Source organism: Myxine glutinosa, chromosome 1 (assembly GCF_964187855.1).
Source record: "Myxine glutinosa chromosome 1, kmMyxGlut1.1, whole genome shotgun sequence".
Classification (NCBI taxonomy): Eukaryota; Metazoa; Chordata; class Myxini; order Myxiniformes; family Myxinidae; genus Myxine; species Myxine glutinosa.
This window is the reverse complement of record NC_136261.1, coordinates 398,190,476-398,334,654: the sequence shown is the minus strand read 5'-3', so window position 1 is coordinate 398,334,654 and position 144,179 is coordinate 398,190,476. Positions and strand designations below refer to the sequence as shown.

The window sequence follows — 144,179 nt, the reverse complement described above, 5'->3', positions numbered from 1 at the left end:
CCACCGCAGCTGAACCAACCGCAGCTGAGTCCACGCAGCCGGGTGGAGTTGAGCTTTAACGGCTGTTCGACCCGTGGCCGCGAAGCAACGCCGCCGTGCGAACGAAAGTGTGGAGAGTCGGCGGCTGCTCACTCCCGGCCCGGCCGTTCTCCTGCGTCCAGCTGAACCTTCCAGCCCTGTGGTCCAACCTCCTCATCCGTCCAGCCATCCACCTCCTGCCATTCCTGTCATCATCCCCGTGTAAGTCTGACGGTCGTCTGTTTGTCCGTGTTGTCCCTGGGAATAAGTAAGACTGTATAGATAAGTAGAATTGCACTGTGTCTTCTCCTTCTGTCATTATTTTCGTTTCTTTCCTCCTCCTTGGTTCCTTTGGCTTTGTGCAATAGTTAGTAATAAATTTCTGTTCTTCCTTACTCTGCATTCTTTTCTTCACATCCGTTCGTCTTTGTGATTTCCCCATTGAATACCTGTGGCACGATTTGGCCAACGTTTAGGATCGGGTTTAGTATTGCTAATGGTTCGAGCCGCGGGCTGCTAATCCGCTCGGCAAAATAACATCTTGTCCGCGGTCTCGAACGAGGTTGCTCACCTGCCTCGTGGAGGGAGCTGGGCAGCTTCAGGACTCACGTCGGTCAGTCGCAGGCAAGGGGATTAATCCCCCCTTGGTAAGGGGAAAAGGGGCCGACGGTGGGAACCGCAACAATATGCAGTAGGTTAATATTCCTCTTGCTATGTTATGCAGTATGCTCTTCTTGGTGCATTGGGTTGGTTCGACTCCCACGAAGCTGATGTTAACCCGCCAGCTTTCTTGGAGGCAATACACCATAGAGATGGATTGTGTGCTGTACTTTTATCAGTCTTGCCTTTTCCAAGCAATTCTATCCATTTCTGGTCATCGTACCTTCATGTGCATGGACTGTTGATGTCGTAAGGATACATTTTTATTGTAAGATAATTGAATGATATATATTGTAAATATGTCATATAAAATTGTTGAACTACCAGTACATGAAGTTGAATTTGAATACCGGTAAGTGACAATAAATCAACCATGCTGTGGGAAGGTGATTTTATTTTTTGCTGAAATATTAAACATAAAAAGTGAAGATGGGAAAAACCCTAATTGTGCGCACACTGTACTTTTTTACTTCCAAAATTCATGTTGTCTACTGATAACGCTATACGAATCTGCTGACTTCCGCATAACTTAGTAAACTTACGCATGGCCCATTACCATGCGTAAGTTTACGCATGATTTGATGGAGTTTACGCAAGACCTCACACTTAAATTTCTTTGTGAAACAGAACTTACGATTGATTGTAAACTTAGGCATGACTCAAGCACTTAATCATGACTTACATGACTTACGATCAATCGTAACTCTTTGTCAAACACCCCCCTGATTTTTGTGTTTTATATAGTAAACCATGTTTATTTATCAAAAATTGTAAAATAGTGGATTTCAATCGTATGATAATTTTGGTAGTATCGCAAATAGACAATATCTAACCAAAATTTCTTTCTCTACTTATCTTTGCAGAACATCAACCATCGCAAACTGCCACGTCCAAGAAGTGTCATTCAACCTACATCTGAGGATGAGGCTGGGTGTATGAAAGATACTCCCAACTCAACCACAGCTGACAATGACATAACAGCTGGAGTTCCAACACACCACACTCCCACGAAGACATCAATTGCATGACCACACCTACAGCATTAATGAAAGTCCAAGGAGTGTCAAACGTAAACTTGACAAAATGCATGATAAAGTTACTTCTCTTCAGAAACGACTCAAGAGCTTGCAAACGAAATCACGCCGACTTTGTAAGAAGGTAAACGCCCTGAAGTCTGTTGTGAAGACTAATAACTTTTTTCTTTTCAGTTAGCCACCCACAAACTACCATTCATTCCAGTGGTACTGATTCCCCCTGACAAATTAACCCTTAAACCACCACTGTTATTGAGCTGGTTCAACTTTGAAAAAGATTTTAACAAGTGCTTATGTCATTTTGTTTGTCAGTGTTGAATAGCTAGACATTTTCATAATTCTGAATGTTTTATGGACTGTCAGAGTTTGTTTATAATCAGGCCGCAACCAATATTGATGAAATCTTATAGCATTATCCATCTTTCCTTGTAAAAACGTTGTTATGCCAGAAACAGAGATAGATGTGTATATGTAAGATGTGTTATGCCAAACCTTGCTCTTCCACAACTTGCCCAATATTGCCAAAATTTCAATAATGCAATAAAAGAGCCAGGTCACGTCTCATTCAATTTGAAATCGATGTATTAACAACATATACTTTCATTTTCTGTATTTGAAGCTATGGTATTGAATGTGATTGGTTAATGCTTATGTGCCAGATGCAGGGAAACGGAAACGGATAAATGAGAAATATAAATTTCTTCATTGTATGTCGGTGATTTGTGTAATTGGGCTCCTTCATGCGTTGCATACTGTGAAATGGATAACAAGAAATTAGCTTCTTGCATATGTCTGTGAGAGAGAGAGGAGAGGAGGGGAGAGGACAGGGAGATGGATATATATGGAGAGAGATGCAAGATTATTTGTTGCTGTGTAAAGAAACCAGGAAATACAAAATAAATTTCTGTAAAATTTTTCTGAGAAAAACCATGCACCATAAGGAGTAGGATTTCCCTGGATTCAGTCTGGAAAATGATCAGAAAAAAGTACCCTATTCTGCCAACAAACACAACCCCTGTCATTCTGTCCCCTTGGTGACGTTCCTTGAGGAAAAGAGAGAGAGAGAGGGAGGGGGAGATGTGTGATATGTATTCGTTCCACAGAGTAAATCATGAATAAAATGACCCATGAAATGTTTCGATTGTAAAAATGGCAGTGGAAAATGGGGAGAATTGAGAAATCCTGGGGAAAAAAATTTAACACTTAATTAAGCGGGATAAGTTATGTCCGCCCCCTCCCTCCCCGTTTTTTTACGTTTTTGTTTTTATTATTACACGTCCATAGTTATGGCAAAGATCGTAAAGCGGAGCAAGATAGCCCACTCGTGCGAAACAGTGAAGTATCCAATGGACACGCTCGGCGGCCATTTTAGCAGGCAGACAGAGTGAGCTTGTGCTCGCCAACAACCCGGAAGCTGTTCACAACACACATGTTCCAGATGGTAACAATGGCGTCTCGTTCCTCATCTCAGAATCACAGCAATCTATTTGAGTACAGAGAACTTGAACTATGCAGGGACCAAGTGAAATCAAAAATTGTTTGTACTTTTGTGAGTTTGCGTATTCACTATGCGCTGAAATTCAGGAACAGAAACCTGATGGAATTAAGCAAACGGCGAAAAAACAGGAAAGCACAGAAAGTAATGCACAAGTAAAACTTTGGGATGGTCATGACATCAACTAAAAGCATATTTTGGAATGCATTTGTATGGTTACTTCACTTGTAAGGCGTCCTGAGCATTGATTCAATTTCAAATTTAAATGCTTATCGTTGGTAAAATCGGCAACCGTAAAATGAACGACAATTATTGTCTCTGTTACGAAGTCTCCAAGTGTCAATATTCTGTTAATATCTTGAAACAAATATCCCATCATAATTTTTTTGCTCATATATCCCATCATAATCACCATAAGCAGGTACATTAAGATGCATTCTCATGAATTTGCACTTTTTAAAGTCAAAGCTGACTGCATATTTCAGTTATGACCATCATCATTTTGTATAGTACAACCCGTAAATCCATAAACATGGATTTCATTCTACTAGCATCCCTTTAACCCTTTGAGCTTCATATACATGTACTAATATATCCAGTGTAAATGCTTGGAAGGAGTGATTCATGTCTCATAAATGCTTGCGAGGACAACTTCTTTCATACTCTGTGATCTGCATGATTTGAACTCCGCAAAATCCGCAAAAGTCAGGCATGATATATATATGTTCTCCAGGTAAGTAAAATGTACTTTCTGCATGTGTCTGGGCTTTGATTTCTATCCTTTCCTCTCTCAATTTGTCTTTTCTTTTTTTAGCTTTTAGCTTCTCTTCTCCCTCTCTATTTCTCCGTCCTACCTCACGCCGCATCACGATACAGCCTGCACTAATTTCTCTCTCTTTCTCTCCCTTTCTTCTTTCTATCTCATCTCTCTTCTTATTTTGTGTAATTTCACTTGTGATAAAAAGAAATTGTCTTTTTCATGGCTAATGTATCATCACCTTACTCTCTTCCCCGCCCCTCTCCTCTACCTCCTAGTCCGCGATCGATAGAGATATTCGAACTACAGCCAAAAAAGCAGCCCGAATTCCGCTTGTTTGCTAAAATGGCCACCGTTCTGCTCCATTGCGTACTTCACCGAATTGAACGCAGTTTCACACGAGTGGCCTGTCTTGCTCCGCTTTACGATCTTTGGTATAAACAGCCTGCACAAGGAATCCACGGGAATTTAATCTACAATAAATTGAGGTGTGTGTGTGTGTGTGTGTGTGTGTGTGTGTGTGTGTGTGTGTGTGTGTGTCATACTTTTTGACGTCAATTAATTAAGTACTATTCAAATGCACCTTTAACCCTTTCGACTGCTGAGACCCCTTAAACCTTGGAAGACCCTTTAACACAGATGACCTTTAAGACTCAGATGCCCCAAAAGACACAAAAATCCCCACAGACCAAAAAGTCCCAAGGACCCAAAAAGTCCTTGATGACTCAAAGGTCCCTGATTACTCAAATCACACAAAAGTCCCAAAGGACACAAAAGTCCTTGATGAACCAAAACACCCAGATGCCCCAAAAGTCCCCGAGGACCAAAAAGACCCTCGAGGACCCAAAACACCCAGATGATCCAACAGTCCTTAATGACCCAAAAGACCCAGATCACCCAAAAGTCCACAAGGACCAAAAAGTCCCCAAGGAACCAAAAAGGCCTTGATGACCCAAAAGTCCCCAAAAGTTATTGATGACCCAAAAGTCCCCAAAAGACCCCATCTTCCGTTTCCGGTCCGGTCGTGAGAGGACGCTGGCGTCACTTGCTCGCCGCTTCTCTGACTGGACCATTGTCCGTATCTTGCTTTCCTGGTGGTCGTGGCGGATTTTTGGCCATTGAGTCTTCCTCTGCACGGTCCCGGCTCTGCTCTGCTGCTCCTGGCTTCACCTGCTCGGCTCCTTCGCTATTTCCTCGGGCTCACTCTCGTGGGTTGTGCCGCCCATTGTTTGCAGCGGCGGTGGTGGCGGTTTGCCGCCGTGATCTTGATTAGCGGCGGCGGTCGTTTGCCGCTGCATTTGCCGCTTTGCCTCCTCAAACTTGGCCTCGTGCTCGTCTCTTCGCTCCTGTCTGCCCTCTGCATGGTCCCGGCTCTGCTCCTGGCTTCACCTGCTCGGCTCCTTCGCTGTTTCCTCGGGCCCACTCCCGTGGGTTGTGTCGATTGTTTCGCCTCCTCACCCATCCTGCTGGCATGGCTCTGCGGTACTCCGCCGCAAGGCTTCTCCTGCTTAAAACCCGCTCCACCCCATCATGCATCTCTGCAATCAAATCGAATGGACTCCTGTGTCGACCCAGGTACATTCACCGTGGCTCCGGTCGTAAGTTTGTTTATTTACAATCAGGTCACTCCATCCCCATCCTCTGGTCGGCTCAGCGCACTCCCACTCATCGTCCCAACACACCTGGTCACAACAACGCACAAAATCGCACCTCCTGTCTGCGAACCCTGGCCAAATCACCTGGATTCATACCCGCCATACAAAACAACATCAAGCTCACCCTGTTCAATACCCGGTCCCTCAACAACAAATGCCTCATCCTGAACGACTACATCCTGGAAAATAAACTGGACTTTCTCTGTCTCACTGAGACCTGGCAACAACCACTGGACTACTACACGCTCAACCTCACCACACCCAATGGATATTCTTACATCAATAAACCACGCTCGGAGGGCCGAGGTGGTGGAATTGCCGTTATTCACCGACAAGACATCAAGACCAACCTCATCTCCATCTCATCTGCTCCATCATTTGAACACCTGGCTTTTAAACTCTCTGGTCGCACGCAGTCAGTCATGGCTGTCGTCTAACGCCCTCCCAAACCACACCCATCATTCCTGTCTGACTTCTCCTACTTTCTGACCCAGCTATGTTCCCTCTCCCCCTCAATCCTCCTCCTTGGTGATTTCAACATCCACATGGACTCCACTGACTCCACAATAACCACTGACTTCACTGATTTACTCACCTGCTTTAACCTCACTCAACATGTCGACTTTCCTACCCATATCCGTGGTCACATTTTGGACCTTGTCTGCTCCACTGGATTAAATTTGCACCATCTCTCTGGCTCTGACCTCACTCTCTCTGACCACCTAGCCATCACTCTGACCATCAACATCCCCACCCCAGCACCAAGGCATTATCGCACTATCAACTTCCGTAAGCTAAATGCTCTTTCACCTACCTCATTCTCATCGACCCTCTCTGAAAAAATGTCCACTTCTCCCTTCGTTGACCTCCACACCCCTTCTGACCTCACTGACTACTACAACCACACTCTCTCCTCCTGCCTTGACCAACTTGCGCCGATAAAAACCAAAACAGTTTCTTTCACCCATTCTGCTCCCTGGTTTACCCCTGCACTCCGCCTGATGAAAACTCGTGCTCGCCAACTTGGAAGACTCCGCAATAAAACAGGTCTCACAGTTCACCCCCAGGCCTACAAGGACCACCTACAACACTACAAAGATGCCCTCTCCCACGCCCGATCCGCCTACTACTCTCAAATTATCCACTCTGGCTCTGGAAACCCAAAAGCACTCTTCTCTACAATAAACAAACTCCTCAGTCCCCTGAACACCACCACCCAGTCATTCACAATAGACAACTGCATCTCCTTCCTTTCATTCTTCCAACGCAAAATTGAAAACATCTACAACAGCTTGACCACCGCCGCATCCGCTCCCCCTCAAACCACCTGCCCCCCCTTATCCTGCCATCCCCTGTCTCAATTCTCCCCAGTCTCCCCTACTGACCTCTCTGAACTCCTCATCGGAATGAAAACTGCCACCTGCACTCTTGACCCCATCCCCTCCAGCTTTGTCAAGGCCTCCCTTCCTGCTCTCTCTCCACTTATCATTGCAACAATAAACTCCTCCCTGTCTACAGGCATCGTCCCACCATCCCTCAAAATTGCTGCTGTTACCCCCATTCTGAAAAAACCTGGACTAAACCCTGACACCCTAAATAACTTCAGACCCATCTCCAACCTACCCTTTCTGTCAAAGGTTTTGGAACGCGCTGTAGCCACTCAACTCAAACATCACCTCTCTGCCAATAACCTGTATGAAACATTCCAATCCGGATTCCGCTCCAACCACAGTACTGAAACTGCTCTCCTCAAAATCACCAACGACCTTCTCCTCTCCTCTGACGCTGGCAACCTCAACATTCTCATCCTCCTCGACCTCAGCGCCGCCTTTGACACCATCGATCACACCATCCTCCTCACCCGACTTGAAACCACCTTTAACATTACCGGCACTGCCCTCTCTTGGATTAAATCATACCTCTCTGACAGACGTCAGTTCATCTCCATCAATAACTGCAAATCCCCCACTGCTCCCCTCCCCCAAGGTGTCCCCCAAGGTTCAGTTCTTGGCCCCCTCCTCTTCATCCTTTACCTGTCCCCCCCTCGGTCACTTAATCCGCCGTCATGGTCTCCAATTCCACTGCTTCGCCGATGACATCCAGCTTTTCATCTCCACCAAGTCCATCTCCACCACCACCCACTCTATCCTGACAAACTGCATCACTGAAATAAAATCCTGGCTTCAAATCAACTTCCTCAAACTTAACTGTGATAAATCTGAAATAATCATCATTGGCCCAAAAACGCTCACCAAGTCCACCCATAACTTTGCCCTCAACATCGACGGTTTCCCAGTATCCACCTCCCCTCACATCCGGAATCTTGGCATCATCTTTGACCAAACCCTCTCCTTCGACAAATACACTAAACAGATCACAAAGACAGCCTTCTTTCACCTGAAAAACATCGCCCGTCTCCGTCCATCCCTCTCCTCCGTGGCTGCAGAAACCCTCATCCACGCCTTCATCACTTCCCGTCTGGACTACTGCAATAGCCTCCTTTATGGTTCACCCTCAACAATCACCAATAAACTCCAATACATTCAGAACTCCGCTGCCCGTCTACTCACCCATTCCCGGACCCGTGACCACATCACCCCCGTCCTTTACAAGCTTCACTGGCTCCCCATCTCCCAGAGAATCCAGTACAAAATCCTCCTCTTGACCTACAAAGCCCTCCATAACCTGGCCCCATCCTACCTGGCTGACCTCCTCTCCAGACACACTCCCACCCGCAACCTCCGGTCTGCTGGTACCAACCTCCTGACCCCCCCCCATCCGGACCAAATTTAGATCCTGGGGGGACAGGGCCTTCTCCATCGCTGCTCCCACCCTCTGGAACTCGCTACCTCACACCATCAGAGACTCCTCCTCACTCACCACATTCAAAACATCACTCAAGACCCACCTGTTCAACACTGCATTCAACATTTAACCCACAGCATCTAACCCCTGACTATCTCCTCTCCTTCTCCCTCCTTTGTGCTTTGAATATTTCCCTGTTGATTCTTCTCTTTTTTTGCAATTGTCTTTATGTTTTGCAATGCATTATGTTTTGCACTCTGTCAAAGCATCTTTGGGCTTCCTCAAAAGCGCTATATAAAATAAATGCATTATTATTATTATTATTAAAAGTTATTGATGACCCAAAAGACCCACATGACTCAAAAGTCCCCAAGGACCCAAAAACTTGACCCAAAACATCCAGATGACCCAAAAGATCCAGATGACCCAAAAGTCCATGAGGACCCAAAAGTCCCCAAGGACCCAAAAGTCATTGATGAACCAAAAGTCCCCAAAGCACCCAAAAGTCCCCGAAGAGCCAAAAGTTCCCGAAGAGCCAAAAGTTCCCGAAGATCCAAAAGCCCCCAAAAGACCAAGATAACCAAAAAGTCCCAATGAACCAAAAGTACCCCAAAAACCAGGATGATCCTGTGGAAGTGTAACTCAGTATAACTCATTGGTTGGAAGCAGGTACTAGCAGGTGGTCGTAGGAATGTCAGGAATGTATCTCGCTCTGTCGAAGCTGGGAGTCCTTTGTCCACCTTTATTACGACCCCGGGCTAACACACATTCCCAAGCCTGCACTATTTGTTTTGGACATCGGGATGCAAAGAGGGTGAAGAAACTCCCCAGCAGGGAGGCGGTTGTGGATGACCAAGGAGCTTCAGCGCACGGAGGATTAACATTTAGCGCACGGAGGATTAACTCCAATTTGCCCATATAAACAAGAGCAAACTTTGAGTCAGCAGCACTTGCCACGAGAACCCCTGCCCGACGGAACGAACGAGTACGCAATGGGAAACAGCGCCAGGAGAGCACCGGCGAACGAAGAAGAACCAATGACTTGAATTACTAAATTCGTTATAGTATTGTAGTTCCTTATTATATTGAAACAAGTGAATTATTAGCTAATAAAGCTTTGCTTTGGTAAACGCTGTTTGGTCATATCGTAGCTTCCTGAGTCAAATAACTATTCCCGAACAATATGGAGGCACCGCTGGGATCAATTGGACACATACAAGATCTTTAAAGGTAAGTGTGTCTTGCTTTTGTCCAGTATGATTTACGAACCTGGGAATAGTTATTTTGTATATACATGGTGGAGGAGGTGGTGTTGGGCTTCCCTGCGCACCAATGCCGCGGTATAGGTGGCGTAACGATTATCCGAGGAGTTTAACGTATTTTTGCGCTGTGTAAATAAATGCGCCAGTTCGATGCTGGTTATTGGGGGCCTTACCATGTACTGGGAGCAAGATCGTGCCATGAGTGCACCATGGGACGATCTGCTTCCAAGTCGTGTAAGGCCGGTACACTCGTTTACACACCCGTACGTACACGTGTAAAGTAGTTTACACTTGTTTTTTTTTGCACTTGCTCAAAGCACGCGACTTGCTCGGCGTGCGACAGGGAGCCGGGGATGGAGTTTTATTTATATATATATATATATATATATATATATATTTCCCTCATTCCAATTTATGGTGTTGCGACAAAGCGGCTTGTATCTTTGGAACGGCTCGTCGGATTTGAACAAATTGGAAATCGTTCGATCAACATACAAATTAATGACAGGCAACGCCATCTCATACCAGTCCAGAATTGTTGTGGGGGATGGCGATTGGATGAAAATTGCATACCGACACTCCCTCACTGTCCCTCATTTCCATTCCGGCTACCTGTCTCTTGCTCCCGCTCCTTCTCCCTCCCTCTAGTTCCCATTGGCGGACGCTTTGTGAGAAGCAAAGCGTTTGTTGTGGTGTTGTTGCAGTGTTGTTGTTTTTTGTGTATTTTCTCTGCTCCCTGTGCTCGCAGATTTGGTTGGCACATATATTTTATTGAAAGATGAAAAGTATATAGATATGGGATTGTAATGGGATTCTAATGGGATAAATATAGAAGATGTTTGTTTTGTCAAGAGAAAGTGACAATTGGCTGAGAAGTCACTGAGGCCGGGTCTTGGCCTTTGACAGCAGAGAAATTGTGTTCTGACAGCAAAAGACTTCCAAATAATGTTTGTGGCTGGATTGCTTCAAGAGAAATGACATACTATTTATTTTAATATAAAATCGCTATGAGATTGCTTGTCCCAGTAAAGGACATTAGCTTAAAGATGATATATTTGTATTGGGAAGGAACATAGGAATGTTCAAGGCCGGACATGATCATTGGAAAACTTACAGTAAATTTGGGAAAAAGATGTGACTTTCCATAAAATTCTCACAAAAAAATCTCAAAGGAAGGAAGAGAATAAATTTGAATTGGAAATTGTGGAAAATTAAAATTAAAAGACCCTGTATTGGACTAACATGGGTGTTTAGAGAGAGACAGAGAGACAGATAGAGAGAGACAGAGAGAGAGACAGAGAGAGAGAGAGAGACAGACAGAGAGCAACAGACAGACAGAGAGAGACAGACAGAGAGAGAGAGATAGACAGAGAGAGACAGACAGAGAGAGATAGACAGAGAGAGAGACAGACAGAGAGAGAGACAGACAGAGAGAGAGAGACAGACAGAGAGAGAGAGAGAGACAGACAGACATAGAGAGAGACAGATAGAGAGAGAGACAGACAGAGAGAGATAGACAGAGAGAGAGACAGACAGAGAGAGACACAGACAGACAGAGAGAGAGAGAGAGAGAGAGAGAGAGACAGACAGAGAGAGAGACAGACAGAAGTTGAATAAATTGTTGTTGGTTCAATTTCAGTTTGCTGATAAGTAAATCCAATTCAAATGTTGGGTTTTGCTGATGTTTCCACAACGTTGTTTCAACGTTTTTCACATTACTTTCCTGCAACATTGAAATAATGTTGTTGTAAAACGTTTCCACAACGTCGCTACAACGTTTCACTTTCGTTGTTGCAACGTTTTGCTCCAACGTTTTGGGAACATTCAAATGTTGGGTTTTGCTGACGTTTCCACAACGTTGTTTCAACGTTTTTCACATTACTTTCCTGCAACATTGAAATAATGTTGTTGTAAAACGTTTCCACAACATCGCTACAACGTTTCACTTTCGTTGTTGCAACATTTTGCTCCAACGTTTTGGGAACACTCAAATGTTAAGTGAATCGGATGAGAATTCACGAGTTCTTTAATTATTAGCGATTAATGAAGTACTTATTTAATTAATTACATTTCTTTCTCTTCTGACCATTAACTCAGGCACCTTGTGAGTTAGGAAGCTGATAATTGGACATTACAATGACCAAGTGATGTGGCTATCAAGGATAATTTTGATTTATTGATTAATCATTTAATAAATTAATTCGTTGATTTTATAAATGACTTAAAATGCATCCCTGCGTTCATTTTTCGATCGATTGAGTTGAAATTTTGAACAATCGGATCTGGACTGTCGTTGTTAACGACTCTGGCATGCACCCGTCCAATCAGGATGGAGCGGTATGGTCCCCAGATCATCACTGCCCGCAGTTTTCATTAGTTTTACTTTTACCTTTCACTCTTTCTGTTCATTGTTCTCTTGGTCATACAATTTTTTGAAGACATGCATGTCATGATATAGGAAATGTTTGTTCTGTTGAATGGAAGAAATGTTTATGTTTAATTAAACGTGGTAGGTGGGCAACACCACAAAGCATACCTCTTTTAAGGTGTGTATAAACCCTGGAACATTTCAGCAATCAATACGATACTGAAATGGTGTAATTTAATTAAACGTGGTAGGTGGGCAACACCACAAAGCATACCTCTTTTAAGGTGTGTATAAACCCTGGAACATTTCAGCAATCAATACGATACTGAAATGGTGTAATTTAATTAAACGTGGTAGGTGGGCAACACCACAAAGCATACCTCTTTTAAGGTGTGTATAAACCCTGGAACATTTCAGCAATCAATACGATACTGAAATGGTGTAATTTAATTAAACGTGGTAGGTGGGCAACACCACAAAGCATACCTCTTTTAAGGTGTGTATAAACCCTGGAACATTTCAGCAATCAATACGATACTGAAATGGTGTAATTTAATTAAACGTGGTAGGTGGGCAACACCACAAAGCATACCTCTTTTAAGGTGTGCATAAACCCTGGAACATTTCAGCAATCATGACGATTTTCTCATGTCACCTGAAATGGTGTAATATTGTGTAATATGGTCGACCTTGGTTTTGTTTGGGTTTGTTGTTTATTTTTGTGGGTATATATTTTTGTGTATTTTGTATATATTTTCACGACTAATTCCAGTTAACATCCTGCAAAATTTGCTCGTTTTTCTGTCCGAGTCGAAGTTGCGTTGAGTTCCTATGGCATGCGCCATTAAAAGTGCTGTGTAATGGTTGAGCTCCCTTTATTTCGTTTTGGTCACGCGGATGAGCAGACAAAATGACGAATGCTGCAGCTGGAGCAGTAGAAGCGATTTTTGTTTTTAATTGTTTAATGATTATTCGATATTGTCATGACTTATTGTCAATAGGTATACTAAGTGGTCAGGAGGTAGCCTTTTGCTATGTACAGTTTATTTTATTGTTGATTATACCACATAGCTGTGGTGATAAAGGAAATGTTTGTTTTCCAAATAGATGATTATGATATGACCATGATTATAAAATCATGATGATTATTATGAATGATATCATAGGGTTCCAATGCAGAATGATTGCATGAACTTGGAAAATAACTTTCAAGCCCGATGGGATAAATTGGGTATTACAAGCGATGGAGTTTCAAAATTTAGCATGATTGAAGGAATTTGACAGTCCCATTTCAGGAGTTTTACGAAATTTAGATTGCCAAGAGATCTTGGGTACTATTAAAAGAAAAATGATGAGATATTTTCCCCAATGAACTTTAATATCTGCCATCCATTTTGGCTGTCTCACAAATGAAGGATGAGTTGCCTTTAGTGGTTGCAAAGAAAATTTGTGGAGACCAGGCAAAATGGAAAAAATATGTCAGATATGACCCTAGGACAGAACAGTGATTTGTCAATTGACATGAGGTATGAACCAGAGGTGATGACCAATGATCTTCGATCTCAGTCAATAGATGGACCTGTCCTGACATCATTGGGGAAAGGGCTTATGCAAGGAGTCATCCAAAATGATTAATTTGATTTATTGATGAATATTGATAAATTAATTGAAATTGAATAATTGAATTGATTAAATTGAATAAATTTAATTGAATAAATTTAACTGAATAAATTGAATTGAATAAATTGAATTGAATATATTGATTGTTTGATTGATGAAAATACGGTCTCAAGAAAGAAGCTTTGATATCTTTGTGAGATATTATCAATGTGAAGACAACCTTGGAAAATTGAGCAAGGTGGTGAGTTTATATATAGATATATATGTGCGGTTACCATTGTGTGATTTCCCCTTCAACAGAGCGGACATCTGAGGATTCACCCATTTCATACTGACCCTTTGGCTCATCTGCAAATACTGATCTGTGAGATTGGATTGTGCAAAAGCCACAGGTGAGAGAGATTCTCTGGAGGTCACCGTTTGAACAGGTGGAGAGATCCTTCCTGAAGGTACGAGTGAAGCTTTAGAGGAACCTGGAACAAGCTACAACACATACAACGCCACTTGGATAAAAGGTGGAACAGACCCCAGTAGATTTATTTATAGTATATATAGTACAGGTGTGTACAGGTGTATTCCAAAGCACAGATCCTAGTAATCTACCTGGTACATTGAGGGAATACTGAGTGTTATTCACATACAGGCAGAATAGGAAATGGAGCCTGCAAGAATACACAAGGACAACCAGAGATTCCACAAAATGGTACTTGTACATATCATATGTACGACCGTTATGGTGCCGAAGCTATAAGGCAGGTCGAGAATTGGTATTTGTGGACAAAGGGACATGCTGAGGAGTTTCCAAGAGATGGTACATTTGAGCGAAGTCGATTGGAAAGATTGGGACAAAGATTGAAAGCCAGGGAGAGACAGAATCTAATGGGAGACTGGCTTGCATTCCATCTTTGGGATGGTGAATCCAGACAACGGGAACAGCAAGAACAGATAACGGCTCTAGAACTTAAAATAAAAAGGATACAGGATACAGTGGAGGAGACAAATGCACAACTGCCCTCGAAATTAGGTATGAAAGTGACAGTTGTCCCATCTGATTCCCATTTGTCTCCCCAAAAAGGACGGTACAGAGAATTTTTTCGTGTTTCAGGAGATAACGAGAGATTGCAGTGGCAACTCAGGGATGTAGAGATGCAGCCCAGCAATACAAGTGCACAGGTGCACAGACCAGGCAACGACAGAAACCGGTGTTTCAAGTGTGGACAGATGGGACATTGGAAAAGAAGATGTCCGTATACCAACAGGAAGACAAGTTCATAGGGTAAACCAAGATCAAGGGTACCAGTGCTTATCGATACCTCAGACAACGAATCGGCCTTCATTGAGGCAAATCCCAAATGACGATTGGCCTCAACAAATTAGATTACTGGACAAACATGAATAACTGTCGATGATTCTTGTGTCTGAAAAGTTTTTTCGGAGCAAGAATTATTCATTTTTCTTTTGCTTGTAAGCAAATTGATAATTAATTGATCAAATGCCGAAATTGGATCTTTTATGTTGGGCACAAAATTTTTAATTTACAAAGTTTGGAACAATTGCTTTGCAATTTTTTTGGCAAACCAAGTGACAAGAGTCACATGATGATCAGGTGGGAATTTCGGACTATTGTTCCGCATGATTGATAGGTCAGTGGTCGACTGACATGCAAATGGGTGTGTAGTCAAATTTGGATAAATTATTGTGGGAACTGAAAGGGTAATTTCAATGTGACATCATAGGGGTTTTCTAAGAATAAACTTTTTGGTCCATTTGTGTATTAGCGTTTATAAAATTGAAGGACAAATTTTGAGAAATTGAAATAAAGTTGACACCCATCCTGATCTGTAAATAAGGGTTCCAATGCAAACAAATACGCATAATGCATGTGTGTGTGGGTATTTTGTGTGTTAATGTTTGTGATTTTGTTATTGTGTATCAATCTTACAAGATTGTTGACACCGACAGTGTGCCTTGCCTGAAAATAGATAGTTCCATGGGGATGGGATCGCATATCGAGAGAATTCGTAAAATAAAAATAGAAATATAATTTGATTATGAAAATTATCATTTTTGTCAAGGGAGATGGAGAATAAAGATTTGATTTGCTGAGTTATGAGCAGCTATTCATTAATAGTAAAAATTGGAAGTAATCTTGGGATTCCATTGTGATAGAATTTATATGAGAATAACAGCTATTTATGGATATGAGCTTCATAAAAAATGTGGGAGTACAAAATTAGTCAAATTTGGGAGAAGTCTTACACTGACGTCCCAGAATACATAATTTACACAGGGTAAACGAATTAATTTATCATAGTGGATTGTTAACAGCAGCCTGAAAATGTCCTGAGAGGGTGCATCCATGTAATCAGAAATCCCAGATTTGTTTTTACAAACAAAATTTTGGTAGAGGTCTTGTGTGGACGAGCACTCGCTTGGTAGATAAAAAACGGTACTGCATGTTGGCAGCCATTTTTGCGGCCAGTTAGGCCAAGCAAACTGAGAGGAAATTGGAGTTAAATACGTAATGTACACATGGCTATTTGTAAAAAAGGAAATTTGTTGAGATGGGAAACATTTTTCGAAGGTTTATTAAAGTGTAATAATATGACATGTGGCAAGGCAAACTATTGGATGGAAAAATTAGATCTGGTTATAGAATAAATTTATTGACCCCTTGAAGTTAATTCTTCGAATCATTGTTTCACTGACATTTTGAGTTCACATTGGAAATAGTTTGGTAGAAACCTTTGGTTAAAACCTTTGGTTAAAACTTTTGGTTGCAGTATTTTGGAACGAACTGATAAACCATAGGAGATTGATAAGAATGAAAAAATAAAATGGACCCAAAGTAGAAAGGTGGATTCATGCTTCTCATTGCAAACGAGCACAGGGGGCAAGGGAGGACAGTCCCACAGAAAATGAGGCTGCACTTAGCAGCCCAGCAGAACATTCAGTGGCAGATAAATGATAGTCGTGATTTACAGTCATTTGAATTACATTTTAACACCCATTGCATTGATAAACATTACATTTTCAACATGTGATATTCCTACTTGGGATAGTGACATTTATTTGCCTACATGACATACAATAATTACCTCCTGATATCAATACAGCATGAGTGATAATGTATCACAACTACACTCATGATCAGGGGATTTAGTTCGACCCCAGGAGATAGGGGGATCAGGGTAAGACAAATAATCTGATTTATGTTACATATTAAGGGATTTCTTTATTTACCTTTTAGGAAGCTTGTTAGTTTGGTATATAATGTTGAATGTCATCGAAATATAATTATGTCATAGGTATGAACATATACAAGGAGTAGCAGACTTGTTTGTGGGTTTAGTAGTTATATTGGCAATTGTTTTAGTGGTGGCTTGCTTGAAAGCCTTAGTGACGGTGTGTTTGAATAAGGTAACCAACAACACTATGATAATGCATGAAGTAACACCAGAGGAAAGAAATGTGGAACCACAAGAGGAAGACTTTTATGGCGACATAAATACTGAGATTAAAAGATTAAATCAAGTGATGTTGCAAATGAATACAGTAGAATTAAGATAATGACATAACGACAATGTTATGAGTTGTGTCAATTACAAGATCAGTGAACTCATATCACCACGAGTGACACACTGTTAGTATAAAAAAAACAAAAAACAAAAAACAAACAAAAAAAAAACATGGGGAGAGATTATGATAATAATACATTATGCTTAATTTGTTGGTTTGGAAAAATTTGTTGGGAATTAGATATTCCTGTTTGTGATTGTAATCATATGCAATTTATTTTCTTTGAGTAGTGCTAAAATACCTGCATGAGTTAATTTTTGAACTATATTAACCTGAAAGCAATTGTGGATGCTATTCTTATTTAGTAGGAAAATACATACCTGATTGAATATTATTTGTGTGACGCATATAAATGAATATAACTTTTTGAATGTTTTAAGGAAAAAAAACAACAAATTGTTGAATGTGAAACTGTCGGAAGATATACATGATTATGCTGATTTCATGGTAAGATGTACCCTATCTGATTCAGTGTGTGTGGAAAGCAGATTCAGATGTGACTGAGCATAAGGATAAGACGAGATTACATTTGAAGGGGGTGCTAACGGAATTGGGAAGAAGTTCGAGAAAGAAAATTTGTGGCTAAAAAATGAAGTTAATCGTGGCATACACCCTCTTTCTCAAAGAATGATGAAGACATTCTCCCGTGTAACTTGGAGATGGATGCTTCCCTTCACCAAGGAAATTTATGTGACCATTTGCGTGGATCACACTGCAACATATGAAAGAAAGGCGATCACTTACTCTTGTTCGAAGGCTTGGAACATTCATCACATCAGAAGTTGCAGGACAATGACATTTTACCTGCAACCTCTGCGAAATGCGGGAACATATGTTATTACTTCACCATCTTGCAGGGAGCCAGCATGGAGCTGCAAACAAATGGCTGTGCCTTTGCACAACAGCTGTGCACGATTCTGCTGGTTGCTCATGGTATGGACCATGGATGACCTGAACACCATGGTCCCAACATCATTGTGGATGCATCCGGCATCCCTGTTCCACATCTTGCTGGCCAATCAACGTCACACCAATACTTCCTGCCCACTCATAATGAGGGAGGAGGCAAGTCGACTACAACTGGGCGAAGGCCTTGTTCAGGAATTACTATGGTTTACAGCAAAGGTGGCAAGAATGCTACATGGAGAGCAGGGTCAGTCTATGACTCCGCACTGTTACCACAACAGCGAAATCCTACACGAAGTAGTGCAGGTGTTATGAAGACAGAAAATGTTTCATACCTGAATTCAAACGCAAGTGATCAGCCCTTCCTTTCAAACAAAGAATCAACATTTGTTTGGAGGCAAACGTTTTTGCCAGATGTTTCAGGTGCCTTAAAAACGTGAAAATGGTGAAGTGAAATTGTTGTATCTTGGTGATGGTGAAGTGTTGTTTTGAAAAGATACTTGTGATGCAAATGCAATAGATTGAACAATATGGAAGGAGTCAATGACCAACGAAATGTTTTGTGATTCTTGCAGGAGGACGGTGTATGCCTAAGGGAATTGGATTACCAAAGTTATGGTTTGAATACTTGTATTGATGTTTACTTGTAGTGATTGATTATTTACCTATATTGATGTTTAGATTAATGGTTAATATAAACAAAAACAAAAAGATGAGGGAATTGTGGAAGTGTAACTCAGTATAACTCATTGGTTGGAAGCAGGTACTAGCAGGTGGTCGTAAGAATGTCAGGAATGTATCTCGCTCTGTCGAAGCTGGGAGTCCTTTGTCCACCTTTATTACGACCCCGGGCTAACACACATTCCCAAGCCCACACTATTTGTTTTGGACATCGGGATGTAAAGAGGGTGAAGAAACTCCCCAGCAGGGAGGCGGTTGTGGATGACCAAGGAGCTTCAGCGCACGGAGGATTAACATTCAGCGCACGGAGGATTAACTCCAATTTGCCCATATAAACAAGAGCAAACTTTGAGTCAGCAGCACTTGCCACGAGAACCCCTGCCCGACGGAACGAACGAGTACGCAATGGGAAACAGCGCCAGGAGAGCACCGGCGAACGAAGAAGAACCAATGACTTGAATTACTAAATTCGTTATAGTATTGTAGTTCCTTATTATATTGAAACAAGTGAATTATTAGCTAATAAAGCTTTGCTTTGGTAAACGCTGTTTGGTCATATCGTAGCTTCCTGAGTCAAATAACTATTCCTGAACAATCCAAAAGTCCCCGAGGACCAAAAAGACCCAGATGACCATGATGACTCAAAAGTCCCGAACATCGAAAAGTCAAAGACCCAAAAGATCCCGAAGATCCAAAAGTCCCCAATGAAAATTTGGTCCAATGGACCAACGGGCCCACTAATTTAGGAAGTTTTGAACTGACATTTAGTGATCCTGTCATCTTTGTTTTGGCATACTGCATCGCCTGGAGTGGTCGATGGTCAATTAATTAATGTTTAAATATAAAGATCCTAGTTTCCTTATGTCTATGCCCTCTTACCCATGGCGACTGGGATTGGGGATTTGGGAGAGGAACGTTGAAGCAGGGGGTGGTGGAGGTGAGGGGGGGGGGGGGGGGGGAGAGGGAAAATTGTTATTTTAAAAAAAATGTAAAATTATGCCAGACACCCTCAGTACACCACTGGTGAGCACGTCGATAAAGTTTGTACGATAACATTTGTAAATCAGGAGTAAAACATCATCTACTCAAATATTACAATAATCATTCAGACAGCATTTCTCAGCTGGGCCTCTCTCAATGGCAATGACTGGAGTTATACTTGGTGCAGAATCCTTTGTTATAATTTGTTTCTCCAGTTAAATATGTACAGATACTCTCTGAGAACGTGTCATCTCATGCTCAACCGAGGCCATCGTAGTTTGGAAAGGCCACACCCTTCCCCACGGCTACTCGATCAAGCCTGAACCTTGCTATGCGCATGCGCAGATAAGAAAGCATGTCACGTGTACAGTGTGCTTGACTAACGTCTTTCTGATGATTTATAGTGACTGTATTTTTGTCTGGCGAGAATCGACTTAAGTATTACCGAGGTCTTCTGATTTCTCAGAACCAGGATTTGTATACTTCAGATAAATACTGATATCTTGTCTTGATAAAGTTCTTCATTGAAGTCAATTTTACAAAACTATTATCAGAGAGTGTGCTGGCACTGTCGACTCTATGTACTAACGTAGAGATGACATGGATAAAAAAATGCCAGCCCCACCCACCGATACAAAACAAAAGTTGGAGTATCTCTTCGTACTCTCGTCGTAGCTAATCGAGGACACTTTCAGTTTCAGTGTATGTTAAGTTTTATTGACACCAAGTAAACAAAACAGTAAAAACCACAAGTGTCTTTCACGTCCGGCTGTGTATAAATAAATTCCTCTCGAGAGGCTCCGCCCCTCTCCTCTGTCCCCACCCTATTGGTTAGAGGGAAACCACACCAGTTATTTTGGCATTTCCAAGTGCAGGTCATTGTGAGGCATGAGGCTGGATGAACACATTACTCTTTGCGAAATGGGCAATAAGACAGAGCTGCAAGATACAGTCAGGGTTACGTAACACAATATAGGAACACGTGCAGTGTTTGACATTGCTAACAAAGATATCTTGGCACTTTTGCTCCAAGATTGGGTATCCTCTGAGTAACGTACCATTGTATTATTCCACATTGCAAAAAATTACAGAAACAAGTGAATACAAAAATTTATGCTAAATTAAAAAGGAAATGTAGGGATGACAAACTACAGTCTAAAAAAGGTCCAAAACAAGATAGGGATGATGTTGGTTTAGAGAGTAGCTAACAGTATTGTCATCACATAACAATCCCTACATCACTGCCTCCAGACTACTGTCTTGGGCAAGGCTGAGCTAAAAGTATTAGAAGCTCCGATATTTCATTTCTGCGTAAGTATAAGAAGCTCCTGTATAATTTCAGGGACTTCTTGCAGCTTCAGTTGTCTTTCCTACTTTTCTTTTTTATCAACTCAGAGTTTCAACCTCTCCCTGTTGGTATTTTTGTGAATATAAGACTGTTCTTCACGGTTCTGTTTAAATATGTTTAAACTTTCCCCTGCAGTGTTTTATTCAGTGGTATATTACAACATTCTGTTTTTCTTCCTATTTAAAAGGCTTTTTTCAATTTCCTCTCCAACTCATTCCATTTCAAAAAAATATTCAATCTCTTATAATTCTAAATCACTGCATGCTCCAAATTCACATTCATTCCACCCCTCCTTCATCATTCTTAAATGGATCGCAAACTTGAAAATCACAATAAACCTAAATTGTTATAAATGTTCGGCTTTCATTAATAATAATAATAATTCATTTATTTTGTATAGCGCTTTTCCAGAAGCCTAAAGGCGCTTTGACAGAGTGGCAAACATAATGCATAACAATACATGAAAACATAATGTATGCATGATGCATAATGCAAACATAATGCATAACAATACATGAAAACAACAATTGCAAAAAGACAAGAATCAATAGGGAAATATTTAAAGCAAAAGGAGGGAGAAGGAGAAGAGATAGTCAGGGGTTAAATGCTGTGGGTTGAATGTTGAATGCAGTGTTGAACAGGTGGGTCTTTAGTGATGTTTTGAATGTGGTGAGTGAGGAGGAGTCTCTGATGGTGTGAGGTAGTGAGTTCCAGAGGGTGGGAGCAGCGATGGAGAAGGCCCTGTCCCCCCAGGATCTGAATTTGGTCCGGATGGAGGGGGTCAGGAGGTTGGTACCAGCAGAGTGGAGGTTGCGGGTGGGAGTGTGTCTGGAGAGGAGGTCAGCCAGGTAGGATGGGGCCAGGTTATGGAGGGCTTTGTATGTCAAGAGGAGGATTTTGTACTGGATTCTCTGGGGGATGGGGAGCCAGTGAAGCTTGTAAAGGACGGGGGTGATGTGGTCACGGGTCCGGGAATGGGTGAGTAGACGGGCAGCGGAGTTCTGAATGTATTGGAGTTTATTGGTGATTTTTGAGGGTGAACCATAGAGGAGGCTATTGCAGTAGTCCAGACGGGAGGTGATGAAGGCGTGGATGAGGGTTTCTGCAGCCGTGGAGGAGAGGGATGAGCGGAGACGGGCAATGTTTTTCAGGTGAAAGAAGGCTGGCTTTGTGATCTGTTTAGTGTATTTGTCGAAGGAAAGGGTTTGGTCAAAGATGACGCCAATATTCCGGATGTGAGGGAAGGTGGATACTGGGATACCGTCGATGTTGAGGGCAAAGTTATGGGTGGATTTTGTGAGCGTTTTTGGGCCAATGATGATTATTTCAGATTTATCACAGTTAAGCTTGAGGAAGTTGATTTGAAGCCAGGATTTTATTTCAGTGATGCAGTTTGTCAGGATAGAGTGGGTGTCGGTGGAGATGGACTTGGTGGAGATGAAAAGCTGGATGTCATCGGCGAAGCAGTGGAATTGGAGACCATGACGGCGGATTAAGTGACCGAGCGGGGACAGGTAAAGGATGAAGAGGAGGGGGCCAAGAACTGAACCTTGGGGGACACCTTGGGGAAGGGGAGCAGTGGGGGATTTGCAGTTATTGATGGAGATGAACTGGCATCTGTCAGAGAGGTATGATTTAATCCAAGAGAGGGCAGTGCCGGTAACGTTAAAGGTGGATTCAAGTCGGGTGAGGAGGATAGTGTGATCGATGGTGTCAAAGGCAGCGCTGAGGTCGAGGAGGACGAGAATGTTGAGGTTGCCAGCGTCAGAGGAGAGGAGAAGGTCATTGGTGATTTTGAGGAGAGCAGTTTCAGTACTGTGGTTGGACCGGAATCCGGATTGGAATGTTTCATACAGGTTATTGGCAGAGAGATGATGTTTGAGTTGAGTGGCTACAGCGCGTTCCAAAACTTTTGACAGAAAGGGTAGGTTGGAGATGGGTCTGAAGTTGTTTAGGGTGTCAGGGTTTAGACCAGGTTTTTTTAGAATGGGGGTAACAGCAGCAATTTTGAGGGAAGGTGGGACGATGCCTGTAGACAGGGAGGAGTTTATTGTTGCAATGATAAGTGGAGAGAGAGCAGGGAGGGAGGCTTTGACAAAGCTGGAGGGGATGGGGTCAAGAGTGCAGGTGGCAGTTTTCATTCCTATGAGGAGTTCAGAGAGGTCAGTAGGGGAGATTGGGGAGAACCGAGACAGGGGATGGCAGGACAAGGGGGGGCAGGTGGTTGGAGGGGGAGCGGGTGCGGCGGTGGTCAAGCTGTTGTAGATGTTGTCAATTTTGCGTTGGAAGAAAGAGAGGAAGGAGATGCAGTTGTCTACTGTGAATGACTGGGTGGTGGTGTTCAGGGGGCGGAGGAGTTTGTTTATTGTCGAGAAGAGTGCTTTTGGGTTTCCGGAGCCAGAGTGGATAATTTGAGAGTAGTAGGCAGAGCGGGCGCGGGAGAGGGCATCTTTGTAGTGTTGTAGGTGGTCCTTGTAGGCTTGGGAGTGAACTGTGAGACCCGTTTTATTGCGGAGTCTTTCAAGTTGGCGAGCACGAGCTTTCATCAGGTGGAGTTCAGGGGTAAACCAGGGAGCAGAATGGGTGAAAGAAACTGTTTTGGTTTTTACAGGCGCAAGCTGGTCAAGGCAGGAGGAGAGAGTGTGGTTGTAGTAGTCAGTGAGGTTGGAAGGGGTGTGGAGGTCAATGAAGGGAGAAGTGGACATTTTTTCAGAGAGGGTGGATGAGAATGAGGTAGGTGAAAGAGCGTTTAGCTTACGGAAGTTGATTGTGCGATAATGCCTTGGTGTTGGGGCGGGGATGTTGATGGTCAGAGTGATGGCTAAGTGGTCAGAGAGGGTGAGGTCGGAGCCATAGAGATGGTGCAAATTTAATCCAGTGGAGCAGACAAGGTCCAAAATGTGACCACGGATATGGGTAGGAAAGTCGACATGTTGAGTGAGGTTAAAGCAGGTGAGTAAATCAGTGAAGTCAGTGGTTATTGTGGAGTCAGTGGAGTCCATGTGGATATTGAAATCACCAAGGAGGAGGATTGAGGGGGAGAGGGAACATAGCTGGGTCAGAAAGTAGGAGAAGTCAGACAGGAATGATGGGTGTGGTTTGGGAGGGCGGTAGACGACAGCCATGACTGACTGCGTGCGACCATAGAGTTTTAAAGCCAGGTGTTCAAATGATGGAGCAGATGAGATGGAGATGAGGTTGGTCTTGATGTCTTGACGGTGGATAACGGCAATTCCACCACCTCGGCCCTCCGAGCGTGGTTTATTGACGTAGGAATATCCATTGGGTGTGGTGAGGTTGAGCGTGTAGTTGTCCAGAGGTTGTTGCCAGGTTTCGGTGAGACAGAGAAAGTCCAGTTTGTTATCCAGGATGTATTCGTTCAGGATGAGGCATTTGTTGTTGAGGGACCGGGTGTTGAACAGGGTGAGCTTGATGTTGTTTTGAACAGTAGGGATGAATTCAGGTGATTTAGCCAGGGTTCGTAGGCAGGAGGTGCGATCGTGTGCGTTGCTGTGACCAGGTGCGCTGGGACGAAGAGTGAGAGTGCGCTGAGCCGACCAGAGGACGGGGATGGAGTGACCTGATTGCAAATAAACAAACTTACGACCGGAGCCACGGTGAATGTACCTGGGTCGTCGGAGGAGTCCATTTGATTTAATGGCAGAGATGCATGATGGGGTGGAGCGGGTACCGAGCAGAAGAAGCCCTGCGGCGGAGTACCTCAGAGCCATGCCAGGCAGGAGCGAAGGGACGAGTACGAGGCCAAGGTCGAGGAGGCAAAGCGGCAAACGCAGCGGCAAACGACTGCAGCCGCTAATTAAGACCACAGCGGCAAACAGCCACCGCCGCAAACAACGGGAGCGGGCCTGAGGGAACAGTGGAGGAGCCGGGCAGGCGAAGCCAGGAGCAGAGCCGGGACCGAGCAGAGGGCAGACCCAACGGTCAAAAATCCGCCACGACCACCAGAAAAGCAAACTATGTACAATGGCCCAGTCGGAGAAGCGGCGAACAAGTAACGCCAGCGTCCTCTCCAGACCGGACCGGAAGCAGAAGTCATTAGTCATCCACTTTCTAAACTCCCCCCTTGCCGCTCCCCTCCAAATCTCCTCCCTTGCCCCTCCCATTCAAAAACTCCCCCCCCAACCCCTCCCCTTCAAATCTCCCCCCCAACCATCCATCCCAAATTCTCTCCCCCTCCCACCTCCTCCTTAAAGCTGCCTCCTCCCACTTCATCTCCCTTCTATCTCATACCTTCACCTTCCCCAACCTTCTACTTTCCTCTGCCCCCACCCCCTCAAACAACCCCTCACTGTGCCTCATCCAATCACCATCAAACCTTTCGTCCTCCTCATCCTTTTCTTTCTTGTAACTCTTCTGTAATCTCTGACACACTATCAACTGCTCTCCCTACCTCCCCCTCTCATCCTCCATCTGACCCAGCCCTCCCCTCCCCTCCTCTGCACCCGATGCTCCCCCTCTCTCCTCATTAACGGTATGGACCTCAAACATCCGGGGCCTTCTCTCAAACCTGATTGACCTCTCCATTCAGGTTGCTTCTGACAATCCAGACTTGCTCTGCTTAACAGAAACTTTCCTCCTTCAAGATGTCTCCGATTCCTTAATATCTCTTCCTGGTTACTCCCTCCTCCGATGTGATAGACCTGAGCCTCGTCCTGGTGGTGGGGTGGCTATCTTTATCAAAAACTCTCTTCCTCACTCTCCTTGCACTGCCCTTTCTCCACCCCACCCCCAGGAGTACCTCTGGCTACGGCTTCCTCTCTCCTCCCACCTTTTGTTCATACTAGCAGAAGTACCCGGCATTGCCGGGCGGGGGAAAGGAGGGGAGGGGAACGGGGGGGGGGGGGGGGGGAGCGAGCCCCTTGGCAAAGCAAGCGATTTTTTTTTTCATAGCGTCATAGCGTCATAGCGTTCATAGCGTTCATAGCGTTCATAGCGTTTCATAGCGTCATAACGATTTTTTTTTTTCATAGCGTCATAGCGTTTCATAGCGATTTTTTTTTTCATAGCGTCATAGCGTCATATCGTTCATAGCGTCATAGCATTCATAGCGTCATAGCGTTTCATAGCGTCAGCGATTTTTTTTTTCATAGCGTCAGCGTCATAGCGTCCATATCGTTCATAGCATCATAGCGTTCATAGCGTTTCAAAGCATCATCGCGATTTTTTTTTTCATAGCGTCATAGCGTCATAGCGTCATCACGTGATCGCTCTTAGCGAATCAGCGCCCACCTGCTCTGATTCCGTTGAATCCATGCGCTGAAATGCGCTGAGGTAAATATGAATAAAAAATATGGATCGTCAAATATTTTGAGTTCGGCCATGTTCGTCCCAAGCTCACTGGCAATGTCTATGCCAAATATCAAGCACGTAAGCCTCTCCGTTTAGGAGTCTATCGGTAACATTACACACACACACACACACACACAAACTGTGTTTTATATATTATATAGATGTGTTCTGTACCGTCCTCCAAACAGTGATGACTCCATTTAAATTTCGCTGTCGGACAACATGGACCAACTTCTATCAACTCATCCAAACTCTCTCTTCCTCATATGTGGCGACTTCAACTGTCATCATGCCAGCTGGCTGGGTGTGGGTTCCTCTCTCACCAGCCAAGGCAACTCAGCAAAGAACTTCTGCGACTCTTTGGGACTGACACAATCTGTCAATTTCCCAACCCGGATCTCAGTCAATGGAGTATCTTCTCTTTTAGACTTGGTTATGACAAACTTCCCTGCAAATGTCTGCTGCTCTTCTTCTGCTCCAATCGGTTCTTCTGATCATGTGCTTGTTAAAGTGGACATCTCTCTGGCCATGCTCAGAGAGCCTCCTCAGTGCCGACGACTCTGGCATTTTACTCAGGTCTTGGAAATCAGCAAACATTACCGCTTTACACAAAAAAGGTGCAAAAACAGATCCTTGCAACTACAGACCAATCAGCCTGCTCCCAATTATCAGCAAAGTCATGGAATCCATTATTGCTTCGGATATCAAATCCTTCCTCTTCTCCAATGGCTTGATCTCTGATCATCAATTTGGATTCAGACTAGGTCATTCTACTCTGGACATGTTGCTTCTGCTGTCTCAACAATGGATGGAGGTCCTCAATGCCAAACAGGAAATGAGAGCTGTCTCCCTGCAAATATCACGTGCCTTCGATACGGTCTGGCACCCAGCTATGCTCACCAAACTCTCCTCCTATGGTATCCATGGAAATCTCCACTCATGGCTTGCGGATTTCTTCTCTGGCCGTAGGCAACGTGTGGCCCTGAATGGATTTCTCTCATCTCCCCTGCCTGGTCTGGCTGGAGTTCCCCAAGGTAGTGTTATGGGCCCTGTGCTATTTCTGGTCTTCATCAATGATCTCTCCGACTCTCTGGAAAATTCTCTGTATCTCTTTGCTGATGACTCCACTATCTGCCGCTCCATTCCCCATCCCTCAGATCAGCAGTCTGCAGCCTCCTCGCTCTCTGCAGACCTGGACAAAATCACAGACTGGTCAAACAAGTGGAACATGTCTTTCAATCCTGACAAATCTCACACTCTTACGATGTCTCTCCGAAAAGACCGACTGGAAAACACTCCCATCGACTTTCTGAACAATCGTCTCCAAGAAGTTCTGTCGCTCAAGCTTTTGGGTCTCACTATCTGCCATGATCTTTCTTGGGAAAACCACATTTCCAAGCTGACCTCCAAAGCCAGTTGCCGACGGCATCCTCCGTCGTGCGAAGTCCTTCCTTGGCACACCTGAGCTCCTCACCACATACAAGGCTTTCATCCGCAGCTCAATGGAATACTGTTCCCCCCTCTGGGCCGGTGTTCCTGCCTCACACCAAGCTCGGCTTCACGCTGTTGAAACCAAAGCTTTCATAATCATTGGAATCTCCTGTTGATGAAGCTAACTCCGAGGGCCTTTCACTCACTCACCGCAGGCAGGTTGGTGGTCTTTCTGTCTTCTACCGCTTCCTCTCCGGCCTTGCTCCCCCAGCTCTCTGTCCCCCTAATATTCCTACAGGTCACACAATATCTGCCAGCAACCCTCTTATGGTTACACTGCCAAAATCTAGGCTCTGTGCTCACCTTCACTCTTTCATTCCCCTTTTCTCCCACCTCTGGAACACACTCCCCCACTCCCTCCAATCCCACTCCTCCCTCCAGGTCTTTAAAACAGCTGTTCACCACCATCTCTTATCTTCCCCCATCAAAAACCTTAATTTTTTCTACCCCCCTAATTCATCCCAGATACACTTTTTTTTTTGGAAATTCTAACTTGTTTCCTGGAAGTCCTTGCAGTGTTCATATGTTTTATACCTCTCCCACCTCCCCCCAAGCCTCCTACCTCCCACATTTCTCTCGATGCCCCTGCTCTCAAATGTTGTGTTTGTGTCCTTCCCCCTCTCTCGCCATCTTGTCTACCGCTCCCCTTATTTTGTGTTTTATGTGTCGGTTGACTTTTTGTGTGATTAATGTAGGCTCTTTAACGAGCCTCGATCTTGTATACAAAAAAAAAAAGACAAAAAAAAAAAACCAATCACAAATGGAGATAATTATAGAATGCTGTTATTGGAGATGTCCATGCAATTTGGAAGAAGTTGTCGATCATGTACTGATATTATAACATGATACTCCGACTGCTAATTTGTACAGTCTCATTATGTGGCTGCACCACAGGAGTAATCAAGTACTGTTGTAACCAGTGAAATGTTTGGAGAATCTTGAAGCAATGATTGATTAAGTGTAAATGAGGTAGTGATGTTGGGATTGTTATGTGATGACAATACTGTAAACGACTCTCTAAACCAACATCATCCCTATCTTGTTTAGGACCTTTTTTAGACTGTAGTTTGTCATCCCTACATTTCCTTTTTGATTCAGTAGAAAAAATAATTATTCACTTGCATCTCCAGACCTCGTTTTTGAGGTCCTGGTATTTGGTCATTTTCTCGATTTCCACGTTTTGGCCAAGATCGATGGGTACGAACACCTCAATAAGCAATGCCGCATCTTTACCTCTGCAACAAAAGGTGTTTGTCTGTCTTTCTTTCTCTGAACAGGATATCTCAAAATGTTGTGGCCGTATTCAAAGAAATGATTAGATTCTGTTTAAGAAACCACAAGTGCGAGCTCCGAAACCAACCTCGCACTGCACAGCGCCAATCACCGATTTTGCAAACACGGGCCAAAATCCGATTCAAATTGCACTCCAGAACTTCACCGTCACACCGCTTCCAACCACCACCACACTCTCACTGCAATAACCACCAAAATCTGCGAAAACCATAAATGGACTTTTATTACCAATTCACTTTAATAGAACATCATCCAAGCTCACTATCTCATCAAAGGGTATTATCTCATTCAAGCCAAGACCTATTATCCAAGCTCATCCAAACATTCTCCATTGGTCAACCGCCACTCAACCTCAACCCCAGCACAAACTACCGCGCTGCTTCTACCACCGTCAAACAGAAGCAAGGGCAATGTCACTTGGCAGCTCGTCTGCACCAATGGACACGCCGGGTGCCACGTGAACCTTGATCCCGATAACCACGCCTGGAAATGGCGGGGTATCACCATTTAACAGGAGGGGGGAAAGGCTGTCACCTTGTAAGATACCACATTGTATCTTTACCCCTTGGGATTTCAATCTTTCCTTCCATGTGAGGTAGTATCCGCATTGTATTCCAGTGTGTTTGCTTTCTCCATCATTGTGACCATTTGGGGGTTAACTTTGTATACTTGCATGCACTTTATAATCCATGAATGTGTGACACTATCAAAGGCTTTTTGCAATTTATCCAGGCTGTGGATAAGGTGGTGTGTTGAAGCTTGCAATTTTCAAGTATGGTCTTGTTTAATAACTTTCTTTACTTTCTTTTTTGACGATACAATAATTTTCACGCCTGTGTGTGTTCTTTGATTTTGAGATAAATGTGATGAATGAAAAAACATCTTTCAAAATGAACACTTGTAGGGCTTCTCTCCAGAGTGCAATCTTTGATGTTCAGACAAATATGACGAAAGACTAAATGCCTTGTGACACAGCAGAACACTTGTTGGGCTGCTTCCCTGAATGTATTATTTTATGTCTATGTAAATTTGATGAACGATTAAACACCTTGCTGCAGACGGAACACTTGTAGGACCACTCTCCTGTGTGCATTCTTAGATGTAGTGACAAATGAGATGAATGATGAAATGCCTCGTTGCACACGAAGCAATTGTGGGGCTTCTCTCTGGTGTGCATTCTTTGATGCTGATGTAAATGTGCTGACTGCTTGAACATCTTGTTGCACACAGAACACTTGTAGGGTTTCTCCCCGGTATGCATCCTTTTATGTTTCGATAAAGTTGATGATTCACTAAAGGCCTTGGTGCATTGTGAACAATTGTAGGGTTTCTCGCCAGTGTGTATTCTTTGATGTCGAACTAAATTTGATGATTCACTAAAGGCCTTGGTGCATTGTGAACAATTGTAGGGTTTCTCACCGGTATGCATCATTTGATGTTTCGATAAAGTCGATGAAAGCGAAAAGGCCTTGGTGCATTGCGAACACTTGTAGGGTTTCTCCCCGGTGTGTATCCTTTGATGTTTACATAGATCTGAAAAATAAGAAAATCCCTTATGACACACAGTGCACCTGTGTGGCTTATCACCTGTCGATATTTTTACACATTCTTTTAAACACAATGAAGCGAGAAAGTTTTTGCTTGAAACAGAAAACTTCTGTGGCTTCTCACTTCTTTGGAACTCATGTTGCAGGATTGTTGGACACCTGTCACCATTGTTGTTTTTCGACTCACCATCGTTACATTTATCAACATCTTGACAAAACGTCTGTGGCATGTGATGACTGAGAGAAACTTCAGGGTCAACCAGCGGGGAACAGTTTGAAGAAGAAAACTTTCCCAATTGTTTGTCTGGAAAAACAATTCAACAGAAGCGTCAATAATTTACTTTTGCAATGAAACAGAAACATAAAAACTCAGGGCAATACCCCTGGGTATGTTACGCTGGCTAAAGGTATTTCAAACAGTATCACGGTATTTTAAACCAATTTCAGTGCTTGCTGGAAGATAGGGCAATGTCGAATCATACTAAGGAAATCATAATACTTTGAACAAACAAAAAAATTCTTATTTGGGGGAAAACAACCTTCCCTCCTCCCCGCAGACCTCCACACACCACGATTTCTATGCCTCCACCAACAAAGTCACCGGAGGCATTATGCTTTCAGGTTGTCCATCCTGAAAGGCAGCGGGAAATTGGGGTGTGAAGAGAATGACAGAGATCTGTAATCTGGTGGTGAAAGCAGGCCGCATTCCAGTGGATTTGGAACTGAGTACCCTCGTCCCTCTATACAAGGGGAAAGGTGACCCTCTGGACTGTGGCTCGTATCGAACGATAAAGTTATTGGAGCATGGAATGAAGGTATTGGAAAGGGTGTTGGAGAGGAGGATAAGGAAGAAAGTGAAGATTGACGAAATGCAGTTTGGATTTATGCCAGGAAGAGTAACAACAGACACGCTTTTTATTGTGAGGCCGTTGCAGGAGAAGTATATGGAGAAGAGGAAGAAATTGTTTCTTGGGTTTGTTGATCTGGAGAAAGCATTCGATAGGGTTCCACGCAAAGTCGTGACATGGGCATTGAGGAAGTTAAGAGTGGAGGAATGGTTGATCAGAGTAGTGATGGCAATGTACGAGAAAGCATGCACAGCTGTGAGGATGAAAGACGGGATCAGCGGTGAGTTTGAGGTGAAGGTGGGAGTGCATCAGGGGTCGGTACTAAGTCCACTACTATTTGTAGCTGTGATGGAGGTGCTGGCTCGGAATGTAGAGGAGGGTTTTCCGTGGGAGTTGTTGGATGCAGATGATCTGGTGTTGATTGCAGAGAGTATGGATGGACTGAAGGAGAAGATGAACAAGTGGAAGGAATGTATGGAGACAAAAGGTCTGAAGGTGAATATCAGGAAAACAAAGGTGACGGCAGGTGGTTAAGCATGTGGTGAGGGGGAAAGAACTGGGAGGTGGCCATGTGCTGTGTGTAGGAAGGGTGTCGGAGTGACCTCCATTCAATGTACAATGAGTGGGTTCATCAAAAATGTAGTGGTCTGAGAGGGTCATTAACCAGTGTGGCAGCTACATTCAAGTGTAAGGTGTGCACAGAGAGAGCTGCAGATGGAGGAAATGTAGAGTTGGATCTTGGAGACAGCGTGAAGCTGGAAGGTGCGAAAACATTTTTCTACCTAGGAGACATGTTGACTGGAGAAGGTGGATCAGACTCGGTAACGGTTGCTCGAGTGAGATGTGCATGGAAGAAGTTTCGGGAACTGAGTAACTTGCTGAAGAGAAGGGGCGTGTCGTTGAAGCTGAAGGGAAAGGTGTATGCTGCATGTCTGAGAAGTGTTATGATTTATGGGAGCGAGACATGTGTTACGGAATCGTCACTTCCGTTGTTGTGGTTTTCATCCACTGTAAACATTTTTGATTCCATGTACTATTATTGTTGTCGTTTGAGGGAAATAGAGATTTCTATTTTCAAAAGTTAAAAAAGTTAATGTTTTAAATGAAACCGGAACCGGACGACGATGAAGAGGAAGAGGAGGAAGAGAGGGCGAAGCGATTGAGTCGGACAAGAAGCCGAGCTGCTTCAAGGTCCTGAGCGAACGTTGGCGAACGGGGGTCACGTGTCAACTTTGGGTTTCCTGGGAAAGGGATTCCTGCGACAGAGTTGTTATTGCTGTGACAGATAAACCTGTGTGACAGGTTTTGCGGTTGATTCCGACGAGAATCATCGGAGTGCCGTTACGCCATGAGAATGGGCCGTCGGCCATTTTTACCTCGCACAGGTGTGCTTCGCTCAAGGTTTTTCACTTCGCTTCAACCATTCTCACCGCATCCAGACGTTAATTTGGTGTGTGTGTGTGTGTGTAACATGGCTTTTGAGTGGGAAATCTGCGGTTCGCCGATTGAGAGCCGTCAAACGTCCATACCTGAAGGTGTGATTTCCCCGTCGCTTCTCAAGGACACCTTCGCCCATCTTTGGCAGTGAAACTGCCAACCCAACGGGATTCTGGTCTCGATACGACATCGTACGGACGACCACTGGAGTGGATCGACTTTGTCTTGAAGCCGGAATCAACTTTCGCTTGAAGCCGAGAAAGAGACATTGGGAATGTTCTTCTTTTCGCTCACTTGGAGCACAGTGAGTTATATTGTACGAACCTGATGGTACCATCATAGGAAATATATATTGGTTGTACAATTGATTACTATTGTTGTTGTACTGTTATTCTTGTGTGATCTTAATACAATACTTGTTTGTTGGTAACAATTGGTGTGGTTTCACCATTGATCTTTGACATACAGAATAACACATCGTTCTGCCGTGACTCTCTCGGGGCTCGGAGGTACACCGTGACCGGGGTTTGGGGAGGAGCACGTAACACATGGGTAATGAACAGAGAGCAGCAACGAAGGCTGGAAAGGGTGGAAATGCGAATGGTTAGGTGGATGTGTGGAGTATCGTTGAGAGAGAGGAAGACAAATGATGAATTGCGAAAGATGATGGGAATAGAGCCTGTGATGGATGCTGTGAAGAGAAACAGGTTTTTTGTTTATTTGTTTGTTTGTTTTTTTGTATACAAGATCGAGGCTCGTGAAAGAGCTAACATTAATCACACAAAAAATAAAACAGAAACATAAAACATATAATAAGGGGAGCGTTAAACAAGATGAGGAGAGATGGTGAAGCACAAAAACACAACATTTGAGAGCAGGGACATCGGGAGATCTGTGGGAGGGAGAGGGCTTTGGGGGAGGAGGCATGGGAAGTTGGGGAGGGGGGGGGGGAGAAGTATAAAACACAAGGACACTGCAAGGACTTCCAGGAAAGAAGTCGGTATTTCAAAAAAGTGGATCTGGGGTGAATTCGCTGGGGTAGAAAAGATCAAGGTTTTGGATGGGGGAAGATAATAAATGGTGGTGAACAGCTGTTTTCAAGACCTGGAGGGAGGGGTGGGACTGAAGAGAGTGAGGGAGTTTGTTCCAGAGGTGGGGAAAAAGAGGAATGAAGGAGTGAAGTTGAATAGAGAGTCTCGATTTTGGCAGTTTAACCATAAGGGGGTTGATGGCAGATATTGTGCGATCTGCAAGAATATTTTGGGGACAGAGCCCAGAGAGAGAGCTGGGGGAGCAAGGCCGGAGAGGAGTCTGTAGAAGACAGAAAGATCACCAACCTGCCTGTGGTGATGAAGTGAAAGGCCCTCGGAGTTAGCTTCATCTTGAGAGATTCCAATGATTCTGAAAGCTTTGGTTTCAACAGCGTGAAGCCGAGATCGGTGTGAGGCAGGAGCACCGGCCCAGAGGGGAGTACAGTATTCCATTGAGCTGCGGATGAAAGCCTTGTATGTGGTGAGGAGCTCAGGTGTGCCAAGGAAGGACTTCGCACGACGGAGGTTGCCCAGTCGGCGACTGGCTTTGGAGGCCAGCTTGGAAATGTGGTTTTCCCAGGAAATATCATGGCAGATAGAGAGACCCAAAAGCTTGAGCGACAGAACTTCTTGCAGAGGATTGTTCAGAAAGTCGATGGGAGGGTTGTCCAGTCGGTCTTTTTGGAGAGACATCGTAAGACTGAGATTTGTCAGGATTGAAAGACGTTCCACTTGTTTGACCAGTCTGTGATTTTGTCCAGGACTGCAGAGAGTGAGGAGGCTGCAGACTGCCGATCTGAGGGATGAGGAATGGAGCAGCAGAGAGTGGAGTCATCAACAGAGATAGAGAGGATTTTCAAGAAAGTCAGAGAGATTATTGATGAAGACCAGAAAAAGCACAGGGCTCAGAACAGGGCACAGAAAAAGCATAGGGTACTCCAGCCTGAACAGGAAGGGGGAGATTAGAGAAATCCATTCAGGACCACATGCTGACAACGACCAGAGAGGAAGTCCGCAAGCCATGCATGGAGATTTCCATGGATACTATAGGAGGAGAGTTTGGTGAGCAGAGCGGGGTGCCAAACCATATTGAAGGCACGTGGATATGTCAAGGGAGACAGCTCTAATTTCCTGTTTGGCATTGACGACATCCATCCATTGTTGAGACAGCAGAAGCAGCATGTCCAGAATAGAGTGATCTGGTCTGAAACCAAATTGATGATCAGAGATCAAGCCATTGGAGAAGAGGAAATATTTGATACCCGAAGCAATGATAAATTCCATGACTTTGCTGATAATTGGGAGAAGGCTGATTTGTCTGTTGTTGCATGGATCTGTTTTTTCACCGTTTTGTGCAAAGCGGTAATGTTGGCCGATTTCCAAGCTGATGGCAGATGACCTTGAGCAAAAGAGAGGGTGAAGAGAACAGAGAGAGGGAGTGAAAGACCGGCAGAGCAGGCTTTTAAGACCTGTGGGCTGATGCCTTCTGGTCCAGTTGCAGAATCAGCGTCGAAGATGAGAGGGTTTGGTCATGTGTTGAGGAAGCATGAAAGTGACTGGTTGAGAAGCGTGATGGAAATGAATGTTGAAGGAAGTAGACGACGGGGAAGACCGAGAAAGACTTGGCTGAAGGTGCTGGAAGAGGAAATGTGGGTAAGGGGGTTAACAAGGGGGGATGTAGAAAATAGGGCAAAATGGAGAAGATCGTCATGGGGCCCGCAAGGCTAACCCCTGCTCTAGCAGGGAAAATGGCCTTAAAATGCCTGTTGTTGTTGTTGTTGTTGTTGTTTGTTGTTGTTCGGCCGTCCGTGATCTACATAATATACTCTACTTTGTCGCGATAACATGAGAAGGGCTGAAGGGATCTTTGTCATACTTGGTGCAGGTATGTATAATGAGGTAAAGATGAAGTGCTTCGATTTTGGGGTCATGAGGTCAAAGGCCAAAGATCAGAGGTTATGTTAGGTAAAAATAGTCACCGTAATAACTTGTGAACTAGTGATGGGATTCTGACCAAATTTGGTACAGTTATGTAGAATGATGTAAAGATGAATTGTTTAGATTTTGGGATCAAGAGGTCAAAGGTCAATGTCCGCAATAGGTCTGTAACTTGAGAACGGTGGAAGTGATATAATTAAAACTTATTACAGGTATGTATAATGATGTAAAGATTAAGTGATTATATTTTGGGGTGAAAGGTCAAAGGTCAAATCTGTAATAGGTATATAACTTGAGAACGGCTGAGCTTATCTAATTCAAACTTGGTGCAGGTTTGTATAATGTTGTAAAGATTAAGTGATTCGATTTTGGAGTCAAGAGGTAAAAGGTCAAAGTCTGTAATCTACTATATAAGAGAGATGTTGGTCTGTGCGTCGGTGTGTCGCCATTTTTCTCAGAGATGGCTGAACGGATCGTCGTCGTCAAACTTTCAGAGGTCCATCAGTGGGTGCCTGGAAGTGTTGTCGGCAAAAAAAAAAAGTTCGTTTTTGGGGATTTTTAAAAACAAAATAGCTCGATAGTGCATCAGCCTTTTTTAATTAATGACAGTTATATGCAAGTATACATTCGCAAAAATAAATACAAAACAATCACCAGACATTTGAACGCAAATAAATCAAACAATTCCGGAAGGGTACAAAGTTGGTAGTGAGGCTTCTTCTTCTTCTTCCTGATCGGCATCACACTTAACTCAAACGTGATGAACGCCACCCTCACCCACCAGCATATAAATGAACCCCCTTCCTCTCCTGCCCCCCATTCACCGTTCCCCCTTTCCCCTCCCCTCCTCCATCCCCCCGCCCCCCGCCCGGCAATGCCGGGTACTTCTGCTAGTAGGTCTATAACTCGAGAGTGGCTGAAGGGATCTAATTCAAACTTGGTGCAGACACGTATAATGATGTAAAGATTAACTGTTTAGATTTTGGGGGTCCCAAGGTCAAAGGCCAAAGGTCAGAGGTCATGTCAGGTCAAAATGTGAGTACTTGTGAACAGCTGGAGGGATTAAATCTAAAGTTGGTGCAGGTATCTATAATGATGCAAACATGAACCGATTAAATTTTGGCGTCAATAGGTCAAATGTCAGAGGTCATGTCAGGTAAAAATGTGCTGACTTGGGCACAGCTGAATGGATTTAAATCAAAATTGATACGACGATTATAATGATGTAATAATGTGGGTGGAGGCATATCAGTCGACGTCGTGACGCCGAAAAGTGCCATTACAGTTTATAATGTCGTGAACAAACTTTGTTAAATCACAGGGGATGAAGGTTGTGTTCAAGTTTCATCAAAATTGTGTGTGTAGTTTCGGAGGAGAAAGAAAATACATATTTTGGGGGACAAAGCCCCCCCCCCCTCGAATTTTATGCCTCAGCCGACAAAGCATTATGTTTTCAGGTTGTCCGTCCTGCTGTGCATCCGTCCATCCATCCGTCCGTGATAGGTTTTCGTTCCCGCGATAACTTGAGAACGGCTGAAGGGATCTTTGTCAAACTTGGTGCAGATATTATAATGAGGTAAAGATGAACTGATTAGATTTTGGGGACAAAGGCCAAAAGTCAGAGGTCATGTTAGGTAAACCTCTTGTTGCCGCGATAACTTATGAACTAGTGATGGAATTATGACCAAATTTGGTACAATTATGCAGAATTATGTAGAGATGAACTGATTACACTGGTCAACAGCCAAATTGGTTCTGACTTATTTTCAACTGTTTCGAACTAATTTGGTGCCCACGAATCCAAATCTGACCATAAAATTTCGCTATCACGTAACCTTGACGTAGTACATCATAAGTGTGGAAAAAAATTAATCTTCAGAGCATGCGAATTTCTTGATCAAGTCACAATGTCTATTTATTGTCACAAAAAATAATATGAACTTCATAAAATATCACAAAAAATAATATGAACTTTAAGTTTTTATTTACATCACATTAAAAGTGCTTCTGTACTTTAATTTTGCGTTTGTAGGAACAATCACTTTCACGCTGTAAAGTCCAACAGTATTCGCCCATCATGTTTGGATTGAATCGGCCTTGATATTGAGTCTCCATGATGGCAATTTACTGGTGAAACCTTTCTCCATGTTCATCACCGACATCGCCAAGATTTTGTGGAAAGAAGTCCAGATGAGAATGGAAGAAATGTATCTTGAGTGACATTCGAGCACCGAGCACCTGGTAACTCTTCAACATCTTGTCCACAAGCTCTTCATAATTTGGTGCTCGAAAATTTCCAAGGTAATTGTTAGCAAGAGCCACAAAGCTATGCCAAGCAACGCTTTCCAGCTCAGTTCGTCTCGTTACAAAGTCCTGATTCGTGAGTACAAGACGAATTTGACGACTATTGAAAACACCCGCCTTTACTTTGGCCTTAGATACAATGCCTTGGAACTTTATTAGCAAGTAGTGGAAGCCAGCACCATCTTGATCCCTGGCCTTCACAAAATTCTTCATCAAACCAAGTTTCAAATGAAGTGGTGGTAAGAATACCTTCTCAGGGTCAACAAGAGGTTTGTGAAGACAGTTGAACCTTCCTCCAGTCATAGATATTGTCACGCGCATCCCTCGGTTAACACCGTAGGACAGCGGATGACCGAACGGGCTTTACTTGAGGCGACGATGAATGACGGATTCGACTATAAAAGTGTAGGGCGGAAGAATGAAGAGGAAGAAGCGGCAAGCGCGTACCTGTAGCCCTGACGGCAGCTCCGATCCTGGAGGGAATGAACTCAAAACGAAACCAGAATTCAATGTACAAAAAGAAACACGTTTATTGAACGGAACCCGATACAAAGAAACACGACGATAAAATCTAATTCAAAATTGGGACGTCCCCACACAGACTTCAAATACGAGACAAAGGAAGAATGAATAAAATAAACTGTCGTGTTGTGCGTTCGTGGGTGCGAGCTTATCTGTTTGTATGTGTAGCGTCGTCAGGAATTGACGGCTCCAAGCGCACAAGCCCACCACGGCTTCGATGTCGGCGGGAAGCAGGCCTCGATGCGCACCTGTTCACGCGCCGTCAGGCTTCACCGAGCACCTCGCTCCACCTGCACCAAGAGCACCAAGAGCACCAAGAAGAACCCAGGGAAGCGAGGGAAGCGAGCGCGAAGGAAAACCAGGGATGAAACCAGCCAAAAGCTCCGAGCGACAAGAGATCTCCAAGAGTCCAGCGCAGAGAGCCAAGAGTCCAATGCAGAGCGACACAAGCTCAAAGGGGCGAAATGCCCCCCAACGAGACGTTTTGTCACTCGCCCAGTGACGTCAGTTCTGGCGCGTTACCAATCACAGCCTCGATTCTTCATGACCTTTCCCGCCTTCCGACGTCACCGGCGCTCTTCCTCCAACCGGCAACCCGTTTCTAAGTCGTGTTTTGGCACCTTCCGCCCTGATTGGCCAAATATTCGCGCCTTCTGCCTCAACCACCGCGCCTTCTGCCTCAACCAATCACATGCTCTCTGGGCGTGGTTATAGCTTGTCTTACACGATGTTTGAGGCCTACGCCGGTGTTGTACACGGCCGCTTCCTGCTTGTCTTTCCTGTAAGTCTTTTTGTAAAGGAGGGGAATTATTCAATGTGTGCACTAATGGGCCTATCTACGTGTCTATGTGAGTGTGTTGCCATAATGGACACTGGATTGGCAACAGAGGGAACAACAAATGAGGGAATGTTATCCATAATCCCTGTAATATTTAGCACGCCCCGCCCCCTCGTGGCAGGGACACAAATACGCACTTATACCGACATCCGGGCTACACACAGAAATTACATATAGATTCCCTATCACGACAGTCGAGTTACCCACCTATACAGATCTACCTGGCTCTAGATATTCCTCTACCCAAATTCACAACAATATATACAAAATCCTACAAAACTTTAGTTTTTACACATATTTGCCTTTGTTTTTTGTATGGATAACCTTCAGCACCTATCTATTTTATACATATATATATATATATTGTTGCGGATTTTCGAAGCCCGTTCCCGTTACAAAGGGGAGATTGAACCCCTTTTTTCCCCCTGGGTCTTCAGGTCCGCGAGACCGAGTCGCCACTTCTGGGCAAACGTGGAAAAGGGTTTCGGGACAAATTCGCATGTACCTTTGGTACCCACGCCGCAACGGAAGTGGGGATCGAGCCTCGCATGAGCCACGCTTAATTGAGTATGCCCGAGCGGAATGCGTATCACGTGACTCGTGCTGTTACTTTTCTATTGGAACCCGATTAGAGCGGTTTTATTCGTACCATGCGAAGCCAACGATGGAAGAGACAGGACGGTCAAATCAGAAGAAAGAACAGGATTTCTTGGGTTATCAAGTTTTACTAACCATTTTATAAATGCTCTATGTGCCCTTAACCTGCTGCAAGGACAACATCGAGACGATAGTTGAATTCGTCCCAAACATCTCTCAGAGTGTCTTCTTTCACTGAAATCACCGCTGCCGTGATTCTATTTTTGAGGTCATCCAGATTAGTCGGTAATGGTGGCACAAAAACACGGTCTTTGACGTATCCCCACAAGAAAAAGTCGCAGGGTGTAATGTCTGGGGATCTTGGGGGCCAAGAGTGTAGTGCCAAGTCTTGGGGTCCCGTGCGACCAATCCAACGTTGAGGCAGTGTGTCATTTAGAAAACGTCAAACCTGCAGGTGCCAATGTGGCGGTGCTCCGTCTTGCTGAAAAATGAAGTCATCGGAATCTTCATTAAGTTGTGGAAAGAGCCAGTTCTGCAGCATTTCGAGATAGATTTGCCCCGTAACTGGTTTTCCCTCGAAAAAGAAAGGGCCATAAACCTTTATTTAAAAAACGTCACAAAACACGTTCACTTTCGGGGAATCACGCTCATGCTCTACAGTTTCGTGTGGATTCTCTCGTCCCCATATGCGCACATTGTGACAGTTAAATTTACCGCTTAGATGAAAAGTTGCTTCATCACTAAAAATCAAACGCGGTAAGAAGCTGTCGTCTTCCATGTCCTGTAACATCGCATCACTAAATTCTACACGCTTTGCTTTGTCGCCTGTACGAAGAGCCTGTACCAGTTGCAACTGGTATGGCCTCAGGATTAAACGTCGCCTTAACACACGCCAGACAGTCGTATGAGCGATCGCAAGTTCTCGGCTGGCACGACGAGTGGACTTGCGCGGGCTACGCAGAAAACTCTCTTGAATTCTTCTCACGTTTTCCTCTGAAGTGCATGGTCGCCCTGGGCTCTTTCCCTTACATAAACAGCCTGTTTCCTCAAATTGTCGGTACCAATGGCGAATGCTCTTTGGCATTGGCAGATCAATGCCAAAACGCTGTTGAAACGCACGCTGCACCGCAATTATGTATTCAGTCTTGCCGAAATGCAGAACGCAAAACGCCTTGTGTTGCGGGGTCGCCATCTTGCGAACAACTGAGGCGAGAGGCTGTTGGTGCGCTGGGAGAGCCATCTAGCGGTGGTCATTTGAAACTCTATGCCCCGCCCTTTCAAGTGGTAAGATGTTCATTTATGGGCGGTTCGTGGTTGCAGAGATAGAGCGATTTCAAATCGGGTCCATCTTTTTGAAACACCCTGTATATATATACAGGTATTTTAATATACAGGTATATATACAGGTATTAATATATGTATTTTAATCGGGAGATCAAATCAGACGCGGACGGAGCTTCAGGACTTCGATCTTTAATTTTTGACAAGCTTTCGACCAACAAAGGTCTTCTCTGAGTCTAAAAAACAGCAATCATGTATATCAGTCAAGTATGTATAGTGATATGTGGGTAAGATGTGTGATATGTGAAGAAAATGCATACAAAAGGAAGAGCCACGCCAAAGCTCACTCAACCACTTCCAACCACCTCTCCACCACTTCAACCACTCCATCTTCAACCACTCCAACCACTTCCAACCACTTCTCAAACCACTTCTGACCAACTTAAGCATAAACACAAAAATCGACATTATCGTAAAAAAAACAATACACAAACCGCAGACATCATTACATACAGAACCGTTCCTCCATGGAAATGAACACAGCTGAGGTTGAAAATAGTCAAACCAACAACAATAGAACTTCTACTACAACCAAACTTGTAGATCTACCTAAACTCGGGATCATCAATCTTTCCAATCATTCCCTCAGTGAGGTGGAAATAAACCTGCTCTCTAAGGGTTAAAAATTTTGCCCAATCGCTCCACAAATAGAACAATTACAATTGAAAGAGGATTTAAAAGATTTCTGTAGGTGAATGACATTAAAGGCACACTTTGCTAAAGTACACCCAGCACCGTCAACACCACAACAAAAAACACCAACAACCACGCATACAATCACATACACCGATACTAATACACCACAACTCACTTTACCTAAACCAAAAAGCACCTGGACACCACGTGTTGACAATCCATATCTACATGTTTATATGGAACAAGTGAGCAATGAAATTGAAAAGGTGGCACAAAAATATAATTGTTCCAGACATAAGGACAATCTTACAAAGGCAGAGCGACAAGCACTTCACAATCTCCAAAATAATGAAAAGATAGTCATAAAGCCAGCAGATAAAGGTACTGCCATTGTCATTATGTCGACTACCGATTACGTTGCAGAAGGTAATCGTCAACTACATTGTGATACTTACAAAGAGCTCCCATCCGACCCTACCCTTTTACATCTTGAAGAGGTTAAAAAGGTAGTAGATTCTATTCGGGTGGATAAAACCATCAAATCTCACTTGGTTCCGAAAGATCCTCATTGCCCTAACCTTTATTTTCTTCCTAAAATACACAAGGTAAACAATCCAGGTAGACCAATCGTATCTGGCTGCACATGTCCAACTGTTCTAATATCAAAATTTGTTGACTGTCATTTACGTCCTCTCGTGATGAATCTCTCCTCATACCTCAAGGACACAACCAGTTTTCTGACCCACATCCAAGGATTGAACAGAATATACTCACCTTTCAACTCCCAAACCATTTTAGTCACAGCAGATGTTACATCCCTCTACACTAATATTCCACATTCAGAAGGCCTGTCTCCATGCCGCAAAGCCCTCGATACACGACAAGTCCCAATACCACCTACTCAAGACCTTATGCGCCTATTAGAACCGACACTCAAACTGAATAATTGCCAATTCAACGGACAACATTACATTCAAACTCAAGGTACCGCTATGGGTACCCCTGTTGCACCGTTGTACGCTAACTTCTTCATGGGAATGATAGAGGCCAAGATCAATGCACAACCTCATCACGGCATCTTGGAAAAATCCTGGGTGTACGTTATATTGATGACATCCAGTTCATCTGGTCAAAATCCCCCCCGTAGTCTCACACAATTCCAAAATGAATTAAATTTGATTCATCCGACCATCAAGTTTACATTCGACAGCTCACAGTCCGAAGTTCACTTTCTAGACACATCACTCACGCTTCAAAATAACTGACTCGAAACAGAACTATACACCAAACCAACAGACACTCACTCTTACCTTCTCCCTTCTTCATCTCATCCTAAACATACAATTGCAAGCATACCATACAGTCAAGCACTCAGAGTAAGACGCATTTGCTCAACAAAAATGGCAGAAGAAACTTCTCTCTGCCAATTAGAAACACACTTCATTGCAAGAAACTATGACCCTCACTCTGTGAAAGAAGCAATAAACCGAGCAAAACGCATACCGAGAGCAGACCTTCTGACTTACAAACCCAAACCTGCAACTAACCGTGTCCCACTGGTAACCACCTACTCTGCGACCTCATCCCAATTGCCAAGTATTCTTAATAAGGCCCTTCCTCTCCTCCATCAATCAGAAACACTCGGCACCACATTTCCTCAACCTCCACGAACATCATTTCGACGTGGTCGGACACTCAGGGACCTCTTGGTAAAAGCAAAGCACCCACAGCCCCAGAACAAACAAACTAGGATCCATGGCTTCTATAAATGCACAGCAAAAAAAAAGTATTATTCACAAGCGTTTACTAGAAGGAAACAAATTTTGTAGTTCTAGCACTGGACAACCAAAAACCACGGTTTTTTTTTTCCACCAACCAAAACGGTCAAACGGTCAAAAACCACCAACCAAAAACCACAAAACCACGGTTTTGGGACAACCAAAAAAACCAAAAAAGGGAACCAAAAAACAACAACAACCACGGTCCCCGAAAAGGCTTTGCGGGGGAAAATGGCCTCTAAACGGTGGGGTTTTTTTTTTTTTTTTTTTTTTTTAGCACTGGACAAAAATTCCCCATCACCTCCTATATGAACTGCAAATCTACATGGGTCATATACCGAATCACTTGCCAAAAGTGCACCAAACAATATGTTGGAAAAACTGAGAATACACTCTACACACGATTTAATAACACCCGGTCAGAAATCAATAACTTCGACACCAGTCAGGGAAAATCTCTACCTTACACGATACACTTTAATCAACCAGATCACTCTATAAATTACATTCAAATCTCTGCCATTGAATCAATCACAAATCGATCACACACCACGATTCTGAAACGCGAGTCCTTTTGGATACATAAACTTCGGACAAAAATCCCTCATGGCATAAATTTTGATGATTAAAGAATGTTCCGACATCAACCCAATCAAATTGTTAACCGTAACCCATTCATTCATTCATTCATACATTCACCCATTCATTCATTCTACCTTTATATGTCATTTATATAAATATATAAATATATTATATGAATATAAATGGTATATGAATATATGCTTGTGTGTTATATATGCGAGAATGCGAGCGGGTGCGAGGTGCGAGGATGTATGTATCTCTATATTTGTATATGCACGTGCACCGGACCTGTAACGCAAACTGTAACTGTAAGGTGCGCTTCACTTCCGTTGAACTTGGGGCCGGTGAGTGAGCTTTGGCATGACTCTTCCTTTTGTATGCATTTTCTACACATATCACACAGCTTACACACATATCACCATACATACTTGATTGATATACATGCCTGCTGTTTTTGTAGACTCAGAGAAGACCTTTGTTGGTCGAAAGCTTGTCAAAAATTAAAGATCGAAGTCCTGAAGCTACGTCCGCGTCCGATTTAATCTCCCGATTATTTATTCAATGCAAATGAGACGCCCTGCTCGTACTGTGGAGTTTCTACTATTTCTCACAGTTATATATATATATATATATATATATATATAGATATATATATATTGTTGCGGATTTGAGAATCTTGTTGTAAATATCACCTGAGTAGTGTAATGATTCCTTGTAAATATCTCCGTTTTGTGTGTAAAGGTCAAAGGTCGTCCTCTTAGTTAGTCCATATACATGCACGTAGTCCACCATATACCCTTCTAAATAGTTAATTCCTTATTATGTGTATTAGTTTAAGGCTGTGTTTCCCATTAATTGACTCTGCATTGCACCAAATTGAAATAAGATAGTTCCCTTTTCAAATTCCCCAAAGCCTCCATTCCCAAAGCCTCCATTCCCAAAGCCTCCATTTACAACCGCATTGCCAACTGCATTCGCCCTCCATTGAGCATGCGGTCAGTTCGGAGAAGAAAGGCGTGTCTCCACCCCTCGTCATCGGAAGGAGGAGTGATCCAGCCCCGATCAACCAACCAAGCACGAGGGGTTTGGCTTGAGAGGGCGGAGAGAGAACGATCGGGCAGTTTCGCGAACGTTCCAGGGAGTGGCGCTATAAAACCCGTCGCCCGGAGCCTCCCACCGCAGTCCACCGGGAGCAAGTTCAGTTCAGTGGAGGAGGAGCAGCAGGGGGGTTGTTGTTGAGAGTTCAGTGGAGGAGGAGCAACAAAGTCGAGTTCAGTGGAGGAGTGAGCACTGCGAAAGTTGAGTGAACCAACCGCAGCTTTGAGACCACCATAGTCCGGCCCCCCTGTGACACGCAGCTTCGACCCGCTGCTACGCGGGAACCAATTGCTGTGGGATCGGTGGCATCAGTGGCCATCGAGGTCGAGCCCAACGTCCCGTGCGGGAGCAAGCTCCAACTGAACCTTCCTCCCCTTCCAGCCATTCTTTCCTGCCTCCATTCCCCATTTGTGTAAGTCTGATTGTCGTCCGTCTTCTGTGTTGTCCTGGGGTTTAAGTAAGACTGCATAGGTAAGCTAGAATTGCTCTGTGTCCTTCTGGTCCTTCCATCCTTCTGTAAATTATTTTCGTATCTTTCCATCTTCCTTGGTTCCTTTGATTGTGTAAATATTAGTAATAAATTATATTTGTTCTTCCTACCTTGCCTTCTTTCCTTCACATCCGTTTGTCCTTGTCTTTTCCCTCATTGAATACCTGTGGCACGATTTGGACAACGTTTCAGAATCGAGTCTAGTTACTTGCTAATGGTTCGTGCCGCGGCTGCTAAGCCGCTTGGCAATTAACATCTTGTCCGCGGTCGCGAACGAGGTTGCTCACCTGCCTCCCTGGAGGGAGCTGAGCAGCTTCAGGACTCACGTCGGTCAGTCACAAACAAGGGGATTAATCCCCCCCTTGTTAAGGGGATAAGGGGCCGACGTTGAGATCCGTAACAATTGGTGTCAGGAGCGAGATTCGGACCTGAGTGCGCTGAGCGCACTCAAAATGACGAGTGGCCCAAAATTTTATTTTATAACTCCTCTAAATTTTAAAATCGTGCTATGGATGCTCAAGGCGATCGGATGCCGGTGGGAGTAGAGTTAGAAGGGGGGTTAGAAGCGACCCAGGACCCCCAGGGAAATGTATATGGGGGAGAGAGAAGAGGAGAGCAATGAGGATGTGGTTGCAGGGGTTTCAGGTGCACAAGATGGCGCCCTCGCGCACGATGTTGCAGCAGCACCAAATTGCGCCATGCACGAGGTTGCAGCAGCACCAAATTGCGCCACGCACGAGGTTGGAGGTGCACAAAATGGCGCCTCGCACGAGCGCGCGGTAGCCGCGCCCGCTGTACCACTACCAGCGGGCTTTGATGTGGGGGACTTCGTGGTGCAATTCACCGTGATGCTGAGAATAGAGGGGGACAAATTAAGGGCAGAATTGAGGGCTGATAGTGAGAAATTGGGAGACCAAATGGGAGCAATAAGGGACGAAGCGAGGGGTACCAGTGAGCAATTGAGAGATGGGTTAAGTAATATGGGAAATCGAATCGGGAGGCTAGGAAGCAAATTGGAGCGAATCGGTAAAGTTGGGGACAGAATGGGTGACCGCATACAAAAATGTTGGGAGAGCGCACAAAAATGTGGGGAGACCATGGATCACATGTTGGGCGAGGGGGGTCCCAAGGGTGCACGACGAGGTAAAGCGGGTCGAGAAGCGCTGGTTGAGCGAAGTGGAGAAAAGCACAGGTAACTGGACCGGGGTAGACATCGTGACCCGGGGTATGGAAAAGCCGGCGACCGCTGAGGTAGAGGGAATTTTATTAAAGCCAATGGTCGTTGAGGTGAATAAAGAAAATAGTGGTGGGTATAGTTAAAATTGAAAAGACGACGGAGGTAGCCCGGGAATTGAAGGGAGAAATGGATTATGTGCAAAGTCCGTGCTCACACCTTGATGCCGTGCTTAATCCTTATAAAGATTTGCAGGTGTTGGTGCAGGGAGGAAGAAGAACCCCGAAGGTGAGTCGTGCTGTATATTGTGCGGGGAGATTTTGTAGAAGGATGTTTGGCACGAAGAGAATTGTCGCGCGCTTGGGATCGAGGAAGCACCCGGGCGTTGGTGGAGGGTCCGTGGTGCGCTGTGTGAGTGGGAATGGCGCGCTTGTGGAAAAAAAGTGTGCGTCGGAGAATGAATGCACGACAGAGTATGGGAGTGAAACCGAGCGGGTGCGAGAATGCACGCTTGGAATGGTTGAGAGTGTGCGAGCACGCACACCTGAGTTGGTTGTGGCGTGGGTGTGGGAGAGCCCATTGAAGCGCGTGAGTGGGTGGATGCAAGAGTGCACCCCCATGAGTGGTACAGAGTACGTACCGAGGGAGAGTGCGCAAGACGGTGCACGAGGTGTGTTAAGGAAGTGTGCGAACGGCGAGTGTGCGTGAGGTGTGGTGTGTAATAGGGAGTGCGGTGGTGGAATGGACGGAGTGTGTGGGATGCACTGGAGGTGCCGAGACACCAGGTTTTGTGAATGTGAAAAGGGTCGCGTGTGCGTGTGAGCATGCGAGTAAGGCGTCCACGTTGAACGGGGCAGCGTTTAGGGCAACGGTTAGCCGACGCGAGCACTCGGGGCGCGGTGCGCTTTGTTGGATGCGAGGCCCGGCACGGGTCGGTGTTGCGTCGCTTCTATTCGAAGCGTCGTGGCCGATTTGGGCCTGGCTCCACCCCGCACGGTCGAGTCCGGGCCTTGTCGGGCAAGGCGACCGGTCCGGTTCAAGGGCAGCGAGGAGGAAGCAGAACGGTGCCCCCTGGTGGCGGGGGCGGGGTTCCGACCGGGCGAGATTGAGCCATCGGGCCAGGGACCGGAAGGTGCCGCGCCGAGATGGTGCGTGGAATCTCGGCCCGACCAAACCGCCTCCCCTGAACCGAATGCCGGACGGATTCAACCTGCAGGTGACCAAACCACCCGAATTCATTGCTCGGCTTTGCGAAGCCGAGTTTTAATGATGTAACGATGCACCGAGGCTCAGATATAGTGCACTGTGATGATGATAGTGTTTTGGACCCGAAATTGAGGATAGGGAATTTGTGATGGGCAAAAATTTGATTGGCAACTGATTGGTAGAATGATTGGCAAATTTTTGATTGGCTGGAATTTGATGGCAAAATTGGTAGTGAGAGATGTCCGATGTGGAGGGATGGCAAATCCACCATCCCTCACAACGGGGCACATGAGCAATAGCTATGGGGTTTGGCAGTGGAAACTAGCCCGGGAGGGGTAGGATAAAATGATAGGGATCTAGAGAATATGACCATAGGTAACGGTAGCGTTAAGTAGCGACATTTCACCCGTAGTGGGGATGTTAGTAGATTAGTTCGGTTATAACGACGAGGGAGCGCAATAGTATAAGGGGCGACGGGGAAGCACGAGTTTTAGCAGGGCACCAGGTAGATCAGATGATGCCGTGTGTGTAAAAGTGTATTCAGAAGTGTATTGTGAAAAGTGAGTGAGTAATAGTGATTGAGTGTTGTGTTGAGCAAATGGTCCTGGAGGAAGGAGGTTGCAGGAAGCACCAGGTGTAGGAGTGATTGCACAGGTGTGCAAATACAGGTGAGCATGGTTGTATGGAATAAATGGTCTGGAATATATGGAGTATGGAATGGGTGGTGTGGAGTGAGTATGGTGGAAACTGTGGAGTGGAGTGGATGGTGCGAAGGTGTGAATGGGGGAAAAGTGGACCCCTATCATGAATACCCGGGGAGGGTAGTTTAAGAGTTAGGTAGAGGGAGTAGGTAAATTGTGGTTGGATATTGGCATCTGCGGTGCGTGTGGAAGAATGGTGTTTGGATGGGTGCATTAGTGACGTGGAAATGGCTGGGGGTGTGGCCTGTTAGGGCGTGTAGTTAAATGGGCACTCCGCCACTGTTAGGATGTCGGCCAGGTGAGGCCGCAGGTGGGCTCTGGGAGCCGGGAGAGTTGTGGATGGGGCCCGAGGATCCAGATGACGGACCCGGGTAGCCCAGTGCCAGAGAGGGCACCGAGTGGGGAGAGCGCCAGAGGGCCTTCCCCAGGTAGATAGGTTAGGTAAGGAGCAGGTAAGCTCAGAGGCAATTGCAGTGGTGGAGGTGTGCAGGTGGGTAGACCTGCTGGGAGAGCCACACGACCCAGTCCTGAAATTGTGCAAAGGCACAGGGAGTTGAATTGGGGGAGTGAGACCCCAAATTGATGAAGCACCACAGTTTGGTCAATGGGAATTGGTTCTTAAAACCGCATCGAGTAAGTTGGCCAATGGTTTGGCAGGGAAAGACCCCGGGTAGTGTAAAGTGTGTTAGTATCATTTAGGATGTAGTTAGGATTAAGAATCTCCTCGCACCATCTACATCCACTCACCTGAGGTGACAAAACTCCACACCGTGCCATGGTTTGTTGTTATTGGGTTTTTTTGTGCAAATGCTTTGGATTGTGAGACGCATCATGACGTGAGTGTGACATTGTGTTGATGTTCCATCTCTCCCTCCTTATGAGGATTGATGATGAATTGGTGATGGCAAATTTGGTTGGAGGGATTGTTGTGACGAATTTGGTACAAGGGAAATATAGGGAAGACGAGACGTAGTGACGGATTTGTAAATGTGTAGGTTTTTGTAAATATGGGTAAGGGCAAGGGTAGAACAGGTGATGGGTGGGGTGACGTACGATAGGGACGAGCTTTTCTCCGCTCGGTCTCCAGGCGCACCTCACCTTGCATTGCCTTTAAGGATGTGTGCCCTTGTGACCTTACCCCTCGCTAACCTGCCCTCTCTGTCTTCCTTCCCCGACCCATGGCTCGTGCTCTCTGGGCACTAAGGGGAGCGTGCGGGAGTTCGCCATTGTGTGCCCGAACCCCCGCAACCCGCTGCTTGCATCAATGCACCACTTATGGACCACATGTCTGTGGCTGAGCACCACTCATGGACCCCACGGGTTGGGGCATGGCCCCTCTGCTGGAACCGGCCGCGATGGCCCAGGATCTTGCTTGCGGACCTCGGTGACGTGGCACCTATGCCACACAGGTGAACCACCCCTAGTCAGCCCCTGTGGGCCATAAATAAAAAGTGAACACGTTTTGTGCATTTTTTATTATGTCCAAATAGGCCGCCAGCAAGAAGACGAAGAAAGACAACATCTGGAAGAACATTGGCCAGCAGAGGGAGCCGAAGAACAAGACACCAACAGGGGTTTTATTTATTTATTATGAACTGTGGTGACTGTGCACTCCGGTGCACTTTTGGTGCTTTATGGTGCTCTTTGTTGGTGTTTTGCATCGATGCAGCGCAGGCTGTCTCCCCCTCAAAAAGCACAATCACAGGTCCTGGGTTGCGTTTTGTAAATACAATTAGCATCACTTGTAAATAATGCTCCCCACCGTTCATGTTTAGTTTGAAAACAATTCCGCAATTCGGTTAACCTGTGGGCGTGCTTCTGTTAGGTAGGGTGCAATGCAGCAGGGGGACATACTTATTTGTGTTTTAAAACTGTCACACTCAGGGTCAGGTTAAATGTAGAGGGAACTACACCTACGTGTCACACTAAGTTAAAGTTTTATAGGCCAGAGGACGTGCCTGGAGGATGAGGGTGCAGTGTTGCGGATTTGTAATTGTTGTAAATATCACCCTGAGTAGTGTAATGATTCCTTGTAAATATCTCTGTTTTGTGTGTAAAGGTCAAAGGTCGTCCTCTTAGTTAGTCCATATACATGCACGTAGGCCACCATATACCCTTCTAAATAGTTATTTCCTTATTATGTGTATTAGTTTAAGGCTGTGTTTCCCATTAATTGACTCTGCATTGCACCGAATTGAAATAAGATAGTTCCCTTTTCAAATTCCCCAAAGCCTCCATTCCCAAAGCCTCCATTTCCAACCGCATTGCCAACTGCATTCGCCCTCCATTGAGCACGCGGTCAGTTCAGAGAAGAAAGGCGTGTCTCCGCCCCTCGTCATCGGAAGGAGGAGTGAGCCAGCCCCGATCAACCAACCAAGCACAAGGGGTTTGGCTTGAGAGGGCGGAGAGAGAATGATCGGGCAGTTTCGCGAACGTTCCAGGGTGTGGCACTATAAAACCTGTCGCCCGGAGCCTCCCACCGCAGTCCACCGGGAGCGAGTTCAGTTCAGTGGAGGAGGAGCAGCAGGGGGGTTGTTGTTGAGAGTTCAGTGGAGGAGGAGCAACAAAGTCGAGTTCAGTGGAGGAGTGAGCACTGCGAAAGTTGAGTGAACCAACCGCAGCTTTGAGACCACCGTAGTCCGGCCCCCCTGTGACACGCAGCTTCGACCCGCTGCTACGCGGGAACCAATTGCTGTGGGATCGGTGGCCGTCGAGGTCGAGCCCGACGTCCCGTGCGGGAGCAAGCTCCAACTGAACCTTCCTCCCCTTCCAGCCATTCTTTCCTGCCTCCATTCCCCATTTGTGTAAGTCTGATTGTCGTCCGTCTTCTGTGTTGTCCTGGGTTTTAAGTAAGACTGCATAGGTAAGCTAGAATTGCTCTGTGTCCTTCTGGTCCTTCCATCCTTCTGTAAATTATTTTCGTATCTTTCCATCTTCCTTGGTTCCTTTGATTGTGTAAATATTAGTAATAAATTATATTTGTTCTTCCTACCTTGCCTTCTTTCCTTCACATCCATTCGTCCTTGTCTTTTCCCTCATTGAATACCTGTGGCACGATTTGGCCAACGTTTCAGAATCGGGTCTAGTTACTTGCTAATGGTTCGTGCCACGGCTGCTAATCCGCTCGGCAATTAACATCTTGTCCGCGGTCGCGAACGAGGTTGCTCACCTGCCTCCCTGGAGGGAGCTGAGCAGCTTCAGGACTCACGTCGGTCAGTCACAAACAAGGGGATTAATCCCCCCTTCTTAAGGGGAAAAGGGGCCGACGTTGAGACCCGTAACAATATATATGTCGGAAACATGCTTTTATTATGACCTTTTGGCTTATATGATTAACGTTTGTATTTTTAATAATGTTCGCTTCACCACTATATGTTGAAATTAAGATTTACATGGCTTTTCGAATATGCTTTACAACCAAACTTGTGGCAAGGAATGTAGAAATTGCTTGCTCTGTTAAACTCCCTTGTGAAAACACATTTTCACAACCCTCTGCCCTCGAAGGAAGGTCTGGTTTACATCTGCATGAGAAGATAAGGCCTTGGGAATGTCTCAATGCCTCGCTCCCACATTTTCCCTTGAGCTCAGCATTCCCCAGGATAGGACGAGGGTGGGGGCTGTTAAGTCCACTCCTTTTCTCTTTGTTTCACAATGCTGAGTTTGCAAAGCTAGCGGAGATCCTTATCCAACTCTGCACATATATAAGGAATGTCTTTTACCGAAGAACTTCAAAGTTTCTGGGACCTATGCTGTTCGATTGAGCTGCCACCATTCCCCACAGCTGTGATTGGTCTTTTAATAAACTGCTTGTTACTCTTTGATTGATGTGGAACCTGGCTCGATTGCCGACATATATATATGTATGTATGTATGTATGTATGTATGTATGTATGTATGTATGTATATATATATATATATATATATGTATGTATATATATATATATATATATATATATATATATATATATATATATATATATATATATATATATATATATATATATATATATATATCTGCTTGATCGTGGGAAAATCTGACCCGAATTTCGGCTGTGGCTGATATTCCTATGGTATACTAGTTCTCAAAACTAGGGCGTCAGGAAGGGCATCCGGCCATAAAAACATTGCCACAAACAGGGAACTCTAGCGGTTACCGCTGGGTGTACACAATCGCCTTGCACCTGCCAGGACGCGGCCAGGGCGCAATCGCCATGCCGGGCTCGTCCGGGCGGGCCCAGACGCGCCTTTCCCGGGCATGCCCGAACTCGCTGTTCCCGGGCTCGCCCGAACCTCCTGGGCACGCCCGGTCTCGTCTTTCCCGGGCATGCCCGCTCTCGCCTTTCCAGGGCTCGCCCAGAACACCCGGGCATGCCCGCTCGCGCCTTTCCAGGGCTCGCCCAGAGCGTCCGGGCATGCCCGTTCTCGCCTTTCCAGGGCTCGCCCAGAACGCCCGGGCATGCCCGCTCTCGCCTTTCCAGGGCTCGTCCAGGATGCCCGGGCATGCCCGCTCTCGCTTTTCCCGGGCAAATGCTCCGGCATAAATGTGTATATATATTGCTGCCCGATAAACGGGCTTTTCAGAGTACCCGAGTTTGATACGTACAATAAAGCAACTCGGACGAATTTCCGTCTTTGGTCGCGTCAATTCTTTCGACTCGCGTTGGAGCACAGCTCCTTCAGAACCATGATTGTCATGGGACCCGCAAGGCTAACCCCCACTCTAGCGGGGAAAATGGCCTTAAAAACGATCATTCATTCATTCATACTTGTTCTCAAAAACTGGATGTGCTCGTGAAAATTGGATATCATAATCGAAATCTACAGGTTCATGTTGGTTAGAATCACCTCAAAATATACTGGAACCATAAAACTTTTAAAATTTTGTTGACCAGTGTTATATATTGGGGTCAAGAGGTTAAAGGTCAAAGTCTGTAATACAGACTTGGCATTTAATATGGCATATTTTCTTTTTCTTGACTTGGGTTTACTTTCTTAACTCAGTATATCAATCTGGTGAGTTTCTTTTACACTTTGGTGATTTATTTGTTAAAAGAACCATGTCACTGATTGTCTGTCGCAGCAAGAAGTCAACAACAGGATTATATCACAGGTGGCATGGCAAAATGTACGGACAGGTGCATTTGATGATTGGCTTCACAGTCGGGTATACAAGGGTTGTTGCATTCTGCATTATGGAAAACAACTGCTGCACGTCTCCAAAAGTTATTGCCGCTTCCTCTGGAGATGGTCCGTCAACTCGACAATGCTGTTTGTCATGGCGTGGTGGCTTTACGAAATTACGGCATGAAACAGCGTGCTATTGCTCAGCAGTATGGCATCACTCAAGGTCAGGTGTCAAAGATCCTGAAACGAAATGCTCAGAGGGGTGTCCCTACTCCAATACCGAGGCCAGGACGTCCCCGCAGAACCACAAGGAGGGATGATCACCAGCTGCACCGGTTAGTCCGCAATGGCCGTACCAAGTCAGCTAATCGGCTTAGGGCTGAGTGGCAGCAACTGACAAATGTGCCGGTATCCAGAAGGCTAGTCAACCAACGACTGGTTCAAGCAGGCTATCGTGCCAGGCGTCCCCTGAGAAAGCCACGCCTGACCAGAAAACACCGCCAGCGCCGATTGCAGTGGGCCAGAGAGCACCGTCAATGGCAGCCAGGACACTGGAATCACGTGATCTTCCGTGACGAGTCTAGATTTCTGGTCTATCATCAAGATGGCCACGTCCGAGTGCGCAGACAAGTGCATGAAGCCTACAACAAAGATTGGATAGTGCCAAGAGTCCAAGCTGGAGGTGGTGGGGTGACCGTTTGGGCTGCTTTTCATGCAGGGGGCAAAACTGACCTGGTTGTTCTGAATGGAAACCTGAACCAGTTCAAGTACAGGGCCATTCTGGAAGAAACATTGCTTCCATTTGCTTGTGCAGCCTCTCGAGGAAACTTTGTCTTCCAAGATGACAATGCACGGCCTCATCGTGCTCGCATGATCCAACACTTTCTTGCTGACCGTGGTGTAGAGCATATGGAGTGGCCTGCCATGTCCCCGGATATGAATCCGATAGAGAACTTGTGGGCAGAATTAACGCGTCAAATCGACCACTTGGACCAGCAGCCGACCTCTGTGCGTGAATTGCAGCAGGCTATTGTCACTGCATGGCAAGCGATTCCTGTCCAAACCTTGGCAAATCTCATGAACAGCATGCCTCAACATGTGCGTGCTCTCCTGAATGCTCGTGGGGGTTACACGAAGTACTGAACTGTAATTTTACTGTCGGTAATCCCAGTCGTAATTTAACTTTTGTTTTTGTTTACAAAAAATTTGGCTAATGTGCAAAATAAAGAGATACTTCTGGAAAACGTACAGAAGTTTAACACAGTACTGTCTATGAATTTAGTTCGATATCAGTTTACATCACTTTCAAGGATCAATTTGTTTCGAAATGTCAAATGTGGTTTTTGTTTCTTTTAAAGGTCACATTAACAAAATCTAGAATAATTTCAACATAATTCCAATGAACTTTTGGTTCTAAGACATCTTGAAAAGTAAGTTCACCCCCACCAAAAAAATATTCCATATTAAATGCCAAGTCTGTATGTCTATAACTTGAGAACGGCCAAATTTATCTAATTCAAACTTGGGAACAGGTATGGATCATGATGTAAAGATTAAAAGATTAGATTTTGGGGTCATGAGGTCAAAGGTCATGTCAGGTAAAAATGTGATACTTCAGAACAGTTGAATGGATTTAAATCAAACTTGGTACAATTATTATAATAATGTAATAATGTGGGCGGAGGCATATCGGTCAATGTTGTGATGTCGAAGATTGTCGTTCATTTTTTAATGTTGTGAACAAACTCTGGTACATCACCGGCGATGAGGGTTGTGGTCAAGTTTCATCGAAATTGTGTGTGTACTTTCGGAGGAGAGAGGAAATGCCTATTTTGGGGGGTAATGTTCCCCCTAGACATAATTTTGTTCTTCATGCCGTGAACAGACTTTGGGAGATCAAGGGTGATAAAGGTTGTGCTCAAGTTTCATCAAAATTGTGTGTGTAGTTTCAGAGCAGAAAGGAAATACGTAATTGGGTGGTCAAACGTGGACAGACGTCGACCCTCCCACCCCCCCTCCCAATAGACCCTTTCAGATCTCAATTTTATTCATGCCGTGAACAAACTTTGATGCACCATAGGTGATGGAGGTTGTGCTCAAGTTTCATCAAAATTGTGTGTGAAGTTTCAGAGGAAAAAGCAAATTGCTACTTTGGGGTGGAGGGGAGGCGTTGGGGGGGGGGGGGGGGGGAGGAGGAAGTGAGGGGGGGAGGGGTGAGGGGGTGAGGGAGTAACACTCCCTCCCCCCCCCCGTTAACCGGCTTAGACCCAGCTGTGAACAAACTTTGATACATCATGGATGATGAAAGTTGTGGTCAAGTTCAATCGAAATTGTGTGTGTAATTTCAGAGAAGAAAGCAAATACATATTTTGGGGGTCAAATCTGACACATAAAGACCCCCTTAAACCCTGATTGTTTTAAAATGCCAAGAACAAACTCAAGTTGAAACATACCAAACATAATTTGTTGTAAGTCTGGTCACAATCCCATCAGCAATTTCGGAGAAGAGGTTGCAAGTGTTTACGGACTGACGATGCGCCATCGCATAAGCTCCCCGGAAATATGTTCCAGGTGAGCTAAAAAAGAGTTCTTAGAATACTGTGTGTGTGTGTGTGTGTGTGTGTGTGTGTGTGTGTGTGTGTGTGTGTGTGGCCATTTTTCTCAAATATGGCTGAATGGACCTTCAAACTTCTAAAGGTTCATCATTGAGTGCCAGGTAGTGTTTTCGCCCAAAAATATTTTTGAAATTTTAAAAGAAAAGTTGTATATATATATATATATACATTTTAATTGCTCTATTATGTCGAAGGCTTTGTACCAATGTGAAAGGTGACATTGAATGATCCCCCGACCCCATTGATTTGTGGGTGCAAGGACGCGATATATATATAAATAAATAATCGACCAGGCAACATTGGGTACCCCGACTGGTATTTACATCACCACGTTTTCTTATAGAGATCACGATATTTGCCTCTATCACCAAAGGAAGACGAAGGTTATGTTTTCACCCGTTTGTTTGTCGTTCCCATGACTCACCATTCCCCGGGTTGTTTTCCTCGTCTTCAGGCGAATCCTCCATCTTGATCTGCAGGACTCCACGTCCTCCGGTCTCGTCAACACCTCCGAGCACGGAGGTCCGTTCCGATCCTCGCCCCGCATGGCATGACTCCATGTACCGACATAGTTCAACGTACATGGTGAAGGTGAACTTCCGTGCGGCTAAAGAACACAGTCGATCCCTCACCGGAGCGGGCTCGGCTCGGGCACAGAGAGCTCCGAAGATCTCGATCCCCAGACCAGTGATGGCGGCTCTGAGAGACTCCTCCGGTAGACCCTGGATCTTCAGCCAGGTCGGGACGTGTTCAAGTCCACCCCAAGTTCTCCTCGAATCCATCGTCCGCCAGGAACCTTCACTATGTCATGTGTTTAGCCTGTTCCTTCTTGTCGGAATAGAGCTTCTCGTTTCGAATAATTAACGTATTTTAATTCGACACAACATACTAAAAACGCTTTAAATGCGATAATTGAGACAGAATGTGTAAAAAGTGAGTATTGGAGCCTTCCGTTTCCGTCGAAAACATTGTCGTCTTCATCCTCTCTTTTCTTCTTCTTCTTCTTCTTCTTAATATCATTATTTCTCTTCTTCTTCCTCTTTATATTCTTCTTCTTCTTCGTATTATTTCTCTTCTTCTTCTTCGTATTATTTCTCTTCTTCTTCTTCTGCCATAAGTCATTACGCTCTTTTGTCCTCACACAAAAAATAATAATAAAAGGACACCATCGATATACTCATACCCGACTGCAAAGCCGCAATGAGCCGGCAAAGCCAAAGCCTCTTGCCACTATTTTACCCATCACTGTGGCATCAGTAGGTTTAAGGTAGTTGGTAGTAGGTAGGTGTAGTAGGTACCGTACCTAGTTCAAAATGAGACCATTGTGGCGGACACAAGGGACAAGAATTCAGCGCACCAGCAGGTGGCGCGAACGTCCAGGCGGGGAACTGTAATGCATGCCCCGCCTATTGGCCGATCGGCCACGCCCGAGGGCAAGGCGTGGCCTCGGGACATATATGCGGGCTCTAAGCTCGAGCCCGCCCAGTGCTGAAGTGCGAGCTTTGAATAAAGACTTTTTGTTGTACCAACACATTGTGGCCTACCTCTCTGGCAATCGAGTCGTGTGTGCGCAGTACCACACTGGTGACCCCGATTGGTTCAGCCGTTGCTGACCACCGAACGCGCCATGGCTACCAACGCTGTCGCAGTCAAACTCCCGGAGTTTGGGAAGCGCAAGCCGACGTTTGGTTTTTGCAAGCCGAAGCTCAATTCCAACTCCGAGGCATAACGGCGGACGAGACCCGGTACTACCACATGGTCGCCGCCCTCGGGCCCGGCACTGCCGCCCGAGTCGTGTCCATCCTTCGGCGCCCGCCAGGCGACAACAAGTACGAGGCGCTCAAACGTCTCCTCATCGCCACGTTCGGGATCACGGAGATTGAACGGGCAGACCGCCTCCTGGACCTTCCCGCCCTCGGTGACACATGACCATCCGTCCAGATGGATTCCATGCTGTCCCTGCTTGGAGACCAGCCCCTGGATTTCTTATTCCGGGCGCTTTTCCTATGCCAGCTACCTGCACAGGTACGCCTTGCGCTGGCCGGTTCCAAAATAAAGGAACCCCACGCTCTGGCTGGAGAGGCCGACAAGTATTTTGCAGCCTGCGACACGCGGTCGGTGTACGGTGCTGCCGTAGTGGATCCCGGCGCGGAGGCTCCAGCGCTCCCGACTTCCCTCGTGGCCGCTGCTACGCCCCGTCCACTACCGCCGCCACCAACACCACCGCCACTGGCACGGCCGCTGCGGCCGTTACCGCCGCAAACCTGGTGCTACTACCATGCCAGGTTCGGCCGCCAGGCTAAAACGTGTCGCCCGCCGTGCTCTTTTGATGGGCCAGGAAACGACCGGCACTCACTTGCGGCCATGAGCGTCGGCCATTCTGGCAGCCTCCTTTTCATCACGGATACCTTGTCCGGGCACCGTTTCCTTTGCGACACAGGAGCACAGGTAAGCGTCCTCCCCGCCTCCGCGTCCGACAAGTAAACCGCGAGCCGGGGCCCCGCTTTGCTTGCCGCCAACGGTACACCCATCCGCACATTCGGGAAGCGTTGCCTCTCACTGCGGTTCGGAGGGCAGCGCTTTCAATGGTCGTTCATCACCGCCAGCGTGATAATGGCACTGCTCAGTGCGGACTTCCTCTGTGCGAATGGGCTGTTGGTCGAAGTGAAGCGCAGACGGCTCGTCCAGGACGAAACCTTCAGCTCGCTCGCTTGTTCGCTGAGCGGCTCGTTGAGCGGCTCACTGAGCGGCTCACAGAGCGGCTTGCCAAGCGGCTTGCTGGAAGGTTCCGTCCCGGCGAGTTTGGTTTGCACGCTTCCGGCAGCGGACGGCTTTGCCCGCCTCCTAGCCAGTTTCCCGGCCTTCACGCGGCCCACCTTCTCAGCGGTGGCCGTTAAACACGGGGTGGAGCACCATATACCCACAGCCTGGCCACCGGTCTACGCCCGGGCACGCCGACTCGAACCCACGAAGCTTGCGGTGGCGAAAGCGGCGTTCGCCACGCTGGAGCGGCTGGGGATCGTACGGCACTCCAACAGTGCTTGGGCTTCCCCTCTGCACATTGTGCCGAATCCCGGCGGGGGGTGGCGGCAGTGCGGGGACTACCGCCGGCTCAATGATGACACCACCCCCGACTGCTACCCGGTCCCGCATATCCAGGACTTTTCCGCCCGGTTGGCAAACACGACCGTGTTTTCCAAGGTGGACCTCATCCGGGGCTACCACCAGGTCCCCGTACAACCGGGCGATGTCCCGAAGACGGCCGTCATCACCCCTTTCGGCCTCTTCGAGTTCCTGAGAATGCCTTTCGGGTTGAAGAATGCGGCCCAGGCATTCCAACGGCTTATGGACAGCGTCTTGCGCGACTTACCTTTCCTCTTCGTCTACCTGGACGACATCCTAGTCGCCAGCGCGTCCTGGGAGGAGCATCTGCTCCACCTCCACACGCTTTTCGAACGCCTGAGCCAACATGGCCTAATCATCAACCCTGCAAAGTGCCGTTTCGGCGTCGCCATCATCGACTTCTTGGGGCACCGCATCACCAGGCACGGGGCCGTCCCTTTACCGGCCAAGGTGGAGGCGGTCAGGGATTTCCCTCGACCCTGCACGATCAAGGGGCTCCAGGAATTCCTGGGCATGGTAAATTTTTACCACCGCTTCGTGCCCCACGTCGCCCAGCTCCTCCGCCCTCTGCACGAGGCCCTCCTGTGCAAGCCGTGCAAAGGTGACGTCGCCTGGTCGGAGCCGATGGCCACGGCGTTTGCGGGCGCAAAGCTGGCCCTGGCCAATGCCACCATGCTGGCGCACCCGGCGCCCGATGCACCGATCGCCCTCACCACCGATGCGTCGGACTACGCGGTGGGCGCGGTGCATGAGCAGTGGGTGCGTGGTGCTTGGCAGCCGCTGGGGTTTTTTAGCCGGCAGCTTCGCCCGCACGAACGCCTCTATAGCACCTTCGACCGCAAGCTGCTAGGGCTCCACCTGGTGGTCCGACACTTCCGCCATCTGCTCGAGGGCCGCCCGTTCACGGCTTTCGTCGACCACAAGCCCCTTGTGTTCGCGATGGCCAAGGTCGCCGAGCCATGGTCGGCATGGCAGCAGCGTCACCTCTCTGCCATGTCCGAATACACGACGGACATCCGTCACGTGGCGGGTAAAGACAACCCGGTGGCGGATTGCCTTTCCCGGTCCGTCATGCACGCGGTCCACCTCGGGGTCGACTATACCCGGATGGCAGAGGACCAGTCCGCCGACCCTGCCGTCCAGGCCTTGTGGACCGCCGTCACGGGCCTCCACGTCACCGAGGTGCCGTTCGACGCCGCGGGCGCGGCCCTGCTATGTGACGTCTCCCTCGGCCGGCCTCGCCCCATCGTGCCCCCTGGCTGGTGGCGCCCAGTTTTCGACGCCATCCACGGCCTGTCCCACCCGGGCACGAAGGCTCCCAGAAGCTCATCGCGGCGATGTTCGTCTGGCATGGCCTCAGGAAGGACGTCCGCGACTGGGCCAGGACGTGCCTCGCGTGCCTGCGCGCAAAGGTCCACCGCCACACCCAGGCCCCGTTGGCCCCGTTTATGGTGCCCGATCGTCGGTTCGACCACGTTCACGTCGACTTGGTGGGACCTCTGCCCCCCTCGCGAGTGTTCACACACCTCCTCACCATGGTGGGCCGCACCACATGGTGGCCGGAGGCCACGCCATTGGCGGCGACGTCTGCGGCTGATGTGGCGCATGCCTTCATCGCCACTTGGGTTGCCCGGTTCGGTGCCCCCTCGGACATCTCATCCGACCGCGGCCCCCAGTTCACATCGGAGCTCTGGGGCACGGTGGCACAAGGGCATGGTGGCGCAAGGGCTCGGTGTCAAACTACACCGCACCATGGCCTACCTCCCCCAGGCCAATGGCCTGTGTGAGCGCTTTCATCGCTCAATGAAGGCCGCGCTCCGGGCCAGCCTCCGCGATGGCAGCTGGGCCGACAGGCTCCCCCTGGGCCTCAGGATGGCGACCAAGGACGACCTGCGCGCGTACTCGGCGGAGCTGGTCTACGGGCAACCACTGCGGGTACCGGGCGAATTTATCCCCGACTCCCCGGCTCCTTGGTCCACGGCGCAACAGCGCTCCACTCTGCAGGAGACCGCCTGGAGGTTCGCCCCGGTGCCGACGGCACACCACGGTTGCCCATCTTCCCACGTCATTCCGGAGCTTCGCACGGCGGAGTACGTCTTCGTCCGGCACGACGCCCACCGGGCACCGCTACGGCCCCCGTACGATGGGCCCTTCCGCGTGCTGGAGACCAGGGACAAATATTTCACCATCGACATCGGCGGTGCCCCGGATCGTGTCTCCATGGACTGCCTCAAGCTGGCCCACCTCGATCTGGACCCACCCCACGCAACCAGCTATGCCTTCGCGTCGAGGCCACCCCCCGGCGGACAGACCCCGGCACCCCCCAGCCCCACCGTCCCGCTACCCCCCAGCCCTGCACGCATCGCCAGGGGGCGTTTCGGCCGGGTCATCCGGCTTCCACACAAACTCACCATTCAGGTGCGCGGGAATTCTGGGGGGGGGGGGGGGTGCATGCGGCGGACACAAGGGACAAGAATTCAGCGCACCAGCAGGTGGCGTGAACGTCCAGGCGGGGAACTGTAATTCATGCCCCGCCTATGTGCCGATCGGCCACGCCTGGGGGCAAGGCGTGGCCTCGGGACATATATGCGCGCTCGAAGCTCGAGCCCGCCCAGTGCTGAAGTGCGAGCTTTGAATAAAGACTTTGTTGTACCAACGTGTTGTGGCCTACCTCTCTGGCAATCGAGTCGTGTGTGCGCAGCACCACACCATTTGCCTTCTGGATGATTAAAATTTATAAAATTTCCTTCTTGATTAATTCGGTGAATTCCGTCTCAACTTCGGATACTTTTGGCCGTGAAAAACTATCCCCTACAGCCGCGAGATTTCTAAAAAATAATTCTTCGTCAATTTTAGAATATTTGACGCCGTTTTCACCCTCCAAAACGCGTAATAAGCTTTTTTGAAATATTTTTTCAAATGCTCGAATCTCATTGGTTCCGGTAATTGGTGACGATTTTCGTTGAAGATAACCAGGGCCCGTGTGGGCCCGGGGAACGAGGTTGGTCTTAAAGTATTTTAATTACAAACTAGAACTGCCACTTTAAAACTGTGGCAGTGATGACCGGTTTACTCGCACCCACTTTTGATACAACCCCACTTTTGATACAACCCCACTTTCATTGGACATGCTATGACACAACCCCCTTGGATACAACCCCGATACACACACACACACACACACACACACACACACACACACACACACACACACACACACACACACACACACACACACACACACACACACACACACACACACACACACACACACACACACATCCCCTCTACCCCCACCCACACACACACACATCCACCCCCCCCCACACACACACACACATCCCCCCCTACACACACACACACACACACACACACATCCCCCCTACGCCCGCCCACACACACACACACACACACACATCCCTCTCCCCACACACACACACATACCCCACCCCCAACACACACACACACACAAACACACAAACACACACACACACACACAAACACCCCCACACCCCTCCCCCCACATGCACACACATATCTAGACAAATGCACATCCCCCTCCACCCACCCCCCAAAACACATCCCCCCACACACATCCCCCATCCCCCACCCTCCCAACCCCCCCCCCCCCACCCCACACACACACACATCCCCACACAAACATATCCTCACACACACACACATTCCCCTTAACCCCCACCCACATACACACACAAAACACATGCACACATCCCCCCCAACACACACACACACACACACACACACACACACACACACACACACACACACACACACACACACACACACACACACACACACACACACACACACACACACACACACACACACACACATGACCGCCCCACCCCTAACACACACACACACAAACACCCCCACACCCCAACCCCCCACCCGAACACCCCTCCACACATACACACACACATCCCCACACACATACCCCCCCACCCACACACACATCACCCCTCCCCCCACATGCACACCCCTCCACACATACACACACACACACACATCCAACCCCCCCTCCTCACACGCACCCCCCCCCCACATACACACATATCCACCCCCCTACACCCACACACCCACACACAAACACCCCCACACCCCTCCCCCCACAAGCACACCCCTCCATATGCACACCCCAACCCCCCCCCCCACACACACATATCCACCCCCCCCCCACACACACAAAACACACACACAGACATCCACATCCACGCACACACACACACACACACACACACACACACACACACACACACACACACACACACACACACACACACACACACACACACACACACACACACACATTCCCCCTACCCCCACACGTGCACCCCTCCACACACACACACACACACACACACACACACACACACACACACACACACACACACACACACACACACACACACACACACACACACACACACCCCTCCCCCCACACACCCACACACACAACCACGCACATCCACGCACGATGCACACTCCTTCACACATACACACACACACACACACATCCAACCCCCCTCCTCCACACACACACCCCAACCCACCCCCCACATACACACTACCCACCCCCTCCCCCACACACCCACACACACACCCACACACATGCACATCCACACATCCACACAAACACATCCTCACATTCATACACACACACACACATACACACATCCCCAGACCCCCCCCCCCCTACACACACACCCTTCCCCCCACCACGCACACACACACACACAAACACACTCACACATCCCCCAACCCCCACCCCCAATACACACACATGCCTACCCCTCCACACATACACACCCCCCCCCCACCACGCACACACACACACACACACACACACACACACACACACACACACACACACACACACACACCCCACACACACACATCCACCCCCCCCTCCATTCGCACACCCCAACCCCCCCCAACACACACACACACACACACACACACACACATATCCACCCCACCCAACCCACACACACAGACCTCCACACACACGCACATCCACACGTCCACCCATCCACACATCCACACACATTCCCCCTCCCCCCACACACACACCCCCCACACACACACATCCACCCCCCTCCATTCGCACACCCCAACCCCCCCCCCCCAACACACACACACACACACACACACCCTCCACACACACACCCTCCACACACACACACACACCCCTCCACACATACACACACACACACATATCCAACTCCCCTCCTCCACACACACACACCAATCCCCGCCCCCCCACATACACACATATCTACCCCCCCCCCCACACACCCACACATATCAACCCCCCCTCACCCACACACACACACACACACACACACACACACACACACAGACCTCCACACACACGCACATCCACACACACACACATACACACACACACACACACACACACACACACACACACACACACACACACACACACACACACACACACACACACACACACACACACACACACACACACACACACATACACACACACACACATCCCCCCTCCCCCACACGCACACCCCTCCACACACACACACACACACACACACACGCACACACACACCCCTCCACACATACACACACACACACACATCCAACCCCCCCTCCTCCATATGCACACCCCAACCCCCCCCCCCACATACACACATATCCACCCCCCCCACACACACATCCACACACACACACATACACACACACACACAAACACATCCCCACATGCATACACACACAAACGCATGACTTCGACATTTTTTGCATTCTGAGTTTTTTTTAACTAAGCATCTGGGAAAAAAAATCCCATTTTCGGGGGAGAAAATTTTTTGTTTGACGAATCCTAACCTCTTAACATTAGCATTTTTTATATACTCGATACACAGGTATTTTGTTCCCATTTTTACATTGAGCGGTTCTGGAGATACAGAGGGGCAAAGTTGAATGTGTTTTACAAGATGGCGCCCATACCACGTGATCTATGACGTCATAATTAGCATTACAAAATTCTACGAGTCGAGACGATCATTTGCTGAAAATTTCCTGTCAACATGACCAGCAGTTGCTGAGAACATTAATTATGAAATTTTCGGAGGTGCAAAATAGGGCCGAAGAATAATAACAAGAACTGCCATTTTAAAACTGCTGGCAGTGATGACTGGTTTCCTCGCACCCACTTTTGATACAACCCCACTTTTGATACAACCCCACTTTTGATACAACCCTACTTTAATTGGGCATGCTTTGACACAACCCCAATTGGATACAACCCCGACACACACACACACACACACACACACACACACACACACACACACACACACACACACACACACACACACACACAACCCTCCCTCCTCCACGTGCACACCCCCGCCCCCCACCCTCCACACACACACATCCACCCGCCCCCCACACCCCACACACACATCCACACACATGCACACAAATACACAAACACACACACACACACACACACACACACACACACACACACACACACACACACACACACACACACACACACACACACACACACACACACACACACACACATCCCCCCACCCCCACCCCCAATACACACACATACCCCCACCCGTGCACCCCTCCACACACACACAAATGCACACACACACACGCACACACATGAGGAACACACCCCCAATACACACACACACCCTCTCCCACCCCCCCCCCACCCCCCACACACACACACACACACACACACACACACACACACACACACACATACACCCTCCACACACACACACACACACACACACACACACACACACACACACACACACACCCCTCCATGCATATACACACATCCAACCCCCCCCCCCCCTCCTCCACATGCACACCCCAACTCCTCCCCACACACACATATCTACCCCCCCACACCCACACACACATCCATACACACACATCCCCACACACACACATCCCCACACACATACCCCCCCACACCCACACCCACATCCCCCCTTCACACACACACACACACACACACACACACACACACACACACACACACACACACACACACACACACACACACACACACACACACGACACACACACACATACACACATCCAACTCCTCCTCCTCCACACACACACCCCAACCCCCCCCCCATATACACACATATACACCCCCCCCACACCCACACAACCCCCCCCCTACACACACACTTCCCCCCCTACACACACACACACCCCCAACACACACACACACACACACACACACACACACACACACACACCCCCAGCCCCCCCCCCCCCCACACACACACCCTTCCCCCCACCATGCACACACACACACACCCACACAAACACATGCACACATCTCCCACCCCCACCCCCAATACACACATGCACACCCCTCCACACATACACACACCCCCCACACCCCCACACATACACACACACACATCCACCCCCCCTCCATTCGTACACCCCAACCCCCCCCCCCCCCCCCCAACACACACACACACATCCACCCCACACAACCCACACACACACACACACACACACACAGAGACCTCCACACACACACACAGAGACCTCCACACACACGCACATCCACACTTCCACACATCCACACATCCACACACACATACACACACATTCCCCCTCCCCCCCACACACACACACACACACACCCTACACACACACCCCTCCACACACACACACACACACACCCTACACACACCCCCTCCACACACACACACACACACACACACACACACACACACACACACACACACACACACACACACACACACACACACACACACATCCAACCCCCCTCCTCCACACACACACACACCAACCCCCACCCCCCCACATACACACATATCCACCCCCCCACACACCCACACATATCAACCCCCCCCCCCACACACACACACACACACACACACACACACACACATCCCCCCTCCCCCACACGCACACCCCTCCACACATACACACAAACACATCCCCACATGCATACACACAAACACACACACACACACACACATCCCCAGACCCCTCCTCCACACACACCCCCCCACCACAGACACACACCCCCACCACACACACACACACACCCACACAAACACGCACACTTCCTCCCACCCTCCCCCCACCCCCAACACACACACACACACACACACACACACACACACACACACACACACACACACACACACACACACCAACCCCCCCTCCCCCGCACACACATACACATCCCTACATGCATACACACACAAATATACACACACACACACATACACACATCCCCAGACCCCCCCCCCCCTCCATACACACCCTCCCCCCTCCACACACACACACACACACAAACACACGCACACATCCCCCCCACCCCCAACACACACACACACACACACACACACACACACACACACACACACACACACACACACACACACACACACACACACACACACACACACATCCCCCCCACCCCACCCCCAACACACACACACACACACACACACACACACACACCCCCTCCACACATACACACACAGACACACACACACACACATCCAACCCCCCCTCCTCCACATGCACACCCCAACCCCTCCCCACACACACACATATCCACCCCACCCCACACCCACACACACATCCACACATGTCAATCCATGCACTGATTGCAGAAAAAGCCATTTAAAAAAGAAAATTAACCTGAAATTGCAGACAGAATTATTTATTTTATCTGAGAAGCCAACCGAGGCTTCTTCTTCTTTTGTTGCTCATACTTGTGTCGAATGCGATCTAGTTTAAAAAAGTCAGAATTTGACCAAATCTGTTTCATTCATTTGTTAATATACCTCACCTATTGACAAATCTTCAATTGGAATTTCATTTGAGGTTGAAATGACCGCGGGAGATCGCGTTATCGTGATCACGTCCTGGAAGGACAAATAGTGCATTTCTTCTTCTTTCAACAATAAAGACATAGCTTCGAGCCCGTACATCCAATCATCTTGTAATTTTGCACACTTCTTCCGCTTGGTGAGAGTTACATTGCTATAAAAATTGAAGTCGATCAATGCAGTGTTTCAAGAGTTACAAGCTTTTTAAAATTTACCTTCCATTATTTATTGCGGCCAAACCATGTGACTTATCAAAACGTCTCAAGTAACATTGAAACATCCCCCCATGTGTAACATTTGTGTAAAGTTTCCACTCGATATCTTCACAAATTATGGAGGTGATACCATTTCTAGTTTGAGCTTTAAAAGGCCATAACTCTGAAACCATGTGGCGGATGACATCGAGCTCGAAGGCTTTTTTGTTCGTCATGGGTGTGCGAATATGCATGCCAAGTGTGGGCTCGATCCTTTCAGCCGTTCCGGAGAAAAATGGGTTTTTGTGGGGTTTCACGAAAAACAAGATGGCGGCCGAACCATGTGACGTATGACTTCGAAATTTGTTGCAATCTGAGTTTTTTTTAACTAAGCATCTGAGAAAAAAATCCCATTTTCGGGGGAGAAAATTTTTTGTTTGACGAATTCTAACCTCTTCACGTCAGCATTTTTAATATACTCGATACAAATGTCTTTTGTTCCCATTGAAGAGATCTTTAGAATGAGCCATTCCTCAAATTTTTCCATTGAGCGTTTTCGGAGATACAGAGGGGCAAAGTTGAATGTGTTTTACAAGATGGCGCACATACCACGTGACCTATGACGTCATAATTAGCACTAAAATGATACGAGCCAAGGCGATCATTTGATGAAAATTTCCTGTCAATCTGATCAGCGGTTGCTGAGAACATTAATTATGAAATTTTCGGAGGTGCAAAATAGGGCGGAGGCATAATAAGAAAAACTCTAGCAGTAATAAGAGGTTACTCTCCATTTCATGGAGAGTAAACCTAATTAGAGGTGCATGAGATTGGGAATCAAACAAAGACGGGTGAAACAAACTCCTCTTGAACTTTTTCCCAATTTTTTAATGCATAATTCCGCATCCGGAAGATGGCGGCCTCCATTGAGTGATTTGGTTTTAGAAATATTTTTTCAAATGCTCGAATCTCATTGGTTCCGGTGTTTGGTGACGATTTTCGTTGAAGATAACCAGCCTCCTGCGGGCCGAGGTTGGTCTTAAAGTATTTAAATTACAAATTAGAGGTGCATAAGATTGTGAAACAAAAAAAGACGGGTGAAACAAACTCCTATTGAACTTTTTTCAATTTGTTATGCATACTTCCGCATCCGCAAGATGGCGGCCCCCATTGAGCGATTTGGTGCGTCAAAGCTTCGAAATTCTTTAGGGATCCAGCAAAATCTGGCTTTTCAACATAATACGTACGCGTTCATTCACAACACCGGCTTCGCCGGCTACTAGTACCCGACTGCAAAGCCGCAAAGAGCCGGCGAAGCCAAAGCCTCTTGCCACTATTTTACCCATCACCATGGCATCAGTAGGTTAGGTAGTTGGTAGTAGGTAGGTGTGGTAGGTACCGTACCTGGTAAGACTTGGTAAAAGAGAAGAGCAGACAGTCCTCCCCAATACCTACATAACATACAATAAATGTCACAAGAAGCTTAAGGAAGTAACTTTCCGATGTGCTAGATTAGGGCCTATTTTAAGAAATTTTAACTGGGCTTAATATACGTTTTCACAGTATGTGTGTAGTCTTCTAACTTCAGTCGCTGTCAGGACTGGTTCTCTCCGGGCACTGCGGCTTCCTCCATCAGAAGAAGTTAGCTTGCAGTAAGATCAGTGCCGACAGATCAGACGATAGCGCCGTTTCAACGGCAATGTGTGACTGTCGCTAATCAAACCGTGTCGATGGCGCTGATTGGCTGACCTAAGCTGATCGCTGATTGGTCAGCTCACACAATTTCGCAAATTCAGACCTAAAATGACACCATTTGCATTCTGGATGAGATTAAAATTGATAAAATTTACTTCTTGATTAATTCGGTGAATTCCGTCTCAACTTCGGATATTTCCGGCCGTGAAAAACTATCCCCTACGGCCGCGAGATTTCTAAAAAATAATTATTTGCCAATTTTAGTATATTTGACACAAATTGTTGTGTCACATGTGTCACATTTTAGTATACTAGGGCATGCCCGTACTATATATATATATCTAAAATTATATCCCCCCCCTCTATTTACATGAAATGGTTTGGTCCAAAGCGAACGGCTTGCGAGTACGGTGACAATCCCCCCCCCCTCTATTTACATGAAATGGTTTGGTCCAAAGCGAACGGCTTGCGAGTACGGTGACAATCCCCCCCCTCTATTTACATGAAATGGTTTGGTCCAAAGCGAACGGCTTGCGGAGTTTGGTAAAGAAATCGCCATAGCGTGCACAAACGCGCAGGAAAGCGAAAGAATCGCAAAGTAGTTTTAATTAGTTTTAAAACATAGTTTAACGCCAACATAGTTTGCCAACGTGAAATAAATGAATACGCTCTCAAATGTGCCGTCCGAGGCAGAGTCTGTTCGCCACGTTCGGCACACGTGATAGCTCGCTGCTCTCTGATTGGTTGAATCGTTTTTTGGACATAGCTCGCTAACTACTTGTCCGATTAATATGAAACCTTGAAAAGGCACATCCTCGGGTCCCCAGCAATATACCTGGCATGTTTAAAGTATATCGGACCCGTGGTTGTCGAGAAACAGCGGTCACAGACATACAGACATACATACATACATACATACATACACACAGAGATTACTGGAATTATAGATAGATTTGACACAAATATTGACATAACCGTTCTAAAACCGCAACAATATATATATATATATATATATACAGTCATCCCTCGCCATATCGCGGTTCACTTTTCGCGGCTTCGGTACATCGCGGGTTTTTCTCGCTAGTATATGTAAAATTATATCGCCGATTTTTCGCTATAGCGCGGGATTTTGCGGTATAAATGTATTTTTATATACTATTATTTTAAATATTTTTGTGGTAAAATAAGCATTTTCTAGCCTAAAAAATAAAAAAACGTAAAGAAATAAGAAAAATACAGTATTTAAAACATATTACAAGAAATAAAATACTGTACATACTACATAGTGTACAGTAGAAGGGTAGACAAAGAGTCGTGCGTATGGAAAACGCAGATGCGGCAGCTTGCGCTAGTTACCCACGTAATGGGTAACTGTAATGCTCTTTCTGGCTGTGCAGTACATTCATCATCGTCATCATCGTCATCACCTTCATCGTCATCAGTACTGCACAGCTAATTCATCATCATCTTCATCACGCAAGTTGTAGTATTGAAGAGCCGGGGCTCTTGCTTGATACGGACGAAATGACGGGCAAGACACAAACTCGTCCGAGAAGATATTTATTCTCAAAACCAACTCAGGAACACTGAAAAGCCCGTTTATCGGGCTGCATTATAAAGCACAACCAGAAACCGAAAGCCACGCCTCTCAAGCGTGGCGTGCTTCGGTGGTCACGTGATCAACAGGTGTAGCTGATTATACCCGCAAAGCGCAGCACGCTTTAGCGGTCACGTGACCAGCCACTCTCGCGCCGGGGATCCCCGCCGGTGACGTCACCGGCTGGAGCAAGGAGATTCTGATGCTGGTCTTGCTTGGGGAACCCATGGGTAGCTACAGTATCTTCAATGGTGAGTACCCATTATAATTTTATATGTTGTTAAAATTACGTATGTTTAAGAGTGTAAAAAGTGTTTAAGAGTATAGGAAGTGTTTATAAGAGTATGGGAAAGGTTAATAAGAGTGTGGGGAGGGTCATAAAGCTTTAAAATATATATAAATAATAAAATAAAAATATGGTCGCTACTTCGCGGATTTTCGTCTATCGCGGGGGGTTCTGGACCGTAACCCCCGCGATAAACGAGGGATCACTGTATATATATATATATATATATATGTATATATATATATATATATAATATATATATATATAATATATATATATATATATATATATATATATATATATAATTATATATATATATATATATATATATATATATATATATATATATATATACATATATATATATATATATTGTTGCGGTTTCGAGAACCTACACTTCTTGTAAATATCAGATCATTAAAGGTTAAAGGTAGCACCCCATAGTTAGGGCACAAGCAACACGTAGGCCACCATAGGACGTCAGTTATCCTTTGTATGTGTTTAGATAAGGCATTTTCCAATAGTTGAATCTGCGTTGCATCAATCAAATAAGAAGTAGGCCCCTCGTTCATTTTGCCAGCCTCCCTCCAAGCGACGCCATTAAGCGCCCTCCAGTCTGTGCCCCATGGCCCTCCCAATTTGGTATGCTCCTTGGCCAGCAGCAGCAGCAGCCTTCGCTGCCCTTGAGCTTGCTCAACACTACCATAAGCCACGAGATGAGGCCTGGAGAAAGGGGGTGGAGCACCAGAGAGAAGGTGTGGCCACGTCACCCAGCCATAAGGGTGGAGCCGGTAAGCGATAACCAGCCAACCAGGGCTGGAGTGACATCGCCTGACAGGCGTGGTTTTTGGGCTTGCGGAGCGTTCGCTGGCTTACTTATAAAAGCGCGAACGTAAAGCCCTTTTACAGGACTCTCGTAGGAAGCTTGTGCTAAAAGGACTCAGGCAGAGGCGCTTGTTAAGGAGGACTCTCGCTAAGGACTGGTTGGAAGCGCGCTTGGTAAGGAGGACTGATGAGAAGAGCTCACGTTAAAGAGGACTAATGAGCTTGATCGTGTTTGAAAGGACTTACCCGGAGAACTCGCGAGTATAAGGTCTGCTGCGATTTGAGGGGCTTGAAAGGACTTGCACAATCTGCGCGTTGCATGAGATCTGATCGTTGTGGAAAGTGCTGAGGACTGTCGTGATTACAGAGAGTTCGCAGGCATTGGGATTCCAAAGCAGGACATTGGAGAGGGGGGTGTTTGGTGCGAGTAGTGCACAAAGTACGTATGCAGTATACCAGCCTCCCCCCGTCATTCTAATTGTCCGTTCACGTTACGCTATACGAAGAGTTGCCTGCCGGGTTTTTCATCGCCTGGACCGGAGCCGGACTGGAGCCTGGACGCGCTGGTGACCATCAACCTGTTCCTCTACAATCCCCGTGTGAGTGTCTGTATGTGAGACGGGCCCGTTTATCCAGGGAATAAGTTAAGCCTGTAACTAAGACTGCCCTGTGTGCTTTTCCTTCCTCTTTTTTTTTTTTTTTTTTTTTTTTAAATACTGAATCGAGGCTCGTTAAAGAGCAAACATTTATTTCTCAAACAAATCAACCAGACAAACAAGATATATAAAAAGAGGGAGCGGAAGACAAGATGGGGAGAGAAAGGGAAGCACACAAACACAACATTTGAGAGCAGGGAGATGTGTGGGAGGGAGAGGGCTTGGGGGGAGGAGGCGTGGGAAGGGGGGGGGGGGTGGGAGAAGTATAAAACACAAGGACACCTAGGACTTCCAGGACAGAAGTTGGTATTTCAAAAAAGTGGATTTGGGGTGAAATTAGTGGGGGTAGAAAATATCAAGGTTTTGGATGGCGGAAGATAAGAGATGGTGGTGAACAGCTGTTTTAAAGACCTGGAGGGTGGAGTGGGATTGAAGAGAGTGAGGGAGTTTGTTCCAGAGGCGGGAGAAAAGAGGAATGAAGGAGTGAAGGTGAGCAGAGAGTCTTGATTTTGGCAGTTTAACCATAAGAGGGTTGCAGGCAGATCTTGTGCGACCTGTAGGAATATTTGGGGGACAGAGCCCAGAGAGAGCTGGGGGGCCAAGGCCAAAGAGGAGTCGGTAGAAGATGGAAAGACCACCAACCTGCCTGCGGTGAGAGAGTGAAAGGCCCTTGGAGTTAGCTTCATCGCGGGAGATTCCAATGATTCTGAACGCTTTGGTTTCAACAGCATGAAGACGAGCTAGGTGTGAGGCAGGAGCACCAGCACAGAGGGGAGAGCAGTATTCCATTGAGCTGCGGATGAAAGCCTTGTATGTGGTGAGGAGCTCAGGTGTGCCAAGGAAGGACTTTTTTTTTCTTTCTTTTTTTTGTATACTGAATCGAGGCTCGTGAAAGAGCTAACATTAACTTCACAAACAAATCGACCAGACAAACAAAATACACAAAAAGAGGGGGCGGAAGACAAGATGGGGAGAAAAGGGGAAGCACACACACACAACATCCGAGAGTAGGGAGATGTGTGGAAGGGAGAGGGCCCGGGGGGAGGAGGCGTGGGAAGGGGGGGGGGGGGAGGGAGAAGTATAAAGCACAAGGACACCAAGGACTTCCAGGACAAAAGTTGGTATTTCAAAAAGTGGATTTGGGGTGAAATTAGCGGGGGTAGAAAAGATCAAGGTTTTGGATGGGGGAAGATAAGAGATGGTGGTGAACAGCTGTTTTAAAGACTTGGAGGGTGGAGTGGGATTGAAGAGAGTGAGGGAGTTTGTTCCAGAGGCGGGAGAAAAGAGGAATGAAGGAGTGAAGGTGAGCAGAGAGTCTTGATTTTGGCAGTTTAACCAAAAGAGGGTTGCAGGCAGATCTTGTGCGACCTGTAGGAATATTTGCAGGACAGAGCCCAGAGAGAGCTGGGGGGGCAAGGCCAGAGAGGAGTCGGTAGAAGACGGAAAGACCACCAACCTGCCTGCGGTGAGTGAGTGAGAGGCCCTTGGAGTTAGCTTCATCGCGGGAGATTCCAATGATTCTGAATGCTTTGGTTTCAACAGCGTGAAGGCGAGCTAGGTGTGAGGCAGGAGCACCAGCCCAGAGGGGAGAGCAGTATTCCATTGAGCTGGGGATGAAAGCCTTGTATGTGGTGAGGAGCTCAGGTGTGCCAAGGAAGGACTTCGCACGACGGAGGATGCCCAGTCGGCGACTGGCTTTGGAGGCCAGATTTGAAATGTGGTTTTTCCAGGAAAGATCATGGCAGATAGTGAGACCCAAAAGCTTGAGTGACAGAACTTCTTGGAGAGGATTATTCAGAAATTGGATGGGAGGGTTGTCCAATCGGTCTTTACAGAGAGACATCGTAAGGGTGTGAGATTTGTCAGGATTGAAAGACATGTTCCACTTGTTTGCCCAGTCTCTGATTTTGTCCAGGTCTGCAGAGAGTGAGGAGGCTGCAGACGGCCGATCTGAGGGATGAGGAATAGAGCAACAGAGAGTAGAGTCATCAGCAAAGAGATAGAGAGGATTTTCAAGAGAGTCAGAGAGATCATTGATGAAGACCAGAAAAAGCACAGGGCCCAGAACACTGCCTTGGGGAACTCCAGCCTGAACAGGAAGAGGAGATGAGAGAAACCCATTCAGGGCCACACGTTGTGTGCATTCTTTCGTGTACATTTGAAAGTACATTGTATACATTCGTTGTGTACATTCATTCCACACATTTTCTTTCTTTCTTTACATACTTTTGTTTCCTCTTCTTCTTTGTATATAATTAATAATTTGATCTGTTCCTGCCGATTCTCCTGGTTTCCTCTAATCCGATCGCATCAGTATTTCTCTAATGGGGTAAACGTGGCATGATCGCAACCGCTTAGAATCGTGTCTAGTCACTTGTTAACAGCTCGGGTCGCGGATTGCTATCTGCTCGGCAATATTCCAACAATATCCGTGATTCAGGCGGGAGTTATTCCCTTGCTTTACGGTCGGTGGTAGTAATTAGGTAGTAGGACTAAAAATCGACCAACAACCAAATTTACCACCGACCGGAAGGAACGTTATAACTTCCAGGACTCGCGTCGGCCAGATAAAAAGACAAGGGGATTAACCCCCCCCACCCCCCTTTTGTATACTGAATCGAGGCTCATGAAAGAGCTAACATTTATTTCACAAACAAATCAACCAGACAAACAAAATATACAAAAAGAGGGAGCGGAAGACAAGATGGGGAGAGAAGGGGAAGCACACAACCACAACATTTGAGAGCAGGGAGAAGTGTGGGAGGGAGAGGGCTTGGGGGCAGGAGGCGTGGGAAGGGGAGGGGGGGGTGGGGGGGGGAGAGGTATAAAACACAAGGGGACCGAAATTAGCGGGGGTAGAAAAGATCAAGGTTTTGGATGGGGGAGGATAAGAGATGGTGGTGAACAGCTGTTTTAAAGACCTGGAGGGTGGAGTGGGATTGAAGAGAATGAGGGAGTTTGTTCCAGAGGCGGGAGAAAAGAGGAATGAAGGAGTGAAGGTGAGCAGAAAGTCTTGATTTTGGCAGTTTAACCATAAGAGGGTTGCAGGCAGATCTTGTGCGACCTGTAGGAATATTTGGGGGACAGAGCCCAGAGAGAGCTGGGGGGGGGGGGGGCAAGGCCAGAGAGGAGTCGGTAGAAGACGGAAAGACCAACAACCTGCCTGCGGTGAGTGAGTGATAGGCCCTTGGAGTTAGCTTCATCGCGGGAGATTCCAATGATTCTGAACGCTTTGGTTTCAACAGCGTGAAGACGAGCTAGGTGTGAGGCAGGAGCACCAGACCAGAGGGGAGAGCAGTATTCCATAGAGCTGCCGATGAAAGCCTTGTATGTGGTGAGGAGCTCAGGTGTGCCAAGGAAGGACTTCGCACGACGGAGGATGCCCAGTCGGCGACTGACGTTTGGAGGTCAGATTGATAAGGGGAGAGCCGACGTTTGAAATCCGTAACAATATATATATATATAAATTGTTGCGGATCTCGGATTACGGCGCTCCCCTTACCGAGGGGGGGGGGGGGGTTAATCCCCTCGTCTATTAAGCTGGCTGTCCGAGTCCTAGAAGATATCGCGCTCCTCTGCGGGGTTGAGATTGACCAGGGTGACTGGTCAATGGGTTCCCAGATACCTTCGCCAACCTCGCCGCAAAGCAGGGCGCTACTTCTGCCCGAGCCACGGACAAGATGGAATTTTGCCGAGCAGTTTAGCAATCCGAAGCTCGAGACATTAGCAGAAAGACTAACCCGATTCTGAGCGGTTCCTATATCGTGCCACCGATATTCAATTGGGGACAGGACGCAAGCGATCGGATGAGAGGAACCAAAGTAAAGGAAGAACAAATATAATTAATTAATTATGTACAAGAAACCCGAAGAGGAAATGAAAGAAGGTCAAATACAAGAAGAAGAAGAAGCAGTGACACAGGGCAGCCTTAAACAGTCTTATATTATCACACGCCCAGGAGAGTACAAACACACTTACACGAATGGGGTGGTGGTGGTGGGAAGGAAGAGAAGGGTCCAAGCAGATGGTTCCAGGCTCCGGGTCCGCCGCGAAGAATGGCAGGCAGCTGGTGTCGTTGGCGCACGACCGGACCTTATAATTATGCGGGGGACTGGGATGCCGCGTACGTAATCTTCGTGCCAACTCTCTCTCACCCAGCGTTCTTCTCAGAGGGTACCCTCGCGCAGGTCACTCAAACAACGTGACAATCAATCGAGCGCTCCCCGCGCAGTTCGTTCACTATCAGCATCCCCCGGCGCAGTTCGTAATCAATGGCCTTCCCTCGTGCAGTTCGTACGCAATTGATGGCTCCATGCGCAGTCCGTCAAGGGGCTTCGCGCTCGCGCTTATATCACGCACTTGGAAAATCAAGCCGCCTTCATAGGGCTACGCCTACTAACGAGCTCACCTCAGCCCTGGTTGGTCAGCGAGGGCTCACTGGCTCCACCCTCGACGGCTCGTGGGCGAGGCCACACCTCTTCCCGTGGCTCCGCCCCTTCTTTCCTCGAGCCGACCGCGTATTCAATGGTGTTTGGAGCGAGCGCTAAGGCAGCGATGGCGGCAATAAGATTATGTGACAGCATTGTGAAGGACAAGCCCCGCCTGTAGGTGCTACTGGCACTTTGGAGAGAGAGAGATTGGGGGCAATTAAAGGGGCCTAGGTTATTTGATTAATACAACGCAGAGTCAAACTTTTGGGAACAGATCCTTAACTAGAACACATACCAATGAGATAACTAAAGAAGAAGCCTATGGTGTCCTACGTGTTGCAATATGACCTAAGTAGGGTGTGACCTTTGACCTTTACACCAAAAATGGGAGTATTTACAGGGGATTATTTATAAGGGAATATTACAGATATTTACAAAGTGGAGGGTTCTAAAAACCGCAACACAGCACCCTCATTTCCTCCAGGTCCGTCCAAGCCCGACAGAACTTTAACTTTGTGTGACACTCAGATGTGGTAACCCTCTACTATTAACTTCACCCTGAGTGCGACATTTTTAAAACAACTAAGTATGTCCCGCTTGCTGCGTTGCCTTCTATCTAACAGATTCACGCCCACAGGATAACCGAATCACGGAATTAATTCTCAAGCTAAACGTTGATGGTGGGGAGCATTATTTACAGAGACACTACTTGGTATTTACACGCGAACCCAGGATTTGTCTTTTGGGAAACAAAAAGAAGATCTTTTGAGAAGAGGAAAGGCATACACTGCACTGCACGCACTGATACCACCAGCACCAATAAGCACCAAAACACCAATATGCACCAAGCACCCAAAGCACCATAAGCACAATCCGGTGCACAGTCATACATTTCAAGAATAATGATGCCTTGCGACGTCTTCTCTGCTGGGCCAATGGTTCTGGATGACTTCTTTGCTTGCGGCCTATTTAATCATAAACAAAAAGGGCACAAAACGTGTCCACTTTTTAATTATGGCCAGCAGGGGCCAAGTAAGGTGGTCCACCTGCATGGCTTAGGTACCACCTTTACCGTGGTCTGCAAGCAAGATCTCCTGGCCACAATGGCCGGTCCCCAGCAGAGGTGCCAGGCCCCAAAACGTGGGGTCCATGAATGTGGTGCTCAGCCACAGACCTGTGGTCCATATGGTGGTGCTCAGCCACAACAACGTACGGTCCATAAGTGTGGTACCGGTCCAGGCAGGCAGCAGCGAGAGTGCGGGCACACAACTGCGGGCACCTGCGCACTCCCCCCGGGCCCAAAATAAACAAATCCATGAATGGGGAAAGGAGGACAAGCAAGCAGCGGGGCAAGATCGCAAGGGTACACATCAACACAAGGTAAGGCAGAGGTGAGGTGCACAGGAGAGCGAGCCGAGAAAGCTCGTCCCTACCGTACGCTCCCGCCCTGTCACCTAATCTACCCTTGCCCCTACCCCGTATTTACACAATTTTACAAATTTGTCGCTACGTCTTGTCTTCCCCATATCTCCCCTCTATACCAAATTCGTCATCAATCCCAATTTCTCATTAATTCCTTTATTCCGAATTTACCATCAATCCCTCATAAGGAGGAAGAGATGGAACATCAGCACAATGTCACCCCCACGTCATGATGCGTCTTACATACCAGACATCTGCACAAACCGGTGGTGTGGAGTCCTGTCACCTTGGTGAGTGGATGCAGATGGTGCGAAGAGACTTTCAATCCTAAACTACCTTCTAAATGACTTTAACACTTTTACACTACCCGGGGACTTTCCCTGCAAAACCATTGGCCATTTTTACTCTATGTGGTTCTAAGTACCGAACTCCCATTGACCAAACTGTGGTGCTCACCAATTTGGGGTCTCACTCCCCCGATCCTACTCCCTGTGCCCTCGCACAATTTCAGGGCCGGGTCGTGTGGCGCTCCCAGCAGGTCCGCTCACCTGCACACCTCCGCCACTGTAGTTGTCTACCGAGCTTACATGCTCCTTACGCCAACCTACCTGGGGAAGGCCCTCTAGCGCTCTCACCCCCTACTGCCCTCTCTGGCATCGGGCTACCCGGGTCCATCCTCCGGATCCTCGGGCCCCATTGAACTACTACTGGCTCCCAGAGCCTACCTGCGGCCTCACCTGGCCGACAGACTAACAGTGGCGGAGTGCCCATTCAATCACACATACTAACAGGCCACACGCCCAGCCAATCTCGTTCCAATAATGCATCCAACACAACACTCCTGTGCAACTACTCGCACCACAGATGCCAATATCCAACCACAATTTACCTACTCCCTCTACCTACTTTTAAACTACCCTCCCCGGGTACTCCTGAAGGGGTCCATCCTTCCCCATCCACTCCTTTCGCACCAACCACACCACTCCACGTATTCCACACTACTCACTCCACACCATCCATTCCATACTCCATACCATCTATTCCATACTCCATTCATTCCATACCATCTATTCCATGCAACCATTCTCCATTCACCTGTACTTTCACTTGCACACCTTGTGCCCACACACCTGGTGGCACTTGCACACCTGGTGGCACCTGCACACCTGGTGGCACTTGCATCCTCCTTCCCTCCAGGACCATTCACTCAATACAATACACTCAACTCAATGCACAATCACACCTTTCACAATACTCTGCTCAATCACTTCCTACACACACACTGCATCATCTGAGCTACCTGGTTTTCCCTCTAACTTAGTGCTTCCCGTCTTCCCTTATACTATTGCACATCCCACGTCGTTATCATCCAAACTAATCTACCTACGTCCCCTACTACAGGTATGATGTCGCTACTTAAATCTGCAGTTACCTATGGTCATTTCTAAACCCTAACATTATCCAAGCCCACCCTGGCTAGGTTTTCACCGCCATAACCCCATAAAACTATAGCTCCTTTGCCCCCAAATGTGAGGCGAATGGTAAAACTACCATTCGCCATCACTATCACCACTACCATCAATCGTCCACTATTCTGAGCCTCTCGGTGCGTCAATGCATTTTCAAAGCTCGGCTTCGCAAACCCGAGCAATGAATACGGGTGGTTTGGGTCTCCTGCGGTTGGGTCCGTCCGGCATTCGGGTTCAGGGGAGGAGGTTTTGTCGGGCCGAGGCTCAAGGCACCATCCTGGCACAAGGCCTTGCGCTGCCAAGCGCGTTTGCCCAGCCTTGCCCGGGTGGAACGCCGCCACCACAAGGGGGCGCCGTTCCGACCCCTCCTCCTTCCTCTCGAACCGGGCCGCCCGCTTTTCCTGGCAAAGCGCGGACTCGACCGTGCAGGGCAGGGCCTGGCCCGAATCGTGCATGATGCCCAGAGCAGGAGCGACGCGACACCGATCCCCGTCGGCTCCCGCAGCACACACCGCCCGGCACGAACCGAGAGCTCACGTCGGCTATCAGTCAGCCTAAACGCTGCCCCGGTCAATGTCAATGCCTTACTCGCATGCTCACATCCACACGCGACTCTTTCCATTCTCACATATTCTCGCACGCCAACGTCTTTCGTACATCCCGCACATTCCTCTCATGCATCCATTCTCCTCGCACACTCTGTTATCACGCACACCTCTGTTCCACACCTCTCCTCCGTTACGTCCTCCGTAACACTCACCACGGGTGTGCACTCCTGCACATACCCATTCACGCGCTCCGATGTGCCCTCCCGCACACGCGCCACAACCAACTCAGGTGTGCGTTCTCACACACCCACCACAACCAACTCACCCTCTGTGTCACTCTCATCACACATACACTCCGACGTGCATTCTCCCTCGCACCCGGCATCACACTCGCACTCTGACGCCATTCATACATGCGCGCCGTTCACCTTCACACACCTTTTCCTCACACGCGCGCCATTTTCTCTCACACAGCGCACCATGGACCTCCCACAAATGCCCACGGCATGCTGGGATCCCAAACGCGCGAAAATTCTTTTTGCACCAAACGCTTTCCTGCAAAACCTCCCCGCACAATATACAGCCCGACTCACCTAGGCGCTTCTTCCTCCTCGCTCCAACACCACCTGCAAATCTTTATTCGGGTTAGGAAGTACAGCATCACGATGTGAGCACAGACTTTGTGCATTTTCCATTTCTCCCTCCCGCGAGTGCTGTTCTAAGTCCGCAGTCTCTCCAATTTCCACTATTTGTTTGCTTTTAATTTCTTTTTCCTCGACGGCCGCCTGTTCTAATAAAATAAAATTCTCTACTTCGGCGGTCGCCGGCTTTCCCATACCCCGGGTCGCAATTTCTATACCCGCCCATGTAACTGCGCTTTGCTCCAACTCGCTTCTCCCACGCTCCTCTAGCCGCGTTACCTCGCCATGCACCGATGTGCCTCTCCCACCTGCCATGCGGTCTATGTTCTCCCCACATTTTTGTTTGCGGTTACCCATTCTGTCCCCAAATTTACTTATTTGCTCACTCATTCCGTTTCTAAACCCTTCAATATTGGCCCTCATTTCTCCCATACCCTTACTCAATCCCCCTAATTTGGTTTTCCAATCATTTCCCATTTCCTCAATTTGGTTTCCCATCTCGTTTCGCAATCCTCCAATTTGGTTTCCCATCTCATTTTTCAATTGCTCACTGGTACCCCTTGCTTCGTCTCTGCATTTCTATAGATGCTCATAGTTGTTCAAGGAGCACATACAGGTCCCAACCCGCTGGCACCGCGGGCTCGGCTCTCACCGCCATGTGTGAGGCGCCGCCATTCTGTGCTGCCGCTACCACGTGTGAGGCGCCGCCATTTCGTGCGCCTGCAACCCCCACTACCACACCTTCTTCAACCCCCTCCTCTATTACCCCCAATTGTTCCCTGGGGTCCTGGGTTGACTCTAACCCCTCTTCTATCTCCCCCACCGGCATCCGATCGCCTTGACCATCCATGGCATGATATAATTTGGTTTTTAATACTAGATTTCGGCCGCTATTAACTTTGACAAAATTTTTCAGATGGATTAAAAAATTTGGTTCGGGTCCAATACCACTCCTGACACCAATTGTTGCGGATCTCGGATTACGGCGCTCCCCTTACCGAGGGGGGGGGGGGGTTAATCCCCTCGTCTATTAAGCTGGCCGTCCGAGTCTGAGAAGATATCGCGCTCCTCTGCGGGGTTGAGATTGACCAGGGTGACTGGTCAATGGGTTCCCAGATACCTTTGCCAACCTAGCCGCAAAGCAGGGCGCTACTTCTGCCTGAGCCACGGACAAGATGGAATTTGGCTGAGTGGTTTAGCAATCCGAAGCTCGAGCCGTTAGCAGAAAGACTAACCCGATTCTGAGCGGTTCCTATATCATGCCACCGATATTCAATTGGGGACAGGACGCAAGCGATCGGATGAGAGGAACCAAAGTAAAGGAAGAACAAATATAATTTATTAATTATGTACAAGAAACCCGAAGAGGAAATGAAAGAAGGGCATACACAAGAAAAAGAAGAAGCAGTGACACAGGGCAGCCTTAAACAGTCTTATATTATCACACACCCAGGACAGTACAAGCACACAAACACGAATGGGGTGGTGGTGGTGGGAAGGAAGAGAAGGGTCCAAGCAGATGGTTCCAGGCTCCGGGTCCGCCGCGAAGAATGGCAGGTAGCTGGTGTCGTTGGCACGCGACCGGACCTTATAATTATGCGGGGGACTGGGATGCCGCGTACGTAATCTTTGTGCCAACTCTCTCTCGCCCAGCGTTCGTCTCAGAGGGTACCCTCGCGCAGGTCGCTCAAACAACGTGACAATCAATCGAGCGCTCCCCGCACAGTTCGTTCACCATCAGCATCCCCCGGCGCAGATCGTAATCAATGGCCTTCCCTCGCACAGTTCGTACACAAGTGATGGCTCCCTGCGCAGTCCGTAACAGGGCTTCGCGCTCGTGCTTATATCACGCGCTTGGAAAATAAAGCCGCCTTCATAGGGCTATGCCTACTAACGAGCTCACCTCAGCCTTGGTTGGTCAGCGCGGACTCACTGGCTCCACCCTCGACGGCTCGTGGGCGAGGCCACACCTCTTCCCGTGGCTCCGCCCCTTCTTTCCTCGAGCCTACCGCATGTTCAATGGTGTTTGGAGTGAGCGCTAAGGCAGCGACGACGGCAATAAGATTATGTGACAGCATTGGGAAGGACAAGCCCCGCCTGTAGGTGCTACTGGCGCTTTGGAGAGGCGAGAGAGAGAGATTGGGGGCAATTGGAGTGGCCTAGGTTATTTGATTAATACAACGCAGAGTCAAACTATTGGGAACAGATCCTTAACTACTGTAGAACACATACTGATGAGATAAATAAAGAAGAAGCCGATGGTGTCCTACGTGTTGCAATATGACCTAACTAGGGTGCGACCTTTGACCTTTACACCAAAAATGGGAGTATTTACAGGGGATTATTTATAAGGGAATATTACAGATATTTACAAAGTGTAGGGTTCTAAAAACCGCAACAATATATATATATATATATATATATATATATATATATATATATATATATATATATATATACATATATATATATATACATATATATATATATACATATATATATATATACATATATATATATATATATATATATATATATATATATATATATATAAATAATATATAATATATATATATATATATATATATATATATATATATATTGTTGCAGATCTGTCACCGGCCTTCTCCCCTTATCAAGGGGGGATTAATCCCCTTGTCTTTACTGACCCGGCGCGACCCGAGACCTATCACGTCCCTTCCGGACAGCGCTAAATCGGGTTGCAGGACCAAATTCGCTTTTACCTAAGTACTAGCGCTGCCCTGAAACGAGGAGATAAGCCTCGCATGAACCACGTGTGTTGATACGCCGAGCGGTTGCATACACGTGAGCCGCGCCGTCTAGATGGTGGAACCCGATTCAAGCGGTTTTATTCGTACCACGCTTAGTCAATGGAGAAATCACAGGTACGATCGAATCAGAAGGAAGAACAAGATTTATTTACACTTTACAATTGATTGAAGAAGCAGAGACACAGAGCAATCCTTAAAACAGTCGTACTTAATACCCCAGGACTACGGGCCCGTCTCACACACACACACACTCACGCGGGGAATGCAGATGACAGGATGATGTTCAGCGCGTCCAAGGATGGCTCCCATGCAGCTTCCTCCGGTCCCCGCACATCCCGTGTAGATGGATGCAGGAGAAGGCAGGAGCTCGTAGCGTGTCGCTTGGACGGAAAGGGTTATCACGAGGCGAACGGTAGGGGGCGGACTCTGGCGCGGTTAGTGTTATTCACTCGCAGTTCTAGCCGCGTTTACTCACGTCGCTGAAAAGCGCTATATGCGTTCCCGGCGCGTTTGGCTGCACCCGCGTACTTGTACAGCCAACGCCTCTCCTTCTTTCCCCTGGCGCGCACGTTATATTGGGAGGCCAAGGTTCACAGTGGCGAGTGATACAAGTTCCTCTCTCTCTGCGAGTCCTCAAAGTCCTCCGTTCTGCATTGAAGTCCTTGCACAACGAGCTAAACCCCCTCAAGTCCTTTTCATCAAGTCCTTTCGCGCCACTGGTACAAGCAAATCTTTCAAGTCCTCTCAAGTACTTGCACAACGAGCAAGACCCCCTCAAGTCCTTTCGAGGGCTTTTCACAAGGGCTTATATAGCCCCGCCCCGCGAGCCTTCTGGAACTCACCAGACTCCCTTTACCACGCCCTCTCACGCCATGCCGCTAGAGCCCTGATTGGCTGGTGGCTCTTACCGTCTCCCCCACACTGCTCACCCTGACCCCGCGCTCCTCCTTCACCTTCTGAGGCCCTGCTTCGTGTTAGCTTGACTAGGGGACAGCCAAATGGGACGCGGGATGGATTACGCCCATAGAGGTAGAATTGGAGGGTGGACGCAAAATGAATGGGGCCTATTCTCCGGTCTTTACACAACGCAGGTACTAAGAGAGAGAAATGGCCTATTCTTAAACATACTAAGAAATAACTACACTACAAATGGGCCTATATGTTGCTCGTGGAAATAACTATGAGGGGCAAACCTTTAGCATTTATTGAGTAAAATGTACAAATCTCAAAACCGCAGCAATATATATATATATAGTTGCGGATCTTCGAAGCCCGTTCCTGTTACAAAGGGGAGATTAAGCCCCTTTTTCTCCTTGGGTCTTCGAAACTGCGAGACCGAGTCACCACTTCCGGGCAAACGTGGAAAAGGGTTTCGGGACAATTTCACACGTAACTTGAGTACCCACGCCGCAGCAGCAGCAGCGGGGATCGAGTCTCGCACGAACCACCCATAATGGAGTAAGCCCGAGCGGAATGCATACCACGTGACTCGTGCTTTTACTTTTCTATAGGAACCCGATTCGAGCGATCTAATTCGTACCATGCGAGACCAATGAAGGAAAAGACGTACCGGTCGAATCAGAAGGAAGAACAGATTTATTTACACTATTCACAGGAATTGGGAGAAGGAAAGGGACACAGGGCAGAACTTAATCAATCTTATACTTAAACCCAGACAATGGGCCCACTTACACACACGGGGAGATGGAGGAAGAATGTTTACGTGCCGAACGCGCCTGCTTCGGTCGCTCCAGGAACAGCTCACCCGGCGTGGCCCTCTGGCGGTCACAGCACTTGTCCCGGCGAAGGCAGGCAGGAGGGAAAATCCTCGCGGCGCTTATACAGGCAAGGCAGACAGGAGGAAAATCGCATGTCCGTGCGCCGGCGCGGGTCGTCTTTTACAGCGCGATTAATACTGCGCAGAGCATGGGGAGCAGGGCAAGTTCGTGTACAATGAGGTTATTCAGTTCATACGATATCACTCAATACTGATGCGCGTCCTCCAATCATCTGCTCCGGACCTCAACTGAACTCGTCCCCGATCTGATCTGAGGCGGGGGGCTCTGAGCAGGGTTATATGGCCCCTCCCCAGATTCTCACTCGAATGTTCCAAACCCCGCCTCTGCCGCAGTGGTAAGCCACTCCCCTCGAGCCCCGATTGGCGGCTCATGCTTAACGATGGCTCCTCCTCCACCTTCCTTCGGCCTTGGTCGACTTGTTCAGACCTGCCGCGTTGTATTTCGGCACCAAGGCCAAACCAAAGCCCCATAAGGACACCTAATTTTCACTGGCCTACTCAACGCAAAACTAACACAGGAAAGGACTACACTTACATTTACTAAGAAATAACTGAACTTAAGCGACGCTACATGTTGTAGTGTAACTAACTAGGAGGGGAAATTAACCTTTATCACAAAACCGCAACACTACACCCCTCCCTCGTAAGACTCGTCCCCGAGTCGAAACCACCAACGGAATGACCGGTAGAGAATGACATGCAAAATTAACCTTACTCTTACATGTGACACATAGATGTGGTTCCCCCTAGCATTTACTCTGATCCGTGTTTGCGACAATTTTAAAACACTAGATATGTCCATCCTATTGCGTTGTACAGCTTCATAACAGATTCACGCCCACAACTACCCGAGTATTTCCGGAATTTTCAAACTAAACACATAGCCGGTGGGCAGCATTCTTATATTTACAAGCACAAAACTTAATTTTATATACAATTCTATGACCCAGGACCTGTCCTTTTTGGGAAGAGAAGATTGGAGGGGAGAGAAAACACAGCAAAATCACACTCATAAATCATGACACTTGCTGCTTGCTTCTTGCATCTTGCTTCTTCTGTGTGCATATATCAAACCGGCTAGCCCCTGGACCAGCATACAGGCCATTTTAATCTTCAGGGCTATCTAAACTTACACATCTGCTGATGCCTAGCACACCATAATAAAATGCACAAAAAATGCTTTTATTTTGCCAGCAGGGCCAACCTCATGTGGTCCAACTGTGTGACATTAATGCCACTCAAACAAGTGGTCTGAAGGTGCAAGATGATTTTGCAGCAAAATGCTGCACAGCAGAGGTGCAAGGCCACAAGGCTTGTGGTCCATGAGTGTAGCAAGGTGCAGCAAAGGGGTTGGCAGCAAAGTGCGGCACATGCACAACAATGGTGCAGCAAAATGAATTGGCAGCAGAGTGCTGCACAGTTCGGCTGCACAGATGTGGCAAGGTGCAGAAGGGATGCTGTACAGGTCGATGGTGCTGCACAGTTCCACCTCCAAAATGGTCCTGGGGTGGGGGGAGAGACAAGGCACAACAAGCAAAGCAGAAAGCACACAGTGGCACAAAGAACAACAAGGCAATGCGGTGCGAGGGACGCGGAAGTGCGAGCAGAGCAGGCTCATCCCTAACCGTCCGTACCCCCCACCGTCGGCTTCACTGCCCTCACCCTCCTTGTATTTACAATCCGTCTCTACGTCTTGTCTCCCATATCCCCCTCTAATTTCGAATTCGTCTCCCAATCCCTCCTAGGAAGGAAGGAATGGAACAAACAACAATGTCACATTACGTCGTGATGCCTCTCACTCTTCAAATGGCTTACAGAGCCCTGGTGTGGAGCTTCGTCCTCCTCGGTGATTGGCTGTGGATGGTGCGAAGGGATTTCTCATCCTAACTACACCACTGACATTTACTTTTAAACTACCCGGGGTCGTACCCTGCCAATCGGCCTCTTTAAACTATGTGGTTCTAAGAACCCGAATTCCCATTGCCCACTCTGTGGTGCTCTCCAAAATTTGGGTCTAATTCCCAACGAACTTTCATACTGTGCCCTCGCACAATTTCGGGGCTGGGTCGTGTGGCCCTACCAGCAGGTCTACCTACCTGCGCACCTCCGCCACTGAAGTCGCCATCCGAGCTTACCTGCTCCTGCGACTACTGAACTGGGGAAGGCCCTTCATGGCACTTTACCCCCTGATGACCACCTTGGCATTGGGCAACCCGGGTCGTTCCTTTGGATCCTCGGGCCCCACTCACACTACAACTAACCGGCTCCCAGAGCCTACCTGCAGCCTCACCTGGCTGAAAAACTACCAGTGGCAGAGGGCCCCAATAACCATATGCACCAATTAAGCCACATGCCCAGCCATTCCACATACTCATGCACCCAACAAAACACTTCGTTTCCACTACCCGCACCACAGGTGTCAATATCCATACAAATTTTGCCTATACCCTCTACCTGGCTTTACACTACCCACCCCGGGCGTCCGTGAATGGGTTCCACCTCCCCCCCATTCACTCCTTCGCACCATGCATTCCACACCTTTTACTTCCAACACCAAGCATTCCACACCACTTATCTCGCACACCATTTTTCTTCGCACACCTTTTGTGCTCACACACCACTTTCCATACACATCAACACAATTCCATTTGTTTTCCACACACAACTCCTCACACACACAGCATCATCTATCTAACTACTTCCCCTAAAACTCGTGCTTCCCTCGTCATCCCTTTACACTATGCACTCCCTTTTTCTTTATCATCCATCTAAGCTACCTACGTCCCCGCTACCGTACAGGTGTCACGACTTAAATCTTGTCCCTACTGTCTGCTAATCCCTAACAATTATCCTAGCCCTCCCTCGGCTAGCTTCGGTGCCCCATGGAGGTAACCATTGCTGGCACCTCCATGTGCCTATCACTGCCATCCCCATAAACTAATGCTCATGGGCCCTGTGTGTGACGAATGGTGACATCACCATTCCCCCACGTGGGGTACACTACTCTCATCAGTCCACTACACTCGAGCCTCAACAGGTGGATGTACATTGTCACAGCTCGACCTCGAAGGGCTGAGCGATCCATTTGGGTGGTTGGTCGCCTGTATGGGGTGTCCGTCCGGCATTTACGATCCAAGGGAGGAGGTATGGATTGGCTGAGGTGCAGGGCCCCATCCCGGTGCGGGGCCTCGTGGTCCCACGCACAATGACCCAACCGGCCACGGTCGGAGCACTGCACCTGACAAGGTGCGCGGCTCCGAAATCTCCTACCTCCCCTTGAACCTCGCCGATTGCCTTTGCCGCCACGGCACGACACCAACCATACAGTGCGGGGTCCGGTACGAATCGTGCATGCTGGCCCTTGTGAGACTGATGCGGCACAGATTCCCTCCGGTCCCTGCAGCACACAACTCAACGGGGGCTCGCGTCTGCTATCCGTCCCGCTAAACGCTACCCCGCCGGTCGGTGTCGATGCTTGAGTCGCATCCTCACTACTCGCGACCCACTCTGCACTCGCACACCCAGGCGCCCACGTGCCTCTCACACACTCCATCACTGCACACTCTCCTTCCACATTCTCAGGTGTGCATTCTCCCTCACAGACCGTACTCGTACCTGCACACCTAGGTGCACTCACGCCTTTCACACACTTCAGTACGCACTCTTCTTCTACGCACTCGGCCCTCGCACACTCTTTTTCTACACTCTCGGGTGTGCACTCCTTAGCACACTCAATCATCGCACACCCTGGCATACCCTCTCGCTCACGCTCTGGCGCACACTCTCTCTCATACTTCGTAACACACCCTCTCATACACCACACAATGGACCTTCCGCGAACGCCTGGGTCTCGACTCTGTCCCAAGCGCGCCAAAAACCCGTTCGCGCCAAACACATTCGCGCCATTTTCGCAACTCCGAAAATCTCCTACCTACCTCCCCTTGAACCCGGACCTCCTTTCTCGGCTTTTCCGCCAGCACCTGCAAACTTTTAATTTCGTTAGTAAGCACGGCATCACGGTACAAATGCAGACTTTGCGTGGATTCCATTTCTTTCTCCCGCGATTTAGTTTCTGTTTCTCCCGTCTCTTCGACCCCAATTATTTATTTAATTCCAATTATTTCTTTTTCCACCTCGACAATCGTCGGCGCCCCCGCAATTTTCTTTTCCAACTCAACCCTCGCCGGTGCCCCCAGAATTTCATTGTCCAATTCGGCGATCGTCGGCTCTTCTACACCCCACGTCGCGATTTCCATAGCCCCGGTCAATTTGGCTGTCCTTTGCCCTAGCTCGCTCTCCATGCATTCACCACACTGCTTCACCCTGTCGCGTACCACTGTGACCTCCTTGCTCAACCCGCGCCTAATGTCCTCCCCCACCTTTTTCATGTCCCTTTTTGATTCTGCCCTCAATTTTTCCATATCACACCTTGCTTCGTCTCTCTGGGTGTCCATTTTGTTTTCCAACCCATTTTTCATTTCTCCCAATTCCCGGGTGGATTTGTCACTTTGGGCGTCCATCTTCCCATTCATCTTTTCCATTTCTTCACCCGACTTGACCATAAAGGCCATCATTTGTGTCATAAATAGGCCCATATCCATTGGCACTGCGGGCCCAGCTCTCACCGCCATGTGCGAGGTGCCGCCATTTCCTTTGCCAGCTACTGCACCCTCTTCAGCTTCCTCCACTACCAACTGTCCCTCTTTGTCCTGGGTCATCAATTCTTCCTCTTCTACCCCCACCGGCATTCGACCGCCTTGGCCAGCCATGGTACGAATATAATTTGGATGTTACAAACTAAATTTCGTTCGCTCGTAATTTGGAGCCAATTCGTCCAAAAAAAATTCAGGGTTCAAATCCCACTCCTGACACCAAATTGTTGCGGATTTTCGAAGCCCGTTCCCTTTACAAAGGGGAGATGAAGCCCCTTTTTCTCCTTGGATCTTCGAAACCACGAGACCGAGTCGCCTCTTCCGGGCAAACGTGGAAAAGGGTTTCGGGACAATTTCACACGTACCTCGAGTACCCACGCCGCAGAGGAAGCAGGGATCGAGTCTCGCATGAACCACGCGTAATGGAGTACACCCGAGAGGAATGCGTACCACGTGACTCGTGCTGTTACTTTTCTATAGGAACCCGATTAGAGTGATCTAATTCGTACCATGCGAGACCAATGATGGAAAAGACGAACCAGTCGAATCAGAAGGAGAACAGATTTATTTACACTATTCACAGGAATTGGTAGAAGGAAAGGGACACAGGGCAGAACTTAATCAATCTTATACTTATCCCCAGACAATGGGCCCACTTACACACACAGGGAGATGGAGGAAGAATGTTCGCGCGCCGAATTCGCCTGCTTCGGTCGCTCCAGGAACAGCTCACCCGGCGTGGCCTCTGGCGGTCACAGCACGTATCCCGGCGATGGCAGGCAGGAGGGAAAATCCTCTCGGCGCATATACAGGCAAAGCAGGCAGGAGGAAAATCGTGTGTCTGTGGCCCGATGCGGGTCGTCTTTTACAGCACGATTGATACTGCGCAGAGTGCTGGGAGCAGGGCAAGTTTGTGTACAACGAGGTTATTCAGTTCATACGATATCACTCAATACTGACGCGGGTCCTCCACTCATCTGCTCCGGACCTCAACTGAATTCGTCCCCGATCTGATCTGAGGCGGGGGGCTCTGAGCAGGGTTATATGGCCCCTCCCCAGAGTCTCACTCAAATGTTCCAAACCCCGCCTCTGCCGCAGTGGTAAGTCACTCCCCTCGAGCCCTGATTGGCGGCTCGTGCTTACCGATGGCTCCTCCTCTGCCTTCCTTCGGTCTTGGTGGACTTGTTCAGGCCTGCCGCGTGGTATTTCGGCGCCAATACCAAACCAAAGCGCCATAAGGACACCTAATTTTCAATGGCCTACTCAACGCAAAACTAACACAGGAATGGACTATGCTTACATTTACTGAGAAATAACTGAACTTAAGCGAGGCAACATGTTGTAGTGTAACTAACTAGGAGGGGAAATTAACCTTTATCACAAAACCGCAATATATATATATATGTATGTATGTATGTATGTATGTATGTATATATTGTTACGGTCCGCGGTTAAGGATGTTGTTTGCCGAGCGGAGGCACCGCGGCCTAACAGTTACCCCGATTAACCCTTCCCGGACGTTGGCTGGATCGCGCCACAGATATTCAATATGGAAAAGACTAAAACGACGGATGTGAAGAAAAGGAAGAAGAAGAAGACAAAAAAGGTTGAAAATACTACCAAATTTATTTACTATTTACAGGCTCAAAATAACCAAGGAGAAGGAAGGATAATAAAATAAAATAGACAGAGGGACGGACCAGAAGGACACAGCGAAAATCGCTAGCTTATCCTATGCAGTCTTAATTTATTCCCAGGGACAAAACAAACAGAACAAACTCACGTACACGAATGGGGAAATTGCAGGCAGGAATGACAGGAGGTGGGTGGCTGGAGGGGGAGGAAGGCACGGAGCTGGCTGGAGCTTGATCCTGCACAGGACGTCGGGCTGGACCTCGACGGCCGCCGATGCCACCGATCCTGTCGTGTCCACGGGGTAACGGGTCGGAGCTGCTTGGTGGAGCCAAGCCAACGCTGCTGGTGGGGGGTCTGGCGTGACGGGTTCTCTCTCCCTCTCTCACTAACTCCAGGACTCTTTCTCTCTTGCTTAGTCCAACTCTTCCTCTCTTGCTTTGTCCAACCACTCTTTCTCTCTCTCTTGGTCCAATCACTCCTCACCACCGACAACTCAACACAACCACTGACGACCAACCCCCGCTCTGACCAAAACCACACAACTCAGCCCTTCGCAACTTCTTGCGCGCGCGCCTTTATAGCGCCTCCGGCGATTAAGCCGCCGGCTTTTAGGACACGCCCATCGGTGTGCTCACCTCGGCCCTGCTTGGTCGCGCGACCCTCTGGCTCCGCCCTTGATGACGACGGGCGGGCACGCTTTTCTTCCCCGTCCCGAGCACATGTTCAATGGTGGTTTTGGAGCGAAAACAACCCACAGCTGTAACAAACTGGCAAACTGCCTAGTGCAGTTGGCAATGGAGACTTGGAGGGGATGTAGCTGGAAATTGAGGCTTGGCAATGGAAGTTTTGGGAGTGGGAATGGGGAATGAAAGGAATCTATCTATTTCACTTGGTGCAATGGAGTGTCATTGTAATGGAAGACAAGGCCTTACCCTGATACACATAATAAGGAAATAAACTACTGAACAAGGGTATTATTGTGTCCTTCAATGTATGCTTTATGGAATTAACTACCGGAACGCCCTTTGAACTTTATACACACTGGAGCAAGGAGGGCTCAGACTAAACAATAATTCATAACAATTTACAATACAATACAACACAATCAAAAAAACACAATCCTCATTTCCGCAACAATATATATATATATATATATATATATATATATATATATATATATATATATATATATATATATATATATATATATATATATATATATATATATATATATATATATATACAGTGAAACCTTGACTTACGAGTTTAATTCGTTCTGTGACCGAGCTCGTAACTCAATTTGCTCGTTTCTCAAATTAAATTTCCCCATTAAAATGAATTGAAATGCTATTAATCCGTTCCAGCCCCCCAAAAACCACACCAAATTTTTTTGTGACGTGTTTTTAAATAAGAAAAATGTACTTTATAAATAATAAATAATGTATAAACAAGCACGACCTCGTATATACTGTACATAATAAAAGAGAATGTAAAGAAATAAACTGGTTTTATTAAGTGTATTTACTCACACTCCTCACTGTATTTATTCACTGTATTTACTGACACTGTCAACCACACAAACAACAACTTCTCCATCTCTTCATGGACAGAGGTCCGGAGCTTTGAAATAATCTTAACGCCCTTGGCTGGCGTTATAGCCTTTATCGACTCCTTCTGCTTCAAAATCGTACATATCGTAGAAGTACTACGATCGTACTGCCTCGCCAAGTCGACAACACGCACACCTCGCTCATGTTTTTCGACGATTACGTGTTTTATATCCAAGCACATCAGCCTTTTCTTCTTCTCAGCACTGCCCTTGGCACTCAATTTCTTAGGACCCATGGTTAAAACTAAGAAATTTTCCAAAATAAACAAAATGCGAAAACAAAGCAACAGCGATACGGCAGAGATGCTTGCACGGCAAGATAACCACGTGAACTGAACGCTCGCTGGGCTACCTAGTGGCGGGTGGCATAAGCTCGCTCGCTCGTAACTCAGATCTCGGCTCGCATCACAAAGCAAAAAATCGACCGAGCGACGGCTCGTATCTCGGAAAACTCGTAAGTTGGTGCACTCGTAAGTCAAGGTTTCACTGTATATATATATATATATATACAGTCACGTGAAAAAGTAAGTACACCCCATGTAAAGTTTTGACTTTTTCAACATATTTCAAAATACAGCTATTTGATCTTCATTTCAACAATACTGATAGATAATGGTGATATAATATAACAAATATCATGAAACATTTACATTTTGTAGTCCATTGTATAATTTAAATAAACATAAATGCAAATTTCGCATGTGGAAAAAGTAAGTACACCCCCTTATTTATCACTACTTCAAATACCTAAAATTAGAAGCAGGTGCACCAGGTCAGGTGCAAATGATTAGAACATCGTTAGAGATCGGGGCGAACGGTAGAGGGCGGACTTTAGCATGGCTGGCAGTTACTTGGCCTCGTTCACTCGCTTGGCTGAAATGCGCAAGTTCGTTATAAACATGCCTGGCTGCGCCCGTGTATATTCAACGACCAACTCCTCTTCTTCAATGCTTTGGTGTTGGTTAGCGCGCGCGTTCTCATGCGAGGGTCAAGTTCATCAAGCGGTACAATGCGAGTTCTCTCATCAAGTCCCCTCTCTGCAAGTCCTGCGATGCAAGTCCTGTCGAGGGCTTTTGCGCAGCGGGCTTTATATACGCCCCTCGAACCCTCTGGAACTCACCAGACTCTTCTCACCACGCCCCCTCACGCCACGCCGCTGCCATCACCCTTGAGCTCTGATTGGCGGCTTGTGCTTACCGTCAGCTCCTGACGCCGGTCCACCCTCAACGCCACCCCCACCTTCTTAGGCCTATCTCGTGGTAACTCGCTCCAAATGAACCATGCTTAACAGAATGGATTGCGCCTACAGAGGTAGAATGAGTTGCAGAAGTAGTAGTCAGGTTCACTATGTTTTTTCGTTCAAAATCATGGTAGATTAGCAAACCTATACATTTTTGGAAACGTTATTACATGGAAAATCTGAAAATCAATGTTTACATTTGCCAATTCCGACCAATTCGATTCGACCAATTCGACCAATCGACCAATTCCATTCGACCTATAGGGCCTATTCTGCTGTCTTTACACAACGCAGAACTAACAGAGTAAATGGCCTATTCTCACATATACTGAGACATAACTATACTACAAATGGGCCTACATGTTGCTTGTGTGACTAACTATGGGGGGCAAACCTTTAACATTCATTGATCTTACTGTACACATCTCAAAACTGTAACAATATATATATATATATATCTATATATATATATATCTATATATATATATATATATATATGTGTATATATGTATATTGTTCGAGGAGAAGTGACTTTGGCAGCGATTTCAGCTTCGAGTATCCTTGGGTATGCCTGTATCAGCTTTGCACATCTGGATTTGGGGAGTTTCTCCCATTCTTCCTTGCAGATTTGCTCAAGCTCTATCAAGTTGGATGGGGAGCGTCGGTGAACAGCAATCTTCAATTACAGGGGGGGGGGGGGGTGAGGAAGGAGGGGGTGGAAAGAGAGGGGAAGGAGAAGCTGGAGCTTTCACCTGGCGCGATCTGAGCAGTCTTCAAACCTGCAGGAAATAAATCAAACCGAAGACGGAATTTATGTACAAAAATAAACAGGTTTATTTTACGGCACCCGATAACAAGAACGCGCCGGTAAATACTACAACCCCCGAATGAGCACTCCTACACACAGACTTAGAACATGGACAAATGGAGATGTAATAAAAGAATGGCGTCGTGTCGGCGCGTGCTGCGGGTTATCTCTGTCTGCAGTGTGTCAGGGATCGTCAGGCTCCGAGCGCAGTCGACCGATGCGGCGCCGGTTAGCGGGAACAAGGCCTCGATGCGCCCCCGTTCAATAGACTTCGATAAGACCTCTCGCGCCAAGCAAGTGAGCGGGCGTGCAACCTGCCTCCTCAGCCATGCGATGTACTCCAGGATTCGGCACAGAACTGTGATGCACCCAATGTTCGGATCAGAAAGGAGAGAGGGTCGAGGGTGAAGGAAAGCATGAGGGCAGGAGGTCAGAGCAGAGAAATTGTGAGGGCAATAGCGAACGAGGTCCAGGAACCACTGTCTTTTGCAATGAACAGGGACGAGAGAGAGAAAATGTCAGTCTCCTTCACTCTTGATCAACCCCTCTTGACGTCATCTCTCTCTCTCTCTGCCAATCCCTGCCGGCCAACATCACAGGCTCAATTCCCCACCAATGGCCGCATCACTTCTCTCTCTCATGCCATCGGTCGGTGGCCAATCAGTCTGTCGCTTCTTGCTCCTTGTAATAGGGGTTCCTTCCACCAATCCCAGGGAAGCATCTTGCCCCGTCCTGACCAATCACGAGTCCTGCTGGGCGTGGCTCTTGGCCTGCCTGTGCGATGAGTGTTGCTCTGCAATTTGGTGTTGTAGCTGGCTGCGGCTCCATTGGCAGTGCCACGACCTGGCTTCCGGTGAGTTTTATTGTTATTGTGGCGGAAGGGGAATTTAAGTAGTGTGTGTGGTGTAACTAATGGGCCTAACTTATGTCAATGGTGCGTTGCCATACGGGACAAAGGAATGATCACAGAAGGAACGACGTACAAGGGAATTTTACCCTCATGCCTTAATCTAGTTAACAAGCCCCGCCCTCTCGTGACGGGGACAAAGCCAAGCTTAATCCGACATTGGGGCTACAAAACTTATTACATCGAGATTCCCCATCACGACAACCGGAGCATGATACCCACACAGATCTACCTGAATCTATATATGTCCCGACCCCAAAATTCATAACAGTTTTCTATGTATACCATACAGTTTGATTTGTCGCACAGTCCCTGATTTGTTTAAGATTGGTTGTTGTTGTTTCATATTCAGCCTATGGCTCTCCTGGTTGCTTTGCTGCTTCTGATGCAGTACCCTTATTACAAGTAAGCTTTTTCCGACCTCAGAAGGATGACAGGCTAGTCAACCCATCTGGTGTTATGTCAACGGTACAACACTACAACAGGGGCTCAAACTCCAGCCCTAAACATCTTAAGCCAGCTTCAAGATTGGTTCCACATCTTTTAATGTAAAATATTGTTATGTCTGGTGGGTCGTGATATGTCGAGCAGATAGAGCTGAGTAGGTAACGTGCTTCGAGGTGTCGCGGTAAGGAAAACTACCTGTAATAAGTTCATGTGTAGGCGTTTTGTCGGTTAAGATGTATACTTGTGAATCTACCAGGAGGTTTGAGTGATAAGTAGTGTCGGGATTAAGGAGTAGCGCACCTGTGTGTCCTCACCTGGTTAGCCAAACCTTTGTCCCTTTTGGCACTGCAGACCACATAGACATTCCGACGAATCCTTAGTGCAACACTAAATAACGCCCTCCACCCCTGACATGACTTAGGAAGAGACCAGGCCAGGACACCACCACATGGCCGCCGACATTTACACCTCCGACAGGCCTATCCACCTCGAATAGCACACGCTATGACACCAGGAGCAGGGAGCGGGAGTGAGAGTGACGCAGTGGGCATGCACCTGGGCGAGCCGGCGAGTCGGTGGAGGAGACTGATTGGTTGGCAGTGCGCCAAGGCTGACGTCACCAGCCGGCAGATATTAACGAGCGCCGAACGCCATTTTTCAAGCAGTTCGTGCGCAGAGTTGGGAGAGTTAGTTTGAGAGTTGAGAGTTGAGTTGGATTTTGGAGTTGGAGTAGAGGGCAGTTCTTTTGAGAGTTAAGAGTTGAGTTTGGTTGAGTGAGCAGAGTTGAGTTGCGCAGAGTTGGGTTCGCACAGGAGAGAGTTCATTTTGAGCAGTTGGTTTGAGACGCGGTAGGACTTTGGTCCGAGTGAGTGAGTTGCGCGCAGAAACCCTGGCCCTGGCAGTCTCTAGCGGCACGGGGTTTTCTTCATCTGCCTGGCCCGAGTGGAGTTCGCTGCTTCTGACACATTCCTTTGTTTCGCTTGATCGTCCTTTTGCTTGTCTTTGCTTTTGCTTTTTGCTTGCTTGATCGTCCTTGGCTTTTGTTTTGCTTTTGCCTGTCTTTTTGTGCTTCGTGTGGAGATCGACCTCGTGTGGAGCCGCTGGCCTGCGTTGGACGTGTGGCACTTGGAGTGAGGCCTTGTGGCACTTGGAGTGAGGGACCTCGTGGTGTGCGATCGGGGCTTGTGGAGCTTGGAGCGAGGCCTCGTGGTTACATTGGGGTCGAACGGTGCCGTGTTGGATGGCAGCCAAGAACAGGACGACAAAGACGAGATAAGGCCGCATCCGCGATTACATTTTACACAACGAACGTGTTTCTTTTCCTTAGTTCGCAGTCCCTCGTTTGTATCTGAAGTGTGAGTGGGGACGTCCCGATTAGGATATTTTATTACCGGCGCGTGCATTTTCCTGCCCCTTGCTTTTATTTGAATAAATCCTTCTATTATTTTCTGTACATACTTGAACGCAGTTTCCGGGCGATTAATTTAATAGATAAGGCTGAAGGGCTCTCGCCGCTCCCCTCCATCCCGCGCGCTTGGTGTAGCTTTTTGGTTTTGGAATCCGCCATTGAGTTTTCGCCTCAGGGGCTCAGTCCTTCGCGATCGGCATCCGTGACCACCTGATATTAACCAAAGGCGGTCGCGCGACAATATTTTATTTCTGCAGTAATACATTTTGAACATTCGATGAAAAAAAGGTAAAATACCCATGCTGCAACTCATGCACCGCTTTAAGGGATTGCCATCTTCTGTACGATAAGAGCCATTTGTCTGTGGCTGGGATGTGTATCGTTGGTTATTATCTCCATTTGCGAGTTCAGGAGGTGGAACAGAGTCCTCCCAGGACCAAAACTATCCAACTCCGCTTCGGTAAGGGATCATAGTTCACGGACCCCGCTGTTCAACGTTTTCAGAGTTCCCCGGATTTCTGCCCATGCCCAAATAGTTACTTAGAAGGGTACTTTCTTGGAAGGTGATATTTATTATACAGATTATGTTGCATGATTTCTTTTGCGGATGATATATATTGAAGGAGCTGTGCTCCAACTCGAATCGAAAGAATGGACGTGACAAAAAGCTGGACTTCGTCCGAGTTTCTTTATTGCATCAAACCAACTCGGGTACTCTGAAAAGCCCGTTTATCGGGCAGCATTATATACAAGCACTCGAATATCTCATGCCGGAGCATTTGCCCTTAAAAGGCGCGACTATCGGAGCGCCGCACGATGCCGAGGTGTTCTAAAGCGTCGAACTCGGCTTTGGCCACGGCGAGCTTGGCTGGGTCGAGGCGGCGGGCTCTGGCGTATACCGGCGGGCCCTTAGTTGGTATGTGGTGCTCGATACCATGTCGTACCGTGATGGCCGATAACGTCGGCTGCGTGAGGGCCGGGAACTCCGCGAGCAGGCGAGCACACTCGTTCGCCGCCGGGAGGGCGCATGCTAGCTCGGTCGGCGCGGAGCTGCTCAACGTGCATGCCAGGGAGCTGAAGGTCTCGGCGTTGACGAGGCGACGCCGTTTGACGTCAACCAGCAGCCCGCGTGCGCAGAGGAAGTCGGTGCCCAGCAGAGCCATGGGCACGCTTGCGATCACAAAAGTCCAATGAAAGCGCTGGCTGCCGAAGCAGAGGGTGACATTGCGCGGGCCGAAGGTGCAGATGGCCGATCCGTTGGCCGCCACCAAGGAGGGGCCGCAAACCGCAGACTGCCTGTCCTGATCGGAGGCGGGTATGACACTCAGTTGGGCGCCGGTGTCACACAGGAAGCGCCGTCCTGACGCTTTGTCCCTGATAAAAAGTAAGTTGCCCGTGTGGCCGGCGCTCATGGCTGGTAATGAACGCCGGCCCGGCCGTTTCCCGACTTGCCGAAAGTGCACGGGGGTCGAAATGTCCGGGCCTTTTGTCCAAACCTGGCATGGTAGTAACACCACGCCTGGTCAGGTGTAGGCCCCGGTCGTTGTGTTGGAGGCGGTCGGCACGGCGTAGCGGCCGCCAATTGCGCCGGCAGTTCGGCCGCCGACCGTGCCGGGTGCTCGGGCGCCATGGGCATTGCTTCGGACGGCGGCGGGCTCCAGGTCGCTGCCCCGATGTGTTGGCCTGCCGAGGAGATCTTGTCGGCTTCCCTGGCGAGGGCGCGGGGATCCGTGATCTGCGTGCTTGCCAGGGCGAGGCGTACCTGGCTAGGCAGCTGATGGAGGAACAGCTCTTGAAAAAGAAAATCTGGGGCATGTTCCCCGAGCAACGAGAGCATGTAATCCATTCGCTCGAACGGGCGCGTGTCGCCGAGCTCGGGCAGGTCGAGCAGGCGCCGTGCGCGTTCCGCCGATGAGAGGGCGAAAGCATCGAGGAGGAGCTTCTTGATCGTGCCGTACTTGTCAGCGGCTGGCGGGTGCTGGAGGAGGCTGAGGGCGCGGGCCGCGGTGGCTGAGCCGAGTGCTGCTACCACATGATGGAAGCGGGTGTCGTCGGCGGTGATGCCTCGCAGGGCGAACTGGGAGTCCGCCTGGGCGAACCAAACCGCCGCGTGAGCCTCCCAGAAGGTAGGCAGTTTGAGGGCAACTGCCGTGTCCATGTCGGTAGGTCACCAATGAAGGAGCTGTGCTCCAAGTCGAATCGAAAGAATGGACGTGACAAAAAGCTGGAATTCGTCCGAGTTTCTTTATTGCATCAAATCAACTCGGGTACTCTGAAAAGCCCGTTTATCGGGCAGCATTATATACAAGCACTCGAATATCTTATACCGGAGCGTTTGCCCTTAAAAGGCGCGACTGGGTGTGTCCGGGAGACCTGGGCGAGTCTGGACATGCCTGGGAACGGCGAGACTGGGTGCGCCGGACAGGCCGGGCATGCCTGGACATGCCCGGGAACGGCGAGTCCGGGCATGCCCGGGAAAGGCGAGACTGAGCGTCTCCGGGCGGTCTGGGCGAGCCCGGCACAGCGATTGCTCCGTGGTTGCGTCCTCGGCAGGTGTAAGGTGATTGTGTATGTTCAGCGGCAACCGCTACAATATATATATATATATATATAGATATATATATATATATAATATATATATATATATATATATATATATAAATAATATATATATATATATATATATATATATATATATATATATATATATATATATATATATATATATTGTTACTGATCGCGGTTTAGATGTTATGATGGGCCGAGCGAAGGCTCCGCGACCGAACAGTTACTCCCCGATTAGAACCCAAACGTTGGCCGGATCGCACCGCAGCTAGTCAATAGGGAAAAGACAAAGGCGACACGGATGTGAAGGAGAAGAAGAAGACAAAAAGGTTGGAAATACCACTAAATTTATTCCTACTATTTACATGCTCAAAGTAACCAAGGAGAAGGAAAGATAATAAAATAATATACAGAAGGATCAGAGACACAGTGCAATTATTAGCTTACCTACAGACTTAATTAAATACCCAGGGACAGAACAAACAAAACAAACTCACGTATACAAGAAGGATGGAATGGAATGAATGTTGGAAGGAGGAATGGGAAGGTTCAGCTGGGGCAGATGGTTCGGGCTTGATCCCGCACGGGACGTCGGCTGGACCTCGACGGCCACCGATGCCACCGCTATTTGGTCCCCGCGGGGTAACGGGTTGAAGCTGCCTGGTGGAGTCAACGCTGCTTGTGGAGCCAAAGCTGCTTCTCTGGCTCAGCTCAGGGCGCGTCTGCCGTCTCTGGCGCAACTGCTGGTAATGGCCCTTGGCACCTTCTCTCTCTTGGCCCTGGTGTCTCCTCACCATCGACAACTCAACGCAACCAACACAACCAATGACCACTCGACGCCACCACTTCTCACCACCGACTTCTTACCACCGCAACCAACGCAACCACTGACCCTCCTCTGACGACCAACTCCTCTGGCAACCGACTCACTTGCTTCCTGCGTGCACGCCTTTATAACGCCTCCAGCGATTAAGCCGCCGGCCTTCAGGACACGCCCATCGGGGTGCTCACCTCGGCCCTGGTTGGTCATGCGACCCTGTGGCTCCGCCCTTGATGACGACGGGCGGGCACGCCTTTGTTCCCCTCTATGACGAGGTGGAGACACGCCTTTCTTCTCCGAACCTGCCTCGTGGTCAATGGCGGTTATTGGAGGGGAGGTAATATGGGCAATCGAGGCTCGGCAATGACGAGAGGGGATGTAATATGGGCAATCGAGGCTCGGCAATGACGAAAGGGGATGTGAAGGAAATGGGGATTTTGGGGATGGGAATGAAAGGGGATCTATTCTCTTTCACTGGTGCAATGGAGTACTTCAATTAATGGGAGACACAGCCTTACCCTAAAACATAGAATAAGAGATAACTATCAACAGGGGTATTCTATTACTTGGCTGATGTGTATGCTTGTGGACTAATTATGGGATGCCCTTTCACCTTTACACAGCTCCGGAGGTAGGGGGGCGCAGAATAAACAATAATAATAATAATACAGCACACAATCAAAAAAAAATACAGTCCTCATCTCCGCAACACTATATATATATATATATATATATATATATATATATATATATATATATATATATATATATATATATATATATATATATATATATATATATATATGTTCTCCAGGTAAGTAAAATGTACTTTCTGCATGTGTCTGGGCTTTGATTTCTATCCTTTCCTCTCTCAATTTGCCTTTTCTTTTTTTAGCTGTTAGCTTCTCTTCTCCCTCTCTAATTTAGGCTGGGCCAAATCGGAGGTGATTTTCCTAATTCAATGTAATTTACCTAAAAGTTGTGAGTAAGTATCAGGAACAAAATCATGAAAAAAAATTTCAAAAATATTGACGTTTTACGGTCAGACAGCCCGTTACCATAGCAACAGTTACAGACGACTCAAAAAATGCCTAAATTGACGATTTCTCAAGCTGTGTTTGACCCACAGAGTTGATTCTGGTACCAAAAGATGCAGAATTGAAAGCCAAGGATGATTGGATAGCTTAACAATGTCTGTGACACAATTCAATACCACTTTTATCCAAGAAACTAATTTTTGTCTGAAATTTCAAGCATATTTATGGAAAAAAATTGAAAATTTTGCTTTTTAATCATAGGATAACCATTAATCAAATTAAATTTACTTTAAATTGTCTTTTACAACCTTGTATTGTCCAGTTTTTATAACTGTTATAACGTTTTAGGCATGGATACAAAAGCCAAGACCGTGTTGTGGCTCTTCAAAAAGTGTCCCCCCCATCTTCAATCTACCAGGAAACCAGGGATTCACTGGCCCTTATCCACCAACAGGGGAACTGGTTGTTCTCCAGTATCATGGGTATCACAGACATCTGCAGGAAACCAGCCACCTTCAGTCTAGCAAAAAGGATGCAGTCAAGCTTGTAGTGAAGGACTTGCAGGACCGTCGGCAGCTGGGAGATATCTACACACCCGAAGAGCTGGAAGACATAACCAGTCTCGCTGCATTCATGTCAGTCTTCTACACTAAAGCGTGGTTGACATGTACCAGTGCTGCAGATGCACCATCTAACGACCTGTACCTGATGAAGAACCTCCTCAAGGCTGAGGCCAGTATCGCAAAGAATCCAACAAAGTGGCCTGCCAAATTTCTGTCCTTTGTGACTGTGGCCCGAGAGAAGCTACAAAACCATTTGTGGTACCTCGCAGAGAGATTGGTCTCTTTGGCACTCTTCTCGGACGGAACGTCATCTGACAAGCAGACTATGAGAAGGGCTATGCTCAGGTACCATGGGTCTGCACATAACATGATACAGGAGATGCCAGTCTCACAGCAATTGGGGAGTAAAGCCCTCAAAGACTTTGTTGGTTACGACTCTTGGAGCATGTTTGAACTCTTGGGTATTGACTCCAGTTTTGTCAAGCTCCCCGTTGCACAGTGGCCCACCGCAGACAGCTATCGTCATGGCAAGGAAGTTGTGGCCAAACTCCCAGTTGTCAATGACGCAGCAGAGCGGACACTTGGACTCGCCACAGATTTGAACACTAACAAGGCCCCCACATCTGAGGCGCAGCTCCAGGCTCTATACAGGGTTGTGAAGGGCGTCAGGGAGAAGCTGCATGGACTGGCAACATCCACTGAGGTTGTGACTAAGAAGTCATTGGCCTCCATTGATTACAATTGGGACTAGGTTTTTTATTTTGTTATCAATGTTCAATGTCAGACCTTAAATTTGAGACAAAAAAGATTAATCAATGACAAAAGTTAATTTAAAGTACATTTAATTTGACTATAGCTCTGATTAATGATTATCCTATGATTAAAAAGCAAAATTTTCATTTTTTTTTCAAACAAATGCCTTAAATTTGAGATGAAAATGAGTTTTTGGGATAAAAGTTGTATTGAATTGTGTCACAGACATTGTTAAACTATCCAATCATCCTTGGCTTTCAATTCTGAATCTTTTGGTACCAGAATCAACTCTGGGGGTCACACACAGCCCGAGAAATCATCGATTTTAAGAATATTTTGAGTCGTCTGTAATGGGTTGCTATGGTAACGGGCTGTTTTACCGTAAGACGTCAATATTTTTGAAAAAACATTTCATGGTTTTGTTTCTGTTACCCAGCCACAACTTTTAGGTAAATTACAACCTTGTAGTATGAAAAATTGAGAATCACCCCTGATTTGGCCCAGCTTACTCTCTATTTCTCCGTCCTACCTCACGCCGCATCACGATACAGCCTGCACTAGTTTCTCTCTCTTTCTCTCCCTTTCTTCTTTCTATCTCATCTCTCTTCTTATTTTGTGTAATTTCACTTGTGATAAAAAGAAAGTCTTTTTCATGGCTAATGTATCATCACCTTACTCTCTTCCCCACCCCTCTACCTCCTACTCAGCGATCGATACAGAGGAGATCTTCGAACTATAGCCAATAAAGCAGCCCGAATTTCGCTTGCTTGCTAAAATGGCCGCCGTTCTGCTCCATTGTGGACTTCACCTAATTGAACGCGGTTGCGCACGAGTGGCTGATCTTGCTCCCCTTTACGAGCTTTGGGTACCAGTGCCATACACCGCACACGGGACACGTGATCACCATATCTCCAGTCACGGATCAAGGCAAAAGCAAACCACGTGATCAATAACCACCTCAAGTCACGGTTTCTCGGCGCCAGATTCGTTACATCGGCGCATCGTGGATGGCGTCGTGTAAACAGCCTGAACAAGGACTCACGGGAATTGAATCTACTATAAATGGATCTACTATCATGTCTACTATCTGTCTACATGAAATGAATCTACTATCATGTCTTTCAATCCTGACAAATCTCACACTCTTACAATGTCTCTCCGAAAAGACCGACTGGACAACGCTCCCATCCACTTTCTGAAGAATCCTCTCCAAGAAGTTCTGTCACTCAAGCTTTTGGGTCTCACTATCTGCCATGATCTTTCCTGGGAAAACCACATTTCAAAGCTGGCCTCCAAAGCCAGTCGCCGACTGGGCATCCTCCGTCGTGCGAAGTCCTTCCTTGGCACACCTGAGCTCCTCACCACATAAAGGCTTTCATCCGCAGCTCAATGGACTACTGTACTCCCCTCTGGGCCGGTGCTCCTGCCTCACACCTAGCTCGTCTTCACGCTGTTGAAATGAAAGCATTCAGAATCACTGGAATCCCCAAAATGTTCTTGCAGATCGCACAATATCTGCCATCAACCCCCTTATGGTTAAACTGCCAAAATCGAGACTCTCTATTCAACTTCACTCCTTCGTTCCTCTTTTTTCCCACCTCTGGAACAAACTCCCTCACTCTCTTCAATCCCACTCCGCCCTCCAGGTCTTTAAAACAGCTGTTCACCACCATCTCTTATCTTCCCCCATCCAAAACCTTGATCTTTTCTACCCCCGCTAATTTCACCCCAATTCCACTTTTTTGAAATACCAACTTCTGTCCTGGAAGTCCTTGGTGCCCTTGTTGTTTTATACTTCTCCCACCCCCCCCCCCTTCCCACGCCTCCTCCCCCCAAGCCCTCTCCCTCCCACACATCTCCCTGCTCTCAAATGTTGTGTTTGTGTGCTTCCCCTTCTCTCCCCATCTTGTCTTCCGCTCCCTCTTTTTATATATTTTGTTTGTCTGGTTGATTTGTTTGTGAAGTAAATGTTAGCTCTTTCACGAGCCTCGATTCAGTATACAAAAAAAAAAAAAAAGGTGTATGTGTGCGTCATACTTTTTGACGTCAATTAATTAAGTGCTATTCAAATGTACGTTTGAACCCTTTAGACTGCTGAGACCCATTGGACCTTGGAAGACCCTTTAGCACAGATGACCCAGATGACCTTTAAGACCCAGATGACCCAAAAGACAAAAGTCCTCAAGGACCCAAAAAGTCGTTGATGACCCAAAGGTCCCTGATTACCCAAATCACCCAAAAGTCCCCAAGGACCCAAAAGTCCTTGATGACCCAAAAGTGCACAAGGACCAAAAAGTCCCCAAGGAACCAAAAAGTCCTTGATGACCCAAAAGTCCCCAAATCAGCCAAAAGTCCACAATAGTTATTGATGACCCAAAAGTCCCCAAGGACCCAAGAGTCCATGATGACCCAAAAGTCATTGATGAACCAAAAGACCCTGATGACCCAAAAGTCCCCGAACACCCAAAAGTTCCCAAAGATCAAAAAGGCCCCAATTAAAATTTGGTCCAATGGACCACCGGGCCCCCCCGAGTTGAATAAGTTTTGAACTGACATTTGGTGATCCTTTCATCTTTGTTTTGGCAGACTGCATCGCCTGGAGTGGTCAATGGTCAATTAATTAATGTTTAAATATAAAGATCCTAGTTTCCTTATGTCTATGCCCTCTTACCTATGGCAACTGGGATTGGGGATTTGGGAGAGGAACTTTGAAGCAGGGGGTGGGGGAGAGGAGGGGTGGGGGGGGGGGGGGGAAGAGGGAAAAATATATTTTTTTAAATTAAAAATTATGCCAAACACTAGGGTGGAGTGAAAATAGCCAAAATAAATTCTTTTCGAATTTTAACTCGCTAGATATGCCAAAAGGTGCCATTACATCTATAGAGCACTGTGTTAAAATTGTATTAAAATTGAACAATATTTTGATCTCCCTCAGTAACTTTTTATTTTACTATACTATGCAACATAGTAAAACAGCTCATAGATGCATTCAAATCATAGGTCTATTATAGTTTGTCTCAGAATGTTACAGTCACAGTTACAATGTGAAGTGTGTGAAGTCGCGCTTCGATTCAAACGATGGCATCATCTGTCGCGAGGTGACACGGGCACGGATGAAGCCGTCTCGCCTTTTCTTGCCACACACAGCTTGAGCGGCCTCGGTCACGAGTTTCACAGTCCTTTCCACAGCCTTTGTGTGGCAAGGGAATTTAGGGAAGAGGACAGTTGGGGTGACATCCATCGTGATAATTTCCTTCAGCTCAGGGTCTGACATGCCTCGGATCACGGGAGGCTCCGAGATGGCGCACGCTCCCCAGTCAATTAGGTCGAAGTACTCCACTGCATCAAAGTTGAGTTTAGCGGGGACCTTGAACCGTCGTATCTGTCCAGTAGGCTGTCTGTCTGTTGCTCTGGCTTTCATCACTCGCCGCAAGCCCCATTCTCGTATTTGAGGTCGATGGTCAGTTATCATGGCTAGGAGTATATTTTCCAGATGTGCAAAGTACGCGTTGCAGTGCATAACAGGGTCAATGATCTTCTTGTGTTTAGCGCTAAGGTATCGTGACTTGACGATCATCTGGTGGTGTGCCTGGCTCCATCTTTGCATGATGAGTGGACTTTGATGGAAAACCACATTGGAGCATACACTCGAATGATATATGTCACGATGGTTTTCAACTTCTCGGGTGGTGTCTTGATGCTGACGTACAGTCGGAGTATTCTATTAGCTGTTGTAAGCCACCGAGAGTGATTCAGGCATCCAGGGTTTCGTAGGGCCAGATCGACGCTGCATTCACCTTCGCTAATGCCATTGCACATTTCCAAGAGATATCGCTGGTCTGTACTCCAGTCTCTCGGGTCCACATTCGGCAATGCCTGACTCAGTTTCACTGGCGTAAACGATGTTACAGGCTGTTCGTTACACGTTGATAGACGTTTTCCGATGGGTCCTGAGAATCCACGCAGGCCTGTAGTTGTGCCGTCGAGTTCCTCGAACAGATGCCGCAGCGGAAGTTCATTGGCATGAAGAAGACATACCAGCCACTGCAGTGGACGATTGAAGGTTTCTTCCAGTTGTCGTATAACACCTCCTGTATGTCCCGTATTCACGTTAGTGCCGTCACACCCGACTACATTGATATCCTCTGTCTTCACATTCCATTCCTTCAGACTAGCGACTAAAGACTCTGCAATGCTTTTGCTGGATCCTGATGATGGAGTTGTGTGGCTGAAGTACGATGAACCGGGTTCTGCGATGATGCCGACGTGTTCTTCTTTGACTGTTGTTCGGTGATTCTTGTTGTCAGTGCCGTGAACCTGAGTCAGGGAGTTATCCTTTCTGCCATCAAAGTATAGTCCCTCTATGACGGTGCAGACATCACTTTGAAGTTCTTCTCGAGTTTTGCTACATTCTCTGGGGATCTTGCTGCGATCAATTATTTTAGAACGGTCTTTTGGTGAAACTACGCCGAGATCGTGCAGAACTGATGTAGCTAATATAGCAGCTGATCTGTCAGAGACGCCAGTTCGGTCGCAGGCTTTAGCGAGCGAAGGTAGTGAGATCGTCATTTGTTGCTGTTGTCGAACCAGTTTTGGTGTGCTCTGGAGATTAACTGATTCAGAAATATACTCATCGTCAGTCGCGCTATCCACGTAGTCTTCTTCGCTTTCATCATACGTAAAAGCAATCTGACTTTTGGCATCTTCGTAGTGAGTTTTCATTCGTTTGAGATTGGTCTCTTCTCTTTCCGCTCTCCTCTTCAATCTTGATGTCTCTTCTTGATCTATTCCGCCAATTACCATGTTCCTCGGTCCTCTCTGGTCTTGAAGGAACTCTCGCTCTTTTTGCGGCACTTTATGTTCTTTCAAGCAGTTACAGTTAGACACCATGTCAGAACATTTACATTTGCTAAGATCAAACAGATTGTTAGATTTGTCGAGAAAGTCTGTGAGTCGTTGTTTGTAGGTGGGTTGATCCTTTCTTCCCTTGTAGACTTTTAGGATTGAATTGTACTTGTCATGGAAAGATCTGAGTTTTTCAATCGCTTGCGCGTGCGATACCGTTGGAAGAGAGGCCGTTTCCCATACCTCTTGAATTTCATAGCACAGTTTGTGAGATATGTCACCAAATGAACAGTATTTGCCATTCTCCGTCCTAAGCTGTTGCCGAGATTGAAGGTATCCTTTCATGACATCAGCGTACGTTGGGAGAACGTTAGTTTGGATGTTTCTTGGAGCTCCAAATATCACACATGTAACCTGATCTCTTGTGACCGCCATCGTTCTAAAAACAAACAAAAACAACTTATTACAGGCTTAACTTAGGGTTCCCCAGACAGACAGACAGACAGCACAAACAACACGAACTCACTCACACGAATTGAAGGGGAGTGGCAGGAGTGCAGCAATCGCCCAAGTGCAGCAAATCGTCTCATCTGGCATAAATAGTCCCAGCCAGTGCTAATATAAACGGGGTGCGTATCACTATGCAGCTCACCAAACCACCCCCGTCGGTGACGCTCCTCAGTCCTGGTTGGCTGGCTGAGGGCTTTGTGGCCACGCCTTTGATGATGCGGGGGTGGGCCACACCCTGTTCTGGCGCCCCCCTTCTTCTCCAAGTCACCTCGTGGTTAATGGCGGATCAAAGCATGTATCACGAAATGCGATATATGTCGAAATGCGATAATATGCCAAAATTTCAATCAGATTGAGGGCGATGAAGGAGTGGTCAGAAATAATTATAATTTTGCAGGATTGTTTCTATGGTCATTTGGCACATGTCCCATATACTAGCTTATAAAAAAATTTAAAATGATATTTTTACTCCACCCTACCAAACACCCTCAGTACACCACTGGTGAGCACGTCTATAAAGTTTGTACTGCAACATTTGTAAAACAGTAGTTAGAACATCATCTAATCAAATATAACAATAATTATTCAGACGGTGTATTTCTCAGCTGGGCCTCTCTCAATGGCAATGACTGGAGTTATACTGGTGCAGAATCCTTTGTTATAATTTGTTTCTCCAGTTAAATATTTACAGATACTCTCTGAGAGCGTGTTATCTCGTGCTCAACCGAGACCATCGCAGTTTGGCAAGGCCACACCCTTCCCCACGGCTACTCGATCAAGCCTGAACCTTGCTATGCGCATGTGCAGATAAGAAAGTGTGTCACCTGTACAGTGTGTTTGACTGACGTCTTTCTGACGATTTATAGTGACTGCATTTTTGTCTGGCGAGAATCTACTTAAGTATTACCGAGGTCTTCTGATTTCTCAGAACCAGCATTTGTATACTTCAGATAAATACTGATATCTTGTCTTGATAAAGTTCTTCCTTGAAGTTAATTTTACAAAACTATTATCAGAGAGTGTGCTGGCACTTTCGACTCTACGTACTAACGTCGGGATGACATGGATAAAAAAATGCCGGCCCCACCCACCGATACAAAACAAAAGTTGGAGCATCTCTTCGTACTCTCGTCGTAGTTAATCGAGGACACTTGCAGTTTGAGTGTATGACAAGTTTTATTGACACCAAGTAAACAAAACAGTAAAAACCACGAGTCTTTCCCGTCCGGCTGTGCATAAATAAATTCCTCTCGAGAGGCTCCGCCCCTCCCCTCTGTCCCCACCCTATTGGTTAGAGGGAAACCACACGTTATTTTGGCATTTCTACGTGCAGGTCCTTGTGTGGCCTGAGGCTGGATAAAGACATTACTCTTTGAGAAACGGGCAATAAGACAGAGCTGCAAGATACAGTCAGGGTTACGTAAGACAATATAGGAACATGTGCAGTGTTTGACATTGCTGACAAAGATATCTTGGCACTTTTGCTCCAAGTTTGGGTATCCTCTGAGTATCATATACCATTCTGTTATTCCACATTGTAAAAAAATACAGAAACAAGTGAAAATTTTTTTTAATGCTAAATGACAAACTACAGTCTAAAAAAGGTCCTAAGCAAGATAGGGATGATGTTGGTTTCGAGAGTAGCTAACAGTATTGTCATCACATAACAATCCCTACATCACTGCCTCCAGACTATTGTCGAGGGCGAGGCAGAACTAAAAGTATTAGAAGCTCCGATATTTCATTTTTGCATAAGTACAAGAAGCTCCTGTATAATTTCAGGGACTTCTTGCAGCTTCAGTTGTCCTTCCGACTTTTCTTTTTTATCAACTTAGAGTAACCAATCACAAATGGAGACAATTATAGAATGCTGTTATTAGAGATGTCCATGCAGTTTGTAAGAAGTTGATGATCATGTACTGATATTATTACATTGTACTCGGAATACTAATTTGTACAGTCTCATTATGTGGCTTCACCACAAGAGTAATCAAGTACTGTTGTATCCAGTGAAATGTTTGTAGAATCTTGAAGCAATGATTGATGAAGTGTAAATGAGGCAGTGATGTAGGGATTGTTATGTGATGACAATACTGTAAGCGACTCTCGAAACCAACATCATCCCTATCTTGTTTAGGACCTTTTTTAGACTGTAGTTTGTCATCCCTACATTTCCTTTTTGATTCAGTATTAATTTTTTTATTCACTTGTATCTTTTGACCTCGTTTTTGAGGTCCTGGTATTTGGTCATTTTCTTGATTTCCACATTTTGGCCAAGATCGATGGGTACTAACACCTCAATAAGCAATGCCGCATCTTTACCTCTGCCACAAAAGGTGTTTGTCTGTCTTTCTTTCTCTGAACAGGATATCTCAAAACGTTGTGTCCGTATTCAAAGAAATGATAAGATTTTCTTTAAGAAAGCACAAGTGCGAGCTCCGAAACCAACCTCGCACTGCACAGCACCCATTACCGGTTTTGCAAACACGGGCCAAAATCCGATTCAAATTGCACGCCAGAACTTCACCGTCACACCGCTTCCAACCACCACCACACTCTCACTGCAATAACCACCAAAATCTGCCAAACTCATAAATGGACTTTTATTACCAATTCACTTTAATAGAACATCATCCAAGCTCACAGTCTCGGTGTGTAGCTACACTTCAGGAGTCATCAAGTACTATGGTAACCAGTGGTAGTGTGATGGTTACGTTGTATCTTTACAAGGTAACCGTCATACAAGGTAACCGTCGGATACCACATTGTATCTTTACCCCTTGGATTTCAATCTTTCCTTTCATGTGAAGTAGTATCAGCGTTGTATTCCAGTGTGTTTGCTTTCTCCATCATTGTGACCATTTGGGGGTTAACTTTGTATACTTGCAAGCATTTTATAATCCATGAATGTGGGACACTATCAAAGGCTTTTTTGCAATTTATCCAGGCTGTGGATAAGTTGGTGTGTTGAAGCTTGCTATTTTCAAGTATGGTCTTGTTTAATAACTTTCTTTACTTTCTTTGTCGTTCCTTCTTTTATGACAATACAAAAATTTTCACGCCAGTGTGTATTCTTTGATGTTGAGATAAATATGATGAACGATTAAACATCTTCATACAAAATGAACACTTGTAGGGCTTCTCTCCAGAGTGCAATCTTTGATGTTCAGACAAATATGACGAAAGACTAAATGCCTTGTGACACAGCAGAACACTTGTAGGGCTTCTTCCCTGAATGTATCATTTTATGTCTATGTAAATTTGATGAATGATTAAACACCTTGCTGTACACGGAACACTTGTAGGGCCTCTCTCCTGTGTGCAATATTTGATGTTTTGACAAATATGACGAATGACGAAACGTCTTATTACACACAGAACATTTGTAGGGTTTCTCTCCCGTGTGCATTCTTTGATGTTGTGACAAATGAGACGAATGATGAAATGCCTCGTTGCACACCAAGCAATTGTGGGGCTTCTCTCTGGTGTGCATTCTTTGATGCTTACGTAAGTGTGCTGACTGCGTGAACATCTTGTTGCACACAGAACAATTGTAGGGTTTCTCTCCGGTATGCATCCTTTTATGCTTCGATAAAGTTGATGAATGAGAAAAGGCCTTGGTGCATTGCGGACACTTGTAGGGTTTCTCCCCAGTGTGTATTCTTTGATGTTGAACTAAATTTGATGATTGATGAAATGTCTTGGTGCATTGTGAACACTTGTGTGGTTTCTCACCGGAATGTATCCTTTGATGTTCTGATAAATTTGATGAATGAGAAAAGGCCTTGGTGCATTGCGAACACTTGTAGGGTTTCTCCCCAGTGTGTATTCTTTGATGTCGAACTAAATGTGATGATTGACGAAATGTCTTGGTGCATTGTGAACACTTGTGTGGTTTCTCCCCAGTGTGTATTCTTTGATGTTGAACTAAATTTGATGATTGATGAAATGTCTTGGTGCATTGTGAACACTTGTAGGGTTTCTCACCGGAATGTATCCTTTTATGTTTCGATAAAGTTGATGAATGAGAAAAGGCCTTGGTGCATTGCGAACACTTGTAGGGTTTCTCCCCAGTGTGTATTCTTTGATGTCGAACTAAATTTGATGATTGACGAAATGTCATGGTGGATTGTGAACACTTGTAGGGTTTCTCACCGGTGTGCATCATTTGATGTTTCGACAAAGTCGATGAAAGAGCAAAGGTCTTGGTGCATTGTGAACACTTGCAGGGTTTCCCACCAGCATGTATCCTTTGATGTTTGCATAGATATGAAGAAGAAAAAAATCCCATATGACACACAGTGCACCTGTGTGGCTTTTTACCTGTGGATATTTTTACACATTCTTTTAAACACAATGAGGCGGTAAAGTTCTTGTTCGAAACAGAAAACTTTTGTGGCTTCACACTTCTTTGGAACTCATGTTGCAGGATCGTTGTACACCTGTCACCATTGTTGTTTTTCGACTCAATATCGTTAAATTTATCATCATCTTGACAAAACGTCCGTGGCATGTGATGACTGAGAGAAACTTCAGGGTCAACCAGCGGGGAACAGTTGGAAGAAGAAAACTTTCCCAATTGTTTGTCTGGAAAAACAATTCAACAGAAGCGTCAATAATTTACTTTTGTAATGAAACAAACATAAAAACTCAGGGCAATACCCCTGGGAGCTCAACTTGTAGAATAAAGCAGTATGTTCCACTGGCTAAAGGTATTTCAAACAGTATCATGGTATTTTAAACTAATTTCAATGCTTGCTGGAAGACAGGACCATGTCGAATCATACAAAGGAAATCATAATACTGTTACGGTTTTTAGAACCTTCACTTTGTAAATAATAATCCTTATAAATATTCCCTTTGTAAAGGTAGTCGGAGCACCCATAGTTAGTCCATTTTGCAACACGTAGGACACCATAGGAACCTTCTTCAGTTATTTCATTAGTATGTGTTTCAGGTAAGGATCTGTTTCCAATAGTTTGACTCTGCGTTGCATTAATCAAATAACGTAGGCTCCTTTTACCAATCCTGTTCATTTTGTAGCCTCCCTCCAAATTGTGTTCCTTGGCTTGCCAGTAGCGTTCGCTGCTTGGCTCAAGACGTCATTACGCACGCGGTCACACTGGAGAAGAAGGGGGAGTTGTGCCAGGAACGGAGGCATGGCCCCATCAGCGTGTCACAAAAGGCGTGCCAGTGAACCCTCGCGACCAGTCAGGGCCAAGGCGTGTTCACCGGTAGGCGGAGCGAAGCGCACGTGGGTTGATTCGTGAGGACATGATATAAGCGCTGCCACGGACTACTTCCAGAGATGTGCCCGGGAGAACGAGAGAGCCAGATGAGCCCAGTGGATGGTAAGGGCAGATGAGAGAGAGAGAGACAGAGAGACAGAGAGACAGAGAGACAGAGACAGAGACAGAGACAGAGAGAGGGAGAGAGAGAGAGAGAGAGAGAGAGAGAGAGAGAGAGAGAGAGAGAGAGAGAGAGAGAGAGACCGCTACCACGATGATAATAATCGCGCTGCTTGCCGGGTTTCGCCGTGAACCAAAACGTGGACTGGAGTGGAGCGTGCACCTGGAGCGGGACCTCGACGCCTATGCCATCTGCCGGACCTTCCTTCCCTGCCATCTGCATGAACCTTCTCTTCCTTCCCACCACTACCCTTTCGTGCAAGTCTGTTCGTATTGTCTTGGGAGTGTTATATAAGACTGTATAAGGCTGCCCTGTGTTACTGCTTCTTCCTCTTCAACTGTACATTACCTTTCCTTTCCTTTCCTCTTCTAGTACTGTATAATAAATTCTGTGTTCTTCTTTCACTTTGGTTTCTTCTCCATTTGATTGCCTTAGTCTGTTTCCTTCAATATTGAATACACGTGGCACGATTTGGCCAATGCTCAGGATCAGGTTAGTGTTTGCGAACGGCTCGGATTTCGGACTGCTAACCGCTCGGCAAACTCCATCTTGTCCGGGTCCGAGCAGGGAATTATATCCCTGGTTTGCGGAGGGATTGACAAAGGTATTTGGGAACCCATTGACCAATCACCCTGGCCAATCTCACCCACAGAGGAGCGTGATAGTTTTAGTGGGGTGGCTTATGGAAATGATCGTGACACGCTGGCCCAAAGCACTAAATTTGGCACAGTTATACTTTAGGACCAAACAAAACTTTTGAGAGGGGGCTGCCCGATTTTCGAGGCCCAGGTCAAGGTCAAAGGTCAAATTATGTGTTTGTCACGTTTTTGCAATATCCAGCTTATATATAACCTAAAAATCTTGGTCTTAGTCACATAACCAACATATTTAGTCAATTAATCCATTACTATTATGGGAAGTTCCACCAGGTGACGGCCATAGAGGCAGTGGCGGCGCCAGGCTGTCCCCGACCGGGAGGGGGGGGCGGTTGGGGGGGGGGGCTAACATCACCGACGAGAGGGCTAAACTCGCTAAAATCAGTGGAATTAATCCATATTCATTCACAAAACAGTGAAGGGATCAGGTGGAGCCATCGGTCTCACTGAAAATCCAGCTGCCCTGAAACGATGGATGGTGGCAGGTCCTGAGCAAGCCAGAATTCTCACAGAGTTTCACGAATTATATCACTCGTCAGAGCAACCCTCCCAAAGTCACATCCAGGGACATTCGATTCAGAAAACGTTCCAGAAACAGGTTAGCGATATGTGCGATGCCATAGTGACAATGGGGAATCCATTCATGGAGACATCCAAGGAACTCATGACCCTGGACAAACATGATTGTGTGGATGATATGGTTGTCCAAGCACTGCACACGATGGAAACTTTGGGTAATGACCAGTATTCCAAGTACGTCAAGGCAGTGCTGGTTGAAAGACATGAATCAATTTACGTGGCCATCAAGAAAAACCAACTTCCTCTATTTAAACGTCCACATTCCACTACCATGAAATCAAAAGCGAAAAAGCAATTCGAGGAAATAAAGAGTGACTGCAATCTGTTCAGTCAGCTGTTCGTCGCTGCCCAAGTCCGTAATACCAAACTGGAGGTGTTCTTTAAACATGAAAACCACCCGTGGCCGCCAGCACTGTCTTTGCATGGGAGACTCCGACTACCAAGCAATCAATCAGAGCTATTGCATTGCATTGATGCAAGTGTCCAGCCAGAAACACCCACTTATTTTGACGCCAAAGCGGTTGATGGTGCTGCCATTGTACATGCCCTGCCACAAGAAAACACTTCTACGTTTGGCGAATACAGTGACAATATCTTCATCCCCTGGATAGAAAGGCAACTTCAAGGCTGTTCCAGGATGGACATTGTTTGGGACACTTACCGACCCGACAGCCTCAAAGCCACAACTCGAGAGAAACGAGGGAAAGGATTACGTAGAAAGGTATCCCGCAATACGAAGTTACCAAGTAACTTCACTGGCTTTCTACAGGGTCCTACCAACAAGGAGGAGCTTTTCGCACTGCTGACGGAGGACATAGTCAAACACGACTATCCGCTTACCAAACAGGTTTACATTACATCTGGTCCACGAGTCCAATCGAATCAGGCTAACATCACAATGGGAGAGAGTGATCACGAAGAAGCAGACAGTAGAATATGTCTTCATGTAAACGATGCCATAATACAAATGGATTCCTTGTCCTTAAAAATGATTATTTAGACACTGAGATAATGTTTCTATGACAGCTATGAGCTCCGAATCCGCAACAATTGGTGTCAGGAGTGGGATTTGGAAGGCCGAACCAAATTTTTAAATCCATCTTGAAAAATTTGGTCAAAATTACGAGCGGCCAAAATTTTTATTAAAACCCAAATTAAGGTCGTGCCATGGATAATCAAGGCGATCGGATGCCGGCAGGGGAGAATGAAGAAGAGGGGTTAGAGTTAACCCAGGACCCCAGGGAAGAGGTGGGAGAAATGGAAGAGGAGGTTGGAGAGGGTGTCGCAGTAGGGGTTGCAGGCACACAAAATGGCGGCGCCGCACACGTAGCCGCGGTAGCCGAGCCTGCAGCACCAGTAGACTGGGGCCTATTTGTGACCCACATGATGGCCTTTATGGTCAAAACAGAAGATAGCTTCAAGGGGTTGGAAAATAGAATGAGGGAGCAAATGGGAAGCCAAATTGGGGGCCTAGAGGTCAAATTGGTAGGATTAGAGGACAAGGTAGGGGAACAATTGGAGGACATAAATGGCCAAGCCCGGGAAGTAAATGAGGGGCTAGCGAGGGACAAAGCCCGGTATGAGGCAAGGGAGTGTGAGAGGGAGGTTAACCGCAGGTTGAGCGGGAAAGGCACATTTGTACGCGACGAGGTAACGCGGCTAGAGAAGCGCGGGAGAAGCAAGTTGGAGCAAGGTGCAGACATGTGGACCGGGGTAGAAATCGCGACCCGGGGTATGGGGAAGCGGGCGACCGCTGAGGTAGAAAAGGAAATTGTATTAGAGCCAGCAGTCATCGAGGGAAAGGAAAAATAAATTATAACCGAACCAATAGTGGAAATGGAAATTGGAGAGACAGCGGACGTAGAAGAGCAACAGCGGGAGGAAGGAATGGGAATTGCTCAAAGTCTGTATTCACATCCTCATGCCGTGCTTGCTAATCCTTATAAAGATTTGCAGGTGCGTGTGGAGAGGAGGATCCCAAAGGTGAGTCGGGCTGTTTATTGGGCTGAGAGATTTGGCGGGAAAGTTTTTGGCGTGAAAAGGATTTTCGCGTGCTTGGGATCCCAGCGTACCGCGGGCATTTGCGGGAGGTCCGTGGTCCGCTGTGTGAGTAGGAATGGCATGCGTGTGAGGAGGAAGATGGCGCCAGAGCGAGAGTGTGATACCGAGTGTGAGAGCGAACGCACGTCGGAGTGTGATAGTGGGAGTGATTGTGACACGGAGAGCGAGTTGGTTGTGGCGAGTGAGAAAGAATGCACACTTGGAATGGTTGAGCGTGTGCGAGGAGGCACACCTGAGTTGGTGGTGGAGCGCGTGATGGGGAGTGTTACAGGGGATGTAACGGAAGAGTGCACGCCCGTGGTGGTTACGGAGTACGTAACGGGGGAGAGTGCACGCGAGAAGTGTGCGCCAAGCTGTGCGAGGAGGTGTGCGGTGGTCAGGTGTGTAACGAAGTCTGTGAACGGAATGAGTGTGCCTGGGTGGTGTGCACGGAGAGACAGTGCAGTAACGAAATGTGCGGAGTGTATGGAGCATAGACTCCTTTAGAGAAGGACTGGAACGTCATGACCTCGGGGTTTGTAACTCGAGTCTGAGTTCCCATTTTCTATCTCGTTTTCTATGAATGCCTCGTTTTCTATGCAAATACCACAGCACTTTACTATTGGATGGATTGGAATGAAATTGACATATCACATGTAATTTATGTAATAAAATAATAAAGAAATAAATAAATAAATACAATATAATAGTCTATTATAACAGATTAGTTTCCCTCGAAAAAATGATTTGAATATACATTATTTTTTCCCATTTGGCAACTATATTTTTAAACAATTTTGTTTTTAATTTTTTTGATTTGTGTATTAATTATTATTTATTTCTAAATTAATTGTGATATTTCACATTTAATATCGGAATCAGCAAAATAATATGTTTCTCTTCTCTTTCAGAAACTGTCCAGCTGGTGATCTCACAGGATCTTTGTTTTGTTTCCTGCTTTCATGACAAGATGCCACGTCGTTGCAGCTGCTTTGGCTGTAAAGGAAACTATGATGGGACGCCTTATGTAAAGGTCCTATCCTTCCCAAAAGATCCTGAGGAGAGGGAGAGATGGATATTGGCAATGCCGAAGGAGAAAGAAAGCTTGAGGCGCTTGAAGGAGATATATATTTGTGAGACACATTTCAAATGTAAATGGGTGTCAGTTAAGGGTGGCAAGCGACCCAAAGAACCCCCATCAATATTTCCTGGATTACCGAAATCAGTTTTGAAGCAGGTTACTTCAGCCCCATGCCCAACATCATCTTCTACATCAGAATCAAGAACTAAGGAGGTGCATGCAGCTGCTGAGGCTGCAGACAAGATCCAAGATTTCGACCACTTCTGCACCAAAATCAGCTCCTATTTTCCTGGCTTTAACGTCATAAAAGACCAGAAAAATCTGTACCTATCAATAACTGACGCTACTGGACAAACTGTCAGGCAGTTCTTTCATTTCCAACAAGTCAGCTCACCTTTTGGATTTCTATTCTTGAATAGAGTTGAGAAAGATGGCATTGAGGTGCCCAAACGACTTTTTCCTTTGCAAAAGAACAGCTTGCTCTCAAAACGGTCCCAGATTAGATCCATAACTGACCAGGTAAACACCTATGAGTACACAAGCCAGGAAATTATTCAGCACGTAATAAGCCAGCTCTGCAAGATGACTGAGGTACACGAGCTTCCTCATTTAACCTTCCTTCTGTCGCAGCTGCGGCATGTGTTCATACCTCCTGATGGTCGCCGATTTGATACCGATACTATGACTTTCGCAATGCAGCTTCACAACATATCACCCAGTGCATACAAAATGATTCGTCGTTCCGGCTTAATCATTGTACCATCAATAAAAAAGGTAAAACAGGTGCTTTCTAGTAGTCTGCAGGACTCCAACCTCAAAACGTTGTTCGACCAGCTTAAGCCGCAGCAGCGTTTGGTCAATTTAATGTTTGACGAGGTAAAGCTGGTCGAGGCATTGCGATTTTCTGGAGGGCATGTTATAGGATACGCTCAAAATGCTGCAGTGCGGGGTGACCATGAAATGCTTGCTTCACCTGCTATGGTTGTTGAAGTTGCCTGCCATTTTGGTGGTCCACGCTATATTCTACGCGTTTTGCCCTGCAAAAAACTAACTGCCGATCAGCTGAAGGAACTCCTCATCGAAGCTGCCTCAGCTGTAGTTGGTGCTGGAGGTACTGTGATTTCTTTGATATGTGACAATTGCAATACCAATCGCAGTGTTTATTCAAAACTTGGAGGACCGGGAAGTTGTCAAGTGCTATCGATTCAAGAGCATTCTATGTTCTTAGTGTACGACTACGTGCACATCTTCAAAAATGTTCGCAACAACTGGATTACTGTTGACGGCCAGACACTCTCATTTGTCGTACATGGCAATGAGTACAAAGCTTACTGGAGTGATATTCGGAAGCTTTATGAGATCGACCGAGCTACTCCTATTCGCTTAACCAAGCTGACGCACACCACTGTTATCCCCCAAGCACCTTCAACGCCAGAGCGTACCCTTGGTATGTCAGGTGTTCAATGACAAGACTGTCGCTGCCTTAAAGACCTTCAAGGATTCACTGGGCATCAGCGAAGGCACCATCATTCTCACCCAGACAATGAGTGAGTGGTTCAAGATGATGAATGTGAAAGACTGTTTCTCAGCTATCCATCTGCGCGACGAATCCAGACAGCCTTGGACAGCAGACTGTGCAAGTTTCACTAGGCTGGAGGAGGCCTGCCAAATTATATCTACTTGCGCATGGCAAGGAGGTGATGGTCGTAAGCTGAAGCTAACTCGGCAAACTGCTGAAGACTTCACTGTGTCCACACGTAATAATGTGGGTGCTGCCAAATTGCTTCTGGCAGAGAAAGACTTTGACTACGTTCTTCCTGCTATATTCGCGGATGAAGCCTTGGAAAAGTTTTTCGGCCAAGCCAGGCAAAGATGCGGTGGAAACTTCTACATTGACGTAGTTGACATTATGGCTGCAGCTAAAATTGCAAATTTGCAGACACTCGTTAAGCATGACATTATGCCAGAATCTAGTTCTCGTGTGCTTGTTTGCGACAAGAATTGTGGTACTTCCATAAATCCAGATGAGCGAAGTGAACTCATTGATGAGATCACTCTTCATGACACTCAGGAACTCTTGAGGTCCGATGATGCCCTTAAGCATAAAGTTGTTTATTTGGCCGGATACCTTGTTCATAAATATGGTGATAGCACCAGTATGGAGATCATGGATGATGAAGATGGTAACGAGGTGTCATCTGAGTTCCTAGATAATTTGAAAAGAGGTGGACTGAGTGTGCCGACTATGTCAACCGTCTTCTTTGTACATAATGCCTATAATTTGCATGGCATGACTAAAATGCATTGCCGCTTTCATTTTACTGAGCTGTTATCCTTTGTAGATGCACCTTTAGCTAGTAATAATGCAGCATGTACTACTTTAGCTAACATTCTATTGAAAGCTCATGTCCTCAATGTTAGTGACAAAGAAAAGGCTGTGGGATGCCTCAGGAGGCAAGAAAAGCTCTCCAACTAGCGATAGCTCTCCAACTAGTGATAGACATAGACATAGTTGTAATAGACATTTTTTACAAAATATTATTGAAAAACAGTGCATTGTTATTATTCGAATGTGTATTTGCTGTATGTTTGTGTAATACGATATATGACAATATATATTAAATTTGGACAGCTCTACAAACTTGCCTCTTATTATAATCAGCCTTCTCTCACCGTTTACGAGTTAGACACAAAAAACGAGCAAAAATTGCCAAAATTCACTAATTTGACCTTGAAATATGACCTTTTAACCTTGAAGATGACCCCAGGTGGTGTTGAAAATGTCGCTATTGAACTCGCCGTCCTCAAAAACCCCTATTTTGACCCCGAGATCGTGTCTCCAGCCCTTCTAGAAGTCATTTTAGCCCAGGACTTAAGTTAATCCTTCAGACTCAAGTTACAAACCCCGAGCATGGGACGTTCCAGACCTTCTCTAAAGGAGTCTATGGTATGGAGACACCTGGATGTGTGAGTAGGAAACGGAACGCGTGGTGTGAGCATGCGGGTAAGGCATCGACATTGACCGGGACAACGTTTCGGCTGACAGGTAGCCGACGCGAGCACTCGGTCCGTGACGGGCTTTGTGTGCTGCGGGGGCCGGCCGGGATCGGTGCCGTTTCGCCCCTGCACGGGGCGTCGTGCACGATTCGGGCCGGGCCCCGCCCTGCACGGTCGAATCCACGCTTTGCCAGGCAAGGCGACCGGCCCGGTTCGAGGGAAGGTAGGAGGGGTCGGAGCATCGCCCCCTTGTGGTGGTGGCGCTTTGGCCGGGCAAGGCCGGGCCATCGCTCATGGGAGCGCAAGGCGTTGCGCAGGGATGGTGCCTGGTGCCTTGGCCCAACCAAACCTCCTCCCCTGAACCGAATGCCGGACGGACTCAACCTACAGTAGACCCAAACCCCCCGTATGCATTGCTCGGCTTTGCGAAGCCGAGCTGTAAAGAATGCATGGACGTACCGAGAGGCTCAAGTAAGCGGACTAATGGATGATGATAGTGTTTTGGTTTGGATTGATACCCGACGTAGAGAAGTTGGAATTGATACCCGGTGATTCGAAATTGGAATTGGTAATATTATTTGGAAATAGTGATTTGAAATTGGTAATAGTGATAATTGGAAATCGATACCCAGTGTCGGGGGGTGGTATTTCTACCATCCCTCACACGATTATGGGGGCACATGAGCTATAGTTTATGGGGTTATGGCGGTGAAAACTAGCTCGGGAGGGTGAGGTTATTGATAGAATCTAAAAATGACCATAGGTAACTGTAGATGTAAGTAGTGACATTGATACCTGTAGAGGGGACGTAGAATAGATTAGTTGGTTGATAATGACGTGGGAGTGCTTAGTACAAGGGAAGACGGGGAGCACAAGTTTCAGAGGGAAAACCAGATAGTTAGATGATGCTATATTTGTGGTGAGAGTGATGAAATGAGGAATCGAGAGGCAATGGTTTGGAGAAGTGAAAGTGTGTTGAGCAGAGTATTGTGAAAGGTGTGATTGTGCATTGAGTGATTGACTTGCATGGTGGCAAGTGAGAATGGTTGCATGGAAGAGATGGTATGGAATGGATGGTGTGGAGTGAGTATTGTGGAATATGTGGAGTGGAGTGCATGGTGCGAAGGAGTGGATGGGGAAAGATGGACCCCCTTCACGAATACCTGGGCAGGGTAGTTTAAAAGTAGGTAGAGGGAGTAGGTAAATTGTGGTTGGATATTGCCATCTGTTGTGTGAGTAGTTGCACAGAAGTGTTGTGTTGGGTGCATTAGTGGAGTGAAATTGGCTGGGCGTGTGGCCTGTTAGTGTGTGTGATTAAATGGGCACTCTGCCACTGTTAGTCTGTCGGCCAGGTGAGGCCGCAGGTAGGCTCGGGGAGCCAGTTAGTGAGTTGTTCAATGGGGCCCGAGGATCCGGAGGACGGACCCGGGTAGCCCGACGCCAGAGAGGGCGGTAGGGGGTGAGAGCGCCAGAGGGCCTTCCCCAGGTAGGTTAGGGTGAGGAGCTGGTAAGCTCGGGAGGCAACTACAATGGCGGAGGTGTGCAGGTGAGCGGACCTGCTAGGGGAGCCACACGACCCAGCCCTGAAATTGTGCGAGGGCACAGGGAGTAGAATCGGGGGAGTGAGACCCCAAATTGGTGAGCACCACGGTATGTTCAATGGGAGTTCGGTTCTTAGAACCACATAGAGTAAAAATGGCCAATGGTTTAGCAGGGAAAGACCCCGGGTAGAGTAAGTGTGTTAAAGTCATTTAGAAGGTAGTTAGGATTGAAAGTCTCTTCACACCATCCGCATCCACTCACCGAGGTGACAGGACTCCACACCACCGTTTTTTGCAAATGTCTGCGATGTAAGACGCATCATGACGTGGGGGTGACATTGTGCTTGTGATTCCATTCCTCCTTAGGAGGGATTGATGAGGAATTGGAATGAAGGGAAAATTTGGTTAAGAGGGATTGATGACGAATTTGGATTAGGGGAGATATGGGGAAGACATGACGTAGAGACGAATTTGTAAATTGTGTAAATACGGGGTAGGAGCAAGGGTAGATTAGGTGACGGGGGGGGGAACATACACTAGGGACGAGCTGTCTCCGCTCGCTCTCCAGTGCACCTCACCTTTCATTGCCTTGTTTTAACGTGTACTCTTGCGATCTTGCCCCGCTGCTTGCTTGTCCTCCTTCCCCAACTCACGGATTTGTTTATTTTGGGCCCGGGGGGAGTGCGCAGGTGTTCGCAGTTGTGTGCCCGCACCCTCGCTGCTGCCTGCCTGGACCGGTACCCCACTTTATGGACCACGTGGTTGTGGCCGAGCATCACTTTATGGACCACACGTTTTTGTGGCCGAGCACCACTCATGGACCCCACGTGTTGGGGCCTGGCACCTCTGCTGGGGACCGGCCATTGTGGCCAGTGGAAATCTTGCTTGCGGACCACGGTTGAGGTGGCACCTAAGCCATGCAGGTGGATCACCCTTAGTTGGCCCCTCCTGGCCATAATTAAAAAAAGAAGTGGACACGGTTTGTGCCCTTTTATTTTTAAATAGGCAGCAAGCAAGAAGTCGTCCAGAACCATCGGCCCAGCAGAGAAGAGAAGACGTCATTGGCTGATTATATTGAAATGTATGACTGTGCACCGGATGGTGCTTTTTGTGCATAGTGGTGCTTTTCGTGCTTTTGGTGCTTATTTTGTTGATTGGTGCTGGTGGTATCGGTACAGTGCAGTGCATGGCGTGATTTTCCTCTTTTCAAAACCATCTGCTTTTGTCTCCCAAAAAGACAGGTCCTGGATGTCGTTTTGTAAATAATCAAAAGTGTCTTTGAAAATGATGCTCCCCACCGTCAATGTGTAGTTTGAAAATTAATTCCGTAATTCGGTTATTCTGTGGGCGTGAGTCAGTTAGATAGAATGCAACGCAGCAGGCGGGACATACTTAATTGTTTTTAAAATGTCGCACTCAGGGTAAGGTTAAAAGTAGAGGGTAACCACACCTGAGTGTCACACTAAGTTAAAGTTTTGTCGGCACGGGACGTGGCTGGAGGAGAGACGGGTGCCGTGTTACGGTTTTTAGAACCTTCACTTTTTTATATAATAATCCTTATAAATATTCCCTTTGTAAAGGTAGTCGGAGCACCCATAGTTAATCCATTTTGCCACACGTAGGACACCATAGGAACCTTCTTCAGTTATTTCATTAGTACGTGTTTCAGGTAAGGATCTGTTTCAGGTTTCAGGCAAGGACCTTCAGGTAAGGTAAGGATCTCCAGAACGTAAAGGAGGGTTTACCGTGGGAGTTGTTGTATGCAGATGATCTGGTGTTGATTGCGGAAAGTATGGATGGACTGAAGGAAAAGATGAACAAGTGGAAGGAATGTATGGAGACAAAAGGTCTGAAGGTGAATATCGGAAAGACGAAGGTGATGGCAAGTGGTAAAGCATGTGGTGAGGTGGAAAGAACTGGGAAGTGGCCATGTGCTGTGTGCAGGAAGGGTGTCGGAGTGAACTCCATTCAATGTACAATGTGCAATAAGTGGGTTAATCAAAAATGTAGCGGTCTGAGAGGGTCATTGACCAGTGTGGCAGCTACATTCAAATGCAAGGTGTGCACAGAGGGAGCTGCAGATGGAGGAAATGTTGAGTTGGATCTTGGAGACGGCGTGAAGCTGGAAGGTGTGAAAACATTTTGCTACCTCGGAGACATGCTGAATGGAGAAGGTGGATCAGACTCAGCAACGGTTGCTCGAGTGAGATGTGCATGGAAGAAGTTTCGGGAACTGAGTGGCGTGCTGATGAGGAGGGGAGTGTCGTTGAAGCTGAAGGGAAAGGTGTATGCTGCATGTGTGAGAAGTGTTCTGATTTATGGGAGTGAGACATGGGTCATGAATGAAGAGCAGCAACGAAGGTTGGAAAGGGTGGAAATGCGAATGGTTCGGTGGATGTGTGGAGTATCGTTGAGAGAGAGGAAGACAAATGATGAATTGCTAACGATGATGGGAATAGAGCCTGTGATTGATGCTGTGAAGAGGAACAGGTTGAGATGGTTTGGTCATGTGTTGAGGAAGGATGAAAGTGACTGGTTGAGAAGAGTGATGGAAATGAATGTAGAAGGAAGTAGAGGATGGGGAAGACCGAGAAAGACTTGGCGAAAGATGGTGGAAGAAGAAATGCGGGCAAGGGGGTTAACAAGGAGAGATGCAGAAAATAGGGCAAAATGGAGAAGATCGTCATGGGGACCGCAAGGCTAACCCCCGCTCTAGCAGGGAAAATGGCCTTAAAATGCATGTTGTTGTTGTTTTTGTTGTGTGTGTAATATGAATAACATGTATCACAGAATATACTGTAAAACATGTTACGTATATTATTTGTGAAGATAATACTGTCGTGCGGCCGCCTTTGATTAAAATCAGGCGGTCACGGAAGCTGATCGCGAAGGCCGAAGCTCTCGAGGTGAAACTCGATGGAGGACTCCAAAAACAAAAGCTACACCAAAGCGCGCGGAATGGAGGGGGGCGCGAGACCCCTGCAGTCTTACCTGTTAAATCAATCACATGGAAACTGCGTTCAGATATATATATACATAAAATAATATAAGGGTTTATTCACAAGGATGGTGGGACAGGAAAAGTACGCGCCGGCGGTAATTAATATCCAAATCGGGACGTCCCCACACACAGATTTCGGATATGAAACGAGGGAATATGAATTAAGGAAAAGAACACGTTGTGTAATTGTAAATGTGGGGTGTGGGTGAAGCCTTATCTCGTCTGTCGTCTTGTATTGTCTGCCGTCCAAACACGGCTCCGTTCGGCCCCACTCGCGCGCCACCAGGCCTCGCTCCAAGCTCCAATCGATCGCACACTACAAGGTCCATCGCTCCGAAAGCACTGCTCCAAGCACCACGCAGATGGCGAGCCAAGACCACCAGGACCTCTCAAGACCAAGAGGAAAAGTGCAGAGAGCACAATACAGCCAGGGAGGGACGTGCTGCGCAAGAGAGTTCAAACTGCAAGAGAGACGTGCTGTGCAAGCAAGAAGAGCCGAATGTGCAAGACGAACTGCTGGATCTGCAAGATTGCAAGAGAGAGAACTGCTCAAATGCCAGAGGGAGCTGCAAGAGCTGCAAGAGAGAAAATGTCGTTCGGCGTGCCCCTATATAACCTTGCGGTGGTGACGTCAGTCTTGGCGCGCCACCCAATCAATACCCTCCACCGAATCATAGGCCTGTATCGTTGTCATATCTCGTGCTACTCGAGGCCTGCCGGAGGTGTAGCTGGCTGTGGCCCATGCGGCGCTGCCCTGAACTGGCCTCTTGCCTGTTCTCTTCCGAAGTCCTTGTCAGGGAAGGGAATTATCTAATGTTGCGCTAAGGGCCTGTCTAAATGTCTATGTTGGTGTGCATTGCCATAAGAGACAAAGGTTTGATTACCAGGTGTGACACACAGGGGTTTATCTTTAATCCCTAACTATCAAACACTCGAACATCCTGGTATGTTCACAAGCAGACATATTAACCCGACAAACCGGACTAAATATACAGAACTTATTACAGGTAGATTCCCTATCGCGACAGTCGAAGCATGTTACCTATTCAGATCTACCTGACTCCAGATATTGCTGTACCCTACCGACATAACAATACACAGCACATGTCAAGTATATGTGTGCGCATGATATACTGTACCATGTGAAGTATAATACGTGCATGTGTGGATGCAATATACAGTGCAATATGTCACGTACAATATGCGTGTATATTTAATATACAGCAAAATTTGTCACGTATGTGTGTATAAATCACAATCGTCGATGTGCACTTGTAAATCATGATTCGTGTGTGTGTGTGTGTGTGTATGTGTGTATATGTGTGTGTGCATGGACTGCCGCCAGGAATCTCCACACTAACGAACAATGACATGACCATGCAAGGACCAAGCAATTTCCCAGTCTGCACCACGCCCAACGGAGCCCTCCCCAGTACTGGAGCATCCACATTCACCACAGTCACGAACCACGACTCATACACAAAGCCGTCTACCCAACCTCTCATACGCATATCAATCCGCTTGTGTGTGTGTGTGCTTGTGTGTGTGGATGTGTGTGCGGATGTGTGTGTGGATGTGTGTGCATGTATGTGTGTGTGTGTGGATGTGTGTGCGGATGTGTGTATGTGTGGATGTGTGTGCGGATGTGTGTGTGTGCGTTGCCATTTTTCTCAAATATGGCTGAATGGATCTTCAAACTTCTAAAGGTTCATCATTGAGTGCCAGGTAGTGTTTTCGCACAAAAATATTTTTGAAATTTTTGAAGAAAAGTTGGATATATATATATATATTTTAATTGCTCTATTAATATGTCGAAGGCTTTGTACCAATGTGAAAGGTGACATTAAATGATCCCCCGACCCCATTATTTTGTGGGTGCAAGAACGTGATTTATATCAATAAATAATCGACCAGGCAACATTGGGTACCCCGACTGGTAGTATTTACATAACCACGGTTTTTTTTTTTTTTTATGGAGATCACGATATTTGCCTCTGTCACCAAAGGAGGACGAAGGTTATGTTTTCACCCGTTTGTTTGTCGTTCCCACGACTCACCATTCCCCGGGTTGTTTTCCTCGTTTTCAGCCGAATCCTCCATCTTGATCTGCAGGACTCCAAGTCCTCCGGTCTCGTCACCACATCCGAGCACGAAGGTCCGTCCCGATCCTCGCCCCGCACGGCATGACTCCATGTACCGACATAGCTCGACGTACGTGGTGAAGGTGAACTTCCATGCGGCTAAAGAACACAGTCGATCCCTCACCGGAGCGGGCTCGGCTCGGGCACAGAGAGCTCCGAAGATCTCGATCCCCAGACCAGTGATGGCGGCTCTGAGAGACTCCTCCGGTAGACCCTGGATCTTCAGCCAGGTCGGGACGTGTTCAAGTCCACCCCAAGTTCTCCTCGAATCCATCGTCCGCCAGGAACCTCCACTATGTGTTTAGCCCGTTCCTTCTTGTCGGAGTAGAGCTTCTCGTTTCGAATAATAAACGTATTTTAATTCGACATAACATGCTTAAAACGCTTTAAATGCGATAATTGAGACAGAATATTTAAAAAGTGAGTATTGGCGCCTTCCGTTTCCGTCGAAAACTATGGCGTCTTTTTCGTCTACTTCCGCCTCTTCTTCTTCTTATTTTTATTATTTCTCTTCGTCTTCTTCTTCCAAAACAAATCACGCTCTTTTGTCCTCACACAAAAAAAATAAATAAATGGACACCATCTAGAGATTACCGAGGCAATGTTTTTGTTTTTGAATGGCGACTGATTGTGATAAAATAAGCGAATCTACGGTTTCAGGCGGTATATAGTATTCAGTGCATTGTCATAGCTGCCATATTTATTATTCGATTGAGGAAAAATTGTTTATCCCGTATGATATGACTGCAATGCTTGTCAAGGAAATGTGTCATTTACAAAAGTTGAACAAAGCAGTAATTGGTGACGAGTATTAAGAATACAGTTGATGTTGAATTGTGAAAGATTATGACTATGAGTATGACTGTGAGGGTTGAGAAATTTATAGTTCCTTCCACATGTTCTCTTGAAATGTGGCACTGTCGCGGTTACCTTATTAGGACATAATCCACGGGCATGGGCCAGTGGGGCTTTTGATGGTGTGGGCGTGGCGTGGCCGCGGTTGTTGCAGCCACGCACATGCGAAGAGGGTTTTGGCGTTATAAAAGCTGTATGAGTTCCGGTCGCGATTTCAGTGCTGTTGGAATAAAGGCGCTATGAGCAGCTGAGATGTGTCTCGTCCTCTCGACATCCACAACTCCGACATTGGTGACCCCGTCTTGCTCTCGACGTTTTGGAGCTTCAAACGAACATGGCGAAAAGCGCAGTTTCGATTAAACTGCCGGAGTTTTGGGAATGATAAGGACCGCAAGTGCGAGACGCTAAAAGCGCTGCTGCTCGTAACCGTCGAGCGCACTGAGGCCGAGCGCACCCGCGAACTACGTTCTCTCCCCGGGCTGTGCGATTCTAAGCCGTCGGAGCCTATGGACCACATGTTGTCTCTCATGTGCAGCCACCGGCCATGTTTCCTCTTCAAAGAGCTGTTCCTGCAACAGCTGCCAGGACTGGTAAGGTCAGCCATGGCCAACTCTGCTGTTGAGGATTTCCGCGCCCTAGCCAGGGAAGCAGACAAGTATTTCTCCCCCAGACAGCAATGTGGTGCGGTCGCATGGGACACCGGCCCCGTCGAGCTTCCGCCTCTGGCAGACACCGTCGCGCTTTACTGACGAGGGCCGTGAGGAACCTCAGCACCCTCGGGAGGCCAGTGAGCAACCTCAGCAGACTCGGGGGACCCGTGAAGAACGTCAGCAGCCTCGGGAGGCCCGTGAGGAACCTCAGCACCCTCGGGAGGCCCGTGAGGACCCTCAGCAGCCTCGGGAGACCCGTGAGGAACCTCAGCAGCCTCGGGAGACCGGTGAGGAACCTCAGCAGCCTCGGGAGACTGGTGAGGAACCTCAGCAGCCTCGGGAGACCGGTGAGGAACCTCAGCAGCCTCGGGAGACCGGTGAGGAACCTCAGCAGCCTCGGGAGACCGGTGAGGAACCTCAGCAGCCTCGGGAGACCGGTGAGGAACCTCAGCAGCCTCGGGAGACCGGTGAGGAACCTCAGCAGCCTCGGGAGACCGGTGAGGAACCTCAGCAGCCTCCCCCGAGGCCCATGAGGAACCTCAGCGGCCTCCCCCGAGGCCCGTGAGGAACCTCAGCGGCCTCCCCCGAGGCCCATGAGGAACCTCAGCGGCTTCCCCTGAGGCCCGTGAGGAACCTCAGCGGCCTCCCCCGAGGCCTGTGAGGAACGTCAGCAGCCTCGGGAGGCCCGTGAGGAACCTCAGCAGCCTCCCCCGAGGCCTTGACCAGCCCCCTCGGTTGGCTCAACCCCACGGTGGGGCCGTCCCCCGTCGGGTAAGTCCCCGGTTTGCCCGCCCACCGCCAAGCCGCTCACAGTCTCTGCTCGGGTCATCAGTCGTTTTGGCGGGGTGGTAAAGGCTCCCCAAAAACTGTCATTGCCCGTGCGAGTGCATTCTGGGGGGGGGGGGGGTGCATGCAGCAGATAGCTTATTGGGACATAATCCACGGGCACGGGCCGGTGGGGCTTTTGATGGTGTGGGCGTGGCATGCACGCGGTTGTTGGAGCCACGCCCTCCGAAGAGGGTTTAGACGTTATAAAAGCTGTACGAGTTCCGGTCACGATTTCAGTGCTGTTGGAATAAAGGCGCAATGAACAGCTGAGATGTGTTTCATCCTCTCGTCATCCGCAACTCCTACAGCACTTTCAAAATGACGTAATACATGTCCAGATTTCTTGGCGCGCATGAGCAGGCACCCCAATAATGACGTTCATCTGGAGAGCTTGGACATATATCATGCCTCCCTGATAAGAATTGCAGAATGAAACAACGAAAAAAACTTAAGATGCTGAAAGTACTTGTAAGCGTACCTGCGCGAAAGGAGTGCACATCATATTGAAACAGTTGAAGAACTTCCTGATCAAATCATTCAAAAAGATGATCTCTTGCTGTTGGTACGATAAAAACACCAGATGGTGCATTCATCATCATCAGGGGGTGACAGCCCGCCAAAAAACATTCTCGAAAATGCTCGACACCCCAACTCGCAGAGGCAATTCCGAGTTGTTGCGGGGATTGCAATGGGAATGCACCAATCATGGGTGGAGGAGAATGTCCCATTGAGGCAAGATTCCACCAATGGGAGGAATGGGTTGGGAACAATGGGAGAGGGTTGGTCGAGGATAAAAGGGGAAGCACACGAGTGTGCAGGGCCATCTGTATCTCTCTGTATGCACTGAGTCGTCTGTGTGTTTGTGAGAGCTTGAGCAGTCCATACTCTTGTCTGTCTGGCTTTATCTTTCACCTTTCACTTTCCCTTACCTCATTCTCTTGCTTTCATTTTCCGTCTCGTCCGCACACCTCTTTCACCTTCAAAGTTTATTCACCGTTTGCCTGTCACGCTTGCACATTTACGTCGTGTGACCTGTTCACTGCACTCCCGCGGAGCCCTTTGCCTCGTCCTCAGTGTACCCACCAAAATCCGATGTGGGCAGAGCGAGCCGGGAGGCAAACGATATGATTGTCTCTCAGGAGTGAAGAAGAGGAGTCTCTCACATCTTGCTGGAAAAATAAGCCAGCCATTTTTGGGTGTTGGCCAGTTTTTGTCTTCTTCCTGTGGTGTTCTGGTGGAGCAGGACGCTAGCGATTGTGTGTGCTGTGGAGGAGAGGTGGGAATCGGAAGCATTGGGACCGCAGGGCTCACTTGGGAGCTTGGCGGAGGAGAAAAAAAGGGGCCGTCTTCGCCTCACACCTTTGGTGCCTGTATCGCCGTTGTCATCTTGTCTGCTTCCCAAGCAGCAGGCTCAGAGTCTCGTCATCACCACTCTCCTCAAAAACAACCCAGTCGAGCCAACAATAAGTACCGGATGGCCAAAAAGGGGTTTTATTTATTTCATTTTCTCTTTCCCCTGTGTGTCCGTATTTGAGTCTGTCTGTGGAAGGGGGTACCTCAGTGAGAAATTTAGTTTTACCTCAACCTTCATTTTCATTCCTTGATTTATTTTTATGAAATCATTATTGTTGAATTTAATGTCGAGTTTCTTTTTTTGTGGATTCAGAATAAACCCGTGTGTTACGTTCAGGTAAAGTAAACCCTTCGCATTCCTTCATTCCGCATGCGACAAAAATACCACCATATTCGGGCTGCCGCCTCTTGAATAAAACTGTTTCGGCTATCTGTCATCAAGTGGTCTTAATCTCTGGTGACAGCAGAGTATTCAAGCTCCTTAACTTTTTCACATTTTATTGTTACATCCAGAATTTAAAATTGTGGAAATACAATTTTTTATCACCGATCTACACAAAATAACCCATAATGACAAAATGAAAACATGTTTTTAGAGATTTTTTACAAATTTAATGAAAATGAAACACAGCAATATCTAATTCACACAAGTATTCAGCCCACTGAATCAATATTTTGAAATTCCACTTTTTTGTGAAATACACTTGAAATATTTTGAAATACACTTTTGAAATACACAGTGTCCATATGTTTTATCCCTCTCCCACCTCCCCCCAAGCCCTCTCCCTCCCACAGTTCTCTCGATGTCCTTGCTCTCAAATGTTGTGTTTGTGTCCTTCCCCAACTCTCCCCATCTTGTCTACCGCTCCCCTTATTTTGTGTTTTGTGTGTCGGTTTGACTTTTTGTGTGATTAATGTTAGCTCTTTCACGAGCCTCGATCTTGAATACCAAAAAAAAACAATATATATATATTGTTATGGATCTCCGATGTCGGCTCTCCCCTTATCAAGAGGGGGTTAATCCCCTTGTCCTCTTATCTGGCCGACCCGACCCTGGAAGTTATAACGTCCTTCCCGGCGTGGCGTTAGGTAGGGTTTTTAGGCCTAGGGATTCGCTACTACCTAAGTACTAACGCCGGCTGGAAACGAGGGAATAACTCCCGCCCAAATCACGAATATGGATGTTAACGCCGAGCGGATAGCGATCCGCGATACGAGCTGTTAACAAGTGACTAGACCCGATTATGGCGGTTCCGATCATGCCACGTTTACCCAATTGAGAAAAGACTAGGACGATCGGATTAAGGAGAAACCAGAAAGAACAGGGTAATTTATTACACTTTGTACAAGAAGAAAAAGAGGAAACGAAAGAATGTACAAGAAAGAAAGAGGAAGGAAAAGTACACAGGGCAGTCTTAACTACAGTCTTAACTTATTCCCTGGACAAACGGGCCCGTCTCACACACACACTCACACGGGGATTGCAGATGTTAGGGTGGAAGGTCCGGTGATGGTGTCCAGGCTCCAGTCCGGCTCCGGTCCAGCAGACGAAAAACCCGGCAGGCAGCTCTTCACGTAGCGTAACGTGAGCGGACAATTATAATGACGGGGGGAAGGCTGGTATACTGGCGTACGTAATATGTGCACTACTCGCTCCAAGCGCCCCCTCCCCAATGTCCTGCACGCTGCAGTTCGTGGCAATGCGTGGCCGCGCGCTCGCCCTTAGTGCAGCGGGTTTCCACAGCGCGTCTCTTTGAAATACCAATGCTTGGCTTCAGTTCCCTTGTAAAGCGCACGTCCCAGGTCAAGCGCCCCTCTCTCCTCGCTCAGACCTCTTTCATGAATGCTGCTTCGTAATTCTTCCCTCAGTCCTCTTTAACGAGCGCTGCCGCATAAGTCCTTAGCGAGAGTCCTCATGAGGGCTTTGCGTGCGCGCTTTTATAATCAAGCCAGTGAACGCTCTCGAAGCTCAAAAGCCACGCCTATCAGGCGATGTCACTACAGCCCTGGTTGGCTAGTTATGGCTTACCGGCCCCGCCCTGATGGCTGGGTGATGTGGCCACACCTCCTCCCTGGCACTCCGCCCCCTTTTTCAGGCTTCACCTCATGGATTATGGCGGCATTGAGTGAGCTAAAGGGCAGCGAAGGCTGCTGGCCAAGGAGCGTACCAAATTGGGAGGGGCCATGGGGCACAGACTGGAGAGCGCTTAATGGCGTCGCTTGGAGGGAGGCTGCAAAATGGACAAGGGGCCTACTTCTTATTTGATTGACACAACGCAGATGCAATTATTGGAAAATGGCCTTATCTAACACATATTATGAAATAACTGACGTCCTATGGTGACCTACGTGTTGCTTGTGGCCTACCTATGGGGTGCTACCTTTAACCTTTAATGATGTTATATTTATTTACAAGTGTGGGTTCTCAAAACCGCAACAATATATATTGTTGCGGATCTCTGACGTCGGCCTTCCCCTTACCAAGGGGGGATTAATCCCCTTGTCCTTTTACTGGCCGAAGTGATCCCGAGGCTATCACGTTCCTTCCGGTCGGTGCAAAATAGGGTTGTTGGTCGAATTAGTCCTAATACCTAAGTACTAACACCGACCGTGAAGCAAGGAAATAACCCCACTCCAACCACGGCGTTAGTGGACAAGCCGAGCGAAGAGAGCCGCGATTCGGGCCGTTAACAGGTACTAAACCCGATTCTAAGCGGTTGTAGTCGTGCCATGCTTACCCAATTGAGAAATCACTAGGACGATTGGATTAAGAGGAAAACCAGGAAGAACAGGCAATTTATTACACTTTGAACAATTAGAAGAGGAAAAGAAAGAAAGAATGTACTATGAAGAGGAAGAAGCAGATACACAGGGCAGCCTTATGCTGTCTTGCACTTAATCCCTGGACACGGGCCCGTTCACTCTCAGACTCACTCTCAGGTCACTTACACAACGCAGATGCAACTTTTTGGAATGGCCTTATCCTAAACACATACTGAGAAATAACTAACGTCCTAAGGTGTCTCATCCACGTGTTGCATGTGGCCTATCTATGGGGTGCAACCTTTAACCTTTAATGATGTTACCTGTGTGGGTTCTCAAAACCGCAACACTGCTCTCCTTATTTTGTGTTTTGTGCGTCGGTTTGACTTTTTGTGTGATTAATGTTAGCTCTTTCACGAGCCTCGATCTTGAATACAATATATATATATATATATATATATATATATATATATATATATATATATATATATATATATATATATATATATATATATATATATATATATACTGTATATATATATATCGCTACTGTTTTGAGATTTGCACATTGAGGTCAACAAATGCTAAAGGTTTGCCCCCCATAGCTAGTCACACGAGCAACATCGAGGCCCATTTGTAGTATAGTTATGTCTTAGTATGTGTAAGAATAGGCCAATTCCCTTCTTAGTACCTGCGTTGTGTAAAGACAGGAGAGTAGGCCCTACATTCATTTTGCTCCAGCCTCCAATTCTACCTCTATGGGCGTAATCCATCCCGCGCCCCATTTGGCTGTCCCCTAGTCAAGCTGACATGAGGCAGGGCCTCGGAAGGTGAAGGAGGGGCGCAGGGTCAGGGTGAGCGGCGTGGGGGAGATGGTAAGAGACACCAGCCAATCAGAGCTCGAGTGGCATGGCATCTATACAAGAGAGAGAGAGACAGACAGAGACAGAGACAGAGACAGAGAGAGAGAGAAAGAAAACAACACAACAACAACAACAACAAACACAACGTGCATCACTCGCTGTTGTGAACTTTGAACCGTACATATATGCGGGCGCAGCCAGACGCGCTGGTAACGCATATAGCACTTTTCAGCCATGCGAGTAAGCGCAGCCATAGCCGCCAGTGAATAGCAGCCAGCCGCACCAAAGTCCGCTCCCTACTGTTCGCCCCGTGATAACCCGCTCCATTCAGGCGACACGCGGCGAGCTCCTGCTTTCACCTACTTCCATCTCCAAGGGACGTGCCGGGGACCAAGAGGGCTGCACGGGAGCCATCGCTGGACGCGCTGGTGAACATCAACCTGCCCATCAGCAATCCCCGTGTGAGTGTGTGTGTGAGACGGGCCCGTTTATCCAGGGGTATTAAGTAAGACTGTATAAGGCTGCTCTGTGTCCCTTTCTTTTTACCATTGTATAGTGTAAATAAAATCTGTTCTTTCTTCTGATTCGATCGTTCCCGTGATTTCTCCATTGGCTAAGCGTGGTACGAATAGAACCGCCTGAATCGGGTTCCACCATCCATAACGGCGTGGGTCACGTGTACGCAAACGCTCGGCGTATCACCAACAGACATGGTTCGTGTGAGGCTTATATCCTCGTTTCAGGGCAGCGCTAGTATTTAGGTAACAGCGAATTTGGTCCTGAAACCCTATTTAGCACTGTCCGGAAGGGATGTGATAGGTCTCGGGTTGCGCCAGGTCAGTCAAGACAAGGGGACGAATCCCCCCTTGGTAAGTGGAGAAGGCCGGCGGCGGATCCGCAACAATATATAGATATATATAGTTACGGATACGGAGTACGGCTCTCCCCTTAGCAAGAGTTGGTTAGCCCCTTGTCTTGTTAAGCTGACCGTCTCCGCTCCTGGTACTTGTAACGCTCTTCTGCAGGATGGAACGGACCAGAGTTATGGGTCCAGGGTTTACCCCGAATACCTTTATCCGTCCCTCCGCAGAACAGGGAGACAAGTACCGCTCGAACCCCGGTTTGAGATGGACTAGTTGCCGAGCGGTTTTTAGCAACCCGAAGTTCGAGCCATTTATCAAGGACTAACCCGATCCTGAGCGTTGGCCCAAGTATATCAATAGGTAAAAGACAAAGACGATCGGACGAGAATGAAGAAGACAAAGGTAGGAAGAACAGGTATTTATTAATTATTCACACAAAACCCGAAGAAGAGGAACGAAGAAATGTAATTTACAGGGAAATGGAAGGAGCAGAAGGACACAGAGCAATTCTTACTTACACAAGCTTAACTTATACCCCAGACAACACAAAGGACAGACGACGGGCAGACTCACACGAATGGGGAATTGCAGGTTGGATTGGCAGGAGGGAAAGGGTTCGTGCAGGCCGGCAGGCTGGAGGTGAGCGGCCGCCGACTTCACCGCAATCTGGTTCACAGAACGGGCGACAGGGAGGTCGAGGTTCGCGTGCCCGCACTTGTTGTTGTCTGTAGCAATGTAGGTTTGCGTGTCTCCGCCTCATGCGTCTCCGAAGCTCTCAGCAGGACCGCCACCTGCGCAAGCACTTCCCTCAAAAACTCTCTTGCAGACTGCTTGCCACGGAACTCCTCAACTCTCTGGTGGGGGCTCCGCACAACGGGTTATATAGCGCCACACCCTGGAACGTTCGCGACACTGCTCGATGTTTCTTGGTCACGCCTCTCAAGCCATACCCCTGATCTCTGGTTGGTCGTTCGGGGGCTCCACCCTTGATGATGATGGGCGGGCCATGCCACTTCTTCCCCGAGTTAGAGCACATGGCAATGGTGGCGATGCAGTTGGCAATGGAGGCAATGCAGTTGGCAATGGAGGCAATGCAGTTGGTAAAAGGGCTCTATCTTATTTCATTTGGTGCAGCGCAAGGTCAACTAGTGGAGACACAGCCTTAACTGATACACATAATAAAGAAATAACTATAGAGAGGTTCTATGGTTTTCTACATGTGTGCGATGGACTAACTAAAGGACGACCTTTGATCTTTACATGAATGGAGGTATTTACAAGAATCATTACATTATTTACAATGGGGGTATATTTACAATGAATTACACAGTGCATTGTTTCACAAATCCGTTACAATATATTGTTACGGATCGCGGATTAGATGTTATTTACCGAGCGGTGGTATTGCCGCGACCTAACAGTTCCCCCGATTCTTCCCCAACTCACCCGATTCCACCCGAACGTTGGCCAAATCGCGCTACGCTAAATCAATGATTGGAAAGGAAACAACGACTGGGATAAATGAAACGACGCCAGGGGTACAGTTCTCAAGACCTCCAGAGGAGGGTATAATTAGTGGTGGAGAAAAGGGGTAGATTACAAGGTAGAGTGAGGTAAAAGACACAGAAGAGATGGGCACTTAAATACAATCTTATCTTATCCCAGACAGACCACAGACAAACGGAACAAGGCTGACTTACACAGGGATTGATGGCAGGAAGGGACAGGCAGTCGATAGCACAAGGTGCACCTTGGCTCAGGGACAGGATAAAGCACGGTCCAGTCCAGAGATGCGGGGAGGTGTCACAGCGCTCGGAAGGGACGTCTCTCTTGCTTCAAGCTCAGTGCGCATCTGACGTCACCACTCCCACGGCTGCGCATGCTCAACGGGGAGTGACACGCCCTCGTTGGTTGGCTCCGCCCCAGATGGGACCGGTCCGCCGCTTCCATTGGGTGCGGGGGTTACCGGGCTCTGCCTTTGACGAGGAGCTGACAGGGAGCCCCTATTTGGTAACCCCGTCGAGCACATGTTCGATGGCGGCTCGCTGGGAAGGCCTCATGCCCTCCCAACACCCCCTACCAACCAAGCCGGAGTGAGGACGCGCACTCCCTGTGCACGCCGCCGCCGTTGCTGTTGTTGTTGTTGTTGCTGAACCATGAGGAGGAGCTGCGGGGAGGTATTGGGAGGTCCTAAACTTCCTAACGGTGCCATATAATCACATTCTGGTGCAACGAAGGGTCAGAATTAATGGAAACGAATCCTTAACTGACATAGACTAAGAATAACTAGCAAGATGTCCTATAGTTGTCTACGTGAGATGCGGTGGATCTGGATGCGACATTTAATGGGGGGAAATAGGGGGAGGTCGGGTCTACAGAGTGTTGTTTACAGAAAATGGGACTAGGGAATGGGGGATTGGGGATAGTTGGGAAGTATTGAGGAAATAGGGGAATATTTACAAGCGGATATGGATGGATGCAAATCCCATATCCGCAACATTGCACCCTTCTCTATCTCGGGGCGTCCCGACCCGATAAATTTTTACCTACGTTAGTGTGGCACTCAGATGTAGTTCCCTCTACTATTAACTCAACCCTGAGTGCGACAGTTTTACAGATGTTCACAAATGAGTAAATATGTCCCCCTGCGACGTTGCACCCTTCTCCTAACAGAAACACACCCACAGGATAACCGAATCGCGGAAAGAATCCTCAAACTAAACATACAGCCGGTAGGGAGCATCATTTATACAAGACTGATATTTACACTACGATCCAGGACCTGTTCTTTGAGGAACACATGCAGATGTTATGCATAGAGAGAGAGCGCACGCATGCCAGCATCGATACACCAACCCACGAGTGCCCTGTGGCCCTACGGCCTTTAATAATGTGCAGAGCACCCCGTCCAAGCACAAAAAGCACCACCCCATTATGCACAGTCAGCACCATCCGGTGCACCAATAAAGTGTTCAATAATAAATGCACAATCAAGTGTCCATGGTCACCGGTGGTGTCGCAGCCGGCCGATGTTCTGCCGCTGGTCTTGCCTCCATGGAGTGCACTTGGCCTTCTGGCTTCTTTAGAAATAAAGAAAGGCGCCAACCACGTCCATTTCTAAATTGTGGCCGTCAGGGGGGCCAACTAAAAGTGGTTCACCTGTATGGCATAGGTGCCACGTTGACCCAGAGGTCCATCCACGGGTGGTGCTTGACCGCCAAAGAACTGCGGTCCATTGTGGGCGGCCACCAAAATTGCGGTCCATATGGTGTATCGATCCAGGCAGCAAGCAGCCGAAGTACAGGCCCACAACTGCGGAGCCAGCACCTCTCTCTCCTCTCTCTCTGCCCCAAAGCCAGATCCTCGGAGGTGGGAGACAAAAGAAGACAAGTGAGTAAGGTGGTAAGGGCGCAAAACTGCACGCAATACTAGGTAATGCACACTGGGGGCACATGGGAACCAGGTGAGACAGGTACGTTCCTACCGTACGCCCCCCCCCAACCAGGTAACCTACATTGCCCCTCCCTTACCCCTTACTGTATCCACAAAACACAACACTACTCATAAACATCTACTTTACACATCAACAAACGTCCCTACTGTCTTCCCCGTTCCTCCCATAAACCAAATTCGTCTTCTCTCCCTCCTAGCCAATCAAATTTGCCATTTCCAACTCTCATCAAAATTTGCCATCTCCAACTCAACATCAAAATTTGGGGGCACATGGGAACCATCACCATCACCAATGCCATCACCACCAATGCCATCACCAATGCCATCACCAATTCATCATCAGTCCCTCCTAAGGAGGGAGAGATGGAATCACCCCAATGTCTCATCCACGTCGTGATGCGTCTCACAAATCCACACAGCAATTCTCCTTTCCTGCAACACAGAACAAAGGAACACAGGTGTGGAGTCATCATCACCACCTCACGTAAGTGGCTGCGTATGGTGCGACAGGTTCATCAATCCTAACTATTTCCTAAATGACTTTAACAACTTTACATTACCCGGGGTCTTTCCCTGCCAATCCATTGGCCAACTTACACTATGGGTTCTAAAAACCAATTCCCATTGACCAAACTGTGGTGCTTCTCAAGTTGGGGTCTCACTCCCCCGATTCATCACTCGGTGCCCCCGCACAATTTCGGTGGCTGGGTCGTGTGACGCTCCCAGCTGGTCCGCCCACCTGCACACCTCCACCACTGTTGTTGCCTACTGAGCTCACCTGCTCCTCACCCTAACCTAACTAACTGGGGAAGGCCCTCTCGCACTCTCACCCCCTCAATGCCCTCTCTGGCACGGGCTGCCCGATCCACACCCGGGATCCTCAGGCACCCACTGACACTAACGGCTCCCAGAGCCCACCTGCGGCCTCACCTGGCCAACATCTAACAGTGGCGGAGTGCCCAACCATTCACACTCATACTAACAGGCCACACGACCAGCCAATTTCACTACACCAATGCACCCATCCACAATACCATTCTGCATCCACACCACAAATGCCAATATCCAACCACAATTTACCTATACCTTCTAACTATTCTTTAAACTACCCTCCCCGGGTACTCGTGAAAAGGGGTCCACTCTTCCCCCATCCACACCTTCGCACCATGCACACCACTCCGTACCACTTACTCCATCTCTCTCCACACCACTCATTCCAATACTCCATGTATTCCACACACCTGTACTTGCACACCTGTGGTCTCATACTTGGTGCCGCCTGCACCCTTCTCTCCCCCAAGCGCATTCGCGCTGATCCACAACACTCACTACTCATACACTGCTCCACACACCTGTCCAGTTCTCACACAGCATCATCTCATCTAACTACTCCCCTCTGAAACTTGCGCTTCTCCGTCTTCCCTTACACTCAGCGCTCCCACGTCATTATCATCCACTCTAATCTACCTGCGTCCCCTCTGCAGGTATCAGTCACTATCTAAACCTTAACGTTACCTAATGTCATCTTCTAGGGCCCTACACACAATATCCTAACCCACCCGGGCTAGTTTCCACTGCCATACACCCCATAATCTATAGCGCATTTGCCCCCCTATTCATGGGAAGGGTGGCAGGGATGCCACCCTTACCCACCATCATACGGCGCGAGTAGGACCTTGTGGGACCACCTCGTATGTGAGTCGTTGCCCGCCTGCCGGACCCCGTGCGTCGCCCCTTGCGGGGTCAGCGCGGGGCCGAACCGGCCGGGCCCCCACAGTACATTACCCCCAAGTGGCTCCCGTGCCTCCCCTGTCCCTCTAAAAACTACCCCTGTTGG

General features: G+C 47.4%; 1 protein-coding gene across 2 annotated transcripts; it reads right to left on the bottom strand.

The window, feature by feature from the left end:
• Window positions 1–29,421: 29,421 nt before the first annotated feature.
• On the bottom strand, window positions 29,422–131,146 carry LOC137416880 (uncharacterized). Of its 2 annotated transcripts, XM_068102565.2 has the most exons (3): window positions 130,631–130,825; window positions 114,569–115,856; window positions 29,422–30,834 (listed from the first exon to the last, which is right to left on the bottom strand). In XM_068102565.2, exons 1-3 carry the CDS (start codon window positions 130,764–130,766, stop codon window positions 30,219–30,221), a joined length of 2,040 nt encoding a protein of 679 aa, XP_067958666.2. In that variant the 5' UTR covers window positions 130,767–130,825; the 3' UTR covers window positions 29,422–30,218. The 2 variants fall into 2 exon arrangements, with proteins under 2 accessions (XP_067958666.2, XP_078626463.1); XM_078770337.1 differs by lacking the exon at window positions 29,422–30,834 and having other exon boundaries at window positions 112,443–115,856; window positions 130,631–131,146.
• Window positions 131,147–144,179: the final 13,033 nt, after the last annotated feature.

Excerpts from the sequence above, each read along its gene's own strand:
- LOC137416880 (XM_068102565.2), bottom strand. The coding sequence starts at position 130,766 with ATGGAGTCATGCCGTGCGGGGCGAGGATCGGGACGGACCTTCGTGCTC. Across the intron at positions 115,857-130,630 it reads GGAAAACAACCCGGGGAATG|ACAAACAATTGGGAAAGTTT; the intron begins GTGAGTCGTGGG and ends TTGTTTTTCCAG. Across the intron at positions 30,835-114,568 it reads ACAGGAGAGAGGCCCTACAA|GTGCACTGTGTGTCATAAGG; the intron begins GTGTTCCGTGTA and ends TAAGCCACACAG.